Consider the following 144,179-nt stretch of genomic DNA (forward strand, 5'->3'; position numbering starts at 1 on the left):
ACCATTCTTTTATCTCTTGTAAACATTGACTATTTCACTTCAACATTTAACTATGTCTTACATAATTCACCAAGAATGGATAGTGTGACTGAATGATCTATCTTTATAATGTTCTCGAATTTGGAGGTCATGAATTTTTTTATTACTAAACAAATCTTGTTAACCATATAACAAGTATGCTCAAATTGAATTCTCTTGATCATTCAATTATTTTTTAGGTTGTCTTTTCTAATGAACATTGTCCAAGAACACTTCCCCTTACTACATATTTCTTTGATGTTCATTTTATTAGCAACACCTAACCTCAAAGAAAATTTATTAGCACAACTATATTTAGTTATGGCTAATTTAACGTCTTCTTTTGTATTGAATGTCATGTCTGTTATAAACTTTGTAGTACCATGACCATTTGGATTAAATACATAGCGTCTATTTGGTTTTTTCATTGGTTCATTCTCCAAGTTCTCTATATTAAAACTATTGAGGTTCACATCTATTCCATCTCCATTTTCGAAGCTCCCCACATCTGAATCATCATATGTTTTTTCGCTAAAATCAACACTTTCTACTTCATCAATTTCTTCTTCATTAACTAGTTGAATGTATGTCGAATCTACTTCACTATCACTTTCTTCTTCTTCAACTTCAATTGATTCTTCTTCCTCTTCAGTTTTAACTCCTTCCCTTTCTTCAGCTTCAACTTCAATCGGTTCTTCTTCTTCAACTCGTTCTTCTTCCTTTTTAGTTTCAACTCGTTCCCTTTCTTCAACTTCAACTTCAACTTCAATCTGTTCTTCTTCTTCGACTTGTTCCCTTTCTCCAGCTTTAATTTGTTCTCATTCTAAATATAAGATCATATCCTTCTTAGTAGACAATGGCAGCTCGAGTTCATTCACCAAGTAAACATAAACAAGTTTATTCTTTCTTGGCTAGATAGGAAGATATGTCCAAGATTTCCTTATTTCCATTGATGCAGATAAGACCAATAGTTAATCCAAGACCAGGTATACATTAATATAATTTATTATTATCGACATTTGTAAATCTTAAATTCCTAATCATCTCAAGAATATCCCAATATGAGAATAAGTCTAAATCACCTATAATTATCGAGTGTTTCGATCCATTGACATATTGTGTCGCTTCATCAGGACACATATAAAATGTTCCTCCGTAATTTATACATAATATATATTCTCGCGAACTAAACAAGAAAACAAGAGAAAAGTTAGTATACATATAAAAATGACCAATAAATTTAATTGACTACAAATAACAATTTTCAAAAGACATAAACATATTGAATAACTACAAAGTTAGATATCTCATAACTAAGATTTAGATAACATTAGTATCCTCAATATAAAAAAACAATTAAGACAGCATATTATTGTATTAAGAATTGTATTTGCATCCATATGGAACGATGGAAGTTTCTTAGCCCAAATAGGTTATTCTAAAATAGAAGAAGAAGAAGAAATCCCCTCTTCTAGCTTAGCGGCAAAAGGAGGTGGATACCCTAGGTCCCCAGCCTCTCTAAGGTCATGGGTTCGAGCCCGTCATACGATAATATCGCTCGTCTAGTTAAATTGTTTGAATAGATTTGCAGGCTATGTGTTTAACCCACGGGGATTAGTTGTACTCTGAAGGAGAAGCGGAACCCAATGTTCTATAAAATAGAAGAAGAAAACTCAAATGCAGCTATTGGAAAACAAAACAATGGAAAACTTTTGATTGATGTAATGCCCAAATAGATTTCTATAACTAGTTTTCCAAATAGGTTTTTGTATCTAGTTTCTATGCATGGTATGTTTCTGTTGTGAGTTTAAGCATTGATTGTCATAAAATTGAAAGTTATAAGCCTTTATTCTTGTTAGTGTATACAATATAATAATATATTATATTAATATATTATTATATTATACAATATAATATATTATTATATTGTCTTTTATACCATTAGGGTATATTTAATTATTAATGGGCTTGGGCCTGTATGCATAAGCAATTTAGGGTTCTAGGCTAATTACTCCTATATAAGTGTTAGATAAAATTAGACCGGTTAATAGAACTTAACACAAATAAACTTCCTATGCAGGAACAGACAAAGAACCGGACCGGTCAAACCAATGAACCGGTTAAGAAGCTCAACCGGTCAAGTTATCAAACCGACCAGAAACATGACCGCTCAAAGAAGGCCGAAAACACCAGACAGCCGGTCATTCAGAAGCCAAAGCAATAACCGGAAGTCATCCGGTTAAGTCAAATGACCGACCAGCATAAGAAGATACTTCGGGTATCTGTTGAGAATGATACCAAAGGAACAGACTGAACATTTCCATATTCATACAAGTCTGAGGACAGTCTGCAGGCTGCAGAAGACCGTCCTACAAGATCTTTCCACTTCAGGATAAATCAGAAAGGCAATCTTCCAAGTACAGACAACTGTCTAACCGACAGTCACCATATTGAGTAAAAGACAAACCTAGCAGGTTTGTCTTACACACTGGAAGATCAGACCGTTAGGTCTGAAAGGTTGACCGCCAGGTCTGAATCACTGAACCTCTGCTCAATCAATCAAATTCAAGGAAGTGAAATATGACTGTTGACATATTTCACCTATAAAAAGAGCAGCTGAAGAAGAGTAAATGTGGGACACAAGAGATTTTATAGGGGGCACCGTGAACAATTAATTTACAAGTGATAAGATTGTGTTCTCTCTCTAGAAAGCATAAGTGCTAAGTTGAAGTGTAATATTTACAATTTCGGTGTAAATTGTACGGGTGTTATCGAGCATGAAATAAGTCTCGATCGGATTGTGTTTGTATTCCTTAGTGAATATCCTTCTCGCGGTTTCGAGAGGAAGGGGTGACGTAGGAGTTTTATCTCCGAACATCCATAAAAACATGTCTTGTTATTTACTTTCTGTTGGTTCTACATTTTAACCGACCTGTACTAACCTACCTACACCGCTTTAACCGACTCTACACCACCTAAACCGAATCACCAAGTTACTAAACCGACCCAGCAACTTCCAAACTTGTCTTATCTAAAAACCGGTTTTGCCTATCCTGTAAGTGTGCTGCTTCAACCTGAAACAAACCTCTTCCGCGCTTGAACCTGGTTCAAGGGTTTGTGACAGTTTATGTAGTATTGAAACCCCGGTGTTAATCTCTAACCGGATTAATCACCACCCTTTGAGTGAAACGCGCTAACCGGCCCAGACCCCGGTTCCCCAGCCGCGACCTAGATCCTAACAATTGGTATCATAGCAGTTAGTTTCAATACTCAAGAAAGCATGTCTTTTGATAGGCCACCAATGCTAGAAGGTGATGACTTTGCCAACTAGAAGGCACGCATGTACCTGCATTTAATCACCTAGGATGACGAAATGCAGTTCATCATAGCCGAAGGACCGATAATCATTGACAAGGACAGAAAGGACTGGACAGCTGAAGATAGGAGAAGAAATAATCTGGATAACCATGCCAGAAACTGGATCTCCAACGGTGTAGACAGAAACACGTACTGCAAGATTAGAGACTGCAAAACCGCAAAGGAAACATGGGAAATGGTTATACAGATTCACGAGGGAAATGAAAGAACCAAGGAAAACAAGTGGGAATGTAGAAAACCGAGGAGAGATGACCGGAAACCGGACAATCAAAATAACCGAAATAACTATCAACAAACCGGTGAAGGAAGTGAGGTTCAGAAATCACTGATAGTCGATGATGGAGAAAGCTTATGGGCTCACAGTGACAGTGATGATGAACTCACATGCCTTATGGCAAATGAGGAACAGGTATTTGACTCTCCTTGTGAAGAATTTACTAAAGATGAGTTATATAATGCATTGAATGATATGGTAGCAGAGTATAAGAACCTACTAACTCTATTACCTAAGCAACCCAATTTTAGAGCCGACCTCATAGTACCCATTCTGACCGAACCAAAGATCATACAACCTGATGAAACCCCTACCTTAGAAACCGAGTCAGCACCTGAACTACCCTCTGAAACCGAACAGCTCAATGAGCCAGTTCAAGAATTGACCGAGGAAGAAAATGCCCGCCTCCAGTATAGAATGGCCGCATGGAAGAGATCTAGTGAAATGGTAAGAAAAATGTGTAGTTACAAAAGACACCCTACTTGCATGTTTGGTCTAGGTTACAAAAACAATAGATCCTAAAGCCAAAAACACTTAGACAAAGTAAGGCTCACAAAGATTGATCTTCCCTTTGTAAGTTTTATAAGAAGCTCCTTAACCGCTGAAGAGGAATTAACTGCCTATTATACGGAAGACAAATTAACCTATGTAGGTCCGACTCATTCTGAGAAATGGCTTCACCCTGAGAAAAGGAAAGCCAACCGGTTCAAAAGTAGGCAAGCCAATTCTCAACCGCATAGGATAAACCAAAGACCATCCCCAAATAAGGCACTCTTAGGACAGTAGAAAGATGTCAAGTCTTGCACAGGAAAACTAATTAGAACCATAATCGGGAAAGCTATCCGATTTATTAAAGTTTGGATACCCAAGGGACTAATCAACCGCGGACCCAAAGAAAAATGGGAACCAGATTTTCTATTGTCTATGAATGTACGTAAATCAAGACAAAGGCTTGGAAAAGACAACATTGCATTCGGACAGCCGGCTGCTGAAAGACACATCACATGAAGGGAACAAGCATGAAGTGGCTAACATCCTCACAAAGCCACTTCTCGAGTCTAAGTTTTCTTCCCTTAGAAATATCTTAGAATTGTTAGATTACAAAAATTTTCATACAAAATTCTTCTTCAAATAATGTTCTCCTTAAACCAAACCATTTTTCCAAAAACCGGTCAAACAAACATAAGCTTTTCTAAACCGGCCAAACAAACATAAGATTTTTAAACCGGCCTACTTCTTACTTCTTGCATGGTTTTGAGATAATACGGTAGAAAAACTAACCTATGTAGGTCCAACTGATTCTGAGAAGTGGCTTGACCCTAAGAAAAGGAAAGCCAACCTGCTCAAAAATAGGAGAGCCAATCCACAACCGCATAGGACAAACCAAAAATCACCCTCATTTAAGGCCTTCGTAGAAAAACCGAAATATCCAAAACCGAGTGCCAAAAAGACGGTTAAAACCTTAGCAAAGAAAGTTGTCTGGTTCGTCAAGGTCTGGATGCCTAAGAGACTAATCGCATGTGGACCCAAGTAAATGTGGGTACCAAACAGTTGTAAATATGTACATTTTGCAGGATTTAAAGAAACGGCTAGGAAACTCTGAATGGTACTTGGATAGTGGTTGCTCCAGGCATATGACCGGGAACAACAACCTGCTAACCGACATCAGAATAGAAACCGTTGCACTAATCACTTTCGGTGACAACTCAAAAGGTAGAATTGTGGGCAAGGGTAAGATTGTCCATGGTAACTTAACAATTGATAATGTACTCTTAGTTGAAAACCTACGTTTTAACTTGCTCAGCATTAGTCAAATGTGTGATGCTGGATACACGGTAGAATTTCTTAAACATGCATGTTTAGTTAAGAATTCTCAAGGTACCATACTACTAACCGAAAATAGGCTAGGAAATATCTACAAGGTAGACTGGAAAACTAAAGTAGAATATCCTGTATGCATGATAGCTAAGACTGATCAAACCTGGTTATGGCATAAAAGACTAAACCATCTGAACATGAAAACCTTAAACTACATTCGCGGTAAAAAACTAGTTGAAGGTATTCCTGACATAGTATTTAACAAGGACAAGGTTTGTTCAGCATGTCAAATGGGTAAACAAACTAGGTCAACCTTTAAGAGTAAAGGAAACATTCAATCTAACCGATGCTTAGATCTTCTTCACATAGATTTATTTGGACCGATTCAGGTCATCAGCCTAGGAGGTATGCTTTATACTATGGTAGTAATTGATGACTACTCTAGGTTTACATGGGTAATATTCTTACCATCCAAACGTGAAACCGCATCAAACTTGATCACACTGCTTAAACGTTTGCAAAATGAAAAATCTACACGCATTAATAGCATTAAAAGTGATAGAGGTATCGAATTTACCAACAGTACTTTAACCGCATTTCTTGATGAATCCGGTATTAGACACGAGTTGTCTAGTGCTAGGACTCCTCAACAAAACGGCCTGTCCGAGAGAAGAAACCGAACTCTCAAGGAAGCCGCACGGTCCATGATAGCCGATTCGGGCATTGCTCAAAAATTTTGGGCTGAGGCTATTAACACTGCATGTTACACACAAAACCGGTCTTTGATTAACAAATTTCACAACAAAACACCTTATGAGGTTTATTTTAACAGGGTTCCCAACCTTAAGTACCTTAAGATTTTCGGTTGTAAATGCTATATTCACATAAATGGTAAAACCTATCTTTCTGTTTTTGATGCAAAAACCGATACTGGGATCATGTTAGGTTACTCAGCAGTGAGTAAGGCATATAGAGTGTACAACAATAGAACCTTAACCATGGAGGAATCACTTCATGTTGTTTTCGATGAATCAGTTGAAAGCAACACTGCATCATGCTTTGATCTACACAACAGATTGGAAAATAACAATATCCACTCTAATAGTGAAGATGAGATTCCGGTCTTCAGGCAGTTTGTCCATGACCAAATGGGTAATGATGAAACCCAGCCGGATCAAGCTGTCCCACGACAGGAAGTTGACACCTCGGTTCAAACCGAGGAAATCGGTTAGTCTGACAATCCTGTTCAGCCTACCGATACGTCTAGCCTTGATCAAGTACACGGTAATTTGGTAGACATCCCTGAACCGAATTTCAAAAGGAACATTAAACATCCTCCTGAGCAGATTATAGGTGACCCTTCAGAACCTGTTCGAACTAGGCGTCAAATTCTGGAGGAATATTTCAATTCCGCCTTTATATCCCAGATTGAGCCGAAAAGAGTAGATGAAGCATTGTCACATCCGGATTGGATCTTGGGAATGCAAGAAGAGTTAAACCAGTTTGAGAGTAACAAAGTCTGGTACCTAGTTCCTAGACCGAAAGATCAACTGGTCATAGGAACAATATGGGTATTTAGAAATAAACTTAATGAAGACGGTTTGGTCACAAGGAACAAAGCCAGATTAGTGGCACAAGGTTACAAATAGGAAGAAGGCATTGATTTTGAAGAATCATTTGCCCCTGTAGCTAGGATTGAAGCTATTAGGATTTTTCTAGCTTTTGCTGCTTTCAAAAACTTTAAAGTTTTTCAAATGGATGTTAAAAGTGCATTTTTGAATGGTGACCTACGTGAAGAGGTATATGTTGAACAACCACCCGGTTTCAAAAATGCTGAATTTCCAAACCATGTATACCGGTTAAATAAAGCTTTATACGGTCTAAAGCAAGCACCTAGAGCCTGATATGACACACTAACCGCATTTTTGTGAATAAAACATGACTTCACCATCGGTTCGGTGGATAAAACGTTATTTAAGTTTGAGAAAAAGGAACATATCCTACTTGTTCAAATCTATGTAGATGATATCATCTTCGGTTCAACCGATCCTAAGTTATGTGATAAATTCTCAACCTTGATGACTAACAAATTTGAAATGAGTATGATGGGAGAATTAAGCTTCTTCCTAGGTCTTCAGGTTAAGCAACTCGGAGAAGGAACCTTCATCAGCCAACCCAAGTACACTAAAGAACTGTTAAAGAAATTTGGGATGGATACATGCTCTTCAGCGGCTACTCCAATGAGCTCATCGGTCAAATTGGACAAAGATGATGAGGGTCAATCAGTAGACCTGACTGCTTACCGGGGCATCATCGGTTCTCTTCTATACCTGACAGCAAGTAGACCGGATATTCTATTTGCAGTCGGTGTGTGTGGAAGATTCCAAGCCAATCCAAAACAGTCTCACTACACAGCCGCAAAGCGAATATTGAAATACCTAAAAGAACACCTGACGTTGGCCTGTGGTATCCAAAGGATTCATCATTTAACCTAACAAGTTATTCAGATGCAGACTATGCAGGTTGCAAGATTGATAGAAAAAGCACCAGTGGAACATGCCAATTCCTAGGTGATCGGCTTGTTTCATGGCATAGCAAGAAACAGACATCGGTGGCTACATCAACCGCAGAAGCTGAATACCTGGCGGTCGGAAGTTGTTGTTCACAGCTTCTCTGGATCCAACAACAACTGAAGGGTTTCGGTGTCATAGCCGAAGAGTCTCCAATCTTCTGTGATAACACAAGTGCCATAGCAATCACCTACAATCCAGTTCTACACTCCAGAACCAAGCACATTGACATAAGGCACCACTTCATTCGGGAGCATGTCATGCTGAAGCATATCCGGCTGGAATACGTATCGACAGATCAACAAGTAGCCGATATCTTCACCAAGCCTCTACAGGAAGCTAAGTTCTCTCAATTCAGACTTACACTCGGTTTAACCGATATTAGTCAGATCATCCCTAAGGATGCTTAAAGGAAATCGGTTCGGACAGACAAACCGGTAGTTCCTCCTAAACTGTCGGATTTCAAATTTCCCAAGGTATCTATGGAAGAACCGCCTCGTCTATCAGTCAGAGTAAACCGACCGGTTACTTAGTGCATGCACCAAATAACCGCATCGGGACGAACAACTGATAACTGACCGGTTCGGAAATAGTTTATCTCGGATTATTTGAACTTCAAACAAAAGTGGAATAATTACATGTGTTTAAACTTATCTGTCCTGAAACATTACCTTTTTAAAGTAAAATGGTCGCACCTAAAAAGACGTGAAGATTTGATATCTTTCATGGTCCAGGTCTATGACCAACACCCTAGGCTGTAGACATACTTATTTTATGCAAAACTCTTTATCTTATGGTTAATAGACATTATCACCTGTGATACCTGGATAATAAGATCCTCTCTCCACTAGTATATAAGTTGAACAAACCTTAAACAAAACAATCACAAGTGGCATAACTCTTCCTCTCACTAAGACAAAATGTCTCAGTTTCCAAACATCCTTCAAGTGGATTTCAACTCTGCTCAAAGCACTGAGCATTATGAGGTCTTCAAGATGATCAAGTCACTTGAAGATACTGGTCTCCAACACTTTCTAGATGACAAACATGTCATCTATTCTGAGTCTGACCTGGAGTTTTTTTACAACGCCAGGGTTTTTCGTGGAACTCCTCACTTTGACACTCACATCCAGTCAAAGGTAGGAGGAATCGTATTTGACTTTACCGAAAATGACTTTGCCAGATGCTTTAACTTACCAAAGCAGGGGCTAACCGACCTCAACATACCGGCTGAACTAAAAGTCGAGATCTCCTTAGCCTTTGCCCGGTCAAGCCATCTAGTGGATGACCACGGTGCTAAATCACTATTGAAAGCTGAATACCAGCTTCTCAATGACGTAATCGGTCGAGGCATCCTGGGAAGGGATGTGACCAACACATAATGCACCACTACCTTCAACATCATGGCAGCTATAACTACTGGCACACCGGTCAATTGGTCGAGGGTACTGTTCGACGTCCTAATCTGAATGATTGGCGTTCAAACAGTCGGCCTCGTCCCTCAAATAAGCTGTCTTCTTCTGGAGCATGGAGTTCCAACATGCCCCGGGGAAGGGCTGAACCAAGCCCAAGTACTTACCAAGGAAGTTACCGACTCTTTCTATGAGCGGTTTGAGAAGGCTTGGAAGAGGAGGAACCGTCACATCCACTCCAACGGTCACTCCAACGGTCACACCAACTCAAGCGGATATTAGGTCACTCCTTCCTACACCCGGTCATTTTGCTGCACGCACCGGTTGTATCTTTGTTCAACTCTCTTATGATCATTTCGGTTTCATCTATGTTCTCTTCGGTTTCAATCTAGGTTATCTTCAGTTTCAATCGGTTACTTTTCAGTGTGTTGTTGCATTAGTCATTAATGAAAAGTAACATTTAATTAATGAGGTAACCCCAACTACATGAGTAATTACTACCCAACTAACTTGGTTACTTTTCAACTAAATACCTACCTCGAGCTCCGCAATCGGTCAAAAGTGACCTCTTCCCAACACACTTTGGAAACATAAATATTCCCTTCTACAATAAGACAAAACTAACATTCAATGTTGATGCTTTTCCCTCCAAAACCGGATCTATATAAAGGGCCATTCCCTAATCAAATTAACACATCTCAAATCATAAATCTCTTGAACTCCTTCTCTCTCTATTAGCAAAGCTTGAATAATGCCGAGCCGAACTCTAGGAAACTTCTTGAGCATCAACTTCGATTCATGTATGGAACATTGGGATATAGAAACAAAGGAGGTCATGTTTGAATCTCTCATTGACACCGGCCTTCGCACCTTTCTCGAAGAATCCGGTCCCATACTTCTTGAGGATGTCAAGACCTTCTTTAGAAGTGCTTGCATCAGAGGAAACTACATTGTTTCCACGGTGAGAGACCATACTTTCTGGCCAAACCGTTTTTCCAAAATTCTTCTTCAAATAATGTTCTCCTTAAACCAAACCGTTTTTTCAAAAACCGGCCAAACAAACATAAGCTTTTCTAAACCGGCCAAACAAACATAAGATTTTTAAACCGGCCTGCTTCTTACTTCTTGCATGGTTTTGAGATAATACGGCAGAAAAGCCACTTCTCAGAATTAGTTGGACCTACTTCTTCTGGATCATCGAGTCGTAGCGGCAACGGTGGAGATAACCAAGGTCGTAATTCATCAGGACACATATAAAATGTTCCTCCGTAATTTATACACAATATATATTCTCGCGAACTAAACAAGAAAACAAGAGAAAAGTTAGTATACATATAAAAATGACCAATAAATTTAATTGACTACAAATAACAATTTTCAAAAGACATAAACATATTGAATAACTACAAATCTAGATATCTCATAACTAAGATTTAGATAACATTAGTATCCTCAATATAAAAAACAATTAAGACACCATATTATTGTATTAAGAATTGTATTTGCATCCATATGGAACGATGGAAGTTTCTTAGCCCAAATAGTTTATTCTAAAATAGAAGAAGAAGAAGAAATCCCCTCTTCTAGCTTAGCGGCAAAAGGAGGTGGATACCCTAGGTCCCTAGCCTCTCTAAGGTCATGGGTTTGAGCTTGTCATACGGAAATTTCGCTCGTCTAGTTAAATTGTTTAAGTAGATTTGCAGGCTATGTGTTTAACCCACGGGGATTAGTTGTACTCTAAAGGAGAAGCGGAACCCAATGTTCTATAAAATAGAAGAAAACTCAAATGCAGCTATTGGAAAATAAAATAATGGAAAACTTTTGATTGATGTAATGCCCAAATAGGTTTCTATAACTAGTTTTCCAAATAGGTTTTTGTATCTAGTTTCTATGCATGGTATGTTTCTGTTGTGAGTTTAAGCATTGATTGTCAGAAAATTGAAAGTTATAGGCCTTTATTGTTGTTAGTGTATACAATATAATAATATATTATATTAATATATTATTATATTATACAATATAATATATTATTATATTGTCTTTTATACCATTAGGGTATATTTAATTATTAATGGGCTTGGGCCTGTATGTATAAGCAATTTAGGGTTCTAGGCTAATTACTCCTATATAAGGATTGTTTGTAAAGGTTAAATATACAACACTTAAGATTTTCAAGAGTTTTTTCCGCTTTAGCAAATATCTATTTTCCAGAGTTTCATATCTTTTGTTCTTAGAAAGATCCAATAGTCAAAGCCAACATTTGGTATCAGAGCTAGATTGAAGAACATGTCGTCGACAAGATCAACCAGAGATGCAACGGCAATGAAGATTGGAAGAGAAAGGAACGTGACGTTCTCCTATCCGTTACTCACGAAGAGTAACTACTCGGTGTGGGCATTGAAGATGCGAGTAAACTTACAAGCACAAGGAGTGTGGGAAGTCGTGATGCTCGAAGATGTCGACGAACGGATGGATAGAATGGCTATCGCCGCCATCTATCAAGCACTCCCTGAGGACTTCCTTCTCATGGTGGCTGAGAAGGATTCCTCCAAACTAGCGTGGGAGACGCTAAAGACAATGCATGTTGGAGTGGAGAGAGTCAAGGAGGCAAAAGTGCAAACCTTGAAGACACAATTTGAGGCGATTCGTATGAAGAATGGGGAATCGGTGGATGATTTCGCCATGAAATTGACATCCATTGTGACTGGTATCCGCTCGTTAGGAGAGAAGGTGGAGGAGATCTCTATCGTCAAGAAGTTCCTTAGAGCCTTACCACAAACATACATGCAGATCGTTACAGCGATCGAGCAATTTGGTGACCTCAAGAATATGACTATCGAAGAGATCGTCGGTCGTCTCAAAGTCCACGAGGAGAGACTTCGCGGATACGGAGACCAAGAGGAGGAGCATCTATTTCTCATGCATGATGAATGGATGTCACGAATGAAGAAAAACGGAGAAGCCAATTTTTCTTATGGATCATCGAGTCGTAGCGGCAACGGTGGAGGTAACCGAGGTCGTGGCAAAGGGCAAGGGAAAGGTCAAGGGCGAGGTTGTGCAGGAAGCTCACCTCGACAAGAAGATACCAAGCCCCGAAAAGACAAGAGCACAATGAAGTGTTACGCTTGTCCAAAGTATGGGCATTACGCATCTAAGTGCCCTAACAATAGGTCTGACGGTGAGGCAAACCTCACTAGCTTCTATGATGAGGAGCCATCATTAATGTTTGCTGAGGTAGTGATGAAAGCTTTTCCCGAAGAAGATGATGCAAACCTCGCTAGCTTCTATGACGAGGAGCCAGTATTAATGTTTGTTGAGGGAGACAAGAAGACAAACCTTGAAGAGTTCATGCAAGAACCATCCAAGGAGGAACCAGATGTGGTGTTGTTCAGTGAAGAGAAAGTCATGGAGAAACTCCTCGCAAGTGGCGATGAGTGTAATCACACCGATGTGTGATACCTTGACAATGGAGCAAGAAACCATATGAAGGGCCATCGAGAGAAGCTCAATGAGCTCGACGAGAAAATTACCGAAAATGTGAAGTTCGAAGATGGAAGCGAGGCGCACAAGTTTCCTAATTCATCTTACAGGGAAATCTATATGAGCAGAGACGCTATATTCGAGAAGGAGAAGAAGTGGGAGTGGTGCAACAACAACAACAAGCTCGTACAAAATCCCGTGGAGTTTGGAATCCTACGAGATGTCTATGAAGAGGCACCACTAGTAGAGATGGATCATGATGAATTGTTGTTGCTCACCACCGATGAGACAACAACATATCACGAGGCGGTATTTGAAGAGTCGTGGAATGAAGCCATGAACAAAGAGTTCGAGTCTATCAGGAAGAATAAGACATGGGAGTTCACCGACTTACCACCCGGTCACAAGACCATCGAATTAAAGTGGCTTTTCAAGTTGAAAAGAGACAGCGAAGGCAACATCTTCAAGCACAAAGCGAGATTGGTAGCAAAAGGCTATGTGTAGAAGCAAGGTAATGATCTTCAAGTATGAGTAGAATATTTATGTGCATTAACTGTTGTGATAATTGGTTGTGTTGAAGGAACAATAATAATAGTAGAAAAAGATGATATAGTGTTTGATAATGTTGTGGAGGTCAAAGAGGGTGATGGTGTGGAGACGATGAAGTGATATTATTCTTCCATTGAAATCGTTTTCGAGAGTTTCCTTTATAAGCTCTGATACCAAGCTTGATTTTTAAAATTAATATAAATAATAACTATTTGATAAAAGAAAAATTGAAACAATATTATTAAATAAATGAGTAATATTTATAATAATTTATCTATTTATAATAATAATAGAAAAGATAACTAAGAAAAAACTTATAAATTAATTAATATACACTTTAATAGGAGATAAATCAATCATTTGGGAAAATATATTTAGTTTTATTAAATATTATCTGAATTTAATTATTTTGGAAAATAAAATTTTAAAATTTAGAGTGTAAAATGAGGTGTCAAAAAAGAGTAACTTATTTTATTTTATTTATTATTTTATTAAATAATAAGTTATAAAATTAGATAAAATTTATAAATACAAGTTTTAAATTAGTATAATAAGTAATAAAATATAAAACATTATAACTTAATTAATATTTTTTAAATAAGAGATATATATAAAAAAAACATTTTTGTATTAATTTTTTTTAAATAAAATAATAACCTTTTTTTATATAATATATATCTTTTAATAAAATTTATTTAATGAATATTTTTTTATTTGTTTAATTTAATTTATTATATTATATTATTTCTTAAGTTTATGATAAATTATATTTAAGATAAAAAGGGAGGATAAATATTTAATTTCTTAACATACTTTTTTTTTAATATTATTTTAATTTTATATTATTATTTTATATAATTGTTAGTTTGAATTAATTTTAGAAAAAAAAGAAGAAAAAATAGATTGAGCTGCGGCGGAGCTTTTTGTAAGACAGTGGGCGCTAGGCTTCTTCATCTCTTTAGATAGATAATAGATAGATAGAGAGAGAAAGATTAGAGAGCAAAAACCGTAAATTCCCAATTGCAGGATTCAGTCGGTGTTGGTGGCGGAGCAGCAAAGGAATTCGATTTCCTTCGCCTCTAGTCTCTTTACCCGTCTCAATTTCTGTTACCTTTCTTTTCTTTTCTTTTCTTGATTCAATTCCTATATTTATAACTTTTCCCAATTCGATCTTCTTCAATCTCTGTTGATCTATCTCTTCATTCAATTTCATATCAAACAAAACAATATCCGATTCTTTTGAGGTGATCGCTTCCTGACTATTCTGTATGGATCTGACTTTGGTCGTCGATCGGACGGCCGAGCTATTTCGTATCTGAATGATGGGGTTGGAATCTTCTGGAAGTTTAATTCGCTTCGACTGGGCGTCCAGACAGATAATCGAGCCGCAATTTATGGGTTTTCTGATTGCTCACTTATTGGAAAACAACAACAACAGCAGCATCAACAGTTAATACATTCTCTCCCTTTCATCTTTATCTTATGATTTACTACATGCATGATTATTCACAATGAACGAGATCAACATCATCAGAAGTAATAGTAGTTGTAGTAGTAGTAGTAAGGAAGGTGAACCGCAAGTTACATCTTCGTCCTCGTCCAAAGAGGTGCTGCGTGCAGTTCCATGGTGTCCTACCCAATTTCCTTTCTCGCCTTTTTCTCCTGTAACTGTTGATACTGACGTCAAGCTTCAACAGTCATCACGCCTTGTTGTTAGAAGACCTGTAAGTATATTACAGCTATTTCTTGTTTAGATTTTCTAGAGAAAGCATGTATTTTTATCTGCCAGGACTCATGTTGACTTGGATGATGAAAATAATTATGTGTCAACTTTCAATTTTTGTACAATATGTCTGCTCCTGTGATTCTTCTATTGTTTGATCATTTAGCAATATATGTGAATATCCATTCACTTATAGATGGAGAAGCAGACATAGATTCAATAACTGAATCTACATAGGTTTACTAATTGGAGTGTGCACAATGCACATATAAACAACATTTTTCCTGGTGTTCTTCTATGTTCACGCTTACTCTTGTGATTATAAATCTTCTGGAACCGTAGTTAATCATTGTTACAAAGGATAGACCCATTTCTTGAAATGGAAGGTGCTCTCATTTTTGTTTTAAGTTGTTAGGTTGTATAGGATGAGAAAGAAAGGTCTGTACTTATTTCTGCAACCTGTATTAGAATAATTTCATTTGTTGTCCTTTTTCTCTTCAAATTTCACTGCTTATTGGACTTTATTTGATCCTTCCTAAACTTAAATATCCTTTTTTCAGTTGGTGGCAAGGTTGACAAAGTATATTGGGGAAACATACAAAACATGTAATCCTCAATTCCAGTACTCAGAGGAGTTACCAAAGCGATACTTGACAAGTCCCTCTGCCGGCGTATGTAATGATGGACATGATAATGCAAACTCAGACCTTATACTGGTTGTGAACAATGTGCTAAGTAATTCAGGATCACAACGAAGGTTTGATCTAATATCTGTTTTCCATCTTTCCTTGGAACACATCTTTATCTTTTTCTGATCTTGATCCTCCTATCAATTCTCCACTTATTTAATGTGATATTGCTGCCTGAGGGTTCGTGCCAACAAGTTATTGGATGTTAACTTGTGGCATTAGACTGGGACTCAATGGTATAATTGCTTGACAAGTATGATATTAGATGCTTTAGTGAAATATGTACAATTTAATTTGTTTCATGAATATAAATTGGTGTAGATCATTCAATCTTTAGTATTCTTCAATAAGAATAGATGAATGCCTCAATACTTATAAGACGAGGGAATGAACCTGTTTGGGAATGATGCAGTTTAAAATAACCTAAGTGGACGTATTCACTTGTATGTGAGGGATTAAATTTGAATATGGGAAGCAATTATATTGACGTGCTTGCATATGTTAGAACTTGTATGAATTGCACACTCATGACCAATTTCGGTTGGCCAGGATTAAGCAATGGACTGGTTGTTAAGCTGACAGTCGCATAAAGCCACGTTTTATATGGTAGGTCATAGGTGCCATGGGTTGTCTTGGTCATAATTAGGAACTTGTCAAGGGGGCCCAATTTGGTATTCATGTAATCGTCCACATTTTTTCTTTTATTTTGAAAAACAATCATCTACATTTTTCTCTTAAGAGACCTTGCCCCAAGATGGAGTTTTGCTTGTGGGGCATGTTTTGCTTAATGGTTATTTGGCTTATTTGGTTGGGTTTAACTTTTCAGTTGGATAAATGCATTCAACTTTAGGAGCAACCATCTGAATCTCTTGTTCATGTATTTACTTATTTCTTCTGTATGTCAGAAGATGAGTCCAACTAGTTGGTTTGTCCTTAGTACAGTATGCTGCAGCTATTGTAAACATAAATCTTTATTTCTTGGAACCAGGCAGCTGACTTGAAATCAAGGAGGAAATATTTGGAAAAACATTCTTGTAACATTGAACGTTGTATTGTTTCCAATGAAAGCTTTCATTAACAACATTTATAGTTACTAGAGGAAGAATATGCATCTGACCTTTCCATATTAAGGTCTAACACCCTAGCACATAACTCAACAGAGCTATTCTTGAATCTAGTGTTTCGCAAACAATGGTTTGGAGTTACCATTACACTTAAGAATTTTATGATCATAACCATACAAGGTAGCGGCTGGACATGCTCCAGAAGTCATTTCTGGTTAGGTAAACCACAGAAATGAATATAAATTAAAAGCTAAAATTAGTCAAAAGGACAAAAGATTACTATGTGATTCAAACGGGTGGGTGAAAATCCCCCCCTTTCCATGGTGCATATCAATTGTTCTCCGTATTCTACAATTCATGGAAATTCTGTTAGAGCTTCTCTCGTTATCATCTACAGGTACATTGTTAAAGAGATGCTTGGTCATGGGACTTTTGGACAGGTCGCCAAATGCTGGGTTCCAGAGACAAAGAGTTTTGTAGCTGTGAAGATCATTAAAAATCAACCTGCATATCACCAACAAGCTTTGGTTGAAGTTTGCATTTTGACAACGGTGATTTTCAGTCTCTAGCTAGTTTTTGGACAAGAGATTATTCTTTGCAAAACGTAACTCACTTTTACCTATTTTTCTTCAGTTAAACATGAAGTATGATCCCGAGGATAAACATCATATTGTTAGGATTTATGATCATTTTGTGTTCCAACGACATTTGTGCATAGCATTTGAGCTACTTGACTCAAACCTGTAAGTTATTTAGTTATTTGTTCATTTTCCTTTTGGCTTCTATGCTCCATTGATCATCCTGAATCATTATCATGTTTTGAGGCATCTAGGTACGAGCTTATCAAACAGAATCAATTTAGAGGGTTATCATTAAACATTGTTCAGCTCTTCTCAAAGCAGGTAAATGTATTCTTTATCAGGACCCTAACCTGATTTTTTTTTGTTTCCGTCGGGTTGCACTTTTTTTCACTTCCTTCTTTCTCATTTGGTGTAACTAGGCTTTATCATTGCGATTTTCCCCTTTTCTCAAATTAGATTTTGCATGGATTATCACTTATGAAAGATGCTGGTATAATTCATTGTGATTTGAAGCCAGAAAATATTCTTCTCTACAGGTTAGATAGTTCCATAACAACATGCTATCATTATGAATTGTGATTATGTATTTGTCTTACTGATGCTAATCAAATGTTATTAGCAGCACGAAGCCAGCAGCAGTTAAGATTATCGATTTTGGATCAGCGTGCACGGAAGACCGAACTGTTTACTCATACATTCAGGTGACAAATAATAGTTTATTTTTTCTTTACAGTACATATTTTTCTATGCTGTAATGTGTTCCAATTATTCTATTTCTTGTTGGTATTGCAGAGTCGTTACTATAGGTCTCCTGAAGTCTTGCTTGGCTACCAGTATCCTTTTCTCCTGCTCTTTTGTGATAACTTCTTTTATTTAACTTCATGTTCTGGATCTCCATGGAGGAGAAATATATACAAGTATTTTTTAGTGATCCAATGATTAAACCAATCTTCCAGTCTGACATGGTAGACGATCAATATATTTATGTTGACATGATTGAACTTCAGTTGTTACTTGAGACTATTTACTTGATATGGGTTTATTATAATTCTACTCCCTAATTTGTTTAAAGTAGCTTGTTAGTTATAAAGCTTGTCAGCATACTCTATATCTCTATTTTTTCGTTTTTAGGCTATCCGAGTTGGAGCATATAAATAAACCAATTGTTATATACTTTGATTAAAAACATCAGCATTCTGGATAAAATAATGATATTCGGATCTGAAACCCAACTAAAATCTCAGATAGTAGATAGACTTCATGCTTTAAATAAGGTACAAATTTGACTGTCATACTAATTATTTAGAATGCAGTTCTAGGGCTGTTGGTAGTGAAGGGTAAAATATAATTCATCTGCAGAATGCATACTGATAAACTTAAGTATAACAAGTAGGAACTAGAAGTGCTTAGTTTCTTGGTCTGTTTAACTAAGAGAAGGCAGCAAAAGAAATGATATATTGTTGTAAGAAATATGCTATATTCCGTAAGAGTTCCATGATATACCTTAACCATCTTCCAGGTATACAACCGCTATTGATATGTGGTCTTTTGGATGCATAGTAGCTGAACTTTTTTTAGGAATACCACTTTTCCCAGGAGCATCAGAGTTTGATCTACTCAAACGGATGATAAAAATACTCGGGTATGGTCTTAAGTTATTGGTGTTTATCTTGTAGCAATATTGAAGATGATGCTGTCCTAAAATGGATGTGCACACATAGAGAACTACTTTGGTTGCTCCAGATTGGTTTCCATGGTAACTTCTGCTTAAAATTTTACAAAACTGGAAATGCCACAAGTTAGGTTGAACGGTGATCGTGATATCATACCTGTTGAGCCCATCAGGCTTCTTCCTCAACTGTGTCTACTTGAGCTCTGCAAATTTGTGGCTTTGAGGTTACACTAGATGTAGAGGACTGACTGAATCTTTTTAACGGATTCATATTTAATCCTTCTCAAGAAACGAAACACAGAACTCTCCTTATGACAAGATAATAGGCACTTATATTTCTCCCTGAACTAGGAAGGTTCACAGTCAACTAAAGAGTGTCTAGTAATTTTTAAAATAGAAACTAAGAAAGTTCAATGCATAGAAATTCTTTCAATTGGATAGGATAAGTATTAGAAATTCTCATATTAAGTTTTGTTATAATTTTCCCCACCTATTGAACATTAGTGTTCATTTATGTTCTCGGGCTTTTTTGCATATTATTTTCTTGTAATTGGATCTTTTTATTTGTGGAATCACACATGTTAGTTACATCAGTTCATACTCTGCAGAGAACAACCCCCAGATTATGTATTAAAAGAGGCCAAAAACACAAGCAAGTTCTTCAAGTTTGTTGGTAATGGTAGTAGCCGTGATGAGGGAAATGAACATTCTATCCGCAGCCAAAGCGTCTACCAAACATTAGGCGAAGAAGAATATGAAGCAGTATGTCCTATAATTTTTTTTGTGCTTTAAAGTATGAATACATATTCAGGGATTATGCTATCTTTAACTTTGATAGTGGATCTTTAGGGGTTTATTGTTCGAGTTGAATAAACACCACCTTTGAGCTTTAGACGTTGTATAATTTAGGGGATAGAATAATTTGTGTCTTGTCCTTGTAACCATTATGTGGATATTTCTTATGTTCAGTTTTATCGTTTAACATGAGTAGCTTGAGGCTAAATTATTTGTGTCTTGTCCTATTCATCACATTAACCAGTTCTATACATTCATTGAATTATCATTTTTTAAATATGTCCTTGTTTTTTAACTGTTCAGAGGGAGTTGAAAAAGCCTTTGATTGGAAAAGAGTATTTTAAACACATGAACCTTGAGGCAATTGTCAAGGAGTATCCTTACCGGAGGAGCTCGTGTGAAGAAGACCTTGTTAAAGGTTAGTTCTGTATATGGTAAAAAGAGGAAATAATATAAGATTCAAACATGTTGCCCATGTTCCAAGAAAACTGCTATGTGAATTGACATCATGAATTTCGTTTGCAGAAATTGAAATACGCTTAGCATTGATTGACTTTTTGCGAGGGCTTGTCCAGTTTGATCCTGCTAAAAGATGGTCCCCTTTGCAAGTACTGATCTTTCCATCTAGCACTTTGCTGTGTATGTTCAATTATGCAAACAAATTACAAGAAATTACCAAAATAAAAGTTAGAATTCAAGCTGGGAAGTACACTGGCTGCTTTTTTGCTTTTAATGTTGCCAAGGGTTTTACATATTCTTTAACTGATGGACTTTCTGGCATATTTAGCATTAGCCCATAATTGTTGCAACCATATTTCATATAAAGTAGATGATTCTTTTGTCAAATCATTTTCATTGTAAATCCACGGCATAAAAAGTTTAATTGCTCATTCTAATTGTTTTTGCAATAGAGTGATGTAGATTGCATGAGACTTATGAGGCATGCTATAAAATTTTCTTTTGGACATAAATATGCAATGTTGTTTGAGCTGAATAACTTTTGACTGGCAGCATAATTAACTTAGTTAAAGATGTGGATGGTACATTTGAACTTAGATTACAACCCATCTTATTGTGTTTAGAAGGCGTTGCAATCTCTACATTCTAAACTTTTATCTGTTACCATATTCCATTGTTGTTGCAGGCTTCAAATCACCCTTTTGTGACTGGCGAACCTTTCACACAACCTTACAAACCTCTACCAGAGTCTCCTCGTGTGGTATGTATACATTTGTAAAATCTGATCATCTATTTAACATCGACTTCTTATTCTGTAAACTAGTTGTGTTTCTATGGATGCTTGTTAAGGGTTTAATATGTAATATCACTCACATTATATGGATGCTTGTTAAGGGTTTAATATGTAATATCACTCACATTATGTGCCTCTTGGTTCATTCTTTGAATAAACTATATGTTCTTAATGGGGGCTATATAATGTGAACTTGTATTTATGACAATCCAAATCATTATCACTAAGTTAATTTGTTATTATGATACGAATTAGGGAAGGGTACAAGGGTATACACGTAAGGTTAAAATGGTTATTAATGTTGGCAGAAGAAGTTAGAGAATTGTAATAGCATAAAAATTATAAATAGTAAGAGAGAGTGTAGGGCAGTGATGAATAGTGAATGGAATAGAACCATTGATATTTTTTCTAGTTTCTCATATCCAGTTTAGGGCCTTAGGCCATTCCTTAAAGTATGTTGTCCATCTATTGACAACGAATAGTCGTTGTTGAGTCTCTCCCTTGGACGAACCCAATTGGTGCTGAAATTTACCGCAAGCATTCGGTCCAAAAAAATACTTTAAATTTTTGTCCCAAACTTTATCATGTTTGGGCTCTCATTAGCTCGAAGAAAATCACTTCCGTCGGTAAGTGACCTTTTCCGGGATTTTTCAATAAGAAGCCCGACGCAAACTAATAGAAACATCTCAAGACGTTAAACTTGTTTGTGATAGGCAAGGAAATAGATCACTGCCAACTAGATTAATTAAAAGAATTGAACATTAGAGGATCTTTGAAAGTTAAGAACCTCGAATTAGTGATGCATCTATTGCAAGAGAGAGAAAAGTTTTGCTGTTAAAAGTCAAGTATCAATGTGTTGAACATACAGTGGGAAGATAATGATGAAGATGATTATAATAATAAGAATAGACACGAGGAAACATGTGAAGCTCTTGAAGTTCCATCCACAAATCTTATGATAAAAAATGGGTGAGAAAGTTGTTTGATTCTCTAACACACCTTGAGTTTTACAAATTGGAAAATGTGAAGCTCATATTCACCATCAACGAGAATACTACTAATAAAGATGACAATGGAATGATAGTATTCCCCTTGTTAGAAGAACTTGCTATTCATCACATGAGGAATTTGAGGGAATTGCTTGCTCCTATTTGTAGTACTGGAGCATTCCTTCACCTCTCCATGCTTGTGATATCTTATTGCCCGAACCTGTGAACTTTTCCGTCACATCTCAAATCACTCAAAGATCCAACTGTTTTTGGTGAATCTTCCGATGAATTGTTATATAGCATCTCATATCTTAGTGGTCTCACTTATCTTTTCCTTAGTAATTTAGAAAAAAGAATTATTTTATTTCAAAAGGCAATGTGTAGAATTTTGAGAGGGGTGTTTGCGATAGATATCGGCGTCGATTGGGTTCGTCCAAGGAAGCGATTCGGCGGCGTCGATTTCTTGCCAATAGATGCATTACGTGGTATAATATTTAGTTACCGTGAGTGTCTCTTGTTTAAGATTGAGAATGTTGAGTTCAATCTTAAAGAGGCGAGACGTATTGTTGTTTTGAGAGTAGGTTTCCTTAACGGTGTCCCAAATGTCTTTTGTGGTTTCATACCTGTTGACATAGATTTTAGCCATTTCAGGAGTCATGGAGTTAACAATGGCTTGTTAACTCCATGACTCCTGAAATGGCTAAAATCTATGTCAACAGGTATGAAACCACAAAAGACATTTGAGACACCGTTAAGGAAACCTACTCTCAAAACAACAATACGTCTCGCCTCTTTAAGATTGAACTCAACATTCTCAATCTTAAACTAGGGTCTCTCACGGTAACTAAATATTATACCGCGCTATGCATCTATTGGCAAGAAATCGACGTCGCCGAATCGCTTCCTTGGACGAACCCAATCTACGCTGATATCTACCGCAAACACCCCTCTCAAAATTCTACATGGTATTAGAGCGGGTTTTTCCATCTTGAAGAAATCGATTCACAATTTTCTTCTGCCTCCTCCAATGGTGTAAATAGCCATTGGAGGAGAACTCAAATGATTCTATAATCTTATATTTTTCTAAAATTATTTATCACAAATTCCATTGCACTTTTTTTCTTCGCAGTTTCGTCATTTCGAAACTGCAATTCAGTGGAATCTGTATTGAGCATCGTCTTCGTGTCTCGACACATTTCATCTGTCCAAAATTTATCATTTTTCACTTCAAGAGTTGCAAGAGCCAAGAGCAAGTGCCAAGAGCCACTCCTCTAACTAAGTGAATCATGGATTATAATCAGTCAAATTTAAAGAATGTCATCAACATTTCCATCTCTTCGACAACATCCTCTCCACTCTCATAACTGCCCAAGGCCTTTCCTATTAGGTGGTTAACATTCTCATCAAAGCTCTTCCCAAGTCGATTTGAGGAAGTATGTGGCAAGTTGCGTAATCTCAATATCTTTTACCCAACTTGATGGGGAGTGGTAGAATTATTTCTCTATCTTCCTTAGAAGGAAATATGGAAAGTCAAACCATTCTGAAAATGGAATATTATCAGTAGCAAATCCATGGGATTAATTGATTTGCTAATTGATTGAAGATTTGCGGTTGGTTGTCAAATCAATTACAATTTATATGATTTTTTGTTTAAATTATTTCCTTTCCTACAAATGTAATTTTCATTATTTAACACTAGACTTCTTATGTATAGAACACAAGCAATAAAATTCTCTACAATTTTCCCTCTCTCAAAATTTCTACACAATGTTTGATGAAATACCATACATTAAGGAGGACAATCAACTTTCCTATCTCTTCAATATCGGAAGATTGAATACTGTTCGAAGTTAAGTTGTTTGTTTGATGAGGAAATGATAATGTATCTCCCTTTGCTACAAATTTTATATATATTTTATTCTCAAAATTTAGCGCCTTATATCCCGTGAGGTATATCTTTGTCATTTTTGGTGTTAACAAGTCAAGACATGAGGACGCTGTTATTGATGTCCCATGCTTCGTAGGATGAATTTTCTATTTTGGAGCAATTGTGGTTCCATTGATAAATGAGAGTTTCTCTATCTTGAATGTTCATTTTTACGAAGTTAGCTCATTCGAGGTAGTTGCTTCCATTGAATTTAAAGGTCGAGATAAGAGAGTAATCAACAAATTGATGGTTAGAGCAAGATAAGAGAGTAATCAACAAATTGATGGTTAGAGCATTTAACGAGAGCTGCTCTGATACCATGTAGAGTTTAAGCTATTGAGAGTGAAAGTATTATTAAGAATGTATAATTTACATCAAGATTGAGAAATATATAAAATAAAATGTGCAAACATGGTAATATATTGAGCCCAAACAATGGGCATCAATTTCAAGGAGGATAGATAGATAATTCACTGTTACAATAATGACTACTTTTTATTTATTGTTTTGTTTTATTCCTTTCCTTTTGAAACGTTTGAACGCATCTTGCGCTCTTTTTAATAAAATTTTACCTTACTAAAATAAAAAATAATGACTACTTTTTTCCTAACTTGGTAGACCAAAAAATACCAAGCTTCTATATACATATATATTTGTTTTTTAGACCTTTTTTTTTTCTTGGAGAAGGCTATTATAAGTGCACAACATCTAACTGCCAAGATCTTTTTGTCTATTTTTTTATGTGATATTTATTTGTTCATCAGTCATATTAATGGGCTTATGTCTGTTATCACAATTTCACTAAACTATTCATTTGTTGAGGATCTTCTAATTCTATGATCATTCAATGTAGCCCTTGTCGCAAAATGTAAAAGTGGATCATCACCCAGCTGGAGGTCATTGGTTTGCTGCTGGCCTTTCTCCTAATGTGGGTTGCCTAATTCTTCCTAAGATTCTCTTTTTTGTTGGTTTTGCACTTGCTCTGTTATCCACAACAGATAGGTAGTCTCAGACCTTGTATATGGACACAACAGTAGTATATCTAATCTATTTTGCAATTCATGTAGATATCTGGAAGAACCAGATTTCCTATGCCCAATAGCCCTCATTTTCAAGTGGCTCCACATGGATATTATGGTAGTTATGGTAGCCTAGGAAGCCATGGAAGCTATACCGATAACTATGGGTTTGTGGGTGGCAGCTATGGAAGCTATGGAGATAATAGCAACATGCATGCGTACTTCTCACCGGTTGGTCCGTCAGTTATGAAGAGTGGTATACCTATTCTAGGAAGCAGTCCTGATGCCAGGCTGAGAATCCCTCAACTTCCCCATATGCATAACCTTGGTGTGAGCCCATCTGCCGGAAATTTTGTGCCAATGTCTCTTGGAACGAGTCCTTCTCAATTTACACCTCCCTGCTCATATGGCCATGTTTCTGCTGGTTCTCTTGGACAATTTGGTCCAACTTCACCACTGGGTAAGGGGGGGACTCCGGTCAGCCATTTCAACAGGAGAAAAAATATGGAATATTCCGCTAATTTGCATTCTCAAGAAAATCCGTCAATTCCTCATTGGCAAGGGCAAATGGCTGAAGGTACAAGCTATGGCCAAATTGAAACAACATCTCAAGGGATTGGTGGCACTCCTTCCTTGCACTTGCAGTCAGCTACAAATGCTCCAAGCTGGAAGAAGCAACAGAGTGGGCCTGGATACTACGTTCCGCATAATGTTCCGCATAATGTTGGAGGTTCGTTTGCAGTTGGGTCTAATATGCAATTCTCGCACCTGAAGGGAACTGCTTATGATAAGCCAAAGGCTAGCCTAAATTTGCCTGATCCTGGAGATTGGGATCCCAATTATAGGTATATACGCGTACATCCATTATTGTTGTTTAATGTATATTTCTTTATTATTTTTACTGTTGTGATATTTTAAGACCTGTGGGAGGGTTTGATTTATGGTACATGTTTATAGAAGGCTATTGGTAAGAAAAATGCTTCTAGCCTTGTTGCAAACTTGCAATGAAACCAAGTAATGAAGAATCCCATCCAAGATGAAGCTCTATCATGTCAATGGTTTGGTTAAAGATGAAGCTGAACCTAACCTAACTATCATATTGAGCTGTCATGACGATATGATTCTGTGCTAGCCTCCTCTAGGAAAAAACCGTGTCTTAGAAAAAGATAAAAGATAATTAGAGGGATATAATTTGCTTAGAGTATTTTGTTGTACCAATTCATATATTGACATCTACATCAATATGTGAATCTTTTAAATAATTTGAATGACATAGGCTTGCTCGTGTGATCGGATATCTTTTATTTAGAACGCTGGGTTCCGCAACTCCTTCGGAGTGTGACTAATCCCGGGTTAAGTATATAAGTCCATAAACACACTCAATCAATTTAATTCAGACTTACCACCTGACGGGCTCGAACCCAGCACCTCAGGGAAGCTGGGGATATCCAATATAACTTATAGCAACTCTTGTAAGGACTTGTCGTATTTGGTCTGTACTCAACCACAGTCAATTTGGTCTTCATGCTTACTGCGCTTTTGAAATTCTCCCTTAAAAAAAAATAGTATCTTAAGTGTGAGCACTGGTCATAAATCGGTTAATGATATCTTACGGCTGATCACTGAAAATGCAGTCCTTTGAAAGAAACGGGTCACTAAATAAGTGATTCATGGACATCTAAACTAGTTAAGAGATTTCATTATTATTTTTTCATTTTTAAGTAACTTGCCACTTTTTAGTAGTAAGTATATTTTAAGAAGTTATTATCCATTTGTGTGCATCACTCATATTTGTTCTTGAACTCATGTTGCATTTCTCTCTCAGCGAGGATCTATTTCTGCAAGACGATGGTTCCGAATTGAGCAACATAGATTCAGAGTTCAACAAAAAATTTCATCTTGATCCAGCTTTACCTCCATTGTACGTGAGCAAGCACAACCATGTTCCAGGCACGACTTCTGGCTCTTCAATGCAAAGGTCAGCATAGGTTACCCTGACAAAAGTATCTTAAAAATCAATATGGTATTTTTTTGTGGACTTTTTTTTATACTTTATCTGCATCTTGATTGTTTATGTTACATTGCAACTAATTGAGCCTATTTAGAAACTAATATTTTGTCATGATCTAATTTGAAAAATCACTAAACTTAAAATTGAAAGTGTAAGATTTTTCTGGATCATCGATCATATTTATATTTTGCTTCATTTATATAGAGATTGTTTTACAATCTGGTTATTTTATAGATCAATGTGATTTTTTACAAGCATAACTCTTGTAAATTTTTCAGATCATGATAGAAAAAAGAATAGGTTATGATTTTATTAGTTATATATTTTAGTAGGTTAAATTTATTACAACTATTTCACTATCTTGAAATTCAATGTATTCCATCTACATTGTCTCCAGACCAAATGGATCCGTCCAACCATTTTTACATGGAGAAGACACTGAAACGCATGGTGGGCATGCCAGATACGTGACAAAGGGTTCACATTTTATGAACCATTTCCCGTCAAATTCTTCTCCAAGCCGTCTTGGCCAGCAACCAATCCAGCGGTTCAACCCGGGAAGATCAACATCATCAATTAAGGTCCAACAATCTCCTTCTGGTTTCAACTTCGGTGGTCCTGGTGGTCCTCTTTCGCCTAAGAGTAGCCAATTTAGCAATGGTATGTCCCAAAATCAATTCCAAGCCAGTGTTTCTTTTGTACCTTTCGGCCTTGTTTGATTTATGGTTTTTTTTAACAACCTATTAGGGTAATAACTCAAGTGAAAATAGTCTTACTTAATATATAAATGTCTTGCCATTCCCACTAAATACAATGGATAGTTTACTCTTTTAACCCAAATAATAAATCTATCTGTATCAAACATTCTCTTTTTTTCAAATAACCTTAATTATTTCTAAATAGTCTTTACCAATTTGACAAATATTCTGTTGTAGGGCGCAGAGGCAACCTTCCAGTGACGACAAACATTCCTCCGACTTCTCGTGGAAGAAAGGACTACAGTGGAATCACGTAGCTTGAAAGTGATTTATTTTTCTTCTTCCCATTTGCGAGTATTTGCATGTTGGCAAGAAAAAAGATGTCCCAAATATCTAAACAAATTGTTCATTCAATATGATTGTCATTGATATAAAATTTACATTATGATTTTTTTTTATTTTTTAATTTATTCATAAAAAAAATATCGCTTTATTTCGAACCCCATAATTTGATTTGATCAATTTTGCTTAAATTCTTTATTTGATATTAAATTATATCTTGACATTTGAATGTAAGTATAATTTAAAAAATATATATTTCTTAATAGATTATTATATTAAAAACAGTCATGTGTAAAGACAATTACAAAAAAATGACTAAAAATTAAATAAGTTTTTTTTTTTTACTTTTTTTCTTTTTCTAACTAATAATGTGATACTATGTCATCTTCTCTTAAATTTTTTCTCTTTTTTTTAGAAAATTTGTAATCATGTTCTTTTGAATTGAAGAATGATCATATTCTAAATATATTTTCTTAAATGTCTATTCTTAAATAAATATCTCATTAAAACACCTTAAGTTTTTATTAAACCCAAATTTTCTTCATCCCGACCTTAAACCTGGTTTAATATGCCCGAATCTGTTTGTTGATATCGAGGATATCAATGGAATTTTTAGTCAAGCCTAACTAAAAAATGTTTAGAAAATATTGTAACACATTTAAGCATTTATTAACTTAATAGTGAGTATAAAAATAAAAAAGAATTTAAGAAAAGTAAATTATGAATTCTGTATTTTAAGGAAAATCTAAATAAAAAAGGGAGGGTAGCAACCAAATATTGGTCATGATATTGAGTCCAAGTCTAAAAGCTTTGGATCTATAAATGTTTTGAAACTTGAACCTCAATTAATTTAATTTTATTTAAAAAAAGGAATTTCATAAAATACAATAATATACATGTAGATATGTTTGTGAAAAAAAAAATCTGAATTTTATTGGGTGAATTGAAATTTTGATTTTTTTTAAACCTCGCAATTTGAAGCTTAAAATTAGATGCGACAATTCGGGTAAGTTTTAGGTTGGCACGTTGAGATACTAATCTGAATCTGACATGTTTAGTAATTCGTGTTAATTTGACCTGTTTATTTGTGATTGACCCAAACATGAACCATATTTACCTAACTCAATTCAAACCCAACCTGATGTAATTAATTCAAGTCTCTCTATTTCAAATTAAAATGACATAAAAAATAGAAATGAAGATGAATCACAAATTTGGTTAAACAAATTCTACAAAAGAAAATGAGTAAGTAGGAAAAAAAACACAAAATTCAACAAAAGAAACTTATAAACGAGTATCAAATCTACTTTGGGTCATTTCGTGTCGATCCGATTTTGACATGTTTATTAATCAAGTTAAATAGGTCGACCTGATTTTGACCCGAACAAAAAATACATGACCTTAACATGACTTTTTCGTGTTCGATTAGGTCGTGTTTTCGTGTTAGGTCCAAAATTTCACGTAAACAAAATTCTGTCAATGAGTTATTTCAACTTTAACTAGGCCGGACTTTTGTTTACGTATTTTTATTAATTAAGGTTTGTTTTTAACGGTTTCAAATGTCATTAACTTATTATTTACGTGACATTTATCGAATTAAAGGTTTTGACTATCGAATTTCAGAGAATCAGTTGTCAAAAACCCTCCATCTCGCTAAAATTCGTTAGTTAAATTAATGACATTAATATTTTACTTATTTATAAATATCACGTATATAACTAGCTTTTAGCCTGTGCATTTGCACGATTAATAATATAAAAAATCGTGAAAAAAAATTACGGATAATATTTTTAATTTTATTTTTAACCGTTTTAAGTTTATGGGTGGGTCAACCCACAATCCGACCCAAATATCTATTTACTCAACATCATTATATATAGATTAGTTAGTTAAAAAGTTGAACTTATATTAATGTTAAAACGTCTCGCGTTTATCAAATTTGGTGTTGAATTTCAAATATAAAGTCTTTGTAGCCTAGTTGGTTAAAGAGTTGTACTTGTTTTTGTTAGGTTGCAAGTTCAAAACATACCTCTAGCATTTTTTATTTTATTTTTAACCGTTTTAAATTTAAAGGCGGGTCAACCCACAATCCGACTCAAGTATCCAAATTAACCACAGCTCTCGACCCGGCAATCCGAACACTTTAAAAATTAAGCATCATTATATATATAAATAAGTTAACGAGATTTAAAATCGTTTAGACAAAATTTCGTTTAGTATAACTTTATTAAAAAAATCTCAAATTATTTTGAAAATTCAATTTATCAATTAAATGAATTAAATGAATTGCCCTACAATCTATCATATGGATTGAATATATATGACTAAAAAATAGGGTGAGAAAGAAAAAATGTCATCTTCATCAATCATATCATGTGTAAGGTGTGAAATCAGTTGTAATAATGAACTATCTCGTCTGTTATCATCAACTTCACTGATCTCTCTCTCGCTCATTGCATTGATCTGCTAAGCAAATGGCTGGATTTCTCACTGTCTCCGGTCCTGGGAGACTACTCCATCCTTTCAATTACCACCGATTATCTTCCGTTCATCCATCTACAGTCATAATCCAGAGAACTTCAACCAATTCCAAACGTCATTTATTCGTTCACGATAAACTCTGCTGCAAGTTCTTACATGTGGGTTGTCCATCATTAATCCCACCGCTCAATAAAAGGCTCAAACGGGTCCCTGCTTCTGATTCCGACAATCGCCAGGGGGAGGTAATTTTCGTTCATATCATCTCTAGGCTGAATTCATGTTTATTCGTATAGATATTGATGCATGTTAGGGATTTTGGTTATGTTATTATCAAATGCAGATCATGGGTGTGTTGATTACTTTGATGTGATAGAATTTTGTTTTATCAATTGAATATTTCTGATATTTGAATAACCATAAGAAATTTGATTGTTGGCATACAAGGGCAGTGATAGTTTAGAGGAATGGGATGTGATGACAGCAAAGTTTTCGGCAGCTGCAAGTGTGCCATTTCTGCTCCTGCAATTACCCCAGATCATACTCAATGCTCGTAATCTTTTGGCAGGGAATAAGACAGCACTTTTTGCTGTTCCTTGGCTGGTATAATTGAAATAAACGAAAAACAATGTTGTTGGTAATCTGATTTTGTTTTCACTTTAGGAGGATTACTGAAAGTAATACCAATGCAGGGAATGCTCACTGGATTGCTGGGAAATCTATCGTTACTATCTTATTTTGCTAAGAAGAAGGAAGTTGAGGCGGTTACAGTGCAGACACTTGGTGTAATATCCACTTATGTTGTTATTGTTCAGCTGGCAATGGCTGAAGCTATGCCTTTGCCTATTTTCATAATCATCTCGGTCGTTGTTGCTTCTGGTCTCCTATTAAATTTCTTGAGTTTCTTTGGTTGGCTTAGTCCTGGATTGTGGCGAGCTTGGGAAGATTTTACTACTATTGGAGGTCTTTCTGTGCTCCCACAAGTAATTTGTCTCCTAAGAATTATCTGCAGAAACTTAATAATGGATTTAATCATTTGATGATTTGTTTGGCTGACATTGTATATGGATTCTGCCAATATTTACAGGTTATGTGGTCAACTTTTGTACCATTTGTACCGAATAGTATTTTGCCTGGAGGAGTGTCTTTTGTTATAGCTGTGACAGCTGTTACTTTGGTAAGCTTGTCCTTATTTTTGGAAAGATACGGTTTGACACCCTTTTCTGTTTGCTTGTTGAACTAGATGAAAAAACTGCAGTAATATGCACAACATAAAACAGTTGAAGTGAATGGAAAACTGCAAGAAATCCTAAATGTTGAATACCATATCTAGTCAATGAATGAAGAAGTCAGTGAATTTCTAACATAGGTTTATCTGTTCTGCTAGTTCTAATAAGGCAATAGAGTGCTGCCTTCCAGCTTAGATATTTATGACATTCAAGTGGTTGCCATAGATGAACATTATGAGATTATTGATGAACCTATCGAAGGTGGTATTTTGTCACTATCTTTGCACAATCATAATCCCATTAGAAAATCATCAAAGTTATAAGTGATCCTTTTGTTTGGTACAAGATTATAGTGTGACTTTTGGCTTCATTTGGTATAATCATATTGATTTTTGTCAAACATAGAAAATATAGATTCTTCCGGATAAATTTGATAATAAATAAACCCAATATGTTCCCTTTGGGCTAATATTTGTCAGGCACGAATGAACAAACTTTCCAAGAAAGGTGTAGAGTTTATCGGAGCAGTTTCAGGATGGACTGCTACACTTCTTTTCATGTGGATGGCAGTTGCACAAATGGTACTTGATGATTATTTTTCTGCATTTTCTTATTTCTTCTCCCCCTTAAATTCATAAACTAGAGAGGAACAATATTTCTGATCAATGATATGACTTCATGACCAGTGGACTAATTTCCTGAACCCGGATAACATCAAAGGTCTATCGGCTTTCTCAATGTTGCTTGGAATGCTTGGGAACGGGCTAATGATACCACGTTCTCTCTTTGTACGCGATTTAATGTGGTATGTTCATAGTTACTCGTACAATTCCTGCCTGCTCATTATTCTGGATGGTTTGACTTCAATTTTATCTTCCAATCCTTTGCACCAAATTAAAAATGTCTCTTACATGCAGTAAGTTTTCTTACTCAGAGGGTTAAATTGTCTTGATGGATAATTAAACTGGAAATTATTATGAAAGTAATGGACATTCCAGCTTAAGTTCTTATCCAAACCAGGAAAACAAGTAAAAAAATGATAAATTAAACCAATTTCTGCACCCTAAGAAGCGATTATGTAATTAGCTCTTGAGAAATAATAGCAACATTCACACCCATCTGCAATTGACAGAAATTTGGTTGAAAGATAAGAACACCTGTTTAAGAAAAGAGAAAGATGCATGACTATCTGTTCCAATAAGATAAATTATCTGTTTCTTGAAGTTTCATCTTCATTTCAGTCTAAGCAGTAAAGATAGGTTTTTATTTACCAATCCTCAGTCCTCACTTCAAGGTGACACCGGTTCCCTTGGAAGGAAGATGAGAACGCCAAGACACCTCAAATGTTTCTTTTTCTTCGCTTGGGAGGCCCATTCACTGGGGAGTCAATCAACCGTATTCTGCCTCGGATATTTGTACTTTAATTCAAAGTATCCTTAATCTCCTTAATCAGTGGGTCATGCCTCGAGACATTGGGAAAGGATGAATCAGCACATGATGTGATTTTTTCAAGTTGATCAGGATCTAACATTTTCATCTTGTTTCTTTCTAATATTCTAAAAGTTGACCTTAACAAAACTGTAAAGATAGGATTTCTACGTATATTTCCTTTCCATGATCTCCAGAATCTAATCTTCGAAGCAAGATTAATGTATGTCTTGTTCCACCTTAAATTGCAGGTTTACTGGTTCAGTTTGGGGATCTCTCTTTTATGGATGGGGAAATCTCTTAGCTCTATACTGGTGAAATATTGTCTACTACAAAATATATTATATCTATAAATGTACTCAAAATTGATATTTTTTAATCTTGTGCCATTAAAACCTCAGCTTTAACTGCATTAGCAAGGAATTCTTCTTGGCAGCAACAGCAGGCGCGTGCCTTTGGATAGGTCACTCTTTATCCCTTATCTTCTTCTTTAGTGCTTGTTATGTCTTCTTGAGTGTTTTTCATCTTCATTGATGCAGGCTTCTCTTTCTGGAAAGACACCGAGGTTTATGGACACGGTTCGCCTTTGACATCTTTGAAGGAGTTAGTTTGTGGCCGTTAGTTTTCATTTCATTTTAATTATTTTTAACAAATTTCATATGTTGTTATTTGTTTGTTTTTGTGGAACAACTTTCCCCTGAAAAGGTAAGATATTGGTAAAATATTTATCATTGCTAGTGTAGCCTGAATAGTGAAGCTGTTGAAACCTTGAAGTGAATTCAACTCATACATAATGGATTGTTTATTTCATTTTTATATTAAACCTTGTATTAATACGGTTTTAACGTTTGATTATGTTATGTGTTAATAGGGTTAGGGTTTAACTAGGACTGCTCAAAAAAAAAAAAAAAGTACTGTATTTAACTGTTATTTTCTATTTTAATAGTTTGTTTTTATTCTTGTAAGATTTTGGCTCATTTGGACTCTTTTCCATTGTCTTGATATATAATATAATAACTCATAAATGACAGTACTCTTATGATTATGCAAATTTTCATCCTTTAAATTGAATTTGAAATATGTCATTGTATACTATTTTGTTTGGAATTGGTTCAATACATAATTTAATTTGATTTTACTTCTTATAAATTAGAAATATTTTAATTGAAAATTGAAAATTTACTTAAATTGCTAATGATTCAAAAAATCAAGAATTTATTTTATATTAATATATAATTAAATATAAAGTTAATTTAATAAATAATATTTATAAAATTAATTACATAAATCTCTTTATTTAAATAAATATTAATTTATTTTAAAAAATTAAATGTAAAATTAAAATAAAATTATAAAATCCAAAATTTGAATAATAAAATTTAACTAATTTATTCCTGTACTTTATAATAATAAAATCCTAAACTACAACACCATTAAATAATGCAAATTGCTTTTCTCACCTCCTCTATATTCCCGCCACTCATCCCACTCATTAATTAACTCAAAAATTACTTATTTATCCTATTAATTTTATATATTTACCTTAAATCTTATTTATTTTATTTTATTTAATTATTAAGTTTTTTTATCATGAAATATAATTAATTAATTAATTTTCAATATTTTTTTCTATTTAAAAGATAAAAAATTTAAAAGATATATAATTAATTTTAAATATTATATATTAATAATAAAATTATAATAAATTAATTAAAATAAAATAATAATTTTATATAAAATAAATATTTTAAAAAGTTAAATATGAAATATTTTAATAAAAAATATTATTAAAAATATTATGCAAATGTTATCGTTTATATTATTAAGTAAAACATTATATTTAATTTAATTAATTATTAATATATAATATATTAAAGACTTTATCTTATTTATTTGTTAAATAATTTTATTTATAAAAAAATTGATTTTTATAAGTATTTTAAAATATATATATATATAATATAATAAAATATTAAATATTTATATTTTATTAAATTAGTACACATTTCAATATTTAATATATTTTAAATAATTATAATATAAAAATAATAATATTTTGTATTTTTAATTAAATAAATAAAGTTAAAAAAGCATATTAAAAATTAATTAATTAATTATATTTAATAAAAAAAACTTAATAATTAAATAAAATAAAATAAGAAAGGTAAATATATAAAAATGATATGGATAAATAAGTAATTTGAAAGTTAATTGAGGAGTGAAGGTGGGGTGGGAATATGGGAGGTGTGGGAAAAACATAACTTATTTATAACTTATTTTTCATATAACCCATTTTTCCTTTTAGACCTCCCTCCCTTCCCATTTTTTAGACGAATCTTTTATTTTCCCTCAATTTTCTTTCTCATCTCTTTAACTTAAATATTTTCATTTCGTCCTTCTTACTGAATCACAGAGACACAACATGATCAAATAATCGAAAAACGATATACAATGTAAATAATGCGAGCCTTAACGGTTAGACAATTCGAAGGACTATGGTTACTTTGTGATTTTTGTAAAAATCTCTCACTGACGGCGACGATCTCTCACTAGCTTCAACATCAGGTACCTTCCATATATCTCTTCAACGCCCATTGAAAACATTTTTTTTTCTGAATCTGGATACGTTTAGAAACTAACTTACTAGTTTAGAGATTCAAGTATTTATTTAAGTTCTATATTTAGATAAGTTTCTAGATCTGGATAAATTTAGAAACTAAATTGTACAAATTCAAATATTTATTTATATTCTGTATTTATATAAACTAGGAAATAAGGATAAAAATAAAATAAATTTAAAAAATTATAATAATATTTATTTAATGTTTAAAATTATTAAAATAAAAAATATAACGCTCTCATTCCAAATTTTATTCACTTCGATAAAACAACTTATTTTCTCACATGTTTCATCACATATTTTTTCCGAATGAATCTCTCATTTCGTGACTTTACACTTTCACTTTGTCAATCAAATATTTAATTCATATTTTTTAATAATTAGCATCGTGACCTCACACTTTGGTCAATTAAATATTTGATTCATATTTCTTTAACCACTTTCAAATGATACAGGTCTATTATCCCTCGACAAACTACATCTCAATCACATTTGGTTAAAAGTTGTACTTGATTTGTTAGGTTGCAAGTTCGAAACCCTACAAATAACATTTTTAAATTTATTTTTAACCGTTTTAAGTTTATGAGCGGGTCAACCCACAATTCGACCCAAATATTCATTTACTCTCACATAAATATTCAAATTAACCACAGCTCTCGACCCAGCAATCCGGATTCCGGACACTTTAAAAATTAAGCATCATTATATATATATATATATATATATATATATATATATATATATATATATTAGTTAGTTAAAAAATTGAACTTTTATTGTTAAAATGTCTCACGTTCATCAAATTTGATGTTGAATCTTAAATATAAAATGTTGTTAGCCTAGTTTGTTGAAATGTTGTTCTTGTTTTGTTAGGTTACAAGTTCGAAACCTACAAATAAAATTTTTAAATTTATTTTTAACCGTTATAAGTTTATGGGCGGGTCAACCCACAATCCGACCAAAGTATTAATTTACTCTCACATAAATATCCAAATTAACACAGCTCTCGACCCGGCAATCCGGACACTTTAAAAATTAAGCATCATTATATATATATATTTGTATCTGGATCCAAAATCTGAATTGACTATCCACCACACCTTAGACATGTATTTTATACACCCAGATTAAAACTTAATTAAATGTGATATTGAAACAGAAGGGTTGCAACAAAAATTACTGGATTATGAAACCTAACCCTCAAATAAAATGTTCTTGCAAAAACCCAAGCTGAATCCAACACCTTAAAATTATTGTGTTGTGATGACTAAAAATATAATATACCAAAACAATATCACTGATGATGTCTACCTATTTAAGTGGGCTTATTTTGATCTTTATTTCTTTATAAATGATGCATTATTATGACGTATTTAAAAAAAAATACCATAGTGTTTATTCTTATGTGGATGTAGTTTCACTAAATATATATTGATATTAGTAGGACTTATTTTGATCTCTATTAGAACAAATAGTTTGTTTAGGACAAATAATTATTATACCAATTAAATGTCAATTTAGTGCATATAAACCTTATTTAATTTTATTTATTTTGCAGACATGGTATCTTATTATTAATGAATGATAACAGTTTAGTACAAGTAAAAAAAAGATTAATTCTTGATGTGATAACTCAAACCACTATTGCAATTGTGGATTGGTTACAAGAACAACCTATACCAAGAGTTTCACAATATGACACTCAAGAAAATAATGCATTAAGAAAAATATTGTTAAAAAGATTATATGGAGAAAAAGACAAGACTTGTTTTGACTTATTACAATTCACAAAACACAGTTTCACTATTTTTTGTGAATTGTTGCGTGAAAAGGGTTTACACGATAGTAGCAATGTGATTGTGTGAAGAATTTGTAGCCCCCAAAACATTAGTTGTTATCTGTTGTTTCTTATTTCGATATCTAACTTGATCCTTAAGTGGAATAGTCATCTAAACATGTGTTTCATCCAAAGCTCCAAGGCAATCCTAAAAAATTTAAAATCAAACTATATAATTTCTAAAATAATCTACAAATATATGTCAAACTTAATTTTGGTACTAACCTTGAACCACCTCCATTTATGATCATTCTCATCAACATTCTCAACTTGATTAAGTAATCTTATAAAATCCTTACTTAAATTGAGAACTAAGCGTACTACTAATGAAAACGCCTACTAATTGTCTTTAATGAGCGAATATAGATACCTCAAAGTACCCGAAGATTTACTCCATGTCTTAGTACAAGTAAGAACATGACTATAGATTCTTCAACAGCCACATTGCTACTATTGTGTAAACTCTTTTCACGCAACAATTCACAAAAATAGTGAAAATGTGTTTTGTGAATCGTAATAAGTCAAAACAAGTCTTGTCTTTTTTCTCCATATAATCTTTTTAACAATATTTTTCTTAATGCATTATTTTCATCAGTGTCATATTGTGGAACTCTTGGTATAGGTTGTTCTTGTAACCAATTCAGCAATAGTGGTTTGAGTTATCACATCAAGAAGTAATCTTATTTTTTTACATGTACTAAATTGTTATCATCCATTAATAATAAGATACCACGTCCTACAAAATAAATAAAATTAAATAAGGTTTATATGCACTAGATTGACATTCAATTGGATTAATAATTATTTGTCCTAAATAAACTATTTGTTCTAATACAGATCAAAATAAGTCTTATTAATATCAATAAATATTTAGTTAAACTACATCCACATAAGAATAAACACTATGCTATTTCTTTTTTTCTAAACACGCCATATTAATGCATCATTAATAAAGAAATGAAGATCAAAATAAGCCTACTGAAATAGGTAGACATATTTACAGTGATATTGTTTTGGTATATTATACTTTTAGTCATCACAACACAATAATTTTAGGGTGCTGGATTCACCCCAGGTTTCTGCAAGAATATTTTATTGGAAGGTTATGTTTCATAATCAAATAATTTTTGTTGCAGACCTTCTGTTTTAGTATCACATCTAATTAAACTTTAATTTGGGTAGAGTATAATACTTGTTTAAGGTGTGGTTGATATCTTCCTGCTCTGATAATTATTAGATAGGCAATTCAGATTTTGGATCTAGATACAGAAACAGAACATAAATAAATATTTGAATATGTATAGTTTAGTTTATAAATGCATCCAGATTCAGAAACTTATCTAGATACAAAACATAAATAAATATTTGAATCTGTAAATTAGTAAGTTAATTTTTAAACGCATCCAGAAAAAAAAATAGAAAGTGTTTTCAATGGGCTTTGAAGAGATATATGGAAGGTACCTGATGTTGAAGCCAATGAGAGATCGTCGTCGCTAGTGAGAGATTTTTACAGAAGTCACAAAACAACCATAGTCTTTCGAATCGTCTAACTGTTAAGGCTCACATCATTTATCATTTATATTGTATATCGTCTTTCGATTATTTGATCATGATGTGTCTCTGTGATTCAGTAGGAAGGACGCAATGAAAATATTTAGGTTAAGGAGAAGAGAAGAGAAAAAAGATTTAGGAAAAATAAAGATAGGACTGGAAAATGGGGAGGGAGGTCTGAAAGGAAAATAGAGTATGGTTTGTTTGATTGGAATTTGAATTCTGACTTAATTTGACCCGAATTCAAAAGGTAATAAATACATTGTTTATAATTCTATCAGAATTTAAATTCTAAATCCAATTTCTATATTTAATTCTTTAAACAAACATCAAAAATGGAATTGACCCATTCAATTCCAATTCCCTCCTCACCAAACACACCCGAGTTTTTTTCTTTAGATTTTAAATAATGTGAATCAACCATTTTTATCTAGAATTTTCTTCATCTTTAATTTTGAAATATATTCTTTTCTACCGATCAATATCACAGTTAAGCGTTTCTATGTTAATCAAAAAATTGAATCTTCAAGCCCTTCTTTGCCTTGTTCAAACTATAAAAGGAAAGTTTCATTATTAGTCAAATGTTAAATTAGAATTGCAATTGAGTTCGGTGTCATCTGTTACTATATGTTTATCGTGATTGCGGTAACTTAATGTGTCACACATTGAAGTTGAAAAGAATAATAAAATGGGGTCACACCTTGAAGTTGAAAAGAATAATAAAATGGGGTCTCATTATTTGGACAAATAGAACTTAATGTATCACACACATAGAAAGTTTATGTCATAAAATAATAATAATTATTATAATAATAATAAGATGAGATTCTTGTAACTAAGTCACAATCAGGACTTCGATGATCGAACCGTGAAGAAATATATTAGAAAGTGAATAGAAACTCTAGATAATGAAATGAACTAAAATGAGATTCTGTATATTGAACTTGATGAATAATAACACGATTACAAAACTTAAATAAAGTAAAGCGTAACTTAAACATTAAACTAAGAGACATGAAGAGTCTCATTTACTAGATAAGACCAAGAGTCTTGGACAATCCAAGAGACTCTTTAACAACAAAAGACTCCTTAATTATTATTATTATTACTTTAATTTCTAACACTCCCCCTTAAAGTGATTCCTATCGTAGATCTTCGAAAGGACCTTTATGAAGTGCTTTTGTGAAGATATCAGCAACATTGTCTTCAATCCTTACTGCAACCATTTCAATAATTCCCTCTAGTACTTTTTCACGAATAAAGTGATGCTCCAACTCAATGTGTTTTGTCCTCGCATGAAACACTGGATTTGAAGTCAATTTAATAGCACTCAAATTATCTATATGGATAGGAATCGGCTGATCAAACTTGACATGAAAATCCTCCCAATGTCTACGAAGCCATATGCACTCCTGTGCTGCGTGAGCTGATACTTTGGATTTCGCTTCTATTGTAGACAAGGATTTCGATCCTTGTTTCCTTCTACTCCAAGATATGCTAGTGTTTCCACAAAGAAAACAAACTCAGATGTGGACCTTTGATCGTCTCGATCTCCAGCAAAGTCAGCATATGCATATCCTTGCAAAACAAAATTTGCATCTTTCTCATATAGTAGACCAATATCTAGTGAGGTATTAATATACTTCAGAATTTTCTTCGCTTCCTCGAGGTGTGGTTTCCTTGGCTCCTGCATGTATCGACTCACCACTCCAACTACATAAGCAATGTCAAACCTTGTTATAGTCAAATAAATCAGACTTCCTACAAGAGCACGATACGGACGAGGATCTGGTAGACATGTTCCTTCGTCTCGACTAAGTCTAGGATTTACGTCGAAAGGAGTATAGCTCTTTTTTCCATCAGTCATACCAAATTTTTCTACCAACTTCTTTGCGTAGTTGATCTGCGATACAAACAAACCTTTATCGAAATTTTCGATTTGCAGACCAAGGAAAGTTCCAAGTTCACCAAGCTTCTTCATCTCAAAACGAAGCAAGAGCTTATCTTGTAGACGAGCAACCTCATCATAGTTACTACCCGTCAAAATTATGTCATCCACATAAAGAAGCACCACCACCATCTGTCCATGATTCTTCTTTATAAATAGACTTGAGTCAAATTCTAAAGTTTTATACCCATAAAATTGAAGATATTCTGCAATCTTTCCATACCAAGCACGCGGGGATTGTTTTAATCCATATAGTGCATTCTTAAGTCTACAAACCAATTGGTCACCATCCTTCTTATCGAATCCCAGGTGGTTGTTCCATATATATTGGGCGATCAAGTTCTCCATAGAGAAATGCATTCTTCACGTCTAATTGCCATAGCTTCCATCGAGAACTTGCTGCTAAGGCCAACATAGTGCGAATTGACGCCATCTTCACAACTGGACTGAATGTCTCCTCATAATCTTCTCCATACTTCTGCGAGAATCCTCGAGTGACTAATCTAGCTTTGTATCGATCTATGCTTCCATCAGCCTTTCGCTTAATTCGATACACCCACTTACATGTGACCGCTTGAGTATCAGGATTCTTCGGAACGACGTCCCATGTCTCATTCTTCTTGAGAGCATGCATTTCCTCCTCCATTTCTGCCACCCATTCCTTGACATTCTTTGCTTCATTATAAGAAGTGGGTTCATCGTCGTCTATTGCGTTTTCCAAGAAACAAGAGAAGGTTGTTACAAAATTATCATCCCTTAATCGACAGGGCCTTATAATGTTCATTTTTGGTCGAGATTCCCTATTATGTTATTGACTTGATTCTTCCTGATGTGGACTTCCTAGTAATCTTTCACCTTTTGCTCCTTCATCGACTGAAGTATCTTGAGCTAAGTTAGGGCTCCCCCTGTCACTATTATCACTACTACAAGAGCTTCCCGTAGACGTGGGAATGAGAAGATTAGTCTGAACAGTTTCTTCAACATACTTCATGTAGTACGCAGAAATTTCGTCAAAAACAACATCACTCGACACAATGCATTTGTGGGTTAATGGATCCATACACCGCCACCCTTTTCTTCTCTAGTCATAGCCGACAAACACACATTTGACTACCTTCGCATCCAATTTGCTCCTTCTCAAGTCTGGAATATGGACATAACAAGTAGATCCAAAAACTCAAAAATATTTAACATTTGGCTTAAAACCAAAAAGCATCTCGAATGGAGATTTGAACTCATTTGGGCTAAGCGGAACTCGATTGATGACATGAGGAGCACAACTCATGCCTTCTTCCCATAACTGCCCTGGTATATTCTTCATATGCAGCCAAGACTTACAAGTCTCTGTAAGGTGTCGAATCTTCCTTTCAGCTATCCCATTCCGTTGTGGGGTCTCAAGACAGGAGATTTCTCTTTTTATGCCATTTTTCCTACAAAACAATTCAAACTCTTTTGAGAAAAATTCCCCACCATTATCTGTCTGCAATACTCGAATTTTCCTTTCTTGTTCTCATTCTACTGTCTCTTTGAACTCGATAAATTTAGAGAATACTTCAGACTTCTCTTTCACAAAGTACACCCAAGTGAATCGGGAAAAATCATCCACGAACAATAATATATATTTACTTCCCGAGTATGAGGCAGTTCGAGTTGGTCTCATCAAGTCACTATGAACTCGATCCAAAGGACCCTTACTTCTCGATATAGAGTTGTTGAATGGAAGTCGATGAGCCTTCCCATATTGACATCCTTCACACACACTTCCCTCCTCAATTCTCATATCTTCAGGTAGACCTTCAACAAGTTTCTTTTGAGACATAACACTAATCTTGGTCATATTGACATGCCCAAGTCTTGCATGCCATAGAAAAGAGGTGCTTTTGTCGTTCATCTTTTCTATGTACAAATTAGAAGCTGAAAGGACAAAGCGATCATTTACCCGAGTTCTAATATGAACCACATCCGCCTTGATTTCTTTCACGTTCCTTAAGAACTTCACATCATGTGAACCAAACAACACCAGATTTCCAGCGTCTACAACATTTGCAACCGAGAAGAGATTCTTTCGGATTCTTGGAACATGGTAGACATTCTTCAAAGTAATAGATTCTCCTTTGTCGTTATCAATGACAATCAATTCTTCCTTTTTAACTTCGTGAACCGAGTTATCTGCCGTGATAATGCCACCGCCCCCATTATGAACTCGACTTGACGAGAACACAGAATCATCTCCAGTAACGTGATGTCCGCACCCTGAATCGACGATCCACCTTTGATCGATTTCCTGTTTACCATGAGATGCCTCTATTTTCTTTTCATTCGAAGTCGTCACATCGACATGAAAAGCCTTGTCATAGTCCTCCTCAACACGATGGTTAGACTTTTCTCCGAGATTTGAACTAACAAAATTTTCATTCAAATTTACTCGACAATTCTCTTGAAGTGTCTAGTCTTGCCACACTTGAAACACTTAAGGGGCTTTTTAGGAATAATTGAAGAATTCTGACCTATTTATTCCTTCTTAGACTTTCCCTTTTTCCAGCTCGATTTCTTCACAAACAACGCACTGTTCGACTCCTTCTTTATACTCGTTCCAGCCATTTGTACGACCAACGACTCTTGAGATGACAAGAGATTTTCAAACTCCTCGAGTGAAGGTTGTTGAGCCCAACCTTGAATCGAGGTGATGAATGGTATAAATTCGGGTTGAACTCCTCGAACAATATGTCTCTTTGTTCGAGCCTCTGAGATTTTCTCATATGGGTTCAATAAAGAAATTTCTGAGCATATATTCTATACCTTAAGAAAGAACTCTGAGACAGATCCGATTTAATTTGCGGCTGCCAACTCGTTTTCAAGCATCTGGAGACGAGCCTCGTTCTTCTTGTTGAAAAGACGATCAAGCGTTCCCCAGATCTCATGAGCAGATCCACAACCGATGATGTGCTCAAACAGATTGTGGGAGATTGACCTCTTCAACACAAATTATGTCTTCGCGTTGAGTCTCTTCCACTTCTTCGATGCTTCCGCATTTTCAGCAACATCCTCAAGAGCTACATCATCATCGTCTACGACGATGTCCCACAAATATTCCCCAACCAGGGTACATTTTCATACAGGTTTTCCATATCTGGTAGTTTGACCGGTTTAACAACTCCAAAGCGAGTCTAGCTACACGGCCACCACTTTCTATATCGAATAAAAATGATATCTTCTTCAACAATATTACCAAAGCTCTAATACCATGTAACAAAGTCACAATCAAGACTTCAATGATCGAACTGTGAAGAAATATATTAGAAAGTGAATAGAAACTCTACATAATGAAACGAACTGGAATGAGATTTTTTCTATTGAACTTGATGAATAATAACACTATTACAAAACTTAAATAAATTAAAGAATAACTTAAACATTAAACTAAGAGACATGAAGAGTCTCATTTACTAGATAAGACCAAGAGTCTTGAACAATTCAAGAGGCTCTTTAACAACAAAAGACTCCTTAATTATTATTATTACTTTAATTTCTAACAATTCTATTATTAGGCCAAGGCTTGTATTAGTATCACAATTGGAATAGCTCATTGGTTAATTCGAGTTTCTCCAATAAATGTTGAAGCCCTTCTTTAGTGTTGTATATTTTAAGTGAAACCATACAACGATAATTTATAATTCAATTGGTTAGAATTAGCGTGTACATAAAAGTTTAAGTGAAATCATAAAATAATATAAAATGATATTCCATTATTAAGATAAAGGTTGATTATTATCCTATATAGAGAGGGATGTGGTTATTAACTACAATGTTTGTATCGTGAATTTATGAATTATAATTGAAACCTTATTTGATGCCCTTGTTTTAGTATTTTTATTTGTATGACAATTGAATTATGAGTAGTGCATATGTGGAATTAATAATTTACACATATAATTTTATGTGAAATACCCACCAAAGTAGTCTAGGGATAAGAGTTGACTTAAGAGACCAAAATGTCACGAGTTCGATTTCATCTGAAAACATTTTGAGTTTAAGCGGGGACATGACCGTGGGGTGTCATGCTAGTTTTTTTTTAGTTCCAAAAAAATAAGTTTATGTGAAACCATAAACAATAATGAATTGAGATTCGATTATTATGCAAAGAATTATTTTAATAATATAGCTGGAATAGCTCAGTTGGTTAGAGCGTGTGGCTGTTAACCACAAGGTCGAAGGTTCAACCCCTTCTTCTAGCGATAAATTAACATTTTTTCAATATTTTACTCTTTTATAAGTAAAACAAAAAATATATATTACTCTTTTATAATTAAAACGATCTATATTACATTAAGAGTAGTTTAATTGTGGATATTAACCATAAGATATAAATTTCAAACTCTTTTTCGATGTGATTTGTTACACTGCGATGATAAATGGACTTTGCAAAGGTTATAAAGTAAGTGAAGCAATGAGGCTTTACGAGAAAATGCAAAGGAAGAAGTGTCGTCCATATGAAGTTACCTTCAAGCTGATCATTGGTGGCCTTTTATGAGTAAAAGATCTATCGATGGCTTACACTTGACATAGATGTTGTTGATGCTCTACTCAATGCTAAGCTTTTGAAAGACACTTCTTAATGGATTGACTTAATGATGTTGGTCAGTATACACTCTAATATTTCATTTTCCTTAGTACTAAACCTTTTGTTTTTGCAAAAGAGTTTAAACCTTGTATGAATAATGAAAATGATATACAAATTTTTTAATGAGATGGTGGACATGAATGACCTAAGCATTAGATTGTCACTTATCCATCTATACCGATGAGATTGAGAAAAATAAGTTTTTCTTTGTTCTCATTGATTGCAATATGCAAGTGTATGAATGACCTTTTCTATTTGTTTCTGGTTTGTATCCATGTGAATGTGTTACGGTTTATTTGTAACTTAGAATTTATGAGTTATTGATTTTCAAGAATCGAGTTCTTGATTTCTAGGACCGGGTGAAAAATATATATAAACAAAGGGCAGCGAAAGGGTTTTGTAGTGAAGAATTTGAGATGGGGAGAAGAAGAGTCAATGTTGAGAAAAGAAATACTATTGGTCTATACCAAACAGTCCAAGACAAAGGTTCAAAACATAAAATAATATAAGTGTGAAGAACTTTCACAAGAGATTTCATATATTCATTTTCATGGATCCTTGGGAAAAAAAGATCAGCCTTATATAGTTGTTGTCTTGCCCAGAATATTCGGTTATAACAACTATTAGAAATAACATAATTCGGTTTGAAAAACAGAAGGGGAAAACAAAACATAATTATTAAAACAAAAAATAGAAACTAGCCCATTTGCTCAATTAGACCGATGGATGGTGCTGGAGTTATATTGGGACCCTGACATTTATTTCTATATCGTAGCATTATCCCCCCCCCTTCAAAATTTGTCGCTCTCAACGAAAAGATCGTGGCTTGGTTAACCTCTAATGTGCATGCCCCTATTTTCAAAGAGAACTCTTTTCTCTTGATATTCGGTCGGATTTTCAGCAGGTCTAGCAAATGTCGGAGTCTAGGACCGCATTTTTTTAAAATCCTTCGGTAACATCTTTTCAATAGTGGAACTGACTGGGACCTGTGCTCAAAACATAATTATTAAAACAGAAACTAGCTCATTTGCTCAATTAGAACGATGGAGGGTGTTGGAACTATATTCGGACCGTGACCTTTATTTATGTACCGTAGCAAAATGTTAGATGTAGGGTTAGTTATCTTAATCAAATAGAGTTCTGATAAGAATTAGGTTAAAGTTTTAAGTCAGCTCTAGGGTTGCTTTATCTCCACAACTCAAAACTATCAAATTATGAAACCCACATCGGCTTTGAGGATTGGGTTCCCTTAAGCCAAAAGTAACTTAGTTTAGTTCTTAAATGTTAGGTTACTTATAAATCAAACTTTGGTGGTGCTATTATTTTTTATTTTTCTGATTTTGGATACCATGTGGGAGGGGTCTGGTGACCCCAAGTAAAAGTTTGGTACTTATCACTTTGTATTTTAACAGACTATGGGAAAATACATGATTTTATTAATTCAAAAGTTAGTGTGCTTCAAATTGAAAATTAAATGTTAAATGTTAAATATTTTCATTAACTAAATGAAAATTTGGATAAATAAATTAAATGTAATTTAATCTAAATAAATATAAATTCATATCAAATTTAAATGTATTTTTTTTATTGAAATTTAATGCCAATGGATAAGATCGAATGTCAAGAGTCTATAAATGGCAGTCGTTGGATGAATTATCAATGTTGGATTGATAAATGAATTTATTGTGATGGTTTAATTTCTAGCTATAGATATCCCTCATGTTGGAATCTCATATCTCTTCTTCATTCATTTCATTATCTCTTTAGAATTCGATAGGTTTATTTATTTGTTTTCTTGATTGTTTTTCGAGTTATTCACTCAACTAAGTGTTCTTCGAGTTTTTCACTCAATCGAGTATTTTTTGAGTTCTTGACTCGTCATATTTCTGTTGAAACTCGGTAGTCGATTCATGTACTTTGTCAAGTTCGTTGCGTAGTGATTCAAGTGTTGAATCACTACTAGATTCGTTGTACCTTGGAAGAAAGTCGTATGTGATAAGCTTCAGTACAAGAGGAGACGGTGAAACTGTTTTAAGGAAATATGTTAAACACATGTCTCGAATCAACATCTCAATCGGTGATTTTATTCTTTGTATTCTAGTTTGTTTAATTTATTTGAAACATTATTATATATATTTTCTGTTATTTCAAGACAAGATATCTAATCTATACATATATAATAATGCTTAAAAAAAATGATGGGAGGTACCATCCACGCGTTCACCACAATGCTTTGGGTTTTTATCTGAATCTCGCGGGTCTCATGGAGCTCCATTTTCATTTTAGTATAAATATAATTATTTGTTTTTTTCTCTGCCTCTTTCTTAGGTGGTTAGGGTTAATTTCCAGAGGGATGCAAACGGCAACCAGCCTCAAGGACAAGCCGTCAGATGGAGAGCTGAGGTCTTTATTGTTTATTGTTGATGCATATTCGTTTCTTTTCTTGCCTTTTTCTCCATCTTCTTTGATGAAGGCTAGGGTTTGATTAGTTATTCGACGCATTTTCAGATGCTTGAGAGTGAGAGAAGCAACCATGGTTGCTAACGGTAACAGAACATTGACAACCAAAGAAGCCAATTTCTTCATCTTCTTAGATGAAAGCTAGGGTTTGATTAGCTGCCGCTCGGAAATTTCCAAATGGAGAGCTTAGATCTTTATTTGTTGTTATTGATGTAGATTTGTTTCTTTCCCTGTCTCTTTCTCCATCTTCTTTGATGAAGGCTAGAGTTTGATTAGTTGTTCGGCGCATTTTTAGATGCTTGAGAGTGAGAGAAGCAAACATGGTTGTTAACGGTGCCAGAACATCGATGACCAAAGAAGCCAACATCCCTAGCGGTACCAGAACATTGACGACCAAAGGAGACAACATCCAGATGACTTGATAGCGGAAGTCCATCTTAGAACGAAAAACTGGGCTTAAGTTAGGTTTGAATCATGTCTCTTTACATAGTAGCTTAGGTTTTTCTTAATGTTTACAAGTCTATTGGAAGGTTTCAATGCTGAATATACAATAACATTTTTTCTAATTATCAAACATTGGGAATGAATGAGAGAAGAAAAATGCTAATTTTTGGGTTAATTCAATTTCAGGGTTGTCAGTCTCTGCTTCTGTTGATATAAATACAATAAACTTCCCTTTGGAGTAACATTGTGAGAATAAGAACTGCAAATTAATTAGGTTTAATTCAATTTCAGGGTTGTCAGTCTCTGCTTGTGTTGATACAAATACAATAAACTTCCCTATTGGAACAACATTGTGAGAATAAGAACTACAAAACAGATACCTACACAAGCAATCACATATGCTTCAAATGAGACAGTCTGCAAATGATGTTTGGAGAAATATTGTGAGAATAAGAAGTGCAAATCAGATACCTGCACAAACAACCACATATGCTTCAAATGAGACAATCTTCAAGTGTTGTGACGACAATAATTACCTTGAATCATCTCTCATTACATAGAAGCTTAAGTTTTTCTTTGTTGTCGATGATATAGATTCATTTATTTTTACAAGTCTATTCGGCAATGTTATTAGAATGTTTATCGGATATAATTCAATTTCAGGATTGTTAGGCTTATGTTGATACAAATGCAATAAACTTGCACAAAAAGATACCTTCACAAAGAGAGGATGATAATGTAGATAATAATTATAATCCTCAACTGTGATTGGGTGACTCATTATGCATATTGTTTTTGCAATTTTTGCAACTTTTTTAACTTTTCTCATCTGAAGCACAATAAAAAAAACAATTAAATTTTTTTTGTTATATCAACTATATAGTCTCGAAGATGGTGATTCAGAATAGTAAATCAACAGAAACTTGGAAGGAATAATGGTTTGATAGTTATTATTTGATGTCAGTTATCTTGGAAATTTTGTTCATTACATCATATCTATTTGTTGTCTTGCCTAAATTTGTTTGGATTAGAATTATAAATTAAAAGTTAATATATTAGAATAATGATATTTTTTAGGAAAAAAGCTCATTTAGACGTATGTACTTGTACAACTAGCTCACTTAAACGTATGTACTAATAAAAGGTCATTTAAACGTATGTACTATCAAAAATTGGCTCATTTATCCTCTTTTAGTAACCATGGTTAACTTTTATTTTTAAATTTATATATTTATTAATTAACTATTAATATATTTTCTCTCTCTTTCCTTTTCATTTATTATTTCATTTATTACTAATAAATGAACTCTCTATTTATATTTTTTTTATAATTTTTTATTATTTCTATATGGGTATTTATGATTGATTATTTTAATTTATATATATATGACGAGTATTCATTATTAATTATTTTAACTCTATATTTCTTCTTTTTTATATATATATTTTTTTATATTCACATTAATTATTAATTATTTTAAAATTGTTTGATCCCAATGATTGAATATAACAATGAAAATTTTTTCAAAAATAAAAAACATTTAAAACAAAAATAAATTAATTAATAAATAAGAATTGAATAATAATAAAAAATCATTCATCAAACACCAAAAAAGTAATAATTAAATATGAGACAAAACAATTATTTTACTACTAATATAAGTCGTGAATAAAAATAAAATAAAAAAATTATTAATTTCATTTTTATTTATATTAAACTAAATAAGAAAAAATTCTTTTTCATTTTTATTATATTAAATTAAATAAAAATAACCCTTCAAAAAAATATTACAGTAAAACATAAAATTCATAAAAAAAAATGTTAAATTTTTTTTAAAAAATAAGAATTTAAAAAATATAAGAAATAAAAACTAATAAAAAAATATGAAATATAAAAGAAAATTTAATATTAAAATAATAAAAAATTTAAGAATAAATGAAAATATATTAATATTTAATTAATAAATATATAAATTTAAAAATAAAAGTTAACCATGGTTATTAAAAGAGGCTAAATGAGCCAATTTTTAATAGTACATACGTTTAAATGACCTTTTATTAGTACATACGTTTAAGTGAGCTAGTTGTACAAGTACATACGTCTAAGTGAGCTTTTTTCCTATTTTTATATACAATTTTGCTTTCATTTTTATTTTACCTTTAAAAGATTTAATTTTTTATATTGTTTAATTTATTATAAAGAATATTTGAAATATATCATAATAAACTATAAAGTTTATTAATATAAAAAAATATTTAAAATATATCATATAAATTTTATAATTTATTACTTAAGTATAATGTAAAGATAAGATAAAGTAGTTTATTTTATATTTTGTTTTAGTTAAATTGCTATATAAATCGATTTCAATTTAGTTTAATTAAAATTATAGTTTTTTTTTAACTAATTTATATTTCATAATTAAAATCAATAATTCATTATATATTCAAAGATTTGTGATATATTACTACAATATTTTTAACTAAGATACTAATCACAATTATCAACTAATGATTACTAATTATTTAAGATAAAATAATATTTTATTTATTATTAACTAACATAATATATATATGATAAAAATCTTAACCCTAAATAAATTGAGGTGATTCATACGTTGAACATTAAAATCTAACTTAACAATTAATAATAAAATGGGAGTTGACGTAAGCTAAAATTATAGTTATCCGAAAGAAATAGCCTTCACCAAAATGTATAAAGATTAATAGTGTTAAAATTTGAATTTATTGGGAGAACTCAAAATAAAGTTATAAAATATATATGATATTTGTATAGGAATTGAAAATGAATTTTATAGAAATTTGTTATTTTTATTTTAAGTAAGAAAATATTAGTTGAATTTTTTTATGTTTTACTCTTTACACTTTAAATAACATTTCTATCAATTGTGTCATGTTTTATTTAGTTGATTGAGTTCTTGGTCTTAAAATAATTTAAGAGAAATAATTAATATAAAGTTAATAATAATCAATGATTTTGTAATGTATGTGTATGTTTGATTCTCTTTAAAGAATATATTAATTTGTATAAAGTTTTATTTTTGATAATAAGGTACTGTAAACAATTTAATATTTTTTTATTAAAGAGATAAATATTTTTAATATGACAAACTAATGTCAACTATTTGTGTGAATATTTATTCCAATATATGCAGGTATAAATTTATTTTATAAAATTCTTTTATTTTATTTTATTTTATTTTATTTTATTTTATTTTATTTTATTTATTAAACAATCTATTTAAACAAATAAATTTGTTAACAAGTTTGATAACATTTATCCTTTAGAAAAATATTAATTTTTACATAAAAAATCACTCTCCATTATTTGTGTTTATTAATAATATGTCACATTAGATAAAAAAAAAAATATATATTTAATAGAATATTAAAATTGTGAACAACATTTGTTTATCATAATTTTTTATATATTTTATTAAATAATTTATCTTAACTTAAATGTTTGGAATGAGTTATCAATAATAAAATAATTTGTTTGATTTATTTTATCAAATCAATCGTGCAACGCATGATAACCGACCTAGTAATCTTAATACGTTTAGTGTGCTAAGTTATTTAGTAGCTTTTTACTTATGAAAAATCTTTGTCTTTGATGTTTAATAAATACGAGTTGCAATGTTACAAATATATGTTAACTCTTTCGACAAGTTGAAATTATTCTCTTAAAAAGGAGAAGAATCCACTAAAAAAGATAAGTCTTTATTATACACGTGTGTATATATATTAATTATAAACATTTTTTCTTGTTTTGTCAAAAATTTAATTTTATAAACTAATATATGTTGACATATATTTTAAGAAAAAATATATATATACTGACATTATCTTAAAAATAAATTAGAAATCAATAATTTATTTTTTTTAATTAAAGATTGACTGGTCACTAAAATTATTATTAATAATAAATGAAAAGTTAACTAAAATGTTAGTTTTTAATTTAAAAAAATTAATAACTATATTTATTAATAATAATTAAAATTATTTAGTTTGTCTAACTAACAGGTAAAAGTAAGGAAAAAAAAAATATGATTCCTGATTATTCAGAATTTCATTGACTCAAATATAATGTTTATTATAATCTCATATATCCACTACTTTCAAGATAAATCTGATTTTTTGGATCGATTAATAGGAATTAATGCGCCTTTTATGTATTTCAAATACCCATAAACAATATTCCGCATATAAATAATATTTATACGCTTATATCAATGATCCTCTATACAGTAGTTTATACAGTAGTTTATGAATTATTACATATGAGAGTACATCCTATTTTCAGAAAAGAAGTTTAATTGAGTATGGAAAAGCTAAAGAATTTAGGTCAAAATACGAAACGAGATTAATTTTTTTTATTGGTGAGGAAGTACATATCTTATCATGATCTTCTTCGAAAATTGTACAAAACAATAGTAACATTAGAAACATTAGAGTAAATACGCAAATTATTTAAATTACTTGGATTTAGACTTGACGTAACTCAATAATCCAGAGTCATGATTCTCCTTCGTTTACACAAACAACAAATATTTCGAAGCTTATCAATAAGCTCGAAAATATGAAAATATATCCAGAATTTTGTAAGAAAAAGAGAATATTGTCGAGTGTCTTTGAGGGAAATGCACGCATAGAGATTTAAAAAATAATCGAAATGAGATCAGTTTTTTTTATTGTTGAGGAAGTATATCTCCTATCATGATCTTCTTCAATAATTGTAAAGTCGTTGGATTAAATACATAAATTATTTAAATTACTTGATTTTAGACCTAACTTAACTCACTAACCTAGAGTCATGATTATATTTGGCACAACCAACAAATATTCTGAAGGCTTACAAAATAAGCTCAAAAATAAAAATAAAAAAAAGTAAATATTCAAAATTGTGTAAGAAATGAAGAATATCTTCTGAGTGTCTTCAAAGAATTATGCGTACAAATATTTAAAATATAATCCACCTTATTATACAAGCCATAATTTATATGGAATTTCCCAATTTTTTAATAGAAATTAGAATATGTGGAATCGTTTTCATTTGATATTAAAAGATATAATTGAATCATATGAATTTTTTTTAGATAAAATAAAATTTTGATAAAATTTTAGCATTTGAAACATTTTGTTAATAATTGTTTTTAACAAATATGATTAGTTTTGATTTTTTTTACCAAATATACAAGTTTTGTTATAACAATAAATATAAATAAGGGATTTTGAAACAAAATTATGTGAGTTAAAATTAAAAAATAAAAATAAAATAAAAAAGAATTTGGATCAATCATCTAAAAAGATAATAATATTTATAACAAATTAGAAAGAAAAAAATAATATCACATGTAAAAAATAATTTTATAAAAATGAGAAAAATATCACTTTGAATTTTGAACTTTTATTTTTTACACTTAAATCTTAGTTATAAATTATAACCTAGATTGTAATAAATAAAAAAATATTTAAATGAAAGAAAATTGATTTATGTAAAAAACACATATCCGAAACCCAACCCGGACCAAAACCCTACGTAAAACCCCTCAAAGCTTAGTCCTTTCTTCTCGGTCGCCGTCGCCGATGCATAATCGCGGGAGACCCTTTTCTTCCCCCACAAGGCATCCGATTAAAGATTAGCAGACCCAATTCCTAACACCTTTATCTGCAAATCCCAAGTAATTTCCTGTTTCGGTGTTACACTTACTTACAATCATGACAGGATCATCAACTGCAGCAGGAATTTTTGCAGCCATTGCTTCCGCAGCACTAGGCATCGACCATGTCTATGCTGATGGCCCTTTTAATTTCTCTCCCTTCTCTTCTCCTTCATCTTCTGCATCGCCGGATCCTCAAGTCAGTTCAGAACCCAATGCGAAATCTGAATCAATTGAGGATGAACAACCACGGCGTGTCCGCAACGAACACCCGAGAACTACATCTGCAGGGTTTGATCCCGAGGCGTTGGAGAGAGGTGCAAAGGCACTGAGGGATATTGCCAACGCTCCTCAAGGAAAAAAGGTATTGTCTTTCTCTTGGTTCTTCTACAGTTGTTGATGTGAGGGATTTTGGTTTCTCTATAAACTTATAAATTAATTGTTTGACATGAGTTCTTAGTGTATGATGCATGTTTTGGTAATGGGTGTTTTTGCATATACTGTTTCAGGTTTTCGAAATAATTAAAAAGAAGGAAGAGACAAAACAGGCTGAACTAACTGCAAAAGAAGCAGAGTTTAAAGCTATGCAAGCTCAAGCAGTGGCGGTATAATATGTATCTCTTGATGTTGTTTTCTTTAATGGATATATTCTGTGCTTTAGTTAATTTTGGTGGTATAATATGAATAGGAACGTCAAAGGGTAGTTTATGAGGAGCAAAAGAATCTGGCTCAGCAACAGGCTCAAATAAAATCCCAAATGGCACGGTACGAGGATGAGCTTTCAAGGAAAAGAATGCAGGCATGCGAACTTGAATTGACTTTGAAATGGATAAAGTTCTCTATCAATATTACTTTTGAGGAAAGATATAATAAGATGTTTTCACTTTGTCCAGGTAGAGAATGAGCAGCAAAGAACAAGGAATCAAGAGCTTGTGAAGATGCAAGAAGAATCAGAAATTAGGCGTCAACAATTTAGAAGAGCAACAGAAGAACAAATACAAGCACATCGTAGGCAGACAGAAAAAGAAAAGGCAGAGATAGAACGTGAAACAATTAGGGTTAGAGCTATGGCTGAAGCAGAAGGGAGAGCTCATGAAGCAAAGCTTGCTGAGGAGGTTAATAGACGTATGTTAGTAGAGCAAGCAAACGCTGAGACGAAAAAATGGGTTGCTACCATAAACACAACGTTTGATCAAATAGGAGGTACTATTTATAGTATCCCTTCGTCTCTGTTTACATAATAAACTAAAAGGCAAACTTTTCTTATCTCGCATTAAAAATGTTTAAGTTATAAATGGCCCTGTAATTGGTACAACCGCATTGAAATTGTTAACTAAAGTTTGATATCTAGTGAAAATATTTTGTTAGTAGTTTACAATCATCTACAAGAGTTCCTCAACACCTTCAAGTGGATTTTGGGCAATTTTTTGGGAAAATGTCATAATCGCTTATTTGATGTAGTTTAATTTTTACAATCCAATTCAATTTGTTATGATATTGACTTTCTAAAAATATCTATTGTTTAGATGCTTTTTTTTAGTATCTTATAAACCATTTATTACCACAAAATCACTTTACCTTCAATACTCAATTAGATGGTCTGTGCCACAGTTGTAGATTTATATCTGGATCTTTCTTGTTTTCTATGGCTGCTGTCTTGTTTTAATTTTTTAATGGCATAAACTTTTCCCCTTTGTGATTTTTGAAATTTTATTATGTTTCTAATTTGCTTGTCCTAGGCTCGAAATTCATGAAGTGTATGTAAATTGTGCATTGATACGACACTTTGTTTTTATTTTCTTAATATAAGATATTTTCTTGAGAACCTCAATTTTTGTAGGGGGTGTGCGCGCTATATTAACGGATCAAAATAAGCTGGTTGTGGCTGTTGCTGGAGTGACAGCTCTTGCTGCAGGCGTTTACACGTCAAGGTATTTGCTTCAGATTTGTTATCATTGGGAAGATGTGATGTAAAATGGGGCATTATTTGTTAACAAGTTTGATTGGGTTCGGAGGGGTCCTTTCCTTTGATGATGTGGGTCAGTGTAGGTCTAATGGAAAAGTGCAATAGGAGTGACATCTTACATGTAGGTTCTAATTAATGATTTAGCAGATGAAGACAAACAAATGTTATTTTTTACCATTATAGGAATTTTGCTACCAAGAATAAGAGTAAAGGTGAATTTCATGAAAATTTTAAATGCGTCACTAGAAGTGTAAATTGGCCCAATTTGGAAACACTTATTTTTTGTTTGGGATCACTAACATTTGGAAACTAAACTTACTCGAGATAAATTAAGAAATGCATTGGTTGTTTCTCATCTGGATCCGGATATAAAAACAAAAATTACAAGTGTTTCCAAATAGGGTAATGTTCACTGCGTATTAGAATTAATATACATAATAGTTATTCCGTTTCATTCTCTTCTTTGACCTTAAAAGAAATATTTGTCATCTATATTTTAGTGATAAACCGCCCTCAAATGTATCTTATAAATTCAGGGAAGGTGCAAAGGTCCTATGGGGCTATGTTGATAGAATACTAGGACAACCATCATTGATCAGAGAATCCTCTAGAGGGAAGTATCCATGGTCAGGATTGTTTAAACGTGCCAAGGATATTCTTTCACGTGATGCTAATGTTTCGGCCTCAACAAATGGAAATGGGTTTGGCGATGTTATTCTTCACCCTTCGCTTCAAAAACGAGTTCAACAGCTCGCAGATGCAACAGCAAATACAAAATTACATCAGGCACCATTCCGAAACATGCTCTTCTATGGCCCTCCTGGAACCGGGAAAACAATGGCTGCTAGGGAACTTGCACGCAAATCGGTATGTTTATTTTGTTTGTATTCATGCTTGACATTATTGATTGATTCTTTAATGGGATAATGTCCTTCATTCATCAGTAGTATATGTTTTAGCTTACTTAATATTCTTTTCTGTTGGTTAAGTTTCTTTAAAAAGAATCCAAACTTTAATTGCTTATATTTGACTCGTACACTATGAGTGTGCTTAAAAAAGATATATTAATAATTTATTACAAACTCGATATTGTTCCTAAACTATGCTCTGGCTGTAATATCTCGTTCTCTACCAACATATATTTTTTTAATTTACTTTTTGTTAAACTTATGCATTTATATTGATGTCTTTTACAACAATCAAAGGAACTATATGGTAAGAGGCTTTTGTGGCCTTTGCAACAATAGTTATTTGATGTCTGTCATTTTTTTCTTCTACAAAAGTATGGTTTGGTAAACTCTTAGGGTGCATGATATAAAACTGAAATTAAGTTCTAATGATAAATACTCAATTTTAAGTTGGAAAACAAATGCCGAATAAACCAAATGAAAATATCTAAATTTTAAGTACTTTGATAAAATTTGGATCTGATGTCGGGGATGTACTTAAAACCTGTTTTACCTTTGTAACATAATTTGATTAATTTCTAGGGGTTAGAGTTGTTTTTTGGATGTTTTTACTAGATTACCAAGTCAAGTTATTCTTAGCTTACTGAATTAAGCCAGATTGTTTTAGCTTGATTTGAGTTGGATAAAAATAATTAAATGATTCTAAATAACAATTATCAAATGAACTTAATTCAAATAAGGACTTGATCATTTAGATTTTAGATTGAGTGATAAATTGTGTTATCAAACAAATATTATCTTGAATTTATCGTAATTGTCAGGGACTGGATTATGCCCTTATGACTGGAGGAGATGTTGCTCCACTTGGTCCTCAGGCAGTGACCAAAATACATCAGTTGTTTGATTGGTCCAAGAAATCTAATAAGGGCTTATTGCTCTTCATTGATGAAGCAGATGCCTTTTTGTGCGAGTAAGTTTCCCAAATTATAATTGTTTACTATTGAGATGATTGATACCAGGATCAAAACCTAGCTTTCTTTGTTAATTATTTTACCTTTGTAGTAACTATCCTTTGGGTAAATGTAATAGATAAAAAAAATAGACACAAATTAGGCATAGTAAACTGATGCTTTCCTATTTTTGTTTTCAGGCGTAATAAAACTTATATGAGTGAGGCCCAAAGGAGTGCACTTAATGCCCTTCTTTCTCGAACTGGTGACCAATCGAAAGACATAGTCCTGGCTCTTGCCACCAACCGTCCTGGAGATCTTGACTCTGCCGTGGCTAACCGAATTGATGAAGCCCTAGAGTTTCCTTTGCCCGGTGAAGACGAACGTCTGAAGTTATTAAAACTTTATTTGGATAAATACATAGTTAAGGCTGGTGAAAGAAAAACGGGTATATTCTCTAATTTGTTCAAGAAAAAACAGCAGACGATAGAGGTAAAGGGTATAAACGACGATATTCTTAAGGAAGCAGCTTCTAAGATCGAGGGATTTTCAGGGAGGGAGATAGCGAAACTTATGGCGAGCGTTCAAGCTGCTGTCTACGGAAGCACAAACTGTGTGCTTGATCCGAGTTTATTCAGAGAGGTTGTGGATTACAAAGTTGTAGAGCATCAGCAGAGAAGAAAGATGGCTGATGCTGATGGTGGTAGTATTTGAGAGAGTTGCTATAGGTGTAATTTATTTTTGACATGTTCAATTGTAGATTTCATTTGTTAGTTTAAAGTTTTATCATTGTTCTATATATTAGCATGGAAAAAATGCTAAAATAAACCAAATTCAGTGGGTGATCTCATGGAGATTTTAACTTTAATTACGAGGGTGAAATTTTTAGAGGCAATTTTGGCAAAAAGGTACTTCTTACCTCTATTGGTGTTAGACATTATGATGTGTTTTCAATATAACTTCAAATTTGAGTTGATTCAAGAAAGTGCAAACAAGTCTAGCTGATTGAATTGTTAAATTTGGGGTTGATTCATCTTGTAATGTTTGTTTTAATATTTGAGATGGATTTTTATATTATATTGATGTAATGACATTACTTAAATGATCAAACTTCAATATTTAACAAACTAAATAATTTCAATAGTCTCAAATCTCTATTCTTGCCATGTTCTATTATTTCACTCCTTACTTTCATTCATTCGTATAAGTTTTATTGCGAACTCAAAAAAATAGTACGCTATACACGAACATGATATAGGGAGCTATACAATAACATATTTTTGTGCATAATCTTAGGTTTAAAAAAGTCTTAACCTAATTTATTTATAAGAGATTAGGTATTAACATCAATTTCAGCTTTTAAAGAGTCACTTAGTGTCAACTTTTAGTCCTAAAATAAGTTTAAGGAAAGAAATTCGACTACTTTGTTCGTCTACCCATGTTTCATAATCGTTTGTCTCAAGATGGTCTCTAATCATGAAATATATTTTACATAAAATTTGTGCATCTCTTTGTCTTATGCATAAAACTTGTGGATCTTAACTATTTCGTAATTTTTGAATATTATGAGAAAATAATAAAATGAGAATGCTGTGAAGAAAAATAATAAGTTAAGAGTTTTTTTATATATGTATTTCCCGCGCCTTGTCATTTAGTAAGGGTAACTCCTATCCCAGTTTCGAGATAAAAACTGTAATTCAGTAGAGTGATTATCAAACTCTCTAGGTCCATTTTAGTAAGATTAAATGCATGGATGTTTGATTAATTTATCTTTGAACTTTTGGTAATGCCTAAATGGACTTGGGACATGATGGCTAATATGAAGGATAAAGTGTGTAATGTCAATGTATACATGATGGCTAATATGAAGGACATTATTTAGTTGAAAATATTAATTGAAAATTCAAGTTGGGTGTGAAGATTGAGACAAAATCAATAATTTACTAAAGATTAAGTCTAAGTCAATTTTCAAAGGTCTTAATTATTACTTTACTAGGTTTTCATCCAAGTTTTAGAATTAATCATTATTGGATGAAATAATTTAAATCTATTAGTTTTAATTTATGTTAATTTTTTAATTTTTGTAAATAGTTTCATGTTCAAAAAAGATTATGGCAGTGAATATGTAGTTTTGAAAAGGATTTATTTGATAATTAAAATATATACATATATTTGTATTATTAGTATGGAAGGTTGTCCTAAACAATAAAAATTAAATATGTAAAATATGTAGGGATAGACTATTGGTAAGAAATGGAAATGCTATAAATGTAAAAGATGCAATTATCTTACATAAAAGGAATGTCCTATGCTCCTATAGAAAAGAAACGTCAGAAATGCGATATATGTCGGGCATGAAATTAATGTCTTACAAGAAAGAAAACGTCAAAATGCAATGAATAAGAAAATATGTTAAGATTATGGAACGAGATATGACATAAATGAAATATTTTATTTTCATTCAAACCCCTAGGTCTAAGGCTCTAAGTTTTCTTATTCTCTAATCCTAACACTAGCAAGCATGCAGGGTAGAAGACAATTACGGAAAATAAATCACATAGCATGTAAATAAGTTTGCCTTCATGTCTTCATTCGAGATCGACCATGGCCCAATTAAAAATGTTTCTCTATTACTGTGATTCCACTCAAAGTTCTCTAAATATTGATATTGAAAGAAAGTATAGAAAAATAAAAATGCAAATAACATTTTTTTTTCATCCATACATAAAAGAAAGAATATTACAAACAAAATAAAGTCTAAGAAATATTTTATTCTTTTGTATTTTTACAGGTGTATGCTCTTATAGCAATTTAGGTGTTAATCGTTTTTTTTTAGTCTTGGGCTAAGACTAAACATATTTCGATTATTCTTTGTGCACAATATGAAATTTAAACAAGTAATATTTCAATAATTAAAATGACAGTGACTTAATATTACTTTAAATTTAACTAAAACACGAAGTATGAAACTTTCCAAATAAATTGATATTGATATTATGATTTTAGAAAAGTATCTTAATTTAATAGATTAATCTGGGTTCAATTTGATAAAATATTAAAATAAATGATTAAATAAAAATTGAAATTTTTGGTCAAAATCGCCTAAAAGTAAATTAAGGACAATTTTGTCGAAACTTATTTATAAAAACAGAAAAATTAAGACTTAAGCGTCGACGTCTCGTTCTCCAATCGACAGAAAAAAAAAATACAATAGATCAGTTACCTTATGTTTGCCGACGAAATCAATGATTCACCGATTCTTGAGTACGAAACTTCCCAAATAAATTGATATTATGATTTTAGACAAGTATCTCATTTTAATAGATTAATCTGGGTTCAATTTGATAAAATATTAAAATAAATGATTAAATTAAAATCGAAAATTTTGGTCAAAATCGCCTAAAAGTAAATTAAGGACAATTTTGTCGAAACTTATTTATAAAAACAGAAAGGTTAAGCGTCGACGTCTCGTTCTCCAATCGACAGAAAAAAAAAATACAATAGATCGTTTACCTTATGTTTGCCGACGAAATCAATGATTCACCGGTTCTCGATTACTTAGTTACATTAATATTTAAAAAAATGACATAAACTTACTCAAATTAAAATTGAGACCAAGTATGTCCTTAAAGAACCAATTAATCATAGTTAGGAGATCTATTTAGACCAATCCTTATAAAACATTTTGATCTTATTATCTGAATTAGTCCCATGATCTACACATAATATCCAATAGAAACCACCAATTAACATGGTCAAAGAACTCCATTATAAATAATGACCCTGAAAATCCGAATTTGTTTTTTAAATTCAGTTTAACCTAAGATTGCGTGAATACCATTTTGAGAGGAATGCAAGACATGTGTTTATATCTTTGTGGGTTTATGAAAAGCATTATAAACAAAGAGAGAAACCTAAACCACCGTTTTCTTGCATGTGAATTTTACTATCCAACCATCATCACTTCTTCATTTTTCCTTTTATAAAAAACCCAAATCCAGAGTCATTTTGCTTGAATGATTTCTGGGTTGGAGAGAGTTTGATCGATTGATTAAGATATGAGTCGAAGGGTTAGCCGGAGGAGAGGGAAGGGTAAAGAGGTTTTGCCTAGCTACCCAGAAAATGAAGAAGGCGATTTACCTTGGGATAAGCAGAACCAGAATCAATGGCTGGATTGGACTATGCTACCCGATGATACAGTTATTCAGCTGTTTTCTTGTCTCAATTATCGGGATAGGGCGAGTCTCTCATCAACTTGCAGGACATGGCGGACTTTAGGTACTTCTCCATGTTTATGGCAGTCCCTAGATCTTCGAGCTCACAATTGCGATGTCAATGGAGCCGATTCCCTTTCATCTAGATGTTCTTCCCTGCAGAAGCTCCGATTTCGAGGGGCAGATTCAGCAGATGCTATAATTAATCTCCGAGCTACGAATTTGAAGGAAATATGTGGGGATGGTTGTGGGAAAATCGTTGATGCTACTCTGTCAGTTATTGCTGCTCGTCATGAGGCACTTGAAAGCCTACAACTTGGCCCTGAATTCTGTGAGAAAATCAGCAGTGGTGCAATCAAAGCCATTGCTAAATGCTGTCCTAAGCTTAGAAAACTGCGGCTTTCAGGTTTAAGGGATGTGGATGAACATGCCCTAAGTGGTTTGGCAAAGCATTGCAAAGATTTGGTTGATGTTGGGTTTATAGATTGCCAAAACTTGGATGAGGTAGCTTTAGGACGTATTACATCAATTCGGTTTCTTTCTGTTGCAGGAATATCAGACATGGATTGGACTGCTGTTTCTGAGCATTGGACTAAATTGCCCAACTTGATCGGTTTGGATGTTTCAAGAACATTTATTACTCCTAATGCTGCCTCTAGGTTGCTGTTGTCTTCAAAAAGTTTGAAGGTCTTGTGTGCCTTGAATTGCACGACCATTAAAGAGGATGCTAACTTTCCCCCCAACTTAAAGAAGGGTACATTGCTGTTAACCCTTTCCTCTGACATTTTCAAAGCTTTAGCTTCTCTATTTGGGAATGTTCTAAACAAAGAGAGAGATGTTTTATCTTATTGGAGGAGTTCAACGGACAAGGATAAGAATGTTGATGATATCATGACTTGGGTTGAATGGGTCATGTCTCATTCGCTTCTCCGAATAGCTGAATCAAATTCTCAGGGTTTGGACAATTTCTGGATAAATCAGGGTGCAGCATTGTTGCTCAATTTTCTAGAAAGTTCACAAGATGATGTCAAAGAAAAGGCTGCCACAGGACTTGCTACTTTTGTAGTCACCGATGATGAAAATACTAATATTGACGGTAGAAGAGCTGAAGCAGTTTTGAGTGGTGGAGGAATAAGCCTCCTTTTAAATCTTGCGAGATCTTGGAGGGATGGGTTTCAATCAGAAGCAGCAAAGGTAAAAAAAAAACAGTTAGTTTGATGACGATAATTGTGAATGCTTATTTTTGAAATTTTCTAGCTTCACAGCATGTAAAAATAGTCATGATGTTTTTGACTGTTATGATGTAAAATGACTAAAATTTTTCATATGGAATTCATAGGCTATAGCCAACTTGTCTGTCAACCCTAGTGTTGCAAAAGCTGTTGCAGATCAAGGAGGGATAAGTCTCCTTGCAAGTATGGCGCGGTCTATGAATAGAGTGGTTGCTGAAGAGGCCGCAGGAGGATTATGGAATTTGTCAGTTGGGGAAGAGCACAAGGTTATTTCCTTACGTTTCTTAAATATAACGTCATTTGACTTAAGTAGTAGAATGGAACAAATTTGACCTTTGTTTTCTCTTATTTTTTAATTAATTTTGGCGTTTATAGGGTGTTATTGCTGCGACCGGCGGTATAGAAGCTTTAGTTGGTCTTATTTTCAAATGGCCTTCTGGTGGAGATGGAGTGCTGGTATGTTACTCATAAATAGAAAAATGCACATTGCCTATCATCTCAGAACTAGTGTTTCTCATTATTATTTTTTGCTTGTCTAACTTATAATTAGGTTTTCTTCTTTTTTTTTGCAAAAAGTAATCTAGGGTTTTATTTCCTTGTTCCAGGAACGTGCTGCTGGTGCATTGGCAAACTTGGCAGCCGATGACAAGTGTAGCATAGAGGTTGCAGAAGTTGGTGGTGTACATGCCTTGGTGATGTTGGCTCGTAATTGTAAGACGGAGGGAGTACAGGAACAGGTGCTAGATATTATAATTAATTTACCGATAAATATAAAAAGTTCTTTTGATGATATGTTTTTAAATGTTTTCTTGCAAGTTCTTGCATCACAACTATGAGAGGTTTATTGTGGGAAAGTCTTCTCACTCTGAATTAGATAGTTACTGTTAATTTATCTTGTTAGTGAGATTTCTTTCTCTGTGCATATATCAGCCTATGAGTTAGGTTTTGTTTGATAAAATTGAAAATGAAGTGATGAATGTTGTCTTTTGTAAGCTATTACTATATTACCAAGTTAAGTTATTCATAACTTACTAAATTAAGTTAGATTTTATAGCTTAATTTGGAATAAATATTAATCATTAAGTGATTTTAAATAACAATTATTAAATGAACTCAAATTACAATAAGCATTTCATTATTTAGATTAAGTGATAATGTGTTATCAAACACTGTCTTATTGTGTGATTGGTAGTAGTACAAGAATAGTATGGTAGTCCTTGATTGAAGTGTGGGCCACAGTTGTGGGGTTCGTGCTAGCTTTCTCCAAGAGAATAAACCCTGATTTTCAAAAGAAAAAAGGAAATAGAGTAAGTTAGTGGGTTAATGAGATAGTAGCTTAAATCTTGATTATCTTTCTCAGGTTTGGGCCATTCTTAGTTTCACCCACATTTTTTCTACTAACAGTGATATTGTGGTACCATTGGATCCTCGTGTTACTTTTACCTCTTTTAAATTTTTTCTTTCTTTGGGATTGGAGAACTATTGCCACCTTGTGCAGAAAGAATGTAGTCGTGTCACCCAAGGATATTCAAAATTATTTTTACCTTAGCTATGAAGTTCTTGTATTTATAAAGAAAAGTCTTTGTGATTTACACCTTTTTTTTCGTTTTAAAAATACGCAGATTTATTTCTCACTGAACATGAAACAGGAGCCTGCAATTTAATTTTTGTTCATGTAGAGACGTGTTTCTATTTATCATATACAAGTATACTCTATATTATTTATGAATCATTATTAGACAGAAGATTTGTAAAATGATGGATAGATATCCAAAAGTAATGGCAGGATATTGCATAAGTGTCTGTAGTTATTCTCAATGATAAAAGAGATTTTGATATATGTAAATCTAGTCCAAGTTACTCCAGTGAATCTTTTTTTTTATCAACAATTAGGCTAAACGTCTTTTTATGACGTTGATTATTCGTGTATTAAACTATTAATTTGGACACTTTGCTTATCTTTAGGCGTTTTAATAATAGCTCTGCTACTTGTCAACTTACTGGTACTTTTGCAGGCTGCACGTGCACTAGCCAATATGGCAGCCCATGGAGATACCAATCATAACAACGCTACTGTTGGACTGGAAGCAGGTTCCATTGAAGCACTTGTGCAACTCACCCGCTCACCCCATGAAGGAGTCAGGTGCTAACATTGGCAAAACTTAATGGATTATTTCAAATGATCCAAGTCTTAATTTTCTTGGACTTGATTGTAAACTCCTTGAAGGAAGAATTTAGATTGGATTGATATGTGGCAGAAATATTATCATAGATCTTGTATTTTTCTTGATGGAATGTAGTAAGAAGTTAAATGACTTGAAGGATTTAGATGTGTAGGGGTGAATCAATCATACCATGTACATAATTTTTATTATAACCTATCAAAGGGATTTCGATTTTATAAAATTTATTTTGTTGCATACAGGCAAGAAGCTGCTGGTGCACTTTGGAACTTGTCATTTGATGATAGAAATCGAGAATCAATTTCAACAGCTGGGGGCATTGAAGCCTTGGTATGTGATTATCTCATGTCCTAGAATTTTCTCTCTTTTTTCTACTCATAAAATGAATTAAACTTAGTTTCCAGAACCAAACAACCAAAAATTCATTTGAAATGTATTCTTTGTAACTAGCGTTGTGCTCAATATATTCATGTGAGGACGCCTTTATATGTTTATACTGATGAAATTTGTCTACTTAAATATTCTTATTTAGGGAATTTTAATAGATATTTATTGATAATCTTCAGGCCTGTTTGATGTTTTTTTTTTGAAATAATCTGATTTTTGGAAGAAAATCCCGTTAGATGAAATTTGAATTATTTGGGTTAAATGACTAAATATTATTTTTTATTTAATATTTAAATTAGATAAAAGATAAAGTAGGTATAATTTGGTATTTTGATCGATGATGGGAATGAGGTTATTTGGATTAAATCCAAATAACCCTTCATCAAACAAGGTCTTCATTTATTGGTAAATTGTTACTTTTTTCGTTCCAAAATTATTGGCCAGTTCGAACAGAATCTGGGAGAGATTTATTGGAAAGAGGGAGTAGTAGTTTTCATTACTTGTTATAAATATGTTCATTGTCAGCAACATTTGGCCTCTATTTTCATCTGGCTGAAACTGGTTAATTTCAATCCACTATAAATTACAGGAAACTTGTACAAAGAACTCACTACAAATAATTAGCCATCTATTATAATCACTCTTTTTGAACTTAAGAAATTCACACCTTAGTTCCTTTTGGTGAGAGGTTCTTATTTTACTATTTTCCTTGGTAGTGGAAATAAATTCTGAAGCACTTTTTGACTTCATGGGACATATATAAACATGAACTTCAATTATGGTATTCTTTTCATTTCTTAGTTTGTATAATAAGCCCAATTTTTCTTTTTTAGCCTTTTGATACTATGTGACATTTTGCAGATATCCTATTGTCATGGATGATTTGTTAAAAAATAAGAAATCATTATGGATTGAGTATTTTATTCTAATAGATGAAAATCTGGGGTATCAGTTACTTCAGAAGTATAAACCATTTTTTTTTTTGCATTTTATAGGTCATCATGTATTAGTGAAATGATTTATGAATGTAGCAGATATATGGTTTAGTCCTGCTTGGTTAACCAACTTGAAAGGAATTTATTAAAACTTATTTTGAAAATACTGAGCATATATTTATTGCATGGATTTTTATACAAATATAATTTACAAAAACTAGTTTAGATTCACAATTACTTCTTAGGAAGCACTGGAAACATTGTGCAAAAATGTCTCATCATCTTTTGTATGTCTTCTGCCATTTTTACTATAAGGTTTGTTCATATATAGAGAAAAATTATGTCCAACAGTTTCATAAAAAGTACATATGGATGCAATAATGCTTATTATTGACGTTAACGATAACAACACATAGATTGGTATATTTCTATAATTGTGACTAGACCACTCATTTGCATCAAAAGAAATATTATTAAGAGGTTAAGGTATTATTATTTTCTAATTTTTGATGACCGGTGTTTATTTCCCGGAGGAGGCTAGCACGACCTCCCACTAACCTGAGACTTTTGCTCTCTTAGGTAAGAGTGTTTGCCACTTGAGCTACCCTGGTGAGTTATAAAGGGTATTATTAAGAGGGGTTGGAAGGTTAATGATGCTGAGAGCAAATATTTAATCTTAAATTCTCCAAAATCTCTTTTGTTTACTCAATTCATATTTGCAGACTATGGAAGGATTAAATCCTTGATAGAATATAATTTTAACCTGTTTAGAAGCAGTTTTTAATGCTACTTTTGTGTTTTGATGTTCACATATGTGAGATTTTTATGTCAAATGAAATTTAAAAGAAGTGGCTATGAAGCCATTTCCAAACAAACTAAATAAACATTCTAACTATCGATAATGGAAGATAAAATATGCACTTAGATAGGAAAAAACACTACAGGAAAGATTTAGATAAGGACAAAAAGAAGTTATTGTCAATTTCCATAAACCCATTCTAATAAGTCTCTGTTGAAGAAACAAAATTAGTAAAATTTTGACAGTGACTCATGCTTACAAGGATTCACCCTTAATGCAGTTAATAATTCCTCTAAAAAGAGCTTTCCTCAATTTAATTGTGGTTAATTATGTGAATCTTATGTGTTAGTTGAGCTTGTTCATGTGCAATTTCTGCATTGCTCTTTTTCATTTATGACATTTTTATTAACATAAGTTTTGGTATATGGTTATTGTTCTTCTACATTCAAATTACACTTGTCTAATTGGAGTTTGATCTAGTTGTCAAACTTCTATTTTAATGTAGGCCCTTTAATAAGATTTTCCTTCTGGTTTGAATTATTTTGTTTTATCATATAATGCTGCTATTGCAACTTTTGATTTTTCTCAAGCCACTTGTGTTTCTGTACTTCATGTTTACTTTTTGTATTTATGTTCTCTACTAGTAGAATTGATATGCCACTATGAATAGTGCAATCTTACAACTACTATTCTTTTGCTGGTTAAAAAATGTTTTTCTTTATTATATATTATTTAGCGACAAATAAGGGAGTACACATAACATAATTTATAAGGAATCTCCTAATAACACAGGTTAAGTCTCCAACATCTCCAAAAAACCCACAATGTATGTAATATTTGACTATTTGATTTTAAAAGTAATTTATTATGTGAATATTATTTCTGTTCTAAAAATTTACAGCCCTAAAGTACCCATATATTGCCATATATTGCCTTGTATATCATAATCACATCCTAAATTATTGTATCCAATAAGCATTTAAAATAATCATTCAGATCCTAACTCACTAGGTATCTCATTGTGACTCCTACATTTAGAAATACATCACTTTTCTACTTCAATGTGCTTGTCAATCATGTTGTACAAGATCGCGAGCAATGCTTAAGGCATTTTTGTCAACTGTTATTCTCGTATTTAGAGTCATGGAACAACTTGGTTAGAACAAATACAATGTAACATCCTGTTGATAAGTTTTGGATGGAGATGTAATTGTTTTTTTGGATGGAATTTATATTCAAGCTTTTGTAGTTTCACTTTAGAGGGAAAACACAAAATTTCTTGATCTAGAAGATTGTTTTTTTTTCTATGGTTGTTTTAACTGATCAATGTGACATGTAATAGATTTATCATCCTATATGTATTTGCAGGTTGCTCTTGCAAACTCCAGTTCAAATGCCTCACCAAGTCTTCAGGAGAGGGCTGCTGGAGCTTTGTGGGGACTGTCTGTATCAGAGGCAAATAGGTAGATGAACAATATCTGTTTTTTGGCCCTAGTACCATAAGATCATTACTATTACATCAGGATTAGAGATATCTTTTAGTACTTTCTTCTTTGGAATTTATTGTCTTTTATGGTGGCTACCCATAAGTTTACAATATTTTTGGAGGGTGTTTTCCCCATGTAGGAGGGAAGGCCACCATTTTTATTTTTATTTGGCTAAGGGGAGGGGGTGAGGTTCCAACCCCAGACCCATAGGTTCTTGACTGCATTTTTCATTTTTGAAGAAATGTCAACTTTTCATTTTTAAACAATTACAAAAGCAAGTTAAGTAAATACCTGCAATTTTCGGAAAAGTATAAAGTGCATTATAGTCTGAGGAGATCGTAGCAATCCCATTCATTGCAAATCCCCCACTTTTTGATCGAGGCGAAGGTTTGAAGGAGAAATCCTTTGATCTGCCTGTTATTATACTTCTTTTCTTGAAAGTCCTATTTTGTTCTTTCCTTGCCCGTTACAAATTTTCTCCAAAAAAATAAATAAAAAGCTTATTTTGCTTAATATATTCTCTTCTGTGTTAGGAAGGTCAATGGACTGTGATGCCACTACATCTTGATAATGTTGTGTGGAATATCAATTCAAAGACGGATAAAAAGAGCTTGATCTCTCTTATATGCACTGCTATCTTTTCTACTTTCTCCTTGTATTTTGCTTATTTTCTTGATATCTATTATTATAGTCAAATTGTCTTCCTTTCATTTACTACTGCTTCCATTCATACATTTTTCTTTGGTATTTGTTTCAATATCAGTATTGCTATTGGACAAGAAGGAGGTGTGGCACCGTTAATAGCACTTGCACGCTCCGAAACTGAAGTAAGTTATGCTTACTTTGTCAATTCATATGCAAGTAATTGAGTAATTTTGATTTCTGAGTAAGTTCTTTTGGAGTATTTTGATTAACAATGCTTGCCTATTTGTGTGTCTTGTAGGATGTACATGAGACTGCAGCAGGAGCTCTTTGGAATCTTGCTTTTAACTCAGGCAATGCTCTTCGTATAGTGGAGGAGGGTGGTGTTCCCACACTTGTGCATCTTTGCTCATCATCTGGATCTAAAATGGCACGGTTTATGGCTGCATTAGCATTGGCCTACATGTTTGATCGAAGGTGCTAACTTATAGCGTTTATTTTTGTTTCATGTAATATTAGTATTTGGTTGCATCAAAGTAAAAGCTCAAGTTGTTAGATGATGAACAGGAAACAATATCGAGCTAACACTCCCCCTCACATGTACATGAAAAGATAACTAATAGAAGGGTAAACTAAAACTAGGGACGAAGGGACTTTATCCTAAGACTTGAGAGGTTTAATACCATCTTAATCTGTCAATTCATCTAGAAGCTTAAATTGGTAACAGGATAAACCCAATACTAAATCAAGCTATAGAACTTGATTGTTTTAGATTAATATTTTTTCAGACTAGGGTATATATTGATAGTGTAGACTGAAGTACTTTGTTTCAAGTCATATTTACCTTTTTTTTTTTTTTTTTTTTTTTAATTTAGGAAGTTAACACGACCCCCGCAGTTATTACCCCCACTTCAACTTAAGACGTTTTAAGTAAGAATCATACCCGTAACCTTTAGTCTCTTAGACATTATTGACTCTCGTCACTTGAGCTACCTAGTGGTTGTTTCAGGTCATATGTACTGATTTGCTTGAAAAATATTCCACTTGTCTCTCTTGTTTTCATTTTCAATGAAATGCAAATGCAGGTTTCAAAAATAAAAAGTACTTTCTGAACTTTACTCTTTATGATCGGCATATAATGATATGTGCACCCTCTGTGCAGAATTGGTGAACAATCATTGGTGGGAAGTTCATCTGATAACACATCCAAAAGTGTGAACTTGGATGGTTCTAGGAGGATTGCTTTGAAACATATTGAAGCATTTGTCCTTAGTTTTGCTGATTCCTCAATGTTTCACGCGGCTTCTGTGTCTTCAGCACCTGCGGCTTTGTCAAGAATAACAGAGTCTGCCCGCATTCTAGAGGCAGGTCATCTGAGATGCAGGTTCTCTCTCTCTCTCTCTCTCTCACACACACACACACACACACATTCATGAAAATATGTCCATGCTGTTCATGCCAAAAATCATTATCTTTTATTCTTTACCCATATATTTTGTTGAGCAGACTTGCTTTTAACTCAATATTGTTCAATGAGATAAGTAAGGGTCCCTTCTTGAGCCTCGTGTTCAAATGAGACTTGTGGGTTCAATTAATTGTAGATATAGTGCCGCGTCTTCCATGTTAGTACTCATGTAGCTCACTCTTTTATGTAGCCTGTAAAAACAAGTATTATCATTCCCATTTAGTCATTCTCCTATCAATAATATATTTCTGTGAGTTTTTATATAGTACTAGAGCTAGACTAACTATATCAGGATTTTTCTGCTGACATCCACATGTGACCATGTCTTTCTTTCTTTTATGCTTCTTCCTTCAATATGGTCCTAGTTTAGGTTTATTTATCTTTTTTTTCCTTCTCTGTTTATCTGGTTTTTCAGTGTTTTGTTACTCTAGTCTTTACCAATCTTCATTAGTTATAAATGTTTCTTATTATTTTTTGGAGGGGGAGATATAGCATAAGAGTTCCCAAAGAGCAGTATCTAAACAACATGGATCCTTCATGAAAGTATAGTTCATTGAAATGTTTAGAAACAAAAGGTAGTAGGTAGGGTCAAGATATCTCTTGTTAGCTTTGGTCATCTACTGTTACTGAAGGTGTGAAATAGGGCGTAGATCTTAGTCACATGGATGCTCACAATCAATATGGCAAATATGAGCAAAATTGATTTAATTTGATTTGTAATCTTTAAAAACTCTTTTCATAGATTAGTCACACTTTGTGCATATGAAGACTCGTTTAGCCAATGGTAGAGCGCAAGGCTCTTAGCCACAAGGTTGTGGGGGCACACTTTGTGTATATATATGTTGGAATAATGATATTAGAGTAAGTGACTTGTTAATGCTGATGTATTCCATTTATGTAATAAACTTCATTCATTTTTGAAACATAACACTTGTATTAATAAACATGATATTATGAAAGATCACAATATCTGTTTTACAAGTACATTGAAACACAGAAATGAAAGCTCGCAAAAATGAAGTCACATCGTTTATCTTTCTGCAGATCATTCCAACACACATTACTGTTTTATCTCAGCTTCCTTTTAGCATTTTTGTTGTTGTTTCTTTCCCTTTATACTATCTTTTCTATGATTTCTTAGTGGGTGTGAGATTGGACGATTTGTCACCATGCTGCGGAATCCTTCATCTGTTCTCAAGGCATGTGCTGCATTTGCACTACTACAGGTGAATAGGATTTGCATACTGTTAAATGTAAATGTAATTATCGACTAAACATTTTTTTTTTGTAGTTCACAATGCCAGGTGGCCGTCACGCAATGCACCATGTCAACCTTCTACAGAATGCGGGGGCATCGCGAATATTGCGCGGAGCAGCTGCATCTACAAACGCACCCCTTGAAGCCAAAATCTTTGCAAAAATTGTACTTCGGAATCTAGAGCATCACGTCTCGCTATGAAGGTGGTCAAGTGGAACTAAAAAACCTCTTTTGTTTTCTTTTGTTATATAGCCTGCATATGAAGAATCAAAATACATTCTATATGCAAGCATGGAACGCCTTCCCTTTTGAAATCATTTTGTTGTTATATCATGAAGATTGTTGTAAAAAATTTCTTCTCTCTTTTGTGACCAATGAATGGTTCAAAAATCACTCTCTCACATCTCTTTCTATTGTCAGATTGTTGGGATTCATTCTTCTTGTTAAGAAGAGAATGTACTTTGAAATAGCTAAAGCTACAAGCCTTGTTGCACTTCTACCCTTGTATTATGTTTGATGCCTTTCTTATGCAGTCATATAGTTGCTTATCAATGCTTAGAACTTGATTTAGGCCAAGTAATTGGTTAATTTTGCACTATAAAAGGAGTTCAAAGGGTACATTTTATTACTTTGATGAATTGTGGTGGTGTCCATTAATATGGGTGAGCAAACTTTAGATTAATCTGAAGATTAACCCTATTTAATCCTTATTTTTGATCGAGTTAGGTTCAAAGGTTCACTTTATGATTGGTTAATCTTCACTCATTGTCAAAAGTTTTATGTTTGATTTCTACTTAAAACGTCTTAAAATGAGATTCCTATAGGGATCATAGTTATTTAAAATTAGAAAAAATAGTTTTATTTTGAATTATTATTATGATTTCATTTCATTTTTTTAATAACAAATAATTGAAAGTGTGTTTAAACTTAAGATAAGCAAATTTTTTTCTCAAAAAAAGATGAGAAACAATGTAACCATACAAATCTGAAAGGAGGCTAAGCTTTTGTTACTCAAGTGATATAACATTTCATTTCTAAACAGTTGGAGACACAAAAGCAACAGCCAGTGCAGTTTTGACTTCATGAGATGTGATACAACCCTCAATGAATTCTGATCCATGTCTTTTGGCCTTTTATTCAGATACTGATCCCATGCCATGAAATGTGGCAAAGTAAACTGTATAAAAAGTAACATAAATTAAGTTAGGTTCTTCCCATGATCCAAAATTATTGACCAGCACCAATTCATTATGCTGGCTTGACTTGGTTGAGTTATTCAACGAATAAGACATTCTTTGTATTATTAGAAATGAATCAAACTCGTGACAACTCTAATAATACAAACTTCAACATATCCTACAAGAGCATGTTATTAATGAAATCAAGTTCTACAAGTTAAGAATGTCAAATCCCCTCTCTTTCAAACTGGTTCTATGAGATCTTCGATTCGTTATATAAGAATAAGTCTAGGTGAAGAGAAAATGTAACTGAAATCAACATTCATCTAGAAAATATTTCTAAATACTACTTTTCTTGCACCAGATTTATATTATTTGACATCCATGAATTAAATGCATGTTATAAATTCAAGTTTGAAATGTTATTCCTAGAAGAATTGATAACGAGACAGAATGAATTCAAATAATACATAATCTCCTATTTATAAGTTACTAACCTACTAATTTACTCTGCTAATCACCATAATACACCTATACTACTACTAACTATCATACTATCCTGCTTTGGTATCTATGAGGGCAACTGGTTCCAATTTTTCGGGGCACATAATCAATTTTTTTTGGCAACATAGGAAATATGTATTCTCATCCTAAAGACATGATATTAGTGATGTTCAATACTGATTAATATTTAAAAATTACATGAACACTATTATGCAGATTATCTTAATGAATAAAAAGTTAGTATAAGGTCATACACTAAAAGCAGTGCGCATTACTGCAAATTCAGCAGCAGTTACTGGAACATAAAATCGATCAGTGATTTTCATAACAATGTTGACAACATCTGCCAATAAGTCAAATAACAAGTTAAAAAACTATAGCAGCAGCATGCTACACATAAAATGTTCAAATGTCTGATAAAAACAGATTTATCTCTGAAATTCAAAAGGCTATGAAACACCATTCCGGATCTAAATAACCTAAATTATGCACCTTGATAACATGGCAGGATCATGAAAGAATTGACATGATTCTCCTTGAGGAAAACTTATCATGGCACCAATTTCTGTGGCAGACAATGCAAACTTCTGCAACATGTTAAAACTGGGGCTAAACAAACTCGAACAGAATAAGGAACGATAACTTGTTAACCTTTCATCGTTGAATGATCACTTACTTGATCTTCATATACTTCTAAAATGCCAAACAAGCTTGGTAGAAGTCAATGGACCACATATATTTGAACTATATTCAACTGGATCATTAGGAAATTGAATATAGGATGAATATACACTCTCCTTATCAAAACTGAAGTCCATGGACCACATACATTTTCTGCTTTTTAAACATAAAAGCAGTTAAATTGTTAAAATTTGTATTAGGTGATTACTACTAATACAAACAATTCAAGTATTAAACAAATTCATTTTTCAAAAAATGAAAAAGAAGTATTAAGCACCTTCATCAAACAAGTCATCCATCAAGCCAAAGCAGATAAAAGCTTATGTGAAGGCAACATCGAAAAATCTTATTTCAATGTCTGCAATAGATAAACAATAAAGTTGAAGACACTTCTAAATTTATTCCACCACATTACAGGTTTCAGTTAAATGAATATAAGAACAGTAAATTTTCAAGATTGCCTGGCCAAAATGTTAACATGATTGTTCCACTGCGGTCAATCTTCATGCCCCCAGACTGAATAAATGAAACATCCGGTGATGACTAGTTAATTGAAGTCAAAACTAGTCTAAAGCTAGTTGAACCTTATTTTTAGTTTGTCATCTCATTTATAGACGAGACGACCTTCGAGGAGTGTCTAATCTTCGTCATTTTTATCAAGTTCACCTAAAAGTAAAAAAAGGACCCTACATACTTATGGAATCAACAAATCTAACATGACATACTTCCAATTTACTGAAAGTTGGGAGAACAGGAATGGCAGAGAGTGCAGCTTTTGCCCTTGTAAATAGTGTAAGGTGCAAATATTTTGCTCCCAATTGATTCTACAGATGAAGTGGACATCAGGACAATTACAGATCACAACAAATGGATCAAAGCATGATGAAGAGTCTATACCATCAGAAGTAGGATCTAATTGTAGAAATTCCTGCATAAGATGAAAGGCCATGGAAACATAAAGAAACTCCATTCAAGGGTATAATTCTTGATAACAAGTTTCTACATACAAACATATTCATTAAATTTAATATGAATGATCCTTGAATTTGTTTGAAAATACCCACATCTGGAGCTGGATCTTGAATATTGATTTATATGAGATAAGACTATGGAATATACTTGAATTATATATGTATTAATAAATTTAATAACGTTTTCCATTCAAATAAACTTCACTTAAATTCCATTAGAATTTAGATCACTTGGGAACTTAGGTTATCATTTTAGTTAAACAAATGCAATTTATGAAAGCTTTTATGTTTCTCGTCTCAATTTTTCTTGAATGGATTAAAATCTTTAAGATTCACATCTAGAACTCGGGCTAATAGGCACAGAATATACTTTCTTAACCAATCTAAATTAACTTAGTCAAGTTGTGTTTGTGAAACAATAAGCTATTATGTCCACCATTAGTAGCAAGGTTCACTAAGTAGTGAAACTAAGATTCCTAACACTAAATAAAATAGATGACAATCCTTCTGCACCAAAATGCATAATGAAAGTGTACAACCACATATATATTCCTAGTGAAGAAAACACTAAGTGGGACCTGGGATAATCAGCCAAGAAGGATTCATATGAATCCCACGAGAGAAACATAAGCCAACAATTCAACTAAATGATAATTTAGTAGAGGAACTTCTTGTTTCGGATAACATAGTCACTAAGAAGAAGGATTGTTGGAGACTCCATTTTCATATGGATGGAATGTCAAGGTTCAAATTAACTATTATCAAATAAACATTGTCATGAGAAGTGAAGTGAGAGACGACAAAATAGAGTACATGACCATTTTGCGAGTAAAGAAATGATACCTTAGGCTTTTAGCCAACAGGAAGTAAAATGTGTAAGACTTAAACGTGTAAAGCTAGTTATTTACCTAGACCCAAAGAGATCGGCGAGCTTCCACATGAATAAGACTCGAGCGTTTTAAGATTATTTTTTCAACTCCATTCTCAAACGACGACGTATCTGTTCTATTTCCTTTCCAGATAATAATGTTGTAGATTAAAACGGCGACGGGATTTTTACTCATTATTCTTCTCCATATTTAGATATTGTGTGTTTGTGTTATGTTCCAAAATTATATCTAAACAGTAAAAAATATTAATGTTGAAAAATATAAAGATTTACGATAATAATGTAGTTAAAATTTAATAATATGATAGAGATTACGAAATATAAAATATGATATCGTAATACAAAACTCGTAATATAATTGAATCGGCCGGCTAGACAAGACTTACACCAAAATGTTGGATATCCTTTTATAAAAATGAATTGTGAGTGAGAGTGAATGTAATTTGATTTGAAAACGAAATGAGTTTATTAGTCAAAATAAACTCTAATTCAAATTTGAGAAACACAACTTAGTTAGAACTTTAGGCGATTGATGCTTTTAAATTAATTATCAAGAAGGTTTAATTTCATTTTGTACTAACAAAAATCTAACTATTTAAAAAAAATGTATAAGGAGTAATTTCAAACAAAATAAGTATATTGAGATATTTAAAACTTAGTTAAAGGTGAATTAAATAAATTAGGAAAGATAAATTACATATGATGTGGATAATTGTGAGAGTGTGTGTTATACACCTCCCGGGAGCTGAAGAGTCAATGCCATTGATGATGGGTTTTTCTTTCTTCTATCTATTTTCAGATTCTTTCTTTTGGTTCTTAATGATGTGAACTTTGTTATTCATATCGTTCTAGTTTCACTTCATTATCTATTGGTATAATCTCTGTAAAATTAGATTCTAACAGGTTGGTATAAGGTTATTTTTTTGGTTTATAATGATGTGAATTAGTGATTCTTCTTCAGTTCTTGTTCGGTTCATTATCTTAGTTATCATCCTGTTTAAAGAGTTGACGTCAATGTTCAGTTGTGTCTATTATATTATTTATAGTTCTTATAAATTTGGATTGGTTATGAGAAACAGCGGTGACAATGTTAATTCACCATTCTTTGGTGGAGTTCGCATTGACAGTCATACTTCGGAGGATGACTGGTATTTGGTTAGTAGGGGAGGGTGTGTTGTTCATCTAGTGGACGGTCGACCTTAGTTTCACTTAAGAGACAAAAGGAATGATGAATTCTCAAAAGGGTCCGGAGGAGTCGAAGTGTCTCGTAAATCGTCGGTCTTTAGCTGACTATCTCGTCTACCTCTTAGGGCACCTATCGGGTATGCTTTTGGAGCGAATACGCGACAATCAAAAATTAGAAATATTATTAGTGAAAGTGGAAGGAGTCAATACTTGGTGGGTCGTCCAACCCACCCAATCTAAACTACTGGGTGGAGAAGATGTCAGTTCACACCAACACAATTCCTAGATGCACGCAACTAGAGTCTCGCGCTGTCAATGCACGATCATATGTAGTGCAGACTGACTTAGGAATGCGCATTGTATAGTCGGACTGAACATAAAAGTTAGTGGTCGATGGTAAGTATTTCTAATTTCAAATCTTATTAGATCGTCCTGGAGTTGTGGTTATTTCAGAAGGTAAGATGAGCAAAATGAGATTGATCAAAGTGAATGAGAATCATTTGAAGTTAATCCGTAAATATCTTTGATCATCATCATGGAAGGAGCGACTTGGTTCCAGTCATAATAATGGAGAATTTTGGTCGAACTATAATTCACGTGGAAAGTACATTTTTTATGGTGTGAGTTCAAAACAATATTTATAATGCTGATTGCAAATTATTTAATTCAATTGGTGGTGGATGGACTCCGTCGACTTGTTAATGGTCGATCGATTGTCACTGAGAAATTGCAGGTTAAGAGTGACATTTCTAATGTTGTGGATGTGAATAAACAAGTATATGAAATAGAGCATGTCACTAGGAGGTTTGAACCAGGTTCAACTCAGAATGACATCTAAATTTGTTTGTTTAGATTCTCTACATTATTATAGAACTCTAATCTTCTTCGTAGATCATGGAATGATCTTGGTGGGTTTATTGAGTGTGATGAGAGTTATCAAAGCGGGAACGATGAAGGATGGGTCTGAATTCTTGTGACCCTTTTGAGCCGAATATTAGATATCCCGAAGTCCTTCTTGTGGATAACGGAACAATGATTGTAAGGTTATGATTTGGCTAAAACGTTCTACCGAGGTTTTAATAAAGACGAATATTAGTTCTTGTTCTGGTCCTAACAATGATATCAATATTGAACTTTTATCAACAACTCATCTTACGAGTCCGACGACATTAGAAACATGTGTTAAGGAATTAGTGGTAACTCCTTTCTATGTGGATTAAATTCGTTTGGCTAGACTCGCTAATGTTGAATGGTTAACAGTTGTGGAGGATAATAATCGGGTATTGAGTCTTGATGCCTTATATGTCGCGGATGTCATAGTGTGTTTAGGCGAAGAAGTCAGTCATGAGGTTGGGTCCGAGGTCATTCCACCTCTATATTCGACTCATCATTCTCATGAGTGTCCCACCTCAAATAATGGTTATGTCAATGTTATGGTGTATTCGTCTGAGATGTACACAATTGAAGCAAATATTGAGCATTTTTCTCCTATTTTACACGTGCCCGAGACTATTAACCATGTTTCTCCCGTTGGTTCCCCTATGAGAAATGATTTACATTTGGTCTCATACCATGTTATGGTACCCCGGTCTCACATCCAATCTCAAATTTAATTGATAATTTGGAGCATGTTGAAATGATTGAGGATGGTATTTGGTCCCCTACGGCTAATGTCACCTCAAGCAAATCTCTTTATCCCATTGGCGAGTCGACTGTGGTCATTCATGAGGTTTTTGAAGAAGAATCTGTTGAGTCTGATCCTGAGTATGGTGTCAATGAGGAGGTTTACGCAGAGTTCTCGACTCATAATATCATTTTGAATGAGAATAGATCTCTTGTGCAAGAAGTTTTGAGGTGTGAGAATGAGGTTTGGCCGGAGATCCGTGAGATTCCCCCACTTCCATATTGTTATCTTCAAAGTGAAATGAAGAAGATATTTTTGCCTAATGGTAATATTATTGATAGAAAACGTGTTTCAAAGCCTAATATGGCGTATTCTAAATAATTTATCTTAATGATTAGAAAAATCGTGGCGTGGAATGTATGTGGTATTAATGATATTACAAAATACAAAATGATAAGGTTTTTTGTTGACACTTTTAGTTGTGGTATTTATTGCTTCAGTGAGACTAAGATGCATCATATGAATCAATGGATTATTCGTGACCTATGTAATTGGAGATTGTGTGGTTAAGAGACTCTTAATTTATCAGGGCATCAGGTGAGATTCTAGCAATTTGGAATGAGGATTTATTTGAAAAAATTGACATTAATATAGGTCGATTTCCGGTTAGTATTCAGTTTTGTAACCATGTGGATAATTTTCGTTGGGTGTTTTCTACGGTGTGCAGACCTGTGTACTTTCTAACCTTAAGTCTGATTTTTTCCAATGAGCTTGTGGAGGTGACAAGTATTTGGAATCTATCTATTATTTTTGCGGAGAATATGAATGAAGTTAGGGTTCTTACCGATAAAAAAAGGGCAAGAAGACTCACAAGGCATATGCGTGAGTTTTCTAAGACAATAAAAAATTTGGAGCTCATTGATTTGCCTCTAGAAGGAGGGAAATTCATATTTAGAAGAGGTAACAGGCACGGTGGGAGTGTGCAATCCCGCATTGATAAAGATTTCTTGTGAGTAACTCGATTTTCCGTGGTGTATCTAATATATTTCAGAAGATCTTATCATGGAGTTGTTTTGATCATCATCTTATCTTTATTTATTAAGCGGAGGGAGGTGGTTCCAACTAGTCAGTCTTTCAAATTCGAGAACAAGTGGTTGACTAGAGATAGTTTTATCTCTAAGGTGGAAGGGTGGTGGGCGAGGGAGGTCGTGTTTGACTTCCCATCCTCTAGACTATTTATTAAACTTAAATATCTATGGAAGTTTCTAAAATTTTGGTTTGTGGGGAATCGTGCATTATTTTGCTACAAGGTTGAGATTTTAAGTCGTTAAATTTTATCAATTGATGGTGCGGAGGAAGTTCGTGATCTCTCTATTACAAAAATTTCTTCACGAATTCATCTAGTGAGCGAGTTGCTTGAACTATGTAAAGAGGAGGAAATTGGGACGAGACAACGTAGTAGAGCGATTTGGTTGTGGGAAGGTGATATAAATACTAAGTATTTCTATGGCATCTCTAAAGCACAAGCGAGTACTAACGCTATTAACTTATCCATTACTAGTGTCGTGCATGAGAACAAACCAACTATATCTAATAGTATTATTCAATTTTACAAAGATTTGTTTTAGGAACCTTTTAGGGTTATACCAAAGCTAAATAACATCAATTTAGTATCTATAAATGCAAATAAGAAATGCATGTTGGAAGCTCATTTCTCTATCGAGGAGGTGGAGACGATAATAATGGACTGTGGTAGAGATAAGTTCCCAGGAGCGACAATTTTACTTTTTTTTTTAAATCTTAGGAGTTCCTTAAGGCTGATATTATGGCGGCTATGAATCACTTCTATCGATTTTCATCTTTTGAGAAAAGTTGGAATTCTACGTTGATTTTCCTAATTCATAAGGTAGCCATAACTATCTATGTGAAGAATTTCCGACCCATCAACTTGGTTACATCATTTTATAAGATTATCTCGAAATGTTTGGCAAAAAGAATGCATGAAATTTTAGATACGGTTATCTCTGGAAATTAGATGGCTTTCATCAAAGGCCGTCAAAATTTTGATGCGACACTAATCATCAATGAGTGTATTGATTCGGTTAACTCTAGAAGCGATAAATGTGATTTTGTCAAACTTGATATCGAGAAAGCATATGATCATGTTAATTGAGAGTTCCTTTTTGATATTGTGGGTAAAATGAGTATGGGAGAGAAATAGATTGGATAAATTAGATTTTGCGTGGTAAAATTCTCTGTTATCATGAATAGGAGCTCTCATGGTTTTTTTAGAGTTCGGTTTAAGACAAGGGGACCCTCTTTCCCCTTTCTTATTTATTATTGTCATGGAAGGCTTTTCTAGAATGATGCTGTTTGCCGAGAATGCGGGTTTGTTTCGTAGGGTGGAGTGAGGTGCGAGACGATCTCCGTTATCTATGTCTCATTTATTATTTGCAGATGACACTTTTTACATAATTCAGACTACTAAGAGAAATATCAAGCACCTTCGTGATATTCTTTGGTTATTTAAAGCTTGGTTGGGACTGCGTGTTAATTTGAGTAAGTCTGATATCTTTTTCTCTAATTCAGTTTCATCTAGGAGAAAGATTAGATTGACATGTATTATGGGATTTAAAATCGAAACTTTTCTGTCGACGTATCTCGGGCTCCCTCTAAGGGCTAAAGCTAGCTCCAAAGCTTCTTGCGACCCGATCATCATTAAGATGGAGAGGAAGTTTCCCATATGGAAAAAAGATGATTTCTAAGGGAGTTCGTTTAATTCTTATCAAGAGCGCTCTTTCTTCAATGCCAACTTATATGATGTCTTTATTTTTCCTCCCAAAGTCTGTGACTGTGAAAATAAAGAGAATTATGTGTAAATTTTTAAGGGTATCGTCTGATTCCTCATTTCTCATTTAGTGAGTTGAGATAAGATTCAATTAATAAAAAATTAAGGGGATTGTGAATCCGCGATCTTGTTTCTTTTAATAAAGTCTTATTATCCAAATGATGTAGTAGATTTGCATATGAGCAAAATAGTATTTGAGCTAAATTGATTAAATGTAAATATGACCAGGATAAGTCTGGTTGGTTTACCAAAAATTCTTATAGACCCGTGGGATGTAACATTTGAGGTGGTATTTATTCCAAGTGGAAGGTTTATCGGGAGCATTTGATTTTTATTGTGGGTGATGGAAGTTCGATTAGTTTTTGGGACAACACTTGGCGTGGTGGTAAATGTTTGGTGAAGGTTCCCCATGATTTTTTTCTATTTGTAGAGATTATTGGTCAGATATATGTTTGACATTCGGTTTAGTGGTTTTGCTAATCGTATCAGATATAGAAGAAGATTGAACAGTGATAAAAACATGTCCAATGATAGACTTTTATTCATGGTTAGAAATAAGGGGTTAAGCCCGTCTTTTTGGGATTTAATGCGGTGGCGTGATCTAAATAACTTTCATGTGGGACATTTTTATACTTTGTTCAATAAAATTAGCCCGATTGATCTTTGTTGGGAAAATTTATGAGAGTCTAAGATGCCTACCAAGATCTTCTTTTTTGGTTGGAGTGTTATTCACAGTTGAATTCTAGTTGAATTCTCATTGACGATAGATGTATGAAAAATGCATGATTATTGTGATATGTATTACAAAGAGGTTGAGACAGCTTCTCATCTACTTTTACATTATCACGTTGTTGCAAGTATATGGAGTCTTTTGTGGAATTTGACTGGAATATAATGGGTTATGCCGGAAAGCGTTAATGGGTATTGGGAGGCATGGATTGGGGCGACTAAAAAAGTGAGACTTAAAAGATGAGTCTTTATCCCTATAAATTTCTGGTGGATTATCTAGTTGAAAAGAAATCGGAGAACTTTTAATAACGAAAGTAGACCGTTAAGGATTATTCACAATGTCATTATCATGATGATGTCGAAGATTAGATCCGGAAAACCTGTAAATTCATGTGGAGATCTTATTACTCTTTTTGAAGATTTTCGAATCATTAATTATTCTAATGTATTCAATTTGTACATAATTTTTTTTATGTCATTCTTTTATTGTCGTGCTTAAACGATTTTTTATTAAATAAATCATTTTTAGAAAAAAAAGTTAAAAGAGAATTATTTTACCTATTACCATTTTTTATTTCTTATGTTAGGTATCTAGAGTGGATAACCCTGGCCTTACCAAGAGTGAATGCCACTCTATATTCCAAAGAAGAAAATCTTAAGAGACACCTTGTTATGCCGAAACTTCTTTCCTAATAATGATCAAATATATTGAAATTTGTCTCTAGTTTAGGAATATATATGAAGTTAAAATGATTTCATTTTCATAGTTATAACATTTATAGACGAAATAAGAGACTCATGTCACTTGAACTACCTTATTGAGTTGTTTATAAATATATATTATTTTTTAAAAGGTATATGCAATATGATATAAATGAGAATAGTTAAAACAAAACAATAAAAATATTATAAAAACACGAGTGTTCAAAATATCATCAACACACTCAAAACACAACGAAATTAATCATTGGGGAACAAAAGAGTGAAAAGATAAACCGCAAATACTCACCAATAAACAAACATAACATAAAATATAGCGTTAATGAGTTCGAAGATCCTTAAAGATCAATAAGTTCACATACCGTCTCCACTGATTTTTCATAAAAATCTTCACATATCGTCATAATAATAGTGTTGTAGAGTAAACTCATCGATCGACCGCAATCACTGAATGCCCTACCGGTACTTCCGAGCCAAAGAAACATATATTACTCAATCACCCAAAATGTTTAATAAGGTGGAGTGAGACCTTATCTCTTTTCTTTTCAGAATTTATTTAAGCATCTTATTTTAGTTGATCAAAACCTAGAAACTTGAAAGATGATAACTTATGCTATTGAAGAATGCACAATATAGCCGACAGTCTTAACAAGTATATAGAGAAATTATATGTAAAGTAAAAGAAAGCACAAAACGACACAAAAACAACCCAAAATGCTAGAACTATAGACACAAACTACAAGCACTGGAAAAGGGAAGTCTCATGGAAAGAATAAACTACTAATAAAAGGGTTAAAGTTTTGTTTGTTTTTTGCTCTCTTTTATTTTTCTTCCTCTGAAAAAGGGTTAAAGTTCTTGCATGTTATTGGAGAGTATGAAAAAAAGAAGAGAAATTGATGGGACACCACTGTGGCGTAAAATAAGGCAAGCTAAAAGCATATTAAACAAATTTTGAGTTGGATTGTGACTAAACTATATATGGTACATGAAGGTCAAATATCTCTCCAAAGTGATTAACCCAATGAGAATTGTTTTTAGTAACAAAAAAATAAGTCACAATCCCAAGTGCTTTTGCTCACTTCCACAACTTCTTTATGTGGTAGTTCAAACTCCACTATATTTGTACTTATAAAATTAAAATAAAAAGGCAATATAGCTTAGACACTCTACTTCTATTAGTTTTTATTATTTAAAAAAAATTAAATGTGAAAATATGTGTTTTTGTGTTTTACTGCAGTCAATAGTTCTTAGTGATGTTTTACATAATTTTAACTGCAAATAGATTAAAATAATTAATCTTTCATGTTTCGTCTCCAATTCTGAGTTTGCTTTTTTGCATGGAAAATTGGTTATATGTTTAAGTGGTTTTTAAGGGTTATCTTACTTGAAAGAAATAATAGAATATTCAATAATAAGGATTTCCCAACCGGTATTGTCCTTGGCTATATCTTCACGGCCTTAGTGAAGGTTAGGACTATCGTTGGCTGATATCGTGGATCTAAGAGAGGAGAGGAAATTAGTCTCATAAACTGTTTTTCTTTTAAATATTGTCACATTTTTTTAATGTACATGCGGTTCAACTAAAAACAAAGTGAAAGGATTATGCAAACTAGGAAGAAAAGTGATGAGCAAAAAAATGTTTTTCCCAGTCAATAAACATGTCACTGAAATGTTTATCGACGCTAAATATAACGTCACAAGAATAGCATAGATGAAAACTTTTAACACATACAATAATGTCGGTAAGGAGATTTATGCGCAGACAAATATAGTTTATTTAATTATTCAACAATAAAATTAGTATTTAGTTACATTGTTTTAAAATATTACTTCAAATGAAGCTACAGATACAATTAGAGACCAATTTGATCATGCTCATGACTAGACCTAGGCATCGTGTCAATCCGGTCCGGTCCTGCCTAGACACGTTTTGTCAACTATAATTTGTGTCATGAAAAATAGTTTGATATTCAGAGGTACAACATGATCCGTTACCCGTAGGCCTAGTTAATCGTGTTGTGGGTCGTGCCAAGCACGCCCCGGCCCATATACTTGCATTTCATTTTGATGAGTTACCCTTGTCATATACTTTCATGAAATAACTCTAGTTACACGTAACAAACTAATTTTTTTTTAAAAACTAACAATTATAAAGGGACCACTAAATATTTTTTTTTGAAAAAAATGATTAATAAAAAATTATATAAATTAATGAAAGTCGTTTAAGCTTAATGACAAAAATATTACCAAACAATGGACAGAAAACTATTAAAAAACAGCACTAATACAAAAATATTGACCTATGACCAATAAAGAAAATAAAAAAATATTAACTAGTAAAATTAAAATTAATATATATATATATATATATATATATATATATATATATATATATATTAAGATAAAAAAATTCACATCTAACAAGATGATATCATGTAGAGTAAGAAAGCAACCAATAAGTGAGATGCCCAATTTATTTCTCTATAATATGATGCGGTTTCTTGACTTAAAATAAACTTGTTTCTCATTTACACATCTCACCTAAAATTGGAACTGAATTATTATGATTATTTTGAAAAAAATAACTTTTTTACAAAGAACACCATAGATGTTAACAACAAATATAATTCATGTTACCTGTCTTTAGACAAACTCTGGTAAAAATTGTAAAAGAGAAAAGAGGTAAGTTAGTATTTTGTTGATGGTTCTGTAAATACAATTAATGTTTTAGTTCAGTTTTGCAATTTTTCTTTGCACTATCTTGATGTGAAATGGTTTTAAGGATAATTTTTCTCATATTGACACAAGTTCTTTCCTATTGTTCTCTTACCTCACATTGTTAGGTAAATGAGTAGGTGGCTCATGTAAATCATTTGATGTCGGTAAGGAAATAAATTAACATTCTTATATTTTTCATAGTTATTTAGGGTATCTAATTAAATCCCTATCTGCAAAAATAGAGCAATGATCATCAATATATTTGTAGAAGAAATGAAAATGGTTGAGAGTTATTTAGGTAGATTAAACAATACAATTTTGATTTTTTTAAAGAGATAATCTAAAATCATGTGATGGCCTATTAGAACACTTGATAACGATAAACAAACATTTTGTGTTATCTCCGCCACACTCCACAACATGTTTTGTTTCATTTACCCATTTTCATGTCTCGCTCTACTACTGGTTATTGTATCTTATTTCTCGATAAGTCATCTCTTGAAACTCAAATAAACAACTTGATGTCGTTTGATCCACCACCAAGTCTTGAGTATCGAACTCTAGCAAGTTATAAGTGAACCTCTTCTAAAAACTTGAGTTCCCTTACTCTTATTTGTCAATCCTATTAAGATCGATCTCGCTTCATTCCTAGGTGTGCCAATTATTCTAACAAATGACTTGTTTTCTAATTGATTGGTTTTTTTAAGTGACATTTTTTTAGGTTGTGTTGTGTCTTCTCGTTTCGCTTAAAAATCAACGCCCACTTCAAACAAGGCCTTAGTTTCAATAAAATATCAATTTTTTTTAAACATGGGATGGATATAATTTTCTTTTTGCAAAAAAGGTGGGGGACAAGTGCTTTAAATTGTTTCATAATGAAGGGAGAAGTCAAATCCTGCCGGCTTCATATGTTTCTGCCACGTTCACCAGCAAAAATCTTGCCTACTTTTTGGCTTTGGATATGCCAATATATACAACAACATTACTTAGCCTACTCAATTAAGATAGATCTTAGAGGATATATATTTATTAATTAATTAGAGATTAATTAAGACAAGCTTAGTTGAGAATAGATATGGTTCCTAGAAAGTGCATGTCTTTCTGTACCACAATTGGAGCTAGCACTAAGTTGTTGATATTGGTCATGAATATTGCTCCTATTGTTTGAACATAGCCATCTGATGTTCATGCTACTGTTTCTTCCTCATTCAAACTGTACCAGAGAAATATATAGATTGCATTCTACAAGTATATGGGATCATGATACAGATGCATTAAACCCACCATCTCTGTATAATCAAGAGTTCAAACAAGATGCATCAATTGAAAATAAAATTAATTAAGAAATTGAAAAGTCACATGAAAGTTTAAAACTATTATATTTTGTTTAATAGGTTTCTTAATAAGCATTAATTCTGACAGTTTAAGAGTCAGGGAAGTTTTTAGAAATCTAAGAGTTTTTTTCTAATATAAATAAAATAGTTGTATTTGTAGAAAGAAGAAGAAATAAAATAAAATCTCTTCCCCTTTTTTAATCTTATTATCTTGAGTTTGTGAGAGCATACGTCGATTGTCCACTAACGTTTCCAACAAAGTGATATCAGAGTAAGGATGTCTTTGATGTTTCATTATCCGCGTATTACAAAGGACAATTATGATAGTTGGTCTATCCGAGTAAAGACGTTACTCGGTTTTCAAGGTGCATAGGAAATTATAAACAGTGGGATTGTCGAACCTGATGAGGATGCGATGTTGGTCTTGATTCAAGCGTTCAAGAAGAACAAAAAGAAGGATCAGTATGTTTGTGTCTGGATGATGTTGCTTTTTAGAAAGTAGCAAATGCCTCAACGTCGAAGGAGGTATGGAAAATTCTAGAAAACTTCCACAAAGGAGTTGTTAAGATAAAAAAGGCCCGACTTTAGATTTTACGGGAAGAATTTGAAGCTCTTCATCAGGAAGCGTCATAGTCTATTTCAGTCTATTTCATGTGGATCTTATCTATCCTCAAATAGATGAAGTGAATGACGAAAGCAAAGAAGACGTTCGGGTAATCGAGAAATTTTTGCGCTCTGTACATCAAAGATTTCACCATATAGTGGTTGCAATCGAAGAAAATAGAGATTTGAAAAAACTCTAGATCGACGGATTAAATGGATCGTTACGGGTGCACGATAATGGATGAACAAACACAAGAAATAGTCTTTGGAGAAAGCCCTTCTGGTCAAGCATTCGTTTGGAGAAAAGGATAGTGTAGTTCATCGAGGCCACAATCGAGGTCGAGGTTATTCTTGTGGTGGCGGTCGAGGACGTTGCAGAAATCCATACATCGAGAGAGAAAATAATAAGAAGCCTCGAGGATATCTAAGAGATAGTGATAGAGAAAGAGAAAGAGGTCACGAACGAGGACAAGGAAGTGACGGATATGAGAATGGATACGAAAAGTCGTGCGTTGAGTGCTACAATTGTCACAAATTGGGTCATTATGCTCGTAACTGCTGGTATGCCGAGAATGCGAAAGTAGAAGTCAATCTCACAGAAGAGAAAGAAATGGAGGAGTCGACGTTATTGTTGGCACTAAATAAAGAAGTTATTAAGGGGAAAATCAATGGTATCTTGACAACAGTGCGAGTAACCACATGTGTGGCGACAAGTTAAAATTTGTTGAGATTGAGAAAAAGGCAACCAGAAATATCACGTTTGGAGATGCTTCGAAAATCCAGATTGAAAACAAATGTACCATTTGGTTGAAGGATGATACACACAAGTTTATTTTTGATGTGTATTATGTTCCTAAATTAAAGAGTAATATTTTGAGTTTGAGACAACTCATGGAAAGAGGATACCATATCTTAATGAAGGGTCGCAATTTTTGGTTACGAGACAGAAGCGTTAACCTAATTGCAAAGGTGACGATGTCGAAGAATATGATGTTTTCGCTCCTTATTCAAACTGAAGGGCCAAATTGCTTACAAGTGTCTGTGACAAATCCAACATGATGTTGTAATATGAGGATGAGACATCTCAATTTCGGTGGCCTAAAAATGATGTCCGAAAAGAGAATGGTGAAAGGAATTCCCTTGTTCAATCATCTAGATCAACTTTGTGAAGCGTGTCTTCTAGACAAACACGCAAGAAAAAGCCTTTAGAAGAAAGCAACGTCAAGAACAACAAAGCCGCTCAAATTAATTCATATTGATGTCTATGAACCGATCAAACCATTTTCTTATGGTAAAAGTAATTATTTATTACTTTTTATCGACTATTTTAGCCGAAAGACTTGGGTTTATTTATTGAAAGATAAATCTAAGAGTTTTGATACTTTTAATAATTTCAAAACTTTGGTGTTATATGATTCGGGCGTTGAGAACTGATAGAGGTGGAGATTTACTTTTGATGTCCTTAACTATTTTTGTGAAGAAACTGGAATTAAACGTTTCTTTACAACTCTAAGATCTCCACAACAAAATAGAGTGGCTAAAAGAAAGAACCGATCCATCCTAAACAAGACTCGGAACATTATGAAACATAAGGAGATGTCAAAAGAATTTTGAGCGGAAGTAGTGACTTGTGTAGTGTATTTCCTTAATCGTTGTCCGATCAAAAGCGTGAACCGGACACCAATTGAAGCTTTGAGTTTTGAAGAAGCTAGTTAGGAGAAGAAATTGAGAGAAACCATGGAAGATGAGATTCGAGCCATTGAAAGAAACTATACATGAGAACTCACTTCTCTTCCAACGGGTCAAAAGTCCATTGGTGTCAAGTGAATATTCAAAGAGAAAAAGAATTCCAAAAGTGTTGTGGAAAAATATAAAGCGAGATTATTCGTTAAAGGGTATGCACAACGATAAAGAGTGGACTATGATAAAGTATTTGCTACAGTTTCTCATTTAGAAATAATCAATTTTTTTGTTTCACTAGTGACACAAAGAAACTGTAAAATATTTCAATTGGACGTGAAGTCAATATTTCTTAACGGTTTCCTTGAGGAGCGTGTTTTTGTTGAGCAACCAAAAGGCTATGTGATGAAAAGACAAAAAGGAAATGTATTAAAGTCGAAGAGAGCTTTGTACGATCTTAAACAAGCACCTCAAGCATGGTATAGTCGGATTGATGCTTATTTTCATGAGAAAGAATTTGAAAGATGCCCACATGAGTATGCACTTTATGTGAAAATGGATAAAAATGAAGATTGTTTGTTCGTTTACCTATATGTGGATGATTTTATTTAATCCAAGTCTCTTTGAAGATTTCAAGAATGAAATGGCCCGAGAATTTGAGATGAGAGTGTAGACACTCATTTTTCACCCCCAATTTTATAGTTTATGCTTTTAATAAATCCGAGTCTATATAAATTTCTCGAACTCATTCACGGGTTCATTGCACGATTTATTATAAGACAATCATGTTTAGAACAAATGAGTTTTGAAAATAATTGATTTTGGATTCTTAATAAGTTAAGGTAGTAATTTGTCTATGTTAAAACACTTAGGGAAGTTATTATGCTTAAAATATTCAAGGTTTTATTTAATTAATTACCTTGGGTATTTATAAAAAAGGGATTACAAAATATATATTAACGTTTTTTTTATAAAGTCGTTAGGTATATTTTTTGTATTTTATTTTCATTAATTAGATTACTTTTCTTAATTTGTTAGATTAGTTGTCGATTAGATTAGTTAGTTAGTATTTTCTTTTTTAATTAGAATTTTTCCTTAGAAAAAGAAATAATTAAAAATAAAATTGCTTATTTGTTTTTTAACAAAACTTTTTTTTGTAGGATGAAAGGGTGTGTTAAGGGGATAAAAAGAGGTTGCTGAAAAAGGGGAGAAGTTGCAAAAGCCAAGAAAGATTCAGCCGTGTGTTAAAGAGAAGCGTTAAGGCTTGGTCATTTTTTTTAATGACTAAGTGTTGCATCATTATTAATTAAAGCTTAAATCTTATTGGATGAAAATTTGACATTTAATGACATGTCAAGTGGAGATTGCTCCATTTTTTTAAAAACATTTGTACATGTTTAAAATGGTTTTCTCTTTCTATGTCAAGTGTGTTAAATGGGCCTTTGGGCCCTAGGGCTTCATAGCTTTGCCTATAAATACCCCTCCTAACACTTTGCAAAAGGTCTTCTCTTTCGATCCCACTTTTTCAATCTCACGTGCCCTTAGGCAGCCAAACTTTCTCCACAACCGAAACCCTAAGCAACACTTTTTAATTCCAACGAAAAATGAGCAGCCCCATTGTAAGCCCTTTGCACACACCTTGTATTAGAATTTAAATTAGAATTTTATTTCTTATCTTTACATACAAATTTCATGCATAATTTCTTTTTAAGTTTACTGTTTTGATAGGCGTGTAAGACTTTATTTTTTGTATGTGCATATGTAACCTAGTTAAATTAAAACAAAAATATAATGAAACAAAAAAATAGTAAGTACAAGAAAAGAAAACAAAAACTTTTTTTACTTTAAAAAAAAAAGGGTTGATGATTTGCATGACTTCATAATTATATTTGGTTTGTTTTGATTTTCTTTGATCATTGTACAGAGTGTAAACATAAAACCCTTTGCTAAAAAAAGTAAAAAAAAAAGGTCCTTGAATTGGACATCTTAAAAAAATCAAAAGCTAAAAAGAAAAGAAAATTCTATTTTCATTTAAGTTGTATTTATTCTGCCATGTAAAATGTGTAAATAAAATAACAATGACTTTGTAAATATTTAAAACAAACCCAACAAAAAAACAAAAAACAAAAAATAAGGATACATTAAAAAAGGGAAAAACAAACAATCTATTCATTTGATCCATTTTTATGATTGTTAGAATTAGGATATTTATGTATATAAGTGTTCATTTAAATGTTTTAAATCTTTCTGGATTTTTTTATGCGATTTGGCATCCATTTGGATCACCAAATATTAGTTAGAGTATGATCAGATCAGAAAAGTAGGTAGAATAGCAAGTCTGTTGCTTTAGGACCAGAAAAGCTATCCCTGGAATAGCATCCGACCGGCAAAACGGCACCCTGAAGCATACTCGGGTGCCATCCAACCAAGGAGCCTCTCTACATGCAAAATCCGACGTCTTCTCGACGTTTCTAGTGCTTCTGGATGCTTCTGTGCACATAAAGACCGATGAAACTTTTCTAGCTCTGCGCCTATGCTAGTTTTTCTACCGCTCAGGACCCTAAAACCAGACCAAAGCCTTTTTCTAACCGAGAAAACCCAGCCTTTAGTTAATTTTTTTTCTCATACCCGGTCCCTTTAGACCTCCTTAGGATTTTGCTTTTTTATATATGTTATTTCCTTTATTAGCCTTTTTGGGTTGCAATTTGCACCAAAAAAGGAATTACTGCTCAATTAAGATCGGAAGGGAGAGATGTTACAGACCTAGGACCGAGGATTGTTGCATCTGGAGACTGAGGACCGATGTTTTTCTAAACCTGGCGACCGAGGATCGCTACTATTTGCTGCTAGAGACCAAAGACCAAAGTTTTCTGCACTTGAAGACTGAAGACTGATGTTTGATGCGCTTGGAGACTAAGACCGACGTTTTCTACACTTGGAGACCGAATATTTTCGCACTCAAAGGTTGAGGACCGCTACTACTGATTATTGGACGGACTTTGACCGCACCTTAGGACCGAGGACCGAAAAAACGTGCAAATTCCGACCGTTTTGGATTTGCACCTCGGCTAAAAAGCAGGTATAGGACCGTGGAGGCTAACCACAGTCCTTTTGCTTTATTTTTCATGTTTTGGGGTCTGGTTTGGTTTGGTTTGGTTGGTTTTATTATTTTATGTAAGTTTGTGATTTATTTGATCCTAGGTTAGCATAAAATTATTTTTTCTAAAAATTAAAGCGTAATAATTTTTTAAAGAAATGTCAAAATTAACTAGTAGAGACCTTAGGGGCGTTGTGGGACATAACGTCTAAAAATCCTTTTCCCACACGTAACCAAACGCCGAACTTACATCTCTTAATTTTCTAAATTTTGAAATTAGGTGGTGACTCTCTTGTCGTGAGGATTAATTAATATTGAAAAAAGTTAAAGTAGGCTATGACATACTTAACATTAAAAAAACTCTCAATCTCTCCCAGATTCGACGGGAAAATAAGATACGGAGTTGTCTACAAAGCCTCATTTTTAAAACATAAAATTTTCAAACATTAAAATTAATTCCCTTCACATTTTCAAAATAAATATTTTTTAAAGAGCGTCCCAGAACTTTTAAACTAGTCGATCAAAAATGTTTTTTAAATCGATCACTGAGAGATATTGGCTTAATATCATTTTACATCGGATTAGAAGTGCATCAATTGGATGATGGAATTTTTGTTGGGCAACAAGCATATGTGAAGGAAGTTCTTGATAGATTTAATATCGAATAACAAACCGGTGGTTACCCCTATGGAGGTTGGAGCTAAATTGAGCAAGAAAAAAAATGTAGATAAAGTGGATCATACACTATTAAAAAGTTTGGTGGATGTCTAAGGTATTTGACATGTACTCGGCCGTATATTCTTTTTAGTATGAGAATTATTAGTCGATTCATGGAGGTTCCCACGACGGAGCACATAAAGGCGTCAAAGAGAATTTTGAGATATTTGAGAGGTACTATTGATTTTGGACTACTTTATTCATCGTCTAAGGAATTTCAACTTGTTAGATATTCCGAGAGTGATTTTTTCGGAGATATAAATAATCGAAAGAACACAACTGGATTTGTGTTTTTTATGGGGTTTAATGCAATTTCGTGGAGTTCGGAGAAAGAAGCAATAATGTCGTTATCATCTTGTGAAACTGAATATGTCGCTATGACAACATGCACTTGTCACATAATCTGGTTAAGAAGAATGTTGAAGGAGATAGGTTTGTCGGAGAATGAAGCAACCATAATTTTTGTCGACAATAAATCTGCTCAAGTTCTAACAAGGAATCTTGTTTTTCACGATCGAAGTAAACACATCGATATGCGCTATTATTTCATCCGAGAGAGTATTACGAATAAAAAGATCATACTTGAATATGTGAAATATGATGATCAAATTGCAGATATTTTTACGAAGCCTCTTGGAGTGGAGGTTTTCATTAGAATGAAAGTATGCTTGGAATCATGAAGAAAAATTAATTTTACGGGGAGCGTTGAAAATAAAATTAATTAAGAAATTCAAAAGTCACCTGAAAGTTTAAAGGTCTAGTTAATATTAGAAGTTATTATCTTTTGTTTAATAGGTTTCTTAATAAATAATATTTCTAACCGTTTAAGAGTTATCTTTTGTTTAATAGGTTTCTTAATAAGCAATAATTCTAACCGTTTAAGAGTCATGGAGATTTTAGAAGTATAAGATTTTTTTTCTAGTTTAAATATAATAGTTATATTTGCAAAAAGAATAAGAAATAAAATAAAATTTCTTCCATTTTTTAATCATATTATCTTTAATTTGTGATAGAATACGTTGATTGCCCACTAACATTTCCAACAACATATTGTCTCGCGAGGAAAACTACATTGTAATAGAAAAAATAAGAAAAATAAGGCCAGTCTGATTGAGGTTTGTTGGAAAATTTGTGAGAATTCAAGATGTCTACTAAGATCTCCTTTATTAGTTGGATTGTTATTCATGACGAAATTGTCAATGATGATAAATGTATGTGAAAAAATATGACTAATGTGAGTCGAATGTTTTAAAAGAAGGTAGAGACGGCTTTCCATTTTCTTTTACTGTGTCACGCTGTGGAAAGTATTTAGATTTTTTTGTGAAATTTGACTGGAATCAAATGGATTATGTTGGAGACCGTCGGTGGTTATCAGGAGGCATTTATCAAGAAGGCTGAAAGAGCGACACTTATAAGATAGATCTTTGTAATCCCTGGAAAAACCACTTTGTGTCGGGTTCCGTGAAATGCTCGAGGTTAGAGAATTTAACCTCGGTTTGCATGTTAGGAATTTTCTCTTAAAATAAAACATTATTTTTAAAAGATTTCATTGATTCCTGGCCGCTTTTGAAATTAATTAAAATAATTAACTACGGGGTTCAATTATAAATAATCTGAGGATTTACGATAATCAAATAACAATTTGATTTTTAGAAATACTTCAGTTTAAATTAATTAAACATAATTAATTTAAAATATTATTTATTTTAAAACAGAGTCGTCAATTGATTTTTGAAAATCAATCAAAGTTAGCATATGTATACAAACGTATTAACTAGAATTTTCTTTTACTTCATGGTTTGGTGATACTCGAGAAAGGACTTTCACGCTTTATCCTCCGTACTCGTTTTAAAAACGGTCTCCACTTCTAAAGTTAGTTTTTGAAAATCGGTTGTATAACCGTTTTGAGTTTTAACCGATAAAATATTGAAACAACAATAATTAAAATGATGGTACTTGTTGTGGATGATAACTAGGGAGGAGATACCTGAAGAATATCAGTTATTTTAAAAGGAAATAAGGTTTAGAAATAAACACCAAACGAGCCTTTGTCGAAATATTTTTGTGGAAATATCCCAAAAATATTTAAAATGCATTTTCTAATTTTTTAGGATTTTTAGTAAATAATTTGAAGTCCGAAAATTATAAAAACAATTTTGGATTTTGAAAATTGGAAACAAACAAGCCCTAGGACCAGAGTCCTAAGCCTTGGGTTCATTTTTATCGGTTGAGGTCAAAAGAGCCTTGGTCCGGGTAGAGGCTCGGGATCTTTGGTCTAGGTGCCGAAGTCCCTCGGTCTGGGTGCTAAGTACTCTTAGTGCTTGGTTGATCTTACCGGTCTAGGTTTATAAACCTATCGGTCATGAGTTAGTTTGGGGTTAAGCTTCTCGATTGAGGTGTATAAACCTCTCGATCTTAGGCTAGCTCTAGGTTAGGTCCCTCAGTCCTGGGTGTGGGAGCTCTTGGTCCCAAGCTTGGGATTCCCGGTCCCATGGTCAGATCTCTCGCTCCCAAGGTTGGACCTTTCGATCCTTGGGTTTGGGATTCTTGGTCCCAAGATCGGACCTCTCGATCCTAGGTTGGACCTCTCGGTCTTAGGTGAAAAACCTCGGTCAGATCTTCTGGTCCTAACTCAAAAAAATCGGTCGGACCTCTCGGTCCTAGGCTAACAAGCCTTAGTCCTCAAGAACACAAAAGTACATGTTTTTAAATTCATTTTTGGCTTTAATTCTATGATCTAAGAGCTTGGATAACTTCATAAAGCTCCCAAGAACATGTTGATCATCATCTCAAGGTATCAACTAGAGGTGCAAACGAACCGAGCTGTCTCACGAGCTTTTCGAGCCGGCTCTATATATATTTGATTCGAGTTCGAATCTATCGAATTCGAGCCGAATTCGAATATGTTCGATAATATTTCGAGCCGAACTCGAACCCAAATTATTTTGTTCGATTATTCACGAGCCGCTCGCGAACTTTCATTTAATATTTATATATTTTTTATTTTTATTTTTTTCGAATCAAACTCGAATTTGAATATGTTCACATATTTCGAATCGAACTCGAATTTGAATTATTTCGAGCTATGATTCGAAGTTGTTCAAATCAAGGTTCGAACAATTCGAATCGAACTCGAGTTCGAACTTTATTTCGAATCGAGCTCGAGCCAAATTTTATTGAATTTTCGAACTTCGAATCGAATTCGAATACCATTCATAATTTTCGAGCTCGAGCTCAAATATCATTTTTTTTGTATTATTCGGTTCGATTCGGTTCGTTTGCACCCCTAGTATCAACGACCTAAATGATGATCAATTTGATCATCATCTCAAGCCTCAGTCCTCAAGGACACAAAAGTGGAGGTTTTTAAATTCATTTTTATAGCTTTGATTCTTAGCTCTAAGAGCTTGGGTAGATTCACAAAACTCCTAAGAACACGTTGATCATCATCTCAAGGTATCAATCGAGCTATATGATGATCAATTTTTTCAAAATAGTTTCTGATTAAAAATCGAGTTTTTGATTTGAAAACTGTTTTGAAGTGTAATGAGCTAGCCAATAGATTACTTATACTACATATATTGTTTTTTGGGAATTAAAGGAGAACTAGCACGACACCCCACTATACTACTTATACTTGATTGATACCAAAATAAAAACACTAGATGTTCGTTTTTAATTTATTTTGAAAATTTTGATTTGATAAAAAATGATTGAGATGAATCAGACATGATCCAAATAGTTTCCCAACATCATTACAATCATGTTGAGAAGTTTTCTAGGCTGTGATTCTAAAAAAATAGTCCAAAAATAACAAATCCTTTTTCTTATTTTTAAAATTCAAATTTGGGTTTTTATTATTTAGATTAATTGACCGATTCTATCCTATCAAGATAGTTTCTAAATGATCCTAGGATCGGTTTCCATCCATAAAACAACATAAACAACAATCATACAAGCTTATGAAATTTGAATATAAAAATTTAAATTCAAACTATAATTATGAATTAGAGGGTGATTGGAACATTACCAAGGATTTAGTACACTCCCGGATCCTTAGGGAAGCTTTTGGGATGCTCAGATCCAAGCTTTAAGGCTTCAAACTGATTTTCGAAAAATCCAGAAGTTTTAAGTCTTAATGGCGATTTTTTTGTAAATCATGATTTGAGGGGGGAGATTGGATTCTCTAGCTTCGACATGATTCATGAGATCTATTTATAGGTGCTCAAGGTTGGTTGGAGGAGTCAAGTGGGCTAAATCAGCCAAAAGCCAGTAATGGCGTTTTGACTATTCTTTAGTCAACTAACCGTAATAGGGATGATTCATCCCTATTTTTGTAGGGAGAATGACCACCACGGTGGTGATCATTATGGGATTTGAATTAGTCGTTTTCAAATACTTTAGGTTGAGTTCCAAAAAGACAAGATCAACTCAAGTCTTCGTCCTTATCTTCGCGGCGTCGCGATGAGGAAGACGATCGGAGGCCAAAAGAACGTCGTTTTGTGCGCGCTTGGCGTTCCATTGGTGTTTCGTCAACATCTAGAGGAATAGAGCTAACGTCCCGTTAGTTATTCTACTACGACCCGGACGTGTGCTATTTCCGTTACAACGTGCTACGCGGAGCGCTTCTGGGGATCGAATGAGAATCTAATGCTCATCCGATGGCTCATTTTCGGCTGTAGCTTCCTTTGGGAGATTCTGCTACACACGATCATGAGTTTATTTTTTATTAAAACCTTAAGAGTTTTTTTAAATTGATTTTTTCTTTCACCCTTTTGGTTCTATTTTTAATGTTTTTAAATACACAAAATATTAAAATAAATATGACAAATATTTTACCAATTTTTTTTTTATATATTTTAAGGATTTAAATAAATAAGTCTTTTTAGATGAAAAGGATACAACAATTCATCCAAATTATTTATTTTGTCTTTTAATTTTTTCTAAAATTATCTTAAGATAAAATGGGTTCAACATTAATTATCCCAAATAATTTTATTTTTTATTTTGGCCTTAATACTTAATTAATTTGATTAATTAGCACAATAATTAATCCTAATTAATTATTTTAAATAGATTTTTGGCCATGGGGTTAATGAATTTGATTATATTTATTTAAAAATAAATTAAAATTATTATTTTAATATTATAAATTAGATATTTAGTGCTTACCATCTCTGTTCCTATAATTTTCCGGTGAACTATCTGGTTGGAAATAAATTGGAGAACATTTAACAATCATAGTAGGTCGTTAAAAATAATTCACAATGTCATTATCATGTCAATGTAGGATGTTAGATTCGGAAAACTTGTTGATGCGCTTACGGACCTCATTGCACTTTTAGAGAAAATTCAAGCCAATTAACTGTATTTTTTTATTTTGAACTCTCTTTTTCATGTTATATTTTTTCGTTGTGCTTATACAATTTTTAATTTAAAATGCATGAATATTCTAAAAAATAAAAAAAAAATAATAAGAAGAATTTCATACCAAAAAGCTAAAAAGATGATGAGAATAAAGACATTGAGATTCATGTCGGGCTAGTTTTTTTTTTTAACTCGACCATAATGACCGAAGAATTTGGAAGAATGTCAATTTTGTTTATAAAGTTAGAGCAATGTGTCAATTTTGTTTATAAAGTCGCAAAATTCTATTTTTGTATATAAAGTTGTCAAAATGTGTCAAAAATAAATAAAATAACGGCAGCTATTTAATGGGGTTAAATTTTTACCCACGTGACATCTACGTATTTATTTTATATATATGATTTTTTTTAAACGAAACTTAGTAAATAAACCAATAATAAATTTACCCTATTTTTTTTACAGAACTAATTAACCATCAGTTCGCCAACAGCCGCCATCAATCTCTTCATCAGCCATGGCCCACTAGTAAAAAAGTAATATTTAAAGGCGGTTTTAACCGCCGTTAAAAGATAATTTCCCGTATTAAAGGCTAATAACTACGGTTTAAATACCGTAGTCAACCGCCGTTAAAAACATAATAATCAATAAGGGCGGGAAAAATACCGCAGTTAATAGTTTATAACGACGGTTTAATAAACCGCAGTTAATAGTTTATAACGACGGTTTAATAAACCGCAGTTAATAGTCTCTAACTACGATTTTAAAAACCGTAGTTTAAGATATGTTTGTCAATGAGGGCGGTAAACTTACCGTAGTTAATAGTCTCCAATTGCGGTAACTTTACCGCCCTTATTAAGTAACATTTTTTTAACGACGGAACTTTTAACTACGGTTGACTACGGTAAAATTACCGTAGTAAATAGTCTTTAACTGCAGTTTTATAAACCGTAGTTAAAGTAGTACTATTAACTACGGTATCTTTACCGCTCTCTTAGTTAACAGTCTTTAACTGCGGTTTATAAAACCACAATTAAAAACTTTTAACTGCAGTATTTTTATCGTCTTTATTAATTAATGATTTTAACATAAAACTTTTCGTAATTAGTGCAATAATCTAGAAAATAAACATTAAAACTTATAATTTTGAAAAACAAATAAAACCATTCGATAAAATATTTATACTATATAAATAACACAAAATAATTTATATGACTGGAAAAGTATAATTACATCAAAATATTATTACAATAAAATTTGATTATATTTAAATATAAAATAATATAAAATTTGTTTATTAACATAACTAATCAAATAAATTATTATTCTCAAACTTTATAAAAATTTATCTTCCTTCTTTTTGGGTTGGGTTGAACAACTACTCAACTCTTCAAAATCAACCTTCTTAAATCTTTAACTCTTCAAAATCAACCTTCTCAAAGTAAAGCATTCACATAAAATTTTATAAATTAATAACGAATTATAATTTAACAATTATAACTAGGTTAAATAAGTTTTATAAAAAAATAATCATTCAATTTATATATAAACATAATTTTTTAATAAATTTAATCATTTCATAAACATAATCGATATAAATAATTTTACAACCAAATAATATCAAATTATTATAATTTCACAACCAAATAATATCAAATTTCTAATAATGAGCATAAAATTTTTAAGTTTATACACAAATTTTTAAGTTTATACACATTCTAAATATTAAGAACATTACATCATAAAATAAACATCATTTTAAACTTGAAATAAATTATCATTTTATACATAAAATTTCAATATATCTTCTCATTATGTGATCCATTGTAAAAGAACATTCATTTATTTTACTTCAATTATTATATTAATAAAAAAATTAAAGAATCATCATAAAAGAAATCATACCTTATTGATTTGGAGTTCTTGAGCCTTGACAATTTGATTCAACATCTTTGTCATCTCACATATTTCAAATTGAGTATATATAATCCCAATTTGAATCAACATTTTTGTCAAATTGAGTATATATAATCATTTAATCTAATCTCTCAAAATATGTATGAGAGGTTTGAGAATAAGCTAGTAGAAGGATGTGAGGGGAGGGGAGGAGGGTGAAGAAGTAATTCAATGAGGAGGGTAAAGAAGTAATAGAATGAGAAGGTTAGGGAGGTAAGATGACGATGGATGTAATGGAAGGCGAGAGAGGTAAGATGAATAAGTAATGGAGTTTGTGGAAGTAGAGGGAGAGAAAACCTCTTTATCTAGCTTTAACAATAAAAATAAATAATTATAAATTTTATATCGTTTGATTTGTTTTAATTAAATTAATAAAAAAAATTATTTAACTTTTTTTTGACTAAATATTAAAAATTAGTCGATATAATTTTATTTTATCACATATAACTATACATTTTAAATATATAATTAAAATTTTGATTATATATATATATATATATATATATATATATATATATATATATATATATATATATATATTTCATTTAAAGACATCTCAATGATTTTAATTTTATTTCACAAATTTATTAATAATTATCTAATAATTCATTTTTTCTAATTAAGATTTTTTTTATGTGTTAGTCAAATTTATTAATAATTATTTACACTTTTTTAATCTATTATTTCTTTAACTCACACTTCATTATATATAACTTATATATACAAATATATTTTATATTATTATACATATTATTTAACTTTAAATAAACTAGTTATATCTTTTAATATGAGTAGACTATTCATTTAATAATTAATTTAAAAAATTAGTTAATATTAAAAGATGAATAAATACACTAATTCATTACTAATTTATTAAAAAAAATTAGTTCATATTAAAATTTTACATTTTCTAGGTCATATTTATATATAACACATTTCTTAAAAATGATCATGATTAATTTTTAAATTCTTTATTACTTATCAAAGTCTTTATCATTTTGTTTAAACCTTTATTATTTTGTATACAAGTTTTAATTTATATCATGCAAATTAAAAAGTCATTATTTATATATTAATTATATTCTTAAAATCATGTATATTATGAAATTAAAATTGATATTTGACTTATATATATATATATATATATATATATATATATTAGACACCAACAAATTAGTCGGTCTACTCAATAACTAACTTCTTCGGGGACTACTCGCTCAAGCGTGAATGAGGTCTTCCTCACATTTCCGATTAATGTGGCCAATTGGAAGAACAGCAAGATCACAGGAGAAAAGCACAGAAAATATATATATATATATATATATATATATATATATATATATATATAAATTAATATATATATATATTAGATTAGATCAATATATTTATTATAATAATAATTAGTTTTTTATTACTTTCAATAAATTAATAAATTGTACTGTATTTAATTTTTTTTAATTTAATATTAAAATTTAGAGTTATAATTTAAAATTTTGTAAATCTAGTTAACTTTAAATTATTAAATTCATAATATTATTTTTATAAAATATAAAATATTAATATTTGTCCAATTTAGGAATGATCATGTATTATATTTAAGTATGAACATATTATATTTGTTAGATTTAGATAAACTCTCTATATGAGTGTATCAAATATTAAGTTGAGTTAGTTTGATATATTTTAATAAAAGAGTTTATAAATAATACTAAAACAAATATTTTAGATAAAATTTCATACTAAATAAATATGTCAATAATAAAATAGTAGTTTAATGAATAACTAATTAATTTATAAAAATAAGTTCATACAAAAATATAAATTTACTTAGTTAGTTGATTGAGGATAAAATTTATTTTTAACTTACTTTTATAAAATTATTTATATTTTATACTTTAAAATTGGATTTATTTCCAAAAAGAATAAAAAAAAAATTAACTCCTTAATATATATATTTTATTATATTACTATTTTATATTCATTTATTTGATATATAATTATCAATAATATAAAGAATTATTTTTTATCATAATTTTCTTTAATAATTAAATACAGAAACTATTTTTTAACTCATAATAATTAAAAGACTAATTCATCACTAATTAATTTATAAAATAAGAATTTAATTAATAATAAAAGTCTTATTTATAAGTTAATATTTATATATAACACATATCCTATAAACTAGGTGATTTGTTACATTAATATCAATTATACAAATATTTTATTTTATTATTATTTAAAAATACATTATTATAATTGTAAATAATTTATTCACTTAATATATATATATATATAATATTAATAACAATATTCATATATTTTAATTGAAATTTTAGATTTTTATTAAAATTAAATAATAACCGTATAATTTATAATATAAATAAATATAGAATTATAATAATAATGAAAATTCAAATTTTGTTGTGGCCCCAAAATTAAAATAAATATAATAGTTATATATTTTATCAAAAACTTATTAAATATAAAAAAAAATATATAACTAAATCATTGATTTCAAAACATGAAAAAAAATTTATGGTAGTAAGTATTGAGGTGTTTTGGTGATTTTAAAGTCTCATTTAATTTAATAATATTATGTATGTTATTTCTATAATGAAATTTTCTGATAAATATTTTAAAATAAGAAGAGATTATAAAGATAAACATAAGAATAAGAACAAATAAATAAATTTAAGAGTATTAAAATGTAACCTCAACAATGAATTTTAAGTTATGGTTGAATTTATGATAAAATAAAATAAAAAATATTAGATATGAAAAAACAACTATAATATAAACAATATAGTTAGAGGTAATAATATAAAAGAGCTACAATAAATAGAATAAAAATCTCGAAGTAGATAGAAAATGGGCCTACTAATATTAAGGATAAAAAAATAATAAAATCGTTTACAAATTAGAGAGGGAAAAAATTAAGATATTATTTATTAGATATAATATGAAGAGGGAAAAAAATTAATATATTATTATATTATATATAATATAAAAAGAGAAATAAATAAAATATTATTATATAATATGGAGAGAGAAAAAATATACATTATTATATATAATATAGAGAGAAAAAGTTAAAAATTTATACTAAAAATAGATAATAATATATAATTAATAATATTATATATACTAAAAATTAAAAATTTGGGGCCTGAAGAATGTAATTGCCCGAACATCATTAACCTATATAACTTATACTACCCTATATTGTTTGAGAAATGATTGAGAGAGGGAATTTGAGGATTGTAATGATATAGAGCAATTTGATTAGGCAAAAAAATAACAAAGATAAAAAAATAACAAAATTTCTCTCTCTTCTCTCTCCTCATTTTTTATCATTTTTTCAACTAGTGATATGATGATGCAGTGATGTAGTGACACATCATTCCTTCCCTCAAATTCCCTCTCATATCACTCCTCATATTATTTATACTTAATTATAATCTTAATAAAACGTTTAATTGTGATTTTATATATCATGTAAAAATTTTAATTGCGTTATATAATAACGCAGTTAAAGGTAAGACTTTTAACTACGGTTTTATATATACCGCAGTTAAATTTAAGACTTTTAACTGCAGTTTTTATATACCGTAGTTAAAAATAAAATTATTAACTGCGGTTTTATATATCGTAGTTAAATGTAAAATTTTAACTTCAGTTTTATATAATGCAGTTAAATGTAAGACTTTTAACTGCAGTTTTATATACCGCAGTTAAATGTAAGACTTTTAACTGCGGTTTTTATATACCATAGTTAAATATAAGACTATTAACTACGGTTTTATATACCGCAGTTAAAAGTAAGATATTAACTGCGGTTTTATATACCGCAGTTACATGTAAGGAATTAACTACGGTTTTATATACCGCCGTTAAATTTCGCCACTAATAACACATTTTTTACTAGTGGCCGTCGCCGCCCTCTTCACCAGCAGTGTGGTCGCCGCCATCTTCACCCTCCTTACAAGCAACCCGTGGTCGTAACCCGCCAATTTTATAGATGTTTTAAACACTCGCAGAGCTCTACTCACAACCGCTATGTTCTCTCTTTTCTCTCACCTTCTTCTCCGACAACTCCGACAAGACGCCAGCCACAATGCAGGTCGCATGTCGAGCTCTCATCGGAGCTCTTTCCCTGACTTTTCTCTTCATCTTCACCGGAGCACACAACATCACTCGGATTCTCGCTAAACATCCCGAATTCTCCACTTTCAACCACTATCTCACCGTCACTTACCTAGCCGCCGACATCAATCGCCGTCAAACAATCACCGTCTGCGCCATTGACAACTCCGCCATGTCAGTTCTCCTCTCCAAAGGCTATTCCGTCTACACATTACGTAACATTCTCTCTCTCCACGTCTTCGCCGATTACTTCGGTGCCAAAAAGCTTCACCAGCTCGCCGGCGGATCCGTCACCACTTCCTCCATGTTTCAAGCCTCCGGTACTGCATCCGGAACATCCGGATACGTAAACATCACAAATTTCAAAGGCGGAAAGGTCGCATTCGGTGCATTAGACGATACCGGCGACTACAAACTCACATCTGACATTTGTGAAAATCGTTCAAGAAATGCCGTACAATATTTTCGTAATTCAAGTCAGTCACATCATGGCCTCGCTGGATGCTGAAGCACCCACAGTGCCTCCGACAACACTTAACCAACGTCGTTAACGAGTGAGCATGAATGTAAAGCATTCTCAGATCTATTAATCGCAACTAAATCATTATCGATCTATAATCAGAATTTAGAAGGCGGATTGACAGTTTTCTGTCCATCCGATGCCGCGATTGACGATGGCGGTTGCTGGTGAAATGACAGAGGTAATTAAGATTTATTGATTTATGTACCGAGGTTGGTTTTAAAAAAATATATATATATAAAATAAATACATGGATGCCACGTGGTACAAATTTAACCCCGTTAAATGGTTGCCGTTATTTTATTTATTTTTGACAAATTTTGACAACTTTATATATAAAAATAGAATTTTGCGACTTTATAAATAAAATTGACACCTCGCTCCACTTTATAAACAAAATTGACATTCTTCCCCGAAGAATTCTCAGGTTCTAGATGCCTATTTGGATGTTTTCTTAGTTTTGTTGATGTTTTTGTTATGATGTGATGATGTTGTTTTCTATTTTGATTAAAGTTGGAGCTGGTTTGATTTAGGATACATGAAAGACTTACAAAAAAGTTTAAATTATGAATTCAAAAATTATTTTTTAAAGAAAAAGCATATTAGTTGGAATTATTTGAGTTAATAAATGAAATTTGTATTTAATATTTAAATATTATGAAAATTAAAGTGTGGATAAATTTGGTATTTTAGTGATGGATTGAATTATTGTAAGTCATTATTTTTCATAAAAGTATGTACCTTTTGAAGCGATTGACTATGGGTAAGGGATTTGAAAAATAATTCAACATCATACAAACTAGTATAGATATTCATGTCACACTTGATTTATAAGTTTTTTCTTGCATTTATTTTTTTAATAAATAAAAATTTGTTCACTTTTATCGAGATATAATCTATAATTTGTTTCTTCTATATGTAATGAATTAGTAAAGAACTAACTAAGAGACGGATGTGGTAACTTGTAAGGACAAATTGTCAATGAAGACCAAAAGAAATTCACTCTATCTAATATTTGATGATGATAGTTTACTAAATCGATTATAACATACTTACAAAATCATTAAGCTTTCTTAATAAAACATACTTAAAGTCATTGCTACACGTAAGTCGACGGTCTAGGAGTTTTGGGAAACGTGCATCCATAGTTGCAAGAAGAAGAGAATAAGAAAATAAATGGTTTTATTTTTGTAGATTATTTAATGATTTGAACAAAATTGGAGTGTTTATTTTAAAAGATTGTGATTAATCATGAGCTCTATTTTTGTGCCTACTTTGTTCTGGCCTTATTAAGTAACTTAGAGCTCCATAGAGAGGTCAATTTTGCTTGTCCTAGACATGGACGGGTCCAGAATTTGAAATTAGGGTTGGGATTAGAATTTTCTTAAAATATTTATGAATGTGTAACCCTCGGGAAGGGTCCCCTCGCGACTTAGCACGTGTTTGGATGACACGTGGAAATACGGGGGAATCGTAGGGTGGCTCGAGATTTGATGTGTTTCAACCTTGGTTTGCGTGTTAGACATATTTGTTTTAAAATAAAATATTATTTTAACAGATTTTAAGTATACTTGGGAGCTTCTGAAATTAATTATAAAAATAATTAATTTTATTCAAATTTTAATAATCTTGGATCAAATAATAATTTGATTAAAACCCGGTTTAATTCAGTCAAACATAACTAATTTAAAAGATTATTTATTTGAAAATATAGTCGCCAAATTATTTTAGAAAAATTAATAAAAGATACATGTATGAATGTATTTTATACTAGAGTTTCTATTAGGGGTTTAGTTTTTAGTTACATTCGGGAAAGGACTTTCTATGTCCTCCGCGCTCGTCAAAGAACATTTTTTTTTAAATAAAATTCTGGCTATTTTAATATTTATTTATAACATTTATTTCCTTTAAATAGTAGTCCGAGTTTCTAAACAAGGATATGTTTAGATTACGTAAATAATTATACAAAATTTATTTAAAATGACATACCTACGATTGCGTTGATATAAGATTAAGTAAAAATTCTGAAAAATATCATAAAAGTGTTAGAATTTAAAAATAAATTTCAAACGGGGCCTTAGCCAAAATATTTGTTTGGGAAATATCCCGAAAATATTTAAATATCATTTTCTTAATTTTCAAGATTATTTAAAAATGGATTGGGGTTTCAAAATTACAAAAATAATTTTGGATTTTTAAAAGTGGAACCAAATAGGCCTTAGGACCGAAGTCCTAGGGTCTGGGTCCGGTAATAGCGATATAGGCTCGGGCGGGCTCGGTCTAGACCGGGAAGGTCTAGATCAAGGCTTAGGACGTTTGGTTGAGGGACCGGAGGGCGTGGTCCTGAACTCAGACTATTCGGTCCTGGGTCTAGGAGGCTTAGTCACAAGTCTAGCTTTCTTGGTCGTGGACCTAAGAGGCTTGGTCCTAGGTCAGACCTCTCGGTTTAAGGTTAGAAACCTCGATCAGATTTCTCGGTCCTTCCTCAAGAACACCAGTCTTAAGTCTCGGTCCTAGTTCAAGAAAATCGGTCTTTGGTCTCAGTCCTGACTCAAAAACATAAGTCAGTGGTCTCGGTTTGGACCGAGCATCCTCGGTTCTTTTCCTTGGTCCAAGAGGATCGAATGGTCTTGAATTGGTCAAGAATTGCAGGTTTTGTATCTTTTGATACAGACCATGAAATTAGTTCTTGCCAGAATCTAGATTCTTCGATTTAGATCGTGATATGTGATTGTTGTTTGATGGATCAGAAGAAGATCTCTTAGAGAGTATTTATACCCAACTAGGTCGACTAGCTTGGACGAATTCAACTTCGAATTGGCAATCGAAGTTCTTATCCCTAATTTTGTTCTTATCTTCGGCAACCTAGTTCTAGTACAAGGTATGGATTCTAAGCTTAGGAGTAATGATGGCGAGGATAAGACGAGACGAGCACATAGGAGAAAAAACAGAAGGATAAGGTCGATCAACGAGGGAGATAACCCTTTTAAAAGATCGTCGGCGACGTGCGCGGCCACCGAAGTTCGCGAAGAAGAAGCTAAAAATGACGTTGTTTTGTTAAAAGAGAATGCATTGTTGCGTTCCTTTGGAGATCCATCCGTGTTCGGGCGTCTAGGCTAACGGGGTTGACGTCCCGTTAATCAATCAAATGTGACCCTAAGCGCGCGCGTGTTCTATTAAATTTGGATGTGTGGTGTCCTCTTGGGCGCTGGATGAAAATTCAGCGTTGATCCGATGACCCTGAATCCTGCTGCAACAACTAAACATAATTTCAGCTAAACATGATTATTAGTTTATATTTTTAATAAAGAGTTATTTAAAATCGAATTTTTAACTATTCCTTACGTTTTTCTTCACCAAAAATTCCACAAAAAATATTTTGGAAACATAATAAAAATTATGCTCATTATTTTTATTTTTAGGAATTTGGGAGTATTTATTTAATTGTTTTAAACCATAAATTATACATAATATATGTTTAAAATTATAATATTAATTTCAACCTCTCTTTGGGTTTAATTTGGGTAAATAAATACAATATTTTAACCTCAAATTATTTTTGAATTTTTAATTAATTTTTCTAATTAGAATTTAATTATCACAATAATTAACTATAATTTGATTCTTAATCTATTTTTGGGTTATTTTGAATTTAAAAAATTAAAATATTATTTTAATATTATTATAATTTAATAACATTATTTATAAATTAGGGTATGTTAAATTTTTATATTTATAGAATGAAACGAGTAAATTAGCATAGGTTTTACTTATTTTTGAGAATTAAAAAAATAATTAATTAAATTTTAAAAAACTAGAAAATTAGGGTTCAGGTCAATTTATTAGCGAAAAAAAAAATTGTGGTGGGCTAGAGCTCACTCCAACCTTAACGTAGATCTATCTGAACTTTTTTTAAATTTATCTCTTCTCAATTTTTGTTGTTGTTTGAACTATAGTTTGGGTGTTTATTTTGTTTTTATTCATTTTCAGTCATCATGTGGAACAACATTTGTTTGAAGAAATTGGTATAATTTTTTTTTATGAAAAAGTGAGATTGTCTTTCATTAAACCTCAATTTCATGAGTTTGGTATAATGGGATAGAAAACCATTTCAAATTAAGGTCATAAAAAAAACTATCACTAATTAAACAAAATGAAACTAAACCAAAAGAGTACAAACATCAAAGTATGTGCTAAAATCATATTGATTCTACACTCTCTTAGTACTCAAAATATATATAATATATATCTTTCCTTCTTAAACTTTAAGGTAGTTGGCAACACAACACAATTAAGTTTCTATGTTTCTCATTCAAGCTCAAAATAGTTATCCTTCGCTTCTTCTTCTTCTTTGTACTTCTCTGATAATTTTCAATATTTCTTTTTATTCTCTTTGAACTATGATTGAAATTGGATCTTCTATTACTAAAAGGCTCATGTATCCTCTCCATTATTCTCCTCCTTGTGAGAGGGCACAAAAGCCCTTTAGTAACAGGAGATCCCAAGTACTATATTTGTTGGATTTATGATGACTTTAATGGTTGTGATGTGTTTGAATTCATAATGAAAAATCTATACAAGTATATAGTTAATGAATTAGAAAGACTATTCTAGAGGAGAAAATTGTTAAGTTGTGAAGTGACCAGAAGCCCTTTAGTAACACGAGATCCCAAGTACTATGTTTGGATTTATAATGAGTTTAATGGTCGTGATGTGCTTGAATTCATAATGAAAATTCTGTACAAGTATATAGGTAATGAATTAGAAAGATTATTCTAGAGGAGAAAATTATTAAGGTGTGAAGTATACACTTAAAATAAATTTACATTAGTTAATTAAAGTTTATTTGATTTGGACTTGGGCTCGTGCCTGAATCAAGAGTTATTTATTTTTACTAGGAAGATCCCCGTGCGATGCACACGGATAAAAATATATTGTTACAACGTTCCGCGTTCATCAAATTTGGTGTTAAATTTAAAATATAAAATGTTATTAGCTTAGTTAGTTAAAGAGTTGTATTTGTTTTGTTAGGTTGCGAGTTCAAACCATACCTATAACATTTTTAATTTTATTTTTAACCGTTTTAAGTTTATGGGCGGGTCAACCGACAATCCGATCCAAGTATCCATTTACTCTCACATATATATCCAAATTAACCACAACTCTCGACCCGGCAATCCGGACACTTTCAAAATTAAGCATCATTATATATATATATATATATATATATATATATATATATATATAAATAAATATATATAGATTAGTTAGTTAAAAAGTTGAACTTATATTATTACAACGTTCTGTGTTCATCAAATTAGGTGTTAAATTTAAAATATAAAATGTTATTAGCCTAGTTGGTTAAAGAGTTGTACTTGTTTTTGTTAGGTTGCGAGTTTGAACCATACCTATATCATTTTTAATTTTATTTTTAACCGTTTTAAGTTTATGGGCGGGTCAACCCACAATCCGACCCAAGTATCCATTTACTCTCACATATATATCCAAATTAACCACAGTTCTCGACCCGGCAATCCGGACACTTTCAAAATTAAGTATCATTATATATATATAGATTAGTTAGTTAAAAAGTTGAACTTATATTGTTACAACGTTCCGCGTTCATAAAATATGGTGTTGAATTTAAAATATAAAATGTAAAATGTTATTAGCCTAGTTGGTTATAGAGTTATACTTGTTTTGTTAGGTTGCGAGTTCGAACCATACCTATAGCATTTTTAATTTTATTTTTAACCTTTTATGTTTATGGGCGGGTCAACCCACAATCCGACCCAAGTATCCATTTACTCTCACATATATATTCAAATTAACCACAGCTCTCGACCCGGCAATCCGGACACTTTCAAAATTAAGCATCATTATATATATAGATTATTTAGTTAAAAAGTTGAACTTATATTGTTACAACGTTCCACGTTCATCAAATTTGGTGTTGAATTTAAAATATAAAATGTTATTAGCCTAGTTGGTTAAATAATTGTATTTGTTTTTGTTAGGTTGCGAGTTCGAACCATACCTATAGAATTTTTAATTTTATTTTTAACCGTTTTAAGTTTATGGGCAGGTCAACCCACAATCCGACCCAAGTATCAATTTACTCTCACATATATATCCAAATTAACCACAGCTCTCGACCCAGCAATCCGGACACTTTCAAAATTAAGCATCATTATATATATATATAGATTACATTAATGTTTACCGTATAAATATATTATTGTTATGGATTTATTATGAAGAATAATGAATACATAGTTTTTTCATTGTTTATTTGGCGGCTGATGTAGACGTAGGTATAGTGGGCCCCTAATCTCTCGAATCCTTGTTGTAGAGTCGATAAATTATACCTGTGGCACTTTCTATTGTGTAAGCAAGATTGGTCAACTTGCTATTGGATAATTTATTTTTGAATTCGATAATTTTCATTTATGTTTAGTAGCCAAAGTTCTAACACAAGAAAATATGAAAAAAATAATTTACAGAAAAAACTAAATTAAATAAAAAAAATCAAAGCAAGGAAGAGATTTTCGGAAAGTGGACTTTTATGATCCAATAAAGAATTTGAATATTCATTTTTTTTTCTTATAACCTTTGATGGAGATGGATTTTTAAAAGGATAACTAAATGTGTCTTTGTTCCAACCATCGTGTAAGAAAAACAAGATAGTCAATCAGAAATGTTATGAAATATGAACCCATTGAGATGACCCAAGAATTTTGCTATTTCAATTTTGCTAGTCCATGGGTTTAGAAGAAATTCTACAATTTTTTTTCTTTTGATTGATTTTGAAAAAGAGGAGAAGAAATGGTTCGATTCTCTTATTTTTAGTTCTCGAATCGAGAGATCTATGAATGAGATCCCTAATCGAAGTGTTTGAAATTCCGAAGTGAACGAAATTATTTTATCTACTAATGGTGGTTAAATTGGCGTATTACTCTTATAAAGCTTCTTCTGCTATTGCTTCTACCCTATACTCGGGGAGCCCACGAAGATCGCGAGTAAGAGACTGGCAATGTTAATAAATTACTTTCTTATTATTGATGGCCCCTCTTACGGTGGAAGAACATATAATAACTATTTATACCGAAACAAATGGTTATCTTGAGTCGTTAGAAATTGTACAGGTAAGAAAATTTATTGTTGAGCTTGCTATTTTCATATAAAGAAGTGGGATAATAGAGGTAATTTTGGTAAAACCAATGCATGAGCTGAGGCTCCCATGTCCCGCTGACCTTCCAAAAAGTAAGGTCGTAAAACGGCTCACATGACATTTCCACGATTAAATAATATTTAGCTTAACCTCATTCTCCATCTCCATTTCCTTTTTTTTTCTTTCTAGAACAACTTTATTCGGAACTGATAACATTCGAGATTATACACAAAAAAAATCCCTTTGTGGCTCTATAAATTTTTTTTTTTTTTTTTTTTCTTTATCAGATCATTTCAAGTTGGTTGGTGTCGATCAGCTCACATGGAAAGAAAGTGAAGAGAGTTGATTAGTCAAGAAACCAAAGAAGAAAAGGAAAAAAAAGTAACATTGTTTGTTAATTTTCATAAATATGACACTTTTTTACCCTAACTTTTATAAACAAACAATTTGTTTTTAATAAATATCTTAATTTAATAAATCTGACCAACTTAATTACTTAATATGAGTATTTTTGACCATTTAAAGCCTTAGTGCTCCTTCAATATATTTACTCTCTTTTTAAAAGAAAAAATAGGTATTCTATCACTCAATGATGATGTTAATTTCATAAGAAGTGGAATTAGGACCTAAAAAGAAGCAAGAGTCGGTTCTATTTAAAAAATTCTTGACGTCTGCAGTTCATAAAATATTTTAATAATGTTAACATTCATGAAAATATGGGCCACAGATTCATTTTAATTCTATGAAAAATATATATAAATTTTATAAACAAAATTATGGAGAACTAACTTGACACTTACGGTGATGACACTTACGGTGATGACTCTCGTTTAAACTCAAAGCATTTTTAGATGAAATTAAACTCATGATATTTTCTGTCATGTCCTTTAAACTGACTTTTACCACTGAACTACCTTTGTGGGTTAGAAAATATATATATAATTAATTTCTAGATAATTCATTTAAGGAATTATCTAAGAAACGATATTAAATGGAAAAGATGTCCAACCAAAACTTGTTCCCTATCTTGTAAAATATAACTCCACTCTTCGTGAATATTATTTAGAAGGTAAGAACTAGCACAGATAAAAATAAAACATATATTGAAATTTGAGAGGAATACTTACACAAATTTGGTTGTATAACTTCTTTTTTAAGTGAAAATAAATTATCTCGCAAACAATTATATTTTATAATAGATACTATGAAATTTAAAGATTCTTATATATCTTTTTTTTAAATAAATAAAATTATTTACTGAACATTTATAGTATATATAAGATGTTAGATGAAATTTACAGAAACATTCTCGGAAATAACAATAACCTTATTGTTGTCTATTGCTATATATATAGTAGCAGTACCTTAATTTATGTGGCAAAATAAATTAAATACTTTCTAAATTGACCATCATATCCAACAATTAGCTGGTGTTGCATATAAATCATTTTTCATTCAAGCCTTTTCTAAATCCATAAGTAGATCGGTATTGCCCATATAATGAAAGAATGAAAGCAGATCTTAGCCTATGTCCCAAGAAGGTTAGTCGACTAAGCATGTCACACTTGTTATTATTATGTATCGATCGACTTTGATTGTCTCCACTATATCAGTTGTTTAGAATCGTGATCTAAATGTGTCGTGATTTTGTTGATATGAGTTGGGATGAGAAAAATGGTCGAACCAATGCAAACTTGTTTGCATATTAAACTCGAAAGACCCATTAGTCGAGCTAAGCCTCATTAGTTTTTTCCTTTTCAACGTTCATGGTTCCCATTAACTCAAATGATTTCAAAACTACAATCTTCAAATTGAAATCTCTTATGTGTTGATTGTATACATTATTTTGGAACGCAACTTTAAAAGCTTTACATTTTAAAGAGTATATATATAGATATTAAATATAAATCAAAATCATTATAAAGTAGATAAATTAAATCTCTACTTACAAACATACTCATTATAAAATTTACCATATGCTATTTTTGGTGGAAAATTAAATTTCATGTAGTAATGGGTTCATCTCATCACTCTTTTTCGTTCAAAGAAAAATTGGGTGGAGTGTTTGCGTATAAATAGTGTTCCCACTAAAAATTAAATCCCCGGACAGTGGGCACATTAAAGATATGCCACAAATTTTTTTTTACTACAAAGAAAGAAAGGTAAAAATAAACAATAGTAAAATAATAAAAGAACCTTTCCTATAATGCATTTTTACTTTTAACCCACACCTATAGTTGGGTATGTCATAATGGTCCCCCTTTTGTCTCTACAAGCAAACATGTCTAGTGAGTGCTCTCATTGTTCTGTCTTATACTAGGGAAAAAAAGTGAAATTTATTTCTAAACATTTGACATTGCACTAAATTTTTAATTTTATTCTCCAACATTTTTCTAAGTGCCTAATTTGTCCAATCATTCATCACATTTGTTGTAATTTTTAATGGTGGAAAGGCATTTTGATGTGGTTAACGATCTTGATTTTGTGCGTATTGATTGAGAGATTTGTGTTCATGATGAATGTAATCTTTTATTCTGGTGAGAAGAATTTCAACCATTTTTTTTTTTATGAAAATAGACTATTAAAAGAATGAAAATAAGCCTTTTACCTAACACTACCCAAGTGAAAAAAAAAATAATGAAAAATAGTCATAAATATTTAAGAAAATAAAAGTGAGAGTTTATTTACAAGAGAAGATTCTCATCATCTCGAATTAGTTAGATAGTGTTAAGAGACAAGTTTTGATCCTAGTTTATTTGGTACTAGTTATATTTTTTAAGATTTCTTATTTAAAATGGGACAATCATATATATATATATATATATTGTAAATAATTAATAGAGAATCATATAAATGAGAGACATTTAATCTTAACGATAAAAATATTATAAAAAAATTTAGAAAAAAGCACGACATAAAAATGTTCAAAATGACAAAAGAAAAAATAAACAGAAAGAACAAACTTTATCGAGTACGGAATTCCTCGATAAAATCAATGAGTTCCCCACCGCCTCAACCGGTTTATCCAATAAAACTTTTCTAATAATAATAATAATAATAATAATAATGTCCTTCTAATCTTTTCAAACCACATTTAAATCAAATGTAATCTGGTTTTTTAAAAGAAATTGTAGTTGTTCTTGGATCTTTTTTTCTTTAAATCATCAATTTATTTTTGAAAATATGATGTAAAATCAAATTTTTTATTTATTAAATGAATTTATGGATAAGTAAGATAAGTCAATAAATTCAATTGTGTTAATATTAAAGTTGGATTTCAATTTAAATGATGCTATAAGTTGAAGGGCAGGTTTTCCATTTTTTGAAACTAAGTCATGAAAATAATAAATATTGTCGTGTAAAAGATCTTTTAACAGATTTGAAGGATTTGCATTTGTCTTCGACATCATGTAGAATATATTTCACTTTTGAGGGAAAGGGTAATTAAAAATGAAAGAAAAGTAAATATATATTATTTATATGAATTAATTAAAAAGGTAATCATTTATATTATATTATGTATACCATGTTCTGTCAATCTAACCGAATTTTCTCCGGTTTTGACCGGATATATTTAAAAGAATTTAGTACGGCATAATCAGGATAAATTTATTTAATCAATTTGGATAATTTAAAAAAATATTACTTGTATTGATTGTGAGAGAGTATATTTAATTATTTTTTAAATAAATTAAAAGTATTAATATATAAAATATTTTAATATTTTGATCTTTTAGTTGGAAGATATAATTAACGAGAAAATAAATAAAAGAATGTTTGACTATATTAGAATTTTTATAAGAAATTTAAAATCGAAAAATTAAATTTAAAAAGAAATATTATATATTTGTTAAAATAAATAAAATGAAACAAATTTAAGTGTGATTACATCATACCCATTTCATATTTACAAACATTTTTTTAGGAGATTTTGTATATATAGTTAGTTGAATTTTGAAAAAAAAAAATGGTTCTTTACCTTGCCACTATTTGGTGGAATGCTTGAATTAAAACATATCAGAAGCATTCGAAATTTCTTTAAAAAAAATTGATTCCACAAAAGTAGAGTGACAAGTCGAATGTCTCAACAGAATGCAAAGTGAACTTTAAAGCAATTTTCGAAATGAATAATGTGTAATTTATCTTAGATGTATTTATTTTTCTTTGTAGTTTTTTATCATCGAATTTTTATTTGTCATCTTATTTTGTTGTTGTTTTATTTTTATTTTCTACTTTTTTTTTTGTCATATTTTTTTTCGTTTTTCTTAAACAATTTTATTTTAATGAAATGAGATTTAAAAAATAAAAATAAAATAACTAAATTTCTTATATATAATTTAGAAGAAAATATTTAAAAAATTCTAATAACGAGAGCAATTAAAGAAATACAACATTGTAGAAACAAAATAAATATTAACATGCCATAATATTCTACTTACCTTATACGTAGAAGATATTCGTGACCATTTTTTTTTTTAACAAAACTAACCTTTTTTTTTTACTTGTAGTTGAGAAATTCAGAGTCTAGAAAATCATTTATGACAATTGAACATTCTCAAACTATTCTTTTTAAAACCCGGGGCAACTTAGTCCAAACAACCAATACTATGAGAACACCAAATCCACACATTGAACCCAACATTGTCGTCTGAAGTTGGAGCCACTATGTAATGTAGAAAGAAAATTAGCTCATAAAGTAATAAATTCCTATAAGATAGAACGGTAGAGTAAAATTCATGGTTCCATCAGTTATGATAAGTAAAAGAAGAATTTTGATAATGGAAAAAGACAATATCAAAAGAATTAGTTTCAAAGTTAACTTGATTGGGTTTACTCATCTTCTATTGAAAGTGCATGTTTTTGTGATTGTTGTTGGTCTTGTTTTTGCTAAGAAGTATCCTAACGGATAATATCGGATTGTCATCTTTATTTGTTTATATATGGGAGGGAGTTAGGATATGAAATCTACTTGTACTAAAATTTTCAAAAAATTTACCGACTACAATAATAATACTATCAAGCAAATAAAATATACCTAAATAATTTATATATATATATATATATATATATATATATATATATATATATATATATATATATAATATTTTGGACGATACACCCATATGGGAGACAAATATCAAATGCTAGATTGGTGTGAAGAAGTATACGTTGGAATTTTTAGGGTCACTAGTATAATAAATAATTGTGTAAATGTCATATTTAATATAAAGTCAAAATAATGTGATCTAATGTGATTAAGTTTATGACTTATAAGTGTATTTGTCATGAATATAAAGTGAGGATACCTAAGTGGTATTTCTAATTTTATGAAGGTGCTGAATTAGAAATAATCTAACTATAATAACTAACTTAATGTTAGTTATATGTAACGGTTATGGTCCCCATTTGAAGTACGGTCAATTCTCTTTTGCATCTCATCAACAGAGAGAAACATATTAACGTACTCATCAAATGGAAGAATCATTCCACATAAAGAAAGTCTAAGGAAAGAGAAGATTAAAGAATCATTCCATCCATACAAAGTCTAAGAAAGAAAGATTCATGATTCATCAAATTAAGGTAAACTTCTGTTGCATTCAAATTTTAATTTCTAACATATTAAATTATGATTTAATTAGGATAATTCTAATCATACATGGGAAATAAACATACGGGTTTTAGGGTTATATATTCTTAACTATTTATTAATTAGTTGAAAAAGAAAAAATGAATTTAACAAATTGAAACTATTATTAATTGTCTAAAACTATAAATATTTATCTAAAATTGGTCTTGGGTCATTCCACATTGACCCATTTGTTATTTCCTTTCTTGTCACATTGTTATTGGGTTTTTATTTTCTTTTTTTAATGTTTTGTTAAACTATTTTTTGTTGGAATAAAATGTAACTTACTTAAAAAAAAAATAGTGTGTGGATTTGTTTATTGTAGACTCGTAACTTATTAATAGAGCACAAGAACTTGTGTACTTAAAGTTATGAGTTTAAGTTTTCACTATCAAACTATTTATAAAAAAAATTGAAATGAAATGAAATTAAAGAGAATAAAATATCAATCCCTTACTCTTATAAAAACTTTTGATATCTTAATTTTTTAATGTCTATTCTTTATTCTTTAGGTACTGTTTGATGCAAAGTATAAGGTGTATAAAAGTATAAATAATATATTTAAATTATAAGAAATTATATAAGTTTTAAATAGTTTATAATTTTATGTTTAGTATATAATATAAGAATGGAAAATAAGAATAAAATAATAATATTATTCTTTTATTAATTAATGTGAAAATATGAATTTAAAATTATTTTTATATAATAAATATTTAATTATTATTCTCTTCATTTATTTATTATTATAAATTATTGTACTAGTATTATTTAATATTATAATTATTATATTTAATAACTAATGTAATTTTAATTCAAATATAAAAATAAGTATAATATAATCTGTAAATTATATTTATTTAATTTAAATATTATTAATAATTATAATAAAATAAATATAAAAAATAATAATATATATATAAACAATATTATTTATAATCTAATTAAAGTATAAATAATAAAGTTATCATTATAAAAATATATATATTTTTTAATTATAATATTGAATTATTTAAAAAAGTATAATATTAAAATAATTATATATAATAATAATATTAAAATAAAATAAAATATATTTAATATATTATATAATAATAAGTTGTATATAATATTAATATATGATATAATGGAAAATTATAAATTAAATTATATAAAAAAAAAGTGTTGTAACTCTAGTTACAATTTTATACAAAATATGAGATAAAAATTATATGTGAATTATATTAGTGAAAACCTTTACCAAACAACTTAAAACAAAGTTGATATATATATATATATATATATATATATATATATATATATATATATATATATATATATATATATATATATATATATTAAAATCTCTCATTAAATTAATCTCGATAAAATTAATAATTTGTTCAATCCCAACTTAGGTCAATACAAAATTGGACCATAATCGATAAAATAAAAAGATAATATCTTTTTTAAAATCTCAGTTATACAGTGGTTACAACGAAAATTAAAAATTAATAATTACTAAAAAGATTTCAAATTCTAAAAAATTGTCTATTAAAAGGATTTTTTTTTTTGTTGAACTTCAAATATATATATGAAGTTATCTTTAAATCTCCTCATTGCTATTAAGTATTGTCTCTTTTATACTTGCATAATATTTTTCGTTGTTGATTTGTCATGGTTGATTTTTGAGCACCAATTTAGTTTAGGAGTCAACATTTTGGTACCATTAACTAAGTTTTTACTTATTCAAAAATAATGAACTTAGAAAATTCAATGTCTTGAAACTTATTTTTATAATTTATTTTTCATCTCTCACTAATATACATTTTAACTAGTCAATAAATTAATATATATATATATATAGTGACAATAAGAAATAAATATATATCTCCAGCCTTCTTAAGAGATCCTGTGTTTGAACCGTTAGACAACAAGTTTGCGCATAATTAAATGATTAAGTGTGTTTGCGAGTTATATATATATATATATATATATATATATATATAAACTAAAAAGATTTTTTAAAATTGGTCAATGTATATTAAAAAATAATAAAAATTGAATACTACTGCTAAAAAAAAGTATGATATGAACAAAATAAAAAATTAAATTTAAAAAGTTACCAAACATGAAAGTTATAAAAAATTACTTACAAGACTTTAATATCAAAATTCTCAAAATAATGTTGTTCATTGCAGTTAACAAGCTTAATGATTTTGAGGTGTGAAACAACAACTTTAATCACTTTCAAACAATCTAAATATTTTTTTTAAAACAAGATTATTGCATTAATTAAGAAAAACATGACATGAGAAAAAAATCACAGAATTTGAAAATAAAAATAAAAAGTTGTTTAGAAGACTTCTACTAACAAAAGTTTCTCAGAGTAATGTTCTTCATGTACAATTAATTAGCTTAATTATTTAATTAGCTTCATGTACAAAACCTATTTAAGATGGTGACCTTGAGTTCCTTGAATTGGATTTGTTAGTTTTCATTTCTTCTTTTTTTTCTTTTTTTTGAACTTATGGTAACTTATATCATTCTGAACTGTTTTTGATGGATTTCCACCATATTTTTTTGCAATCGTTGCAAAAGTTAAGAGAGAATGAAATAGTTAAGTACTTTCAAATAACAAAACCTAAAAACCTAAAGAATCTTTTATCACATCTATATACAACTCATAGTAGCCTTCAAAAAAGATTATTCATTCCATCATGTGACTCCAAAATTTGTCCAAAAAACAATCAAACATGTGTAGAAACTAGTTCAAGACAAAACCATTAATTAATTATCTTTAATTAGTGGAAATAAAAAAAATTATAAAAAAGTTCCATTGTTTATGCATAATCACCAATTAAATAAATAAATAGGCCTTGATGTTGGGGGACAAATATAACCCTACCAAGCCAACCTCCATACACAATTACATAGCCCCTTCCCCCACAAAGTGTCAATGGAGGGAGCCTGATAATGAGATGTAAGTATCATTGTTTAAGCAATTTGTGCTTCATGGGCCATATCCATAAATATAATATGCACTACCAACAGCAACAACATATTCAGAGAGTCAACTCTTGAAGTGGGGTGGAAGATGATGACTATGATCAATATTGGAGATGATCATCTTACTATATATAAATAGGTAACCTTTGAATCATTCATTTGTTGTATGAAAATCTCTTATAATTCTTTGGATATCAGTTAATCTAAATTGTCCTCTCTTCCTGTGCCTGTCAGGGCAACAACAAGCACACATATATACTATTATATACATAATGGGAGATCTTGAAACAACAGAAGAAGAGACATCGAGAGAGATTGCTTTTGATTGGAAGGGCAGAATCTGCAAGTCCAACAAACATGGCGGCATGTCAGCTGCTATTTTTGTTCTAGGTCTCTATCTTTATCTCGATATCTTGTTTTGTTTTTTCGAAAAGATAAAATCATTTCACTAGTCAGAAAAAATAAAAAGTGGAGATTTTTCCTTTGTGTTTCCTCTAGAGTATAATTTCACTTGAAAGGCTTTAATTTTGTTCATAAGTATAGTTGAAATATGTTTTGATTGATTATAATGGTGTTGCAATATTGGTTTTGTGATTTATAACATCAACATTAACTTGCATTAATCAAGAACCATGAAGATTATATGTTTTAATGAGATTACAATATATTCATTGTTGGATGGGTGTTTTTTTTAGGTCTTCAGTCATTCGAGATGATGGCGATTGCAGCTGTTGGGAACAACCTAATAACTTATGTGTTCAATGATATGCATTTTCCTTTGTCTAAGTCCGCAAACATAGTCACAAACTTCATTGGCACCGTGTTCCTTCTTTCTCTTCTCGGAGGTTTCCTTTCTGATTCCTATCTCGGGAGCTTTTGGACCACATTAATTTTTGGCTTCGTGGAGCTTAGTGTAAGTACAAATTATCACATATATCGTCTTTTCTAAGTAAATGACGATTTTATTTAAAGATATATACATGTGTCATTGAGGAAACACTGTGCACGATTAAGTATTAATTGAAGTGGTCTTAAGTACTATTTGCAAAACTTTTCTTTAATTTTGCGAGTGTTAATAAAATAGTGTTCTTTCCTAATTAGGTAAACAAATAAAATATAAAAGGACTACTACATAGCAACTTTTTTTTGTCACAATGTTCCACTGCAAACATTTTTTTTGTAGTGCCGGTTAATTTTGTAGGATAAAAAGACAAACTAGGGTTTTTGCTATATGAACTTATATAGAAAACAAGTGTTCAATATTACCCATTAATTGTGTTTCATTGAGTTAAGTAGCCATGGGATATTATGTTTGGTTGGGGGTAACCTTAAATTTCATTAAATGAATCTTTGTATCTTTGGATTGTGTCGCATGCCTGTTTAACTATACGTAGAAACATTTTATTCTTCAATCGAAGAGATCATGAACATGTAAAATAATGAATACATGATATTTACATATTACTTTTTAGGGTTTTGTTCTACTCTCGGTGCAAGCGCATCTACCACAACTAAGGCCTCTTCCTTGTAAGATGGGGGCTTCGATAGAAGGCTGCCCCGAGGCAAAAGGACTCAAGGCATGGATATTTTACACTGCTTTGAGCCTTGTGGCACTAGGGAGTGGGTGCTTAAAACCCAATATTATATCTCACGGAGCAAACCAATTCAATGGCAATGTCAAACAATCAAAGAAGTTATCTACTTACTTTAATTGCGCTTATTTTGCCTTTTGCATTGGGGAGTTGGTTGCCTTAACTCTCCTCGTGTGGGTTCAAACTCACTCGGGCATGGACATAGGTTTTGGAGTCTCAGCTGCAGCCATGTGTGTTGGAATTTTTAGCTTCATTTCGGGCACAATGTTCTATAGGAATCAACCGCCTCGAGGAAGTATCTTCACTCCCATTGCTCAAGTATGTCACATTAAATACTATTCTCCATTCAGCTTATCTACTAGTATAATAATCTTTTTTGTTCAATACTATATGGTTGATGCTTTTATCCTAATAAACAAGTCCTTAAACTATTGTTGAATAAGAATTTTGATATTTGCTCCTAAATTAATATAGACTCCTTAAATTTACTATTTTTTTGTAAAATGTAAATGTTGGATTCCAAATGTTATTGTCACTAACCTGTTTCTAGATTGTTTGTCAAAATCTTTAACAAATTAAAGAAATTAAAAATGGTTGGTCAATGAAACTTGAGGTTTAAATAAATAAAAGAAAAGCTTTGGGGGGAGATAACAAAATTGGCAATAGTTTAAGGACTTGTGGATTTTCTCTCAACTAAGGAATTCTATGATATATTATTGTTTTTTAATGATTGTGCCATAACAATGGAAAATAATTCTAAACTATTTACAAAAAAGAAGAGGGAATTATTTGATAATAGATATAAATAAAGTGATCTCAACAAGTTTTTTCAAAGATAACACTAATTCAATTGATCTTTATGCAAGCATTCACTCATTTATTTTTGCCTAATACTTAATAGAGTATTGAATAATTTTTGTTACACCATGGCAAAAGGTTTTTGTAGCCGCCTTTACAAAACGAAAGCAAATTTGCCCGTCAAGCTTGGATATGATCGACCATGGAAGGAATAACGATGAACGTGATCGCCTTTCTACTAATACTAGAGATCTTCTACACACCAAAAAATTCAGGTGAATATAAGTCTTTCAAATTAACAACTTAATTTATCATAACATATAATAATAAATGTGATTTTATTGCGCTATATGTATATTGATGTTAGTTATCTCAATTTAGGTTTCTTGACAAAGCTGCTATAAAAATTCAAAATGGAACGGAATCAAGTGAAAGCCCTTGGAGATTATGCTCGATAACTCAAGTTGAGCAAGTGAAGATAATAATCTCGGTTGTCCCCATTTTTGCTTGTACCATAGTTTTCAACACCATATTGGCTCAACTCCAAACATTCTCGGTACAACAAGGAAGCATCATGAACGCTAAACTCACTAACAAGTTCCAAATCCCACCCGCATCCCTCCAAGCCATCCCATACATCATGCTCATATTCCTAGTGCCACTATATGAGACGGTCTTCGTCCCTATAGCAAGAAAGGTAACCGGAAAAGAATCCGGAATTTCACCTCTCCAAAGGGTTGGCATTGGCCTTTTCATCGCAAGTTTCTCTATGGTATCGGCCGCAGTTATGGAAAACAAGAGAAGGAATGCATCAATTAAGTCGAACGAAACACTTTCAATCTTTTGGATCGCTCCCCAATTTCTCATCTTTGGCCTCTCCGAGATGTTCACCGCAGTTGGACTCGTGGAGTTCTTCTACAAGCAATCCTTGGAAGGGATGCAATCATTCTTGACCGCCATGACATATTGTTCATACTCATTCGGATTCTACTTGAGTACTCTACTTGTTTCCTTAGTAAACAAGATCACATCATCATCATCCAAAGGTGGTTGGCTAAGCGATAACGATCTTAACAAAGACCGTCTAGACCTCTTCTATTGGTTGCTAGCCCTTCTTAGCCTCTTCAACTTCTTCAACTATCTTTTTTGGTCGCGATGGTACTCTTACAATCATCAATCTCTATCACCTACCCCGTTACACGTACAAGGAGGATCAGAAAGTTGTGGCACTACAAAACGCGTCGACCAAATTAACAATATAAATAAATCATAAATAATCTAAGTTGGATAATTTTCGCAAAAGTCCCTATGAGGAATATGCTAATTGTCTTCTTTTATTTGTATATTTTGCTCTATTGGCTTGTAATCTTTGAAGTTATTGGAAGTATATCCAACAAATTAGTGAGTTAGGTTTAAATCCTATGCCTAAGAGTTTATAAAAAAATACATTATGATTCATATTATTATATTACCCTTACATGTTTATGGGGGCATGCAATTGAGGGGACCCAATAACCTTCCAAAGTTATCTTTTCGTTTATAGCTTGGTGGGAAAAAAAAGGAAAGAATGAGAAGTGGTGGGGCTATGGTTTATAGTCTAGTAATTGCATGATTGATGGAAAAGCTTTTATTTATAACGAGTAGTATCCACTAGCAATTTGGGTGTGATTCCTTAACTAATGCATGACATTAATCACTTTATCGGGCCAAATGAATAATAAACGAAGTTTCTTTGCAAGCAAGCAAACATTTATAGATCGAGTGGTGTGCTTTCCAACAAGTGAATCTTTATCAAAAGCAAAAAAACGAAATAAAATTATACTATTGCTTGATAAGACAAATAGTTGATTTTTTTTATTTTATTTTTTTGTGAAAGAAGAAGAAAAATGTAAAGATTAGATAATTTGAAACAAAATCTAAACTTAGAGTAATTTGCCAAATTTATTTGTTAGTCGAGAGTTTGAAACACGCAATTGCGAAAATGATAGGGGATTACATAATACCATCTTGAAAATGTGTGGGGAAAATGATTGGGATTACACAAATACAATCTTCGAAAATGATAGGGCAATATGTGTGGGGAAAATGATAGGGGATTACATAAATACATTCTCCGAAAATGATAGGGCAATATGTGTGGGGGAAAATGATAGGGCAATATGTGTGGGGAAAAATGATAGAGGATTACACAAATACAATCTCCAAAAATGATAAGGCAATATGTGTGGGGAAATTGATTGGGGATTACACAAATACAATCTCCAAAAATGACAGGGCAATATGTATGGGGAAAATGATAGGAGATTACACAATACTATCTCAAAATATGGGCAATATGTGTGGATGAAGGGAAGAAGAGACTTTTGACAGAAATCATATGGAATAAGATGTATCATTATAGGAATTGCCAAGGTCTTGGTTGCCAAAGTGGACTGAATTCGGGATAAAAGTATTGATGACTTCGTCACTTGCTTCGGTTGAATTCTATTCCTTCGACGCGAAAGATGAGCTACGAATCTAGGGGAAATTATCACACCAGCATGGTGGTTATTTCACGAATTTCATTATTATCAAGTATTCGTGAAGTTCTAATCTTTGAAAAATCAAAGATTTTGGCATGTTATTATTTGAACGTCGTTAGGAAAAAGACAACTTCTGGTCATGAACGTTTTTCTGGGTGCAATTTTGGGTGTTCCATCCGCGTTCCGTTAGTCCAGGCGTCCTGTCCTGGCCTTCTCCGTTAGTTTGGGCGTTAGTCAGGCTGGCCGCGCATTTGGCCTCCGCGTGACATAGGCCTGGTTTGATTTTGACCAATTGGTGTAGGCCCGTTTGACTTTCTCCTTCATTTTTTTCTTAACCTCTAAAATACAGAAATCTATATATATAATAATGTTTAATTTCAAAAGTGTCCGGATTGACGGGTCGAGAACTGTAGTTAATTTGAATATATATGTGAGAGTAAATGGATATTTGGGTCGGATTGTGGGTTGACCCGCCCATAAAAATAAAAATGATATATGTATTTTCGAGTTTGTGAGTTGTCCATGGAGAGAATGTCGGCTTGAGTAACGCAAACATGGTGAAAAAACCTAAGAGTTTGTCCATGGATGAAATGATAGCTTGAGTAACACAAACATTGGTGAGAAAACCCAAAGGTTCGTTCATGAAGGGAATGTCGGCTTGAGTAACACAAACATTGATGATAAAAAACCTAAGAGATTATGCCTAAAGTGTAATTGAATGTTTAAGAATGCACCCTCGAATTTGGTTATTAAATAATCAAAATCATTATAGATATAAAAACTTAAATGAATTGATTAGTTAATTTTTTGAATATTCTTATTTTTTCAAATAAGTATATAATAATAAGTAATATTAGACCCCAGTAGATAATTTATACAATTAATCAAAATCTAAATTACAAAATATATATACATACACAAAAATATAAAATTATTTGAACAATCATAAGTGGTCTAGCGGTTAAAGTGCTAACATTTCATACTAAAGATTAGGGTTCGAATTCCTTAGTGCACGAACTTTGATAGATGAAGCGGAAGCGAGAATTTTGACTTGAGAAAATCTAAGGGTTTATCCATGGAGGGAATGTCGGTTTGAGTAACGTAAATATTGGTGAGAAAACCTAAGAGTTTTCCATGTCTAAGGGTTTATCCATGGAGGGAATGTCGGTTTGAGTAACGTAAATATTGGTGAGAAAACCTAAGAGTTTTCCATGGAGGGAATGTCGGCGATTGTGGGTTGACCCGCTCATAAACTTAAAATGGTTATAAATAAAATTAAAAATGTTATATGTATGTTTCAAATTTCCAACGGCTTGAGAAAACCTAAGGATTTGTCTATGGAGATAATGCCGACTTGAGTAACGCAAACATTGGTGAGAAAACCTAAGAGTTTGTCCATGGAGGAATATCAGCTTGAGTAACAAAAATATTGGTGAGAAAACTTAAAGGTTCGTCCATGGAGGGAATATCGGCTTGAGTAACACAAACATTGGTGAGAAAACCTAAGAGTTTGTCCATTGAGGAAATGTCAGCTTGAATAATGCAAACATTGGTGATAAAAAAACCTAAGAGTTTATACCTAAAGGTGTAATCGAATGTTTAAGAATGCACTCTCGAATTTGGTTATTAAATAATCAAAATCATTATAGATATAAAAAAAATATAAAAACTTAATGAATTGGTTAGATGATATTTTTAATATTCTTATTTTTTCAAATATATATATAATAATAAGTAATTTTAGACCCTATTAGAACTTTATATTTAATTAATAATTTGATCCAAAATTCAATGTTTGAAAATTTGTTTTATTGAAACTACTTTTATTTTCACATAATGAATGTTTTCGATTTATATAATTTTGGGTAGGCTTAAAAAATAACAAAATAATTTTAAATAAAACGAGTGGATAAACGTAAGTTTTGTCATATTTTTTAATAATTAGATAAAAAAAAATATTGAATTAAATTATAGTCACATTTTTAACGCAAATTTTTTCTTAATTTTTTATATCATTATGTTAGGGTCTCCAAATTAATGCATCAGTCCTAGAATAATTCCAACACCCTTTCTCGGTCCTTTTGTGCACATAGGCCAGTTTCTGTTTTTTGTTTAATAATTCTGTTTTTCTTTCTATTTATGTTTTTCAAACCGAATTCTGTTATTTCTAATAGTTGTTGTAACTGACTACTCTTAGGTAATTCAGCCGCTATAAATGTTGATGCCCACCCCCTTTTTCGTATGAATGAAAGCTTTGTGAAAGTTCTTACTCTTAATTATTCTTCCGGTCTTGGACCTCTATTTTGGACTACTAGGTGTATTATAGTAGTATTCTCTTCTCACCTTGGTTCTTCTCTCCTTAACCTCGAATTCTCTTCTCATATTATTTCCGTTGCGCTTGATTATAGAATTCCACGCTCGGTCCCAACTATCAAGAACCCGATTCTTGATATCAAAAACTCAGAAAGCTAAGTTATAGTTTCAAGCTTAACATATTGGTATCAGAGCTGGACGATTCTCGAATGACAGAAACCCTCCAGCAAACAAGAGATGGATGCTCTTAAGACCCTACTCGAAGGTATGTCCCAACAATATGCCTCTATGCAAGCTTCCTTACAACAACACATGACCCAATCGGCTGCTGTGCACAATGCCTTTCAGCAAAATATGGACAGAAGCTTCAATGCCGCTGAAAATAGTTTGACAGCCATTGAAAGTGGTGCGTCTAATAATGGCCAAGATCCCCGCACCCGACCCTATGTTAATATTTTTTGTTACGGTCCTCCTGTGAACAAGCCCTTCCAATATGGCCAACACTACGATCTTTCAACCCGGCTCACAAAGGTTGATTTTCCTGAATTTGATGGGACTAATTTGGAGGGTTGGCTCATATCTGCCGAGCAATTCTTTAGGGCGGACATGACGAATGATGTCACGAAACTGTACATTACCCCCATTCACTTTTCAAAAGAAGCAAGAATGTGGTATGGCTCATATTTACAGAACCGCAACCATAGAGAAGCCTTATCGTGGGATGTATTCAAGAGAGATCTTTTGTTGCGTTTCGGTCCTTCCATACACTACCCCCCATAAGACAAGGGATGAAATTGAAGCAGGTCAGTACTGTCCAAGAAACAATATACAGGTCCAGCAGGCCCTTGTACAGCGTTGAAGCACCGCTGCTGCCCAAGCCATCGAATGTTAACACCGCCTGGACAAGCATCAACCAGACAACCGACCCCAAGAAAGGCCTATACCATAATTGCAATGAAAAATTGGAGCCCAAACATAGCTGAAAATCCAAATTGTTCATGGTCTCAGGTAATCATCAAGAAGTCATATTATGTGCTCAAGAACCCGTTCAAGAATCTGTTTTAGATGATCCACCTTTGCTGCTTGAGGCGGGCAGCGAACCTGCCATTTCTTTGCAAACATGGACCCTTTCTTATGAGAACCAAGACAAAGCCACGGTCTTGCAGAATATGCCTCGGGCGCAGGTCAACATGGTACAAGAAAACCAACTGGACAAGACCTTGGAAAAATGTAGTGTTGTAGCCATGGGGCAAATAACGAACAAGCATGAATGCCAAATTGTTTCACTTATTTTGGAAGACACTCCTGAAGATTTCCAACACATAATCGAAGGATTCAATCTGCTATTCCAGCAACCCAAAAACCGACAACCAGCCAGGAAAGTAATTAGAAGTCATGCCTACTTTGCTGAACTTGTATTGCTGGCTCGGAAAAAGGACTGGGCTTGAATATTTGATGACGCTCTAGAGTATAATCAGAAGAAAAATGGCTGTTTGGCTGCACCTGTGGTGCTGGGCCGAAGGAAGGACTGGTTCTGGATTTTTGATAACACCCTAGTGTATAAGAAAAGCTGAAAGACGTCATTTTTATCTGCACTAGGTCCCGGTCAACTCCACTATTGAAAGGATGTTGTCGAAGGTTTTTTTAAGAATTGCGGTCCTAGACTCCGACACTTGCTGGACCTGCTGAAAATCCGACCGAACATCAAAAGAAAAGAGTTCTCTTTGAAGTTGGCAGGATGCGAATTAAAGGCTGACCAAGCCACAGTCTTATCGTCGAGGGCGACAAATTTTGAAGGGGGAGATAATGTTAGGGTCTCCAAATTAATGCATCGGTCCTAGAATAATTCCAATACCCTTTCTCGGTCCTATTGTGCACATGAGTCAGTTTCTGTTTTTTGTTTAATAATTCTGTTTTTCTTTCCCTTTATGTTTTTCAACCCGAATTTTGTTATTTCTAATAGTTGTTGTAACCGACTACTCTTGGGTAATTCAGCCGCTATAAATGCTGATGTCCACCCCCTTTTTCGCATGAATGCAAGTTTTGTGAAAATTCTTACTCTTAATTATTCTCTCAGTCTTTGACCTCTATCTTGGACGACTATGTGTATTCCAGTAACATTCTCTTCTCACCTTGGTTCTTCTCTCCTTAACCTCGAATTCTCTTCTCATATTATTTTCGCTGCGCTTGATTATAGAATTCTGTGCTCGGTCCCAACTATCAAGAACCCGATTCTTGGTATCAAGAACTCGGAAAGCTAAGTTATAATTTCAAGCTTAACATATTACTCGTGCAAATATAAGGCTACATTCTAGTTTAATTAATAGACATAAAATTCATATTTTGTCTATCTTTTTGTTTGTATTTTAGGGATTTATAAATGATTATTTTGAGATTTAAATCACTACACCTTCTTCCTTAAATAATCATTTGATTTATTTGATCCTTAACAAATTTAATTTTTGCTTATTAAATACAATATTTATTTTAAATTATTTTTAAGTTTTATTTTTAATTATTTTGGAATGAATGAAGGTGACATTTATTTTAAATAATTATTTAATATATTTTTGGCCTTTATTTAAATTATTTTAAATTTATGAATACAATATTTATTCAAAATAATTATTTGATTTATTTGATATCTTAAAAAAATATTTAATTAGTGATTATTGAATACAATATTTATTCTAAATTATTTTTAGATTTTTATTTTAATTATTTTAAGATTGATGAATAAAACATTTATCTCAAATAATTATTTGATAAATTTTTGGTCTTTATTTAAATTATTTTAAATTTATGAATATAACATTTATTTAAAATAATTATTTAAATTTTATAAATTGAAAAGATTGAACAATAATATTATTTCATCTATATTAAAATTAATATTTAAATGAAATATTAAAAAACAAATTAAAAAAATTATAAAATTATAAATTTAAAATAGAGTAAATATCATGTCATAATTCATCTCAAATTCAAAAACTCATTTCTAAATTAAAAAAATATTCTTAGAATATTCTTTCTTACAGTAACTTTTTAACCTTATTAATATTATCTATATATTTATTAATTTTACATATTTAACTAAATATTTTTTCATTCATTTAATAATATTAAAATAAAACTAATTATATATCAATAATTTATACGCAATAAAATAATTCAATAATACATTTAAATAAACAAACCTAATATATTAAAACAAACATTATTAATAAAACAACAAACTAATATTATTTATATTGTACGTTTAATTATTTATATAATTTCTTTTTATGGTTTTTCTATGTTTATTATTAGCGTTTAAAATAATAAATTTATATTATATAAAATTTAAATTATAAAATATAATGTAAAAATATAAAATAAATTAAATAAATTTAAGTATAATACAATTTAAAATTTAATGATTTAGTTATACATTTAAAAAGTATTATAATTTTATATTTTAAAAGTAAAACTTGAATGATTAATTTGCATTATAGATATCTAAAGTTATATATAAAAAAATTAATTAAGGACTATTTTGAAAAAAATGGCTAAAATTGAAAATGAATGGTGCCAACACAAATATATGTTGCTTAAAGTAAAATGTATAAAAATGCATCATTGAAGGAAGAACGTACACAAATAATGGAATTTGCGTGAGGACGATGAAATATTTAGTATCCGGGCTCAATTTATTTTTTATTATCATTTTCATTCGGGTTCGGTTTTCGTTTCACTCATCTTTAACTATCATATATTTTTTTTTAAATTAATAAATAAAAATATGAGTGATTTGATATATTTAAGAATAAAAAAATACCATACAAGAATAGTTCATAAGACAATTTGGATTAAAAAAAAACGGGGATAAGTTCTAATTCAATCCAAACCATTTGAAGAAAATAACCCTCAAGATGAAGTTCATCTAAAACAAAAACTCAAATAGAACCCAATGGCTTACTAATTTGTAAATGCGGTTGGCGGGTTGGGCTGCTACATGAGAATGGATTAGGAAATCGCAGTGAAGATGACTTCTTTACTTCTGGGTCATAGTTTTTCTCCCCTCCTCAATCTCGTACTTCAAAGGGTCGCCGTCCGGCGAACCTTTGAAAGATTGAACCAACAGTTTGCGCCAATTTCACCCAAACGAATCCGAACGAGTAGCCGCCGTGGAAACTGCAGCGCCATCGACTCTACGGTGGTCTCCGACGACAAAAACTACGGGAATAAACAGATTATTAGCGTAACACAGCAGCTATACGGTTATATATTGTCCAATGTTAGAGAGCCAGAGGTAAATTCGTCTTATGTTCATGTAAATCTGATACTTTTCTTCTTGTCTCTTAAACTTTTGTCTTTTGTTTCAGATACTGCGGGAACTTAGAGAAGAGACTGCCTCAATGCGAGGGAGTCAGATGCAGGTAACACATTTCTTTTGGGTTTCTTGCATTTGGAATTCAGACAATTTATTGGTGTACTTTTGCTGATTATGATTTATAACCTGCATTTGTTGATAGGTATCTCCTGATCAAGCACAATTACTAGTGATGCTTGTTCAGATACTTGGAGCAGTAAGGTGCATTGAAGTTGGTGTTTATACTGTATGTTTCCATTGTTGGCTTGTTGCTTGTAAATTAAGATGAACTTCATTACTGATTTGATTTTCAATTTGTTTGATCTGTTGAAGCTCAAAGTACTAACCCATTTGGAAACACTTAGTTTGATCATGGATTATTTGAAAAAACAAGTTTTTATTTCTAAATAACCTTATTTGATTTAGGTTATACAAAATTAAGTTATTTAGGGTATTTGAGGAAAAAGACAGTAAGGGTATAAATAGATACGGATCCATAAACAGAAACAATAAGACTTTGTTTTTGTTTCATATGGGTTATTTGGGATTAGTTTCAAATAGCACACTACTCAATCATAATCTATTCATCAATCAGGTCATTCAAAATACCATCTATTTTATATCCCACTTTCTTCTTGTTGACATGTAAATCCAAGAAAGTATGGTTTCTGTTTATGTTTTCTCCAGGGGTATTCATCGCTGGCTGTTGCATTAGTTCTACCGGACTCAGGGTGTTTAGTTGCTTGTGAAAGGGATGCTACATCTCTTGAGGTTGCAAGGAAGTACTACGAGCGAGCCGATGTATTACACAAGGTGAAAAATATATCTAACCTGTGAAAGCTCTAGATTATATATAAAAGGGAAAAAAAGTTGGATGAATAAATCATTTTGTAGATGAAGTTGACGGGTTAGTGGGTTTTAGTAGCTTATAATAGTAGAAAATGTATTATTTGGAGTAACAAATGAAATGGTATTGAAACTGGATTAGTACATTACACTTGTGTTGCGGAACTTATATATTTTTTTCGATGGTTTTGTTTAGGTACGTATAGAACAAGGACTAGCAGTTGATACTTTAGAATCGATGATTCTGAATGGTGAAGCCTCCAGGTAAATATTTCTTCACACATTCCGATTCTATATAATGGTGATTTATAAGTAGTGAAAGTAGTCTTACTTCAGTTGCCTTGTGCAGTTATGATTTTGCATTTGTTGATGCTGACAAGAAAATGTACCAGCAATACTTTGAATTGTTATTACAGTTGGTGAGGCAATATCCTTTGATGATGAAACAAAAGTTTCTTACATTATTTATCGGCCTTTTCTAAGAGCTTAAAGTTTATCGCACGTTTTACAGGTAAGGGTTGGAGGTGTTATTGTGATCGATAATGTACTTTGGCATGGACAGGTTGCTAATTCACAGGTAAAAATTGGGATATGCTTGATTGAGTGTATGGATAATAATAATAACCAATATCAAATGATTATTGATTTATTTGTTTTCTTTTTGTACAAACATAGGTGAATGACTCGAAGACTGTCAGCATAAGGGAATTTAATCAACGGTTAATGGAGGACAGCAGAATCAGCATGAGCATGGTAGGTTTTTTTTTGTGTTTGGGATGATGATGTGCTTTTCTTCATCTTAATTGTATTAATTTTTCTATTTGGAATGGATGGCGTCACTTTTAGGTGCCCATCGGTGATGGTATGACGATTTGCCGGAAATTATGAGATTTTCAAAGAGAAGATTGAAAGCACATTGTTATTATCACCTTGCAAATCAGGTTTAGGGAGAACACACCATATTAAGGTTGGTGGTCATGTTCAGTCTTTGGGTCATCTTGATAAAAAGAACTCAAGGCCTTAAATCATTTGGTATAGATTTTTTGAGTGATCAAATGAAGAGGATATTTTGATATTTAGATTGATATATTGAATTATTTTAAGATAATCCTAGAAAGCGCACTTCAAACAAGGCAATGGTTCATTTTTGAGTGTTTGCTGTAATTTTCCGATTTCTATTGCCTTAAAAGGTAACATTAGAATGGCTTTCACTCAAGCAACACATCTTATTTCATCTTGTAGAATAAAAATCTCAAAATTACATAACAAACGTGAGTAGGAGCTAGCTATATATATGATAGATGCAAACGCGAGAAAGATTAGTTCATCAGAGATCCTTGAAAGCAGAAAACAGATCACCATTGACATAATCGTTGTCCACCAAGCTGACCAAGAAGTAACTGCTTTGCACCTGTGTTAACATCAACAAGATTTAACTCCTTATATCCCAATACATAGACAATGGCCCATTTGAAAATACTTAATGTTTTAGTATAGGTTTTCAGATACAGAAAAGTTTCGATTGAAAACAAACTAAAGACAGAATTGATAATGTGTTGGCAGTTTTTACCTGTTCAAGCAGTTTTCTTGATGGGTCATCTTCCGGGTATAACTTGGCCCAACCAGTTGACCAAATCTCGAAAGCTTCATCCTTCCAAACCATAAAGCTGGCTGGATCCACTACTGTCGGTTGAACGATTTCCTTGGCTGGGAAGACTCCCCATGTGACTGCGTTCACGTTATTTTGGGTAATGTTGGATACCCAGTTTCCTCCTTTATCAACAGCCATATAGGTTAAATATGGGAACGTCTCGCTTTTCTTGATCAGAGTATCTAAATTCTCTTTCGAGCAGAAAAACTCTACATATGCCTTTTGATACACATAACCACCTGGTCCACCCCACCCTGAAAATCATATCCAGAATAGCTCAACAAACATATTAATGAACTTCATCAACTAAAACACTAAAATAATCTTACTTTCTTTTTTATATCAGTTTAAAGTATTACAACATTTAGCCAAAATAATCCACTTCATCAAAAACACATACATCAAACAGACTCTAGGTTTGGATCAAAGTCCAGGTCCCTAGTTGGGTTTTCTAGATAAAATTGATGTTCAAAACAGGTTTAGGTTTAGGTTTAAAGCTTAAGTTTAGGATCTAAAATAGGTATTCTGTCAATACATTAGGATTCCAGCCTAGTAACAAATTACTGTGTTAAGTTTTTATTTGGTCAAAAGTTGATCAGAATGAATCAATTTGCCAGTTCATCAGTTAATTATGATTGGATCCAGTATAAACTCTTAATTGGGTTTTTGAGACAAGTTCATGATAAAAAATATCCATTCAGCTTTAATTCTCAAGTATTTCTCCAAAACAGTGGATTACTAATTAGAAAAGAATGCACAGGGAAAAGAGGAAAAAACATTAGACCAAGTGGGTATTTTCAAATAACCTTTTTAATGTTTTTTTGATGGAGGTGTTATTATAAATTAGGTTATTTCGGGTAAAAAGATATTAAGGGTATAAATATATAATGAAAAAAAATATTTTTATTAAATAGAGGGTATTTTTGTATTTGAATGGTGTGATTAATAATACATTGTTGATTGGATTGTGGATTATTTAGAATTAATCTAAAATAACCTACAATAAGCTCAAGTCAGTTTTGCGGTCAACTGAGTCAGAGTTTTACAATGGAAGATGTGAGACTTACCAACAGAAGGAGAATCAGATTTTGTACCATTAACTGCTGGTTGACTGTTTATTGTAAGAAAACCTTTCGAATTAATGGCTCCCAGCTGCTCATTTATAATCTTTGTCTCTGGCTGAAGTCCCTCTAATTCTGACCATGGACTGCTTCTCAATTCCCCAAGGCAGTACTTTTTAAATTGCTGATAAAGAAGGCCCCTTGTGTTAACTGAAAGTAGGGTTTTCAGAAAAGCAAAATGAAATGGAATCTTACATTGTGTATTTCTTCAACATTCTTCAAAGGAAGAACCCACTCCTCTTGAAGCTTTTTATCACGAGCTCTTGGCCTCATAAACTGCAGGAACATGAAAGCTTAACAAATGTCAGAAGCTAAATGAGGTACTAGAGCTCAAGATATTCTTGCCTTTGCAACATTTCAAGCTCTTATTTGCTATTAAAACAACAAACACACACAACTTAAGTGATGAGAAACAAACTTAAGAAGACATAGAAGAACATAATATGCACATTTCTCTGATTTACTGTTTTCAAGAGAAAAAAAATTCAATTAGTCCTTATTTAGAAACATTTTTGTTTCTAAGAAATCACTAGTAAATTTCTGGAAATAGATCCAAATATATTTCATAGGCTTATTAAAGCCAACATCTGTTCAGTCTTCTTCGTATGTTTGAAGGTAAGTCTTTTCGTGAACATCTCGATAAATTAAACACTATATTACTTGAATTGAGAAATATAGATGTTAAGATCGAAGATGCTACATTAATTTTGTTAGTATCTTTACTCAACTCGTTTGAAAATTTTGTTCAATCGTTCGTTATTAGTAAAGACACCGTGACTCTAGAAGAAGTTAAGTCAACACTTCATTCTAAAGAACTACGGCATAAGGCGAGCGGTGAAATTATAGACAATCAAACATCTGGGTTGATTGTCAGAACATTCAACTATAAAGAGTGGAAAAAAGAAGGAACGAAAATACAAATCTAAGGGCCCTAGTGCTAAAGACATCTACAATTATTATAAAGAACTTGGTTATTGGAAAAACAATTGTCCTAAAAAAAGGATAAATATTCCACGAATGCTATAACACAGAAAGACAGAGACACCGACTCTGAGGAGGACATTGCCCTTGTAGCTAACGCTTCTCTACACCCTATTGATACGTGGGTGTTGGATTCTGGGAGTTTATATCATATGATTCCGAACAAAGAATGATTCGATACCCATGAAGATTATGATGGTGGAAACATTGTCATGGGAAACAATGTCATATGTAAAACTATGGGTATTGAGACTATCAAGATTCAGATTGATGATGGTAAAATAAGGACCCTAAGCATGTTTCTCAACTGAAGAAAATGTAATATTTTTAGGCATTTTAGATGATAAAAGTTTTAAGTTTAGAAAAAATATCAATAAAGGTTCAAAAGTAATACTGAAATGTATCAAACAAAATAAATTGTATATACTATAAGGTAAAACGCTGATAGGTTCCGCTGCGGTCACATCCAACTCTGTGAATCGACACCCTAATAAATCAAGTTGTGGCATATGCGACTTGGACATATAGGTGAGAGTGGATGCAAATTCTGTATAAACGGGATCTTCTATTTGGCCACAAGGTTACCAACATTGAGTTGTGTGAACACTGCATTTTCGAGAAAAAGACTACAACTATTCATATGTCAATTACAGGAAAATGTAAACACCTAACTTAAATAAGTGTAACCGTAGAATAATGTTGATATAACGAAAATTAATATAAACTACAAATAATTAATGGTTGATAATAATTTCTATACTAAAGGAAAATCGTTATATATCTCCACCTTGCCTTAGTATTACCCAACAAGATGAGCCTTATTATACTATTTTCAACTGTCAACATTTAACAAGTCTAAATAATGGGTGAATGAGTGAATTTGTTAAGTGGGATCAACTTCGTGAACATGTCAGCATGATTATGATAAATGTTAATCTTTTTCAGCTTGATTCTCCTCTCAGTACGAAGAATAACGAATATCAATATGTTTTGTTCTATCATGATGCACTTGATCTTTGGTCAAACAGATAACACTTAAACTATCACAACAAAATCGGTGATGGTTTTTTGATTTATTTACTCATGTATGTAGACGACATGTTAATCGCAGTCAAGAAAATGGCAGAGATTCAAAAGTTGAAATACATTCTTAGTTCCGAGTTTGATATGAAAGATTTAAGTGGAGCATGAAAAATTATAGGCATGAAAATAGTAAGAGATCGAGTTCAAAAGAAGTTATTCCTTTCGTAGAAATGTTATATTTTGAAAATGTTGTCCCGTTTTGGGATGAGTATAGCAAAGACTCTAAATACTCTTGTAGCTGTTATTGATCATTTGTCAGCGTTCGCACCCCAATTTGAAGCTGATATGTTACACATGTCTCATGTACCGTATGCAAGTGCGGTGAGCAGTTAAATGTATGTCATGGTCTATACTAAACCTGGTATTGCGTATTCAGTTAGTGTTGTTAACAAGTTTATGTCTAAACTAGTAAGGAATACTGACAAGCGATAAAACATTTCACTATCTGAGAGACACATTAGATGTTGGTCTCATTTATGTGAGTAACCAGTTTCTCGTAACTGGTTATTCAGACTCAGAATATGCTCTCATAATTGGTTATGTTTACACCTTTGGTGACTATGTGGTTAGTTGGAAGGAAACATTACAGTCGACTGTGACGTTGTCCACTACCGAGGCTGAATATATGGCGCAAAAGAAATCAACTAAGGAGGGTATATGGTTGAAAGGATTAATTAGTGACATTGGTATCCATCACAATCAGACAATTGTTTTTTGTGATAGTTTAAGTGCTATTTGTTTGACCATGAATCAAGTGCATCATGGTAGAATCAATCATATTGATGTTTGTTATCCTTTTCTTCGTACTGAGAGGAGAATCAAGTTGAAGAAGATCACCAGTCATCATAATCATGTTGACATGTTCACGAAGCTGGTCCCACTTAACAAATTCACCAAATTTAGACTTGCTAAATGTTGACAGTTGGAAGTAACCTGATAAAGTTCATCTTGTTGGGTGATACTAAGGCAATGTGGAAATTTGTAACGATTTGACTTTAGTATAGGAATTAATATCAACCATTAATTGTTTGTGGTTTATATTAATTTCCGTTACATCACCATTATTCTACGATTACGCTTATTTAAGTTATTTGTTTACGTTTTCATGTAATTGACATATTAATAGTTGTAGTTTTTTTTTATTTGTAGGATGATTTTCATTTTGATAAATGAATTATCACTCTTCATCTGTCATTATCCTCATTTTCTTTCTTTCCGCACAATAATAATCGTCACAATCACATTTGAAAATGATCAAAATAAAAAGTGAAAATGGTTTTTTTTGTCACTCTGTACACAAAAGTGTGAGTGAACTTCATTTTATGTAAAATGTGTGAAAAGTTGTCGAGGATACGTGACAGAAGGATTGGTTTCTTTTTAAACCTTTCTTCAACTTTCTATTTTGTGTGGCAAAATAAGATGGATTACGGTTTTCTTCAATATGTTTTTTTTATGTGAAAACGGTGTACCAAAAACGCTCAATATGATTTTTTTAGCCCTAACTGAGCCCAAATGGACACCACCTCCAGATGGAAGGGCAATTATATCGGCAATGAATTTTTTCAATCATATCTGAATTTGGGCTAGACTAAGTTCAGATGCACCGTTTTAAATGTGACCAATAAGAAAGAAAAAAAATGAGCAAAATTCTACGTCAGCAGAAACCACAAACAGTCATCCAAAAGATTCAATACTACTCATTTTTACCTGGTAATCAGACAAGGTTCCGTATGATGCATTCTGGGAATCTCCCCATCGCCCTTGTGGGTATTGCTCCCAACCTATTGTCCTTGATATGTAGCTCTTTGGACGATTAGCCCTGCGAAACTCAACAGTCAAAAGTCTGAAGAAATTCTTGAAAGGAACTATGTAATGAAGAATAAGTATACAGGATATATCTATCTAAAATGTCTGGAATCATGATACTCGTTCAATTAACTGTGCCTACCAAAAGATTGGGCGAACATCTTCTTTGACACGGAAAACATTTGTTGGTCTTCTCCAGGGCAATGATCTTGAAATTTTGGATTCCTCAATTAATCCAAGATTCTATTAGAAAAGGAAAACCAGTTTCAGAAATTGAAAGAATTCAAACAAAACAAAATATCCAGAATTCTAGTTTTTAAATTGGAAAATTTGATAAGAGAATCAGTTACCATTAATATTTGCAAAGCAGATTTCTCCATGTTTAATGAGTAGAGGTGCAATGTCTTAATTCCAGTGGCCATAATCCTCTTGCACATTTCTGTTGCAAAATGAACTCCATAAGATCTGACTGCTTCTTCGTTGTCCTTGATAGGTTCTAATGCTGCAATAAGCTCAGCAGGAATCTGCACATTTGATTGGAAATTCAGCATCATCAACTTTAAAAGCATTGCCAGAAGAAGCTAACAATCTTCAAAATGTGACAATAATAATAAACACATTAAAGCTATTCTGCTTCACAATCTCCGAAGATTTGAAAATGGGTATAAATAAAACATGTTTTTTTCATTGGAATCCTCTTTTCTTGGTTTCTGTGCAAAACCAGCAGCTGATTCAACATAAGGGTTATCATCCAACCTGACATCAACTTCAGAACTTGAATTTGGTAAAATAATTAAAGAGTGATTTATCAAAATGTGAATTTGAACACATTCAAGAGCATTAATGATCCTTGTATAGGTGCATTACAGTAAAGATAATAACATAATATTTTTCCAATTCATAATGTGCATTATGCAGCTATAAATTAAACCAATTGTTCCATACCTTAGTTTTGCAGAAACCTGTCATGCGAAAAAATCCCTTATAATTATTAATGGGCATAATGCCTGGGACAATGGGGCAATTAATTCCAATTTGGCGGCAATCATTCACAAACTTGAGGAAAATATCAGTGTCATAGAAAAGTTGAGTGACAATGAGGTCAGCTCCAGCATCAACCTGTAAAAATGTTTGTATTGTACCAGATTTAATAAATGACAGCAGGTAATGAGAAATCAATATCAGCATCTTTCATGTCATTATAATAAGAACACCTTTCTTTTGAGGTACTCTAGGTCACTCTGGTATGACTCCGGCGTAGCCAGACCATTACTTTCTATGGCATCGGGATGTGCCTCTGAAGGAATAACAAGTCATGAAAAATATTTATCAGTAAAGTAGTGTAAATTGCTCCTTGAAAACTTCGTTAAGGAAGATTACCTGGGTAACCAGCAACTGTTATTCCAAAGTAGTCGCCATATTTGGACCGCATGTGCTTTACCTGAACAAGCAAGCAGAAGTTGGACAATAAGCAGACATCATCATAGTTGTGCATAATTGAATTCCTTTTGAAATTTGTACTAATAGAATTGTTGGTATGCCGACTTCTAATAATACAAACTGTCTATATCAAGTCTTCAACACGAGAACTGAACTGAATTGATAATATGTGCATATTTAAATAAAATCAGTAGATAATAGTGAAGATATGAACTATCAAGCAACATTTTCCATATATGTAGAATTCTCAACAAACTGCATAGGTTGATGGTGACATTTGAAATTCATAGATCACAAATTTAGTCCATCAACATCAATTATCTAAGAAGCAGCAACGCATGATTGAGTAATGAGATCTATGGAATATTTAACAGTAATAATTACCAGATCAAGAGCACAGGAAAATCCACCTTCGACTTGAACGAACTTGTCCTGACCATGAGGAGGATCACCTCGAAGAGCAAGAACATTCTGAATGCCTTTGGACTTGATAGTATCAAGAGCATGGTCAATCTTCTCAACAGGCATGTTTGTGCAAGTGAGGTGCATCATGGTCTCAACACAAACCATATTCTGCATCCTATTGGCGATCTCCAGCGTCAGATCCGCCGTGGAACCTCCAGCTCCCCAAGTGATGTCACAGAATGAAGGATTGTGTACCACCATCCGTTCCATCTTCTCGAACAGGTTCTCGACTCCATCTTCGGTCTTCGGTGGGAAGAACTCAAAGGAAAAGACAACTCTGTCGGTCGCCTGTTGAATCTTCTCTATCACCTTCATCTCTCTTCACTATGATCAATTAGTTTCTATGTGAGTTTATATGAAACTGAAGATCTTACCAACCGCAATTGCTAAAACAAAATTGGTTGGTTTTTTCTTTCCTAAGCATATCTAATTTGAAACATTAACCTTGTAAGTAACTAAGAGTTTGCCTTTTAATTATTTTATGTTTGCCATCATCCATTATTATTATTATTATTATTTTCTAATTCACCAACTCCTTTTCTTTTGTATTTATGTTGCTATAGATATTTATTTATTTTTTCAAATTCACCAACCCCTTAAATAATTGGGTCTTATTTGTTTAAAATTCTATTATTTAAAAGAACTGTTTTCTTATTAAAAGCAAGTGAACCATTTTTTCTTTTATTTATATATAAATATATATACTTAACTATTGGGTCATCCCATCATAATATACGATTCGTTACACGAGTAATGGTTGATTTGCGGGTTGACCGGTGTTTAAAATTTAGAGTAGTTCGTTGAAAAATAACCTACATATATTTAAAATTTGTAATCTATAAATTGTAAGTTGAAGAACTCTAACTAACTAAGTTATATATTAACTATTATGTTTTAAATTCAACCAAATATTTATATATATATATATATATATATATATATATATATAATGAACTTGTAACATATTTTTGTATTAT

At 32.1% G+C, this 144,179-nt stretch overlaps 8 protein-coding genes, 1 long non-coding RNA gene, 1 other non-coding gene and 1 pseudogene across 12 annotated transcripts; 9 read left to right on the forward strand and 2 right to left on the reverse strand.

The window, feature by feature from the left end:
- Positions 1-14,433: 14,433 nt before the first annotated feature.
- LOC124919992 (dual specificity protein kinase YAK1 homolog) lies at positions 14,434-28,415 on the forward strand. Of its 3 annotated transcripts, XM_047460374.1 has the most exons (19): positions 14,435-15,223; positions 15,783-15,979; positions 17,373-17,526; positions 17,609-17,718; positions 17,808-17,877; positions 18,013-18,092; positions 18,176-18,257; positions 18,349-18,389; positions 19,076-19,198; positions 19,837-19,990; positions 20,327-20,441; positions 20,549-20,631; positions 21,168-21,242; positions 25,045-25,119; positions 25,259-26,055; positions 27,036-27,188; positions 27,619-27,640; positions 27,692-27,881; positions 28,157-28,415. In XM_047460374.1, the coding sequence occupies exons 1-19, from the start codon at positions 15,011-15,013 to the stop codon at positions 28,234-28,236; spliced, it is 2,814 nt and encodes a 937-aa protein (XP_047316330.1). In that variant the 5' UTR covers positions 14,435-15,010; the 3' UTR covers positions 28,237-28,415. The 3 variants fall into 3 exon arrangements, with proteins under 3 accessions (XP_047316329.1, XP_047316330.1, XP_047316328.1); XM_047460373.1 differs by having other exon boundaries at positions 14,434-15,223; positions 18,179-18,257; positions 27,619-27,881; XM_047460372.1 differs by having other exon boundaries at positions 27,619-27,881.
- A 2,184-nt stretch (positions 28,416-30,599) lies between these two features.
- On the forward strand, positions 30,600-34,212 carry LOC124919993 (maltose excess protein 1-like, chloroplastic). Its single transcript, XM_047460375.1, has 9 exons — positions 30,600-30,984; positions 31,187-31,342; positions 31,432-31,722; positions 31,827-31,916; positions 32,448-32,549; positions 32,655-32,773; positions 33,648-33,710; positions 33,798-33,859; positions 33,936-34,212. Exons 1-9 carry the CDS (start codon positions 30,736-30,738, stop codon positions 34,016-34,018), a joined length of 1,215 nt encoding a protein of 404 aa, XP_047316331.1. The 5' UTR covers positions 30,600-30,735; the 3' UTR covers positions 34,019-34,212.
- Positions 34,213-40,851: 6,639 nt separating this feature from the next.
- LOC124946143 (uncharacterized mitochondrial protein AtMg00810-like) lies at positions 40,852-41,385 on the reverse strand. Its single transcript, XM_047486715.1, has one exon. The coding sequence runs from the start codon at positions 41,383-41,385 to the stop codon at positions 40,852-40,854; it is 534 nt and encodes a 177-aa protein (XP_047342671.1).
- Positions 41,386-45,513: 4,128 nt separating this feature from the next.
- TRNAN-GUU lies at positions 45,514-45,587 on the forward strand. The gene has a single exon. It is a non-coding gene; the product is annotated as a tRNA-Asn (tRNA).
- Positions 45,588-48,303: 2,716 nt separating this feature from the next.
- Positions 48,304-49,601, forward strand: LOC124944914. Its single transcript, XR_007099966.1, has 3 exons — positions 48,304-48,376; positions 48,482-48,898; positions 49,169-49,601. It is a non-coding gene; the product is annotated as an uncharacterized LOC124944914 (long non-coding RNA).
- A 4,821-nt stretch (positions 49,602-54,422) lies between these two features.
- LOC124919995 (ATPase family AAA domain-containing protein 3-like) lies at positions 54,423-59,358 on the forward strand. Its single transcript, XM_047460376.1, has 8 exons — positions 54,423-54,922; positions 55,068-55,163; positions 55,247-55,357; positions 55,452-55,761; positions 56,399-56,489; positions 57,061-57,391; positions 58,254-58,402; positions 58,583-59,358. The coding sequence occupies exons 1-8, from the start codon at positions 54,617-54,619 to the stop codon at positions 59,094-59,096; spliced, it is 1,908 nt and encodes a 635-aa protein (XP_047316332.1). The 5' UTR covers positions 54,423-54,616; the 3' UTR covers positions 59,097-59,358.
- A 2,891-nt stretch (positions 59,359-62,249) lies between these two features.
- LOC124919996 (protein ARABIDILLO 1-like) lies at positions 62,250-73,480 on the forward strand. The gene is made up of 12 exons (XM_047460377.1): positions 62,250-63,790; positions 63,936-64,094; positions 64,204-64,284; positions 64,434-64,565; positions 65,844-65,971; positions 66,254-66,341; positions 69,501-69,595; positions 70,383-70,446; positions 70,563-70,738; positions 71,424-71,645; positions 72,868-72,952; positions 73,018-73,480. Exons 1-12 carry the CDS (start codon positions 62,441-62,443, stop codon positions 73,183-73,185), a joined length of 2,748 nt encoding a protein of 915 aa, XP_047316333.1. The 5' UTR covers positions 62,250-62,440; the 3' UTR covers positions 73,186-73,480.
- A 32,365-nt stretch (positions 73,481-105,845) lies between these two features.
- Positions 105,846-106,619, forward strand: LOC124946163 (annotated as a pseudogene).
- Positions 106,620-122,408: 15,789 nt separating this feature from the next.
- On the forward strand, positions 122,409-126,106 carry LOC124919998 (protein NRT1/ PTR FAMILY 4.4-like). The gene is made up of 5 exons (XM_047460382.1): positions 122,409-122,623; positions 122,929-123,146; positions 123,706-124,143; positions 124,762-124,898; positions 125,005-126,106. The coding sequence occupies exons 1-5, from the start codon at positions 122,506-122,508 to the stop codon at positions 125,894-125,896; spliced, it is 1,803 nt and encodes a 600-aa protein (XP_047316338.1). The 5' UTR covers positions 122,409-122,505; the 3' UTR covers positions 125,897-126,106.
- Positions 126,107-133,318: 7,212 nt separating this feature from the next.
- On the forward strand, positions 133,319-135,799 carry LOC124920002 (tricin synthase 1-like). Its single transcript, XM_047460386.1, has 9 exons — positions 133,319-133,749; positions 133,823-133,876; positions 133,973-134,056; positions 134,497-134,622; positions 134,852-134,919; positions 135,005-135,074; positions 135,167-135,232; positions 135,331-135,408; positions 135,502-135,799. The coding sequence occupies exons 1-9, from the start codon at positions 133,483-133,485 to the stop codon at positions 135,541-135,543; spliced, it is 855 nt and encodes a 284-aa protein (XP_047316342.1). The 5' UTR covers positions 133,319-133,482; the 3' UTR covers positions 135,544-135,799.
- Positions 135,800-135,812: 13 nt separating this feature from the next.
- LOC124920001 (methylenetetrahydrofolate reductase 1-like) lies at positions 135,813-143,552 on the reverse strand. The gene is made up of 11 exons (XM_047460385.1): positions 143,122-143,552; positions 142,678-142,738; positions 142,512-142,594; positions 142,243-142,416; positions 141,648-141,821; positions 141,440-141,540; positions 141,199-141,310; positions 137,623-137,703; positions 137,374-137,551; positions 136,226-136,560; positions 135,813-136,066 (listed from the first exon to the last, which is right to left on the reverse strand). Exons 1-11 carry the CDS (start codon positions 143,515-143,517, stop codon positions 135,983-135,985), a joined length of 1,779 nt encoding a protein of 592 aa, XP_047316341.1. The 5' UTR covers positions 143,518-143,552; the 3' UTR covers positions 135,813-135,982.
- Between the last annotated feature and the right edge of the window lie 627 nt (positions 143,553-144,179).

The sequence above is a fragment of the Impatiens glandulifera genome, chromosome 1, assembly GCF_907164915.1.
Source record: "Impatiens glandulifera chromosome 1, dImpGla2.1, whole genome shotgun sequence".
NCBI classification, from domain to species: domain Eukaryota; kingdom Viridiplantae; phylum Streptophyta; class Magnoliopsida; order Ericales; family Balsaminaceae; genus Impatiens; species Impatiens glandulifera.

Coding starts and splice junctions, on each gene's coding strand:
- LOC124919992 (XM_047460372.1), top strand. CDS start 15,011: ATGAACGAGATCAACATCATCAGAAGTAATAGTAGTTGTAGTAGTAGT. Junction 17,527..17,608: donor AAGTTTGCATTTTGACAACG/GTGATTTTCAGT, acceptor ATTTTTCTTCAG/TTAAACATGAAGTATGATCC. Junction 19,991..20,326: donor GCGAAGAAGAATATGAAGCA/GTATGTCCTATA, acceptor TTAACTGTTCAG/AGGGAGTTGAAAAAGCCTTT.
- LOC124919993 (XM_047460375.1), top strand. CDS start 30,736: ATGGCTGGATTTCTCACTGTCTCCGGTCCTGGGAGACTACTCCATCCT. Junction 31,343..31,431: donor TTTTTGCTGTTCCTTGGCTG/GTATAATTGAAA, acceptor ATACCAATGCAG/GGAATGCTCACTGGATTGCT. Junction 32,774..33,647: donor TTTGTACGCGATTTAATGTG/GTATGTTCATAG, acceptor CTTAAATTGCAG/GTTTACTGGTTCAGTTTGGG.
- LOC124946143 (XM_047486715.1), bottom strand. CDS start 41,385: ATGAAGAAGCTTGGTGAACTTGGAACTTTCCTTGGTCTGCAAATCGAA.
- LOC124919995 (XM_047460376.1), top strand. CDS start 54,617: ATGACAGGATCATCAACTGCAGCAGGAATTTTTGCAGCCATTGCTTCC. Junction 55,358..55,451: donor TTTCAAGGAAAAGAATGCAG/GCATGCGAACTT, acceptor CACTTTGTCCAG/GTAGAGAATGAGCAGCAAAG. Junction 55,762..56,398: donor AACGTTTGATCAAATAGGAG/GTACTATTTATA, acceptor CAATTTTTGTAG/GGGGTGTGCGCGCTATATTA.
- LOC124919996 (XM_047460377.1), top strand. CDS start 62,441: ATGAGTCGAAGGGTTAGCCGGAGGAGAGGGAAGGGTAAAGAGGTTTTG. Junction 64,095..64,203: donor CAGTTGGGGAAGAGCACAAG/GTTATTTCCTTA, acceptor TGGCGTTTATAG/GGTGTTATTGCTGCGACCGG. Junction 71,646..72,867: donor GCAGGTCATCTGAGATGCAG/GTTCTCTCTCTC, acceptor ATGATTTCTTAG/TGGGTGTGAGATTGGACGAT.
- LOC124919998 (XM_047460382.1), top strand. CDS start 122,506: ATGGGAGATCTTGAAACAACAGAAGAAGAGACATCGAGAGAGATTGCT. Junction 123,147..123,705: donor TTGGCTTCGTGGAGCTTAGT/GTAAGTACAAAT, acceptor ATTACTTTTTAG/GGTTTTGTTCTACTCTCGGT. Junction 124,899..125,004: donor CTACACACCAAAAAATTCAG/GTGAATATAAGT, acceptor ATCTCAATTTAG/GTTTCTTGACAAAGCTGCTA.
- LOC124920002 (XM_047460386.1), top strand. CDS start 133,483: ATGACTTCTTTACTTCTGGGTCATAGTTTTTCTCCCCTCCTCAATCTC. Junction 134,623..134,851: donor GAGCCGATGTATTACACAAG/GTGAAAAATATA, acceptor GGTTTTGTTTAG/GTACGTATAGAACAAGGACT. Junction 135,233..135,330: donor GACAGGTTGCTAATTCACAG/GTAAAAATTGGG, acceptor GTACAAACATAG/GTGAATGACTCGAAGACTGT.
- LOC124920001 (XM_047460385.1), bottom strand. CDS start 143,517: ATGAAGGTGATAGAGAAGATTCAACAGGCGACCGACAGAGTTGTCTTT. Junction 136,561..137,373: donor ATCTGATTCTCCTTCTGTTG/GTAAGTCTCACA, acceptor TATGATTTTCAG/GGTGGGGTGGACCAGGTGGT. Junction 136,067..136,225: donor CAAGAAAACTGCTTGAACAG/GTAAAAACTGCC, acceptor ATGTTAACACAG/GTGCAAAGCAGTTACTTCTT.